General features: G+C 44.2%; 3 protein-coding genes and 2 non-coding genes across 19 annotated transcripts in view; all 5 read left to right on the forward strand.

The window, feature by feature from the left end:
* Positions 1-3,362: 3,362 nt before the first annotated feature.
* grk4 (G protein-coupled receptor kinase 4) lies at positions 3,363-54,111 on the forward strand. 2 transcript variants are annotated; one of them, XM_085760641.1, is made up of 16 exons: positions 3,363-3,785; positions 19,724-19,819; positions 27,494-27,606; positions 28,715-28,792; positions 30,197-30,297; positions 36,346-36,438; positions 36,988-37,051; positions 37,935-38,075; positions 41,979-42,169; positions 43,913-43,950; positions 44,695-44,784; positions 45,013-45,221; positions 47,557-47,694; positions 48,473-48,610; positions 48,865-49,042; positions 50,502-54,111. In XM_085760641.1, exons 1-15 carry the CDS (start codon positions 3,734-3,736, stop codon positions 49,039-49,041), a joined length of 1,719 nt encoding a protein of 572 aa, XP_085616767.1. In that variant the 5' UTR covers positions 3,363-3,733; the 3' UTR covers position 49,042; positions 50,502-54,111. The 2 variants fall into 2 exon arrangements, with proteins under 2 accessions (XP_085616767.1, XP_085616691.1); XM_085760565.1 differs by having other exon boundaries at positions 48,865-48,996.
* Positions 54,112-55,132: 1,021 nt separating this feature from the next.
* htt (huntingtin) lies at positions 55,133-101,809 on the forward strand. 6 transcript variants are annotated; one of them, XM_085759024.1, is made up of 67 exons: positions 55,138-55,509; positions 57,975-58,058; positions 58,470-58,590; positions 58,782-58,841; positions 58,981-59,060; positions 59,230-59,368; positions 60,112-60,253; positions 60,390-60,568; positions 60,664-60,868; positions 61,197-61,244; positions 62,358-62,435; positions 62,556-62,959; positions 65,936-66,062; positions 66,149-66,264; positions 66,954-67,065; positions 67,601-67,738; positions 70,586-70,744; positions 70,842-70,939; positions 71,024-71,163; positions 71,384-71,447; positions 71,577-71,677; positions 72,962-73,108; positions 73,512-73,632; positions 73,732-73,877; positions 74,032-74,216; positions 74,536-74,759; positions 74,906-75,032; positions 75,255-75,379; positions 75,479-75,589; positions 75,776-75,853; positions 77,069-77,292; positions 77,529-77,607; positions 77,762-77,923; positions 78,009-78,064; positions 79,492-79,640; positions 79,771-79,907; positions 79,997-80,113; positions 81,064-81,186; positions 81,313-81,572; positions 81,678-81,820; positions 82,294-82,522; positions 82,716-82,857; positions 82,997-83,176; positions 83,330-83,506; positions 83,678-83,754; positions 83,995-84,130; positions 85,060-85,182; positions 85,263-85,470; positions 86,387-86,532; positions 86,722-86,899; positions 86,996-87,094; positions 87,211-87,395; positions 87,493-87,619; positions 87,736-87,839; positions 89,327-89,481; positions 89,569-89,708; positions 89,821-89,906; positions 90,594-90,724; positions 90,834-90,966; positions 91,999-92,154; positions 93,265-93,455; positions 94,398-94,512; positions 94,610-94,823; positions 97,641-97,860; positions 98,081-98,243; positions 98,819-98,979; positions 99,475-101,809. In XM_085759024.1, exons 1-67 carry the CDS (start codon positions 55,412-55,414, stop codon positions 99,686-99,688), a joined length of 9,597 nt encoding a protein of 3,198 aa, XP_085615150.1. In that variant the 5' UTR covers positions 55,138-55,411; the 3' UTR covers positions 99,689-101,809. The 6 variants fall into 6 exon arrangements, with proteins under 6 accessions (XP_085615303.1, XP_085615502.1, XP_085615150.1 ...); XM_085759248.1 differs by having other exon boundaries at positions 97,752-97,860; XM_085759312.1 differs by having other exon boundaries at positions 89,824-89,906; positions 97,752-97,860.
* On the forward strand, positions 71,763-71,892 carry LOC146991331 (small Cajal body-specific RNA 14). Its single transcript, XR_015037256.1, has one exon.
* LOC146991332 (small Cajal body-specific RNA 14) lies at positions 75,897-76,026 on the forward strand. Its single transcript, XR_015037255.1, has one exon.
* Positions 101,810-104,017: 2,208 nt separating the features above from the next.
* rgs12b (regulator of G protein signaling 12b) overlaps positions 104,018-133,362 on the forward strand; it is a 53,922-nt gene continuing 24,577 nt past the window's right edge. For 3 of the 9 annotated variants that reach the window (XM_085759477.1, XM_085759633.1, XM_085759885.1), the window contains exons 1-5: positions 104,018-104,151; positions 105,346-106,672; positions 107,062-107,301; positions 107,962-109,014; positions 113,754-113,873. In XM_085759477.1, the coding sequence (XP_085615603.1) occupies positions 105,575-106,672; positions 107,062-107,301; positions 107,962-109,014; positions 113,754-113,873 (2,511 nt within the window). In that variant the 5' untranslated portion in view covers positions 104,018-104,151; positions 105,346-105,574. Of the gene's footprint in view, positions 104,152-104,583; positions 105,088-105,345; positions 106,673-107,061; positions 107,302-107,961; positions 109,015-113,753; positions 113,874-120,607; positions 120,647-133,362 lie in introns of those variants that run through there. The other 6 variants (XM_085760144.1, XM_085759810.1, XM_085759716.1 and 3 more) reach the window with 5 other exon arrangements.

Consider the following 133,362-nt stretch of genomic DNA (forward strand, 5'->3'; position numbering starts at 1 on the left):
AAACAAGTAAAGTCAGAATAATGCCAAGTTGCAGTGGTATAATACTGGTATAATTACTAGATTTACTGTAGAATATTGGGTAATTATAAAGCAGAATGAAGAGAGTGGTCAGTGACAATTGTCACAGTAAACAGTAGGATAAAACTACTCTCTGTAGGCTACCATGAATATCAACAGCATCAATGGCTCTTATTGAACTGTAAAGACAGGCTAATAGTCTGTGTGTCAATGTTGATGTTGTCAAAAAATAAATGCAGGAGTCAGTTTCCTCCCCTTAGTGAAGTACTTTCAGTGTAACCATCAATAACACAAAAGTCTTGGAAATGAAAGAAAATGAAATCTCGAGTGTTAACTGGCTCCAGTTTCCAAGATGCAGTACAGCTTCAGGTTGAAACTAATTTGATATGCGATTATGCTCTTTACTTTTCTGCAAATTATGATATAGCAATTAGAATGGTGCCACACCAACCATTATAAATGTATCTTTTTATTGAAACCAATAATATAACTTTCCATTCATTGATTGATTTTTCTAAAAGAGTTGTAAACTGGAGCCCAGTAGCTCAACCTTACTCTCTTCCAAATCCCTGACCAGGTCATAGTTCACTGTGAAATAAGATGTGGTTCAGGACGAGCATACAGTGACTGTTCCTTGGAAATGTGAGGCAATGACACTTTCATAAGCCACCAGATGTATCTGTATGATGTGTAGAGCTGGCCAAGACAAATTTACTTTGCAATAAAACAACAATAAATTACAGATAGCTAATAATCTTAGATACATTTATAAACCTCCATGTGGTACATTTTTATTATTCCACCGTACTTTGTCAAGAAGTTATGAGACATCATGATCATCAGACACCCGACTCGCTTGTAGGCAAATACACTTGCCTGTGTATAAATCTTTATCGTGAAATATCTTGAAAACTTTAGCCAACCAGCATCTTTATCACCTGTTTTCTAATTCATTATCAAAAAAAAAGATCTAAATATGTAAGAATTAGCACATTTTATCTCTGCTTACCAAAAGTGAGCAGTAGATATGGTGAATGCTGGATCATAGTTAACCCATATTCACAATCACCTTATCCACCTGTAAAGTGTGCGTTCAAAAACTGACTTGTGTGAGGTTCTGGCTTAGACACTTAAATGAAAGCAGCACCACCTTGTGTCTTTAGTGAAACATGCATTATAACAGGGGGGTCCTCACCTGCTGAAAACAACCATGTTAAAAACCACCAACATCAGTTGATTTTACTTAATGATTTTATGGTTGTTTCTCACTCACTTTATATGATTTTCGCTAATGCTATCACACACCTAGTAATTGTTTAGGAACATCTTGACTAGGTGTTTCTTACATGTCAAGGGGACAAATCTGAACACCCCCCCCCCTTCCCACACCAGAAGTGGCCATACAGTATTAGGAAACAGAGCTTTGTTATTTGGATATTTCTACCTCTATCTGAGGACAGTCGGCAGATGGGGATGACATGGAGCAACAGCTGCAATGAACAAATACTATATATATATTTTTGGCTTTATTATAGCACATAGTGAGATAGACAGGAAAGGGGGAGGCAGAGAGAGGGGGAATGACATGCAGGAAAGGTCTGCCAGACGCGGGATTCGAACCGGGGACACCTGCGTTGAGGACTGTAGCCTCTACATGGGGCGGCCGCTTTAACCACTGCACCACGCACCGCCCCGAATACTATAAATATTAATATCAAAAGTTCTCACTGCACTAAATTACCCACAGCAATTCTAATCCTTGATGTCTAGTGATTCACAATACATTGTTTACTCCATTAATCAGCTGATTGATTGGTTAAAAAAAAATATAGAAACATTTCTGTGATTTCCATTATTATCCAGTAGAAAAACAATTACAAGATAGAGCGACAAATACTAAAATTTGAGAAACTGAAACAATTATATTTGGGGCATTTTGCATAAAAATATAACTTTCAATTCTTGTGGCCTGTGTCTGCTGTATAACTGCTTATGTGTGTGTGCGTCATCACCACTAGGTGGCAGCATTGAATGTAAATGTGATGGACGATGATTGTGACTTGTTTCAGACATGCAAACCCTGCATTGAGAACTGAACATACTAGGCTACTGTACATACTTGGGGACACAGACAATGGTGTGTGATTTACAGGTCTTCTCTTTCTCTGGGAATCTGCACAGACTTGATCCTGACTGAGAAGCTACTACACTGTGAGTGTATGTTACAATATGAAGTAAGAACCTTAGTAACACATGATTCTTCCTCAGAGACAAGCCGCAGATATTGTTCTATGGCTCTCACTTGTATGGCTGTCCCCAGATCAGGTCTCTTGGCCATTTTTATATAATAATCACTAATTGTCATTGTGGACATCTTGGTTGTGTCTCCTCTGAAACCAGTATCCTGTTTGTCTAAGAGACATTAATGGTGTAAACAATGGTGTGAAGACAAAAACACCCACTAGCTATTGTTTTCACATCTGTACACACACACGCATGTTAATAAAAACAGTGTGAAAAAGTTGTGTTTCCTCCTCCTGCTTTAAGCTCATGTCCAATGGTGCAGCAACATAACCTGACGTTGATTGATCCAGCAACTTCACCATGTGAGGATGAAATCTAGTTTCACAGTGGCCTCTTTTTAACATTTTTATCATCATGGCAGCGGAACGCAAAGTGAAAATATTTAATATTTGTCAGCCTTATTCATCACATTGAAATGTTAGGCTAAAACTTTTGTGCCAGCTCTCCTTCTGAAGACACCCAACCCCACTGGAAGCCTTCTGGTGTCATTACTGTAGAACGAAGACCCGGTGTAGAAATGCTGGGTCACACTGTGGCCCTTCTGAGGAGAAAACCAGTGTGTTATCTCTTTTCTCCAGGCTGCACCACCCGGCATTATGCAGCAACTTAAAAACCCTCACACCATTGTTCACACAATAAGAGGTCTGTATCAGGCCTCTGAGGCCAGTGGCATTCATGTTTCCTGGCAATACAGCACACGGAACAGCTGTGGCAGAAAACCATTTAGGGGAAATGTCTCCTTATTAGTGTGTTCATTCACATTTGAATAAAAAGCATTTTGCAGTGGATTAAATGGAAATATCTCTATTATGTATTTCTGGGTGTTTCTCACTCTAACATGTATGCTTGAAGACAATATTGTGGAAAACCTGTATTTAAAAAAAAAAAAAAATCCAACCCATAATCACGTTTTTGTCGAACAACAAATGGCATAACCATGGAAATAGCCAGGAAATGTGATGTATGTGGAAATACACTTGTGTGAATGTGTGTGCGGTTGCACTGGTTGTAAATTGATCCCTCCTACTCTCGCTGGTTTCGTTGTGCAGAGGAGGGGCGAGGAGGAGAAGGAGGAGGAGGAGGAGGAGGAGGAGGAAGAGGAGGCGGAGGAGGGAGCTGAAGCAGGAAGGAAGGCAGGCAGAGAGGGAAGGGAGGCAGGCTGTGAATGCTAACGAGCCCCGTCGTAATCACACAGCTCCGTAGGTATAGGCTTTGATAAAGGAAGAAAAAACACATCTTGCAATGGACAGGAACGACGACCACTATTAAAGACCTACTATGCGCCAGTGCCGCGTTCGCCCCGTGCGCGTGCAGCAGCCTCACCGTCGTCGGCACGTTTGATCAGAAAAAAAAACCGTCTTTTTCCGCTGAGTGAAATGTATCGCGACTGCTCGGGATTCACATTCTGACAATGGAGATTGAAAATATCGTGGCCAACACGGTTCTCCTGAAGGCGAGAGAAGGTAAGCTAAGAAAAAAAAAAAAAAGAAATGTTATTTTTCCTCACCCACCTCAACGACACGGTCATGGACGAGAGCTGTGTCTGTCGGCGGTGCTCCCGGGCTGTCTGTCGGCGGTGCTCCCGGGCTGTCTGTCGGCGGTGCTCCCGGGCTGTCTGTCGGCGGTGCTCCCGGGCTGTCTGTCGGCGGTGCTCCTTGGGATTTCTGCCTCTCTGGTCTCCCACAGCACCGCAGCGCTTTGTCTCCGGTTCTGGCTCTAGCGCCGTATCCTTATTCCATAGGAACGAGCTGCTTGTACACTCAACAACAACAACACAACACCACCACCACCACCACCACACATATTCACCGGGGCAGGTTACCAGAAGGCCCGGGGAGGCTGCTGGAGATGAGCAGCGCAGGCAGGGAGTGTTTGCAGCATCGCGCTTAGACGGCAGCGTTGCATAGAGGTGGTCGAGCAAAAAAAAAAAAGAAAAGAAAATGAAATGAAAAAAAAGAAAAAATCTCACAAGCACCAGTGGTATTGTGCATATTTACAATTTTACGATGGGATAACGTGTCTTTAACGGTATTGCTACGACATGGTGTGGAGTGTACAGCGAAATCTAGCTGCGCAGTGTGGCTCAGAGTACAGCCTCTTCTTACCTGTCACTGTAGGTTTGTGTGTGTTTAAAGCCTAATTAGGGAGCTGGAGTGGACGTGTGGTGTAATCTGACGCAGGAATAAGCCACTGCATCGCGTTGTGGATGCTGACTGGGGAGCTGCATGGATGGAGGGGGTGGGTGGTGGTGGTGGTGGTGGTGGTAATGTTTTAGTTATTGGCGTTAAGATTCAGAGGGATTGTGGAGGGAGGGAAGGAGGGACCCCGGCGGCCCAGCTCCGGGTGTGCAACACTGTCTGCTCAGTGGGAAAGAGGCCCAATATCCATCTGGTTTCCAGGAGATGGCAGAGCAGAGAGAGGCGATACTTTAGTGAGTGGGCGCAAGGTGGGTGTGCAACACTGTATCAGCAGCCAGGAGAGGGGAAAGGTGTCAGTATAGCTCAACGATTTCCACTCCTGTGTGTGTGTTTTTTTTCCTCCTCTGGCTGGACTGGTCACCAAGCAGCAGGATCTGTGGTCCCAGAGGAGGATTGTACTGTATTATTCGACAGCAAAGTCTGGGGGTGGTGGTGGTGGTGTGGGGGTCTCGGTTCAGTGTGCGTGTGCAGAGGCCTTCCCTTGCTCATGGTTTTTGCCTTATATCCAGTCTGCGTTTCGGTTCAAGACTAAACGCCAACACTGCTGTGAAAATGGATTATTCACAGCAGCAGTGAATCCATTTCAAAGCAGCAGCTGCTCCTTATACGAGGCATCATCATTAAATGGTGCTGGGCATTGTCAAGAGTGTTACCCCCGTGAGGTTATTGTACACTGATCGGATCCGCAGGCTCAATACCTGTCAGTGCCCATTGTCTGTTTCTGTATCACCGGGAGCACCGGAGGGCCTTCACCAGTGATAAATCTAACCGGATGAACCGCCCAGAAAGTGGGAAGGAGCCTGGTATCTCCTTTTTAATATGTGGCTCCGAACGGCAACGATAGACTTTGGCTTCCAGGATGAGATTTGTGCAGAGACTCGGTTGATAAATCAGGTTCCCTTTCACAAGATGTGTTGCAATCATTTGATTCATTTTCAGCATATGCACAGTGAGAGACAGGCCGGCCATGGCTGACCATCTCCATCATACATGTCTACTGTACACAGCCAGTGTTGCTGTTTTTCTCTCCCCGCTACATCATTTACTATCTTAATTATCATACACATTAAAACAGGCAATGGCTCCCAGATTTTTTGGGATTTTAATTCAACTCTCGGTGTATGTCAATGTCGGTGCAAGTATGTGTTGGTGACTGTGAGTGCTGGTGGTGTGTCACCAGCTGTGGAACGGACCCCACTTTTAATTCCACAAAACCATGGAGAAGGCGGCTCCTGTGCATTTTTACAGAGTTTCTCTCTACACGGCATCAAACCTTATGCCCGCCGCAGAAGGTTGAACGGTGCTGGGTCCAACTCGCTGAGTCAGCAAGAGTTTGCCCCCGCCGATGTGTCCTTGAGCAAGACATAAAATCGGTCGTTCTGTAACTCTCTGACCTCGCTGCAAACAGGGGAAGTGATGGACAGTTTCCCGGCTTAGCGCTTAGGAAGAAGGCTTTGTGCACCAAGGACTGTGTGTTTTAATGTTAGACGTGCAGCTTTCTGCATCTCCGGATTAACATTGGACCGTTGATGTAACCTCACACACCCTTTAGTGACTAGAAAACAGTTGAGTCTGCTTACAAGATGCTCAAAAACTTGACTCGTGAGTCAGTTATACGTACCTGTTGATGTGAAACTGGGTGGCCGGAGTGAGAAGTGTTATGACAGGGTGTGCCCGGTCTGCCACAGTTGAAATGACACGTCAAGGGAAGTGGTTAGAGATGACACTATACTCCCAAACACTCCCCACCCATGCCTACTGTAAATTTCATGCATACATATGGTACACAACGTAGAAGAGGAAAACCACCACATTTACACTGCAAAAACACAAGTCTTTCCAAGAATATTTGTCTTATTTTTTTGTCAAAATGTCTCATTTTTAGTCAAAACTATTCTCTTTCCACTTAAAATAAGATTCATCACCTAAAGATTAACTTGTTTTTAGATCATTTTCACTTGTTTCAAACTAATTTTCACTTGAAATACATAGAAAAATCTGCCAGTTTTTTGTGCTTGTAATATGGAAGAAAAACTTGCTCCACTATCAGATTTTTCTACTTATTTCAAATGAAAATCTGCTTGAAAGAAGTAAAAAGTGTCTAAAAACAAGCTACTTTTTAATGTGATGAGTCCTGTTTTAAGCATAATAAGATTTGTTTGACTAGAAATGACATTTTGACTTGAGTTTTTGCAGTGTATGCTCTTTTAGATGTTTCCTCCTGCTTTTTCGTGCTCAAGGAGATGGTCGCATGAGGTGCAATTGTGACGTCGAAGGAAGTTATTGCTGCTCCCCTTGGGAACATATTAGAAAAATGTTGAAATGGTGAGTGTGAGAATAGCGAGAGGATATCTCTTGGCAGACATGCAGCCCACAGTTTATGCGCATATAAAAGCTCAGGCAAGAGTTATTTTCAACATAGCAGTTTGCTTCCTCACGTCTCATTCAGTATAACATCGGGAGTATCTCATCAGTAATTGCATTGTGAGTCTAAACCCCCTTTTCATGCTGTTAAGTGCCCATGTTCAATATTTACCCACAAATGATATATATGGCGTATACTGGCTGATATTCACAGAAAAGTCGCAGTGCTGAATGCAGTTAAAAGCACTTGAGATCATTTAGAAACAGTGTTATCATAGTTTGTCCTGCAGACTTCACTGTTTACAGTACTGTGCAGCACCTGAGTTGGCAGAGCACCCTATCACAGCGGAGCAGATGGTGGTGTGAAGTCTGTGAGGAAGAATTATGTTCACTCCTCAGCTCTGAAATATCCTGCCTCTATTACATTTATCTGTCAGAGCTCTTTAATAACCAACATGTGTGTGTGTGTGTGTGTGTACGTGGATACATATATGATCTCACTTCCATATGAAAATATGGTTTATATAAAAAAAAGGGGAAACAACTGTTGATACAAACAATGTGTTTCTTGTAGCTCAACATCCAATTGTACTGTAGTGAGAAGCACACTGTGCCGAGTGGCCGCTGGAATTTTTTTTTACGAGACATATTTTTCCCCTTGCAGACCTCGAAAAGTTAACGGATGCTAATCCCAATCCCCCCGCTGATGCTGTAAACAAATAAAAAAACATGGTGAAAATCTAAAATTCTTAAATGAAGTCAAAGTCAAGGCCCCTGTCATTCGTGGATATTGGAGGTCTGTTTATAAGTTACTTTATCTTTCTAGTAAGGCCTGACACTTGATGGCCCTCATTAATTGATATGCTACATTTGGAATACAAAGTTAAAAGCTGGTATTTTTCAATGGGACAGTGGAGCGTCTGTGAGGGGGGATCGTTTAAACTACTGAGGCATCGGCACACAGGTTTGTTTTGGGTGATGTGCTGCACCATTAAGGCAGGAGAGGAAGATGTGGGTGTAGGGGATTTCATTAAACAGAACACATCCACGCTGTCGGATCAGTTGGTATCAGTATATTTGCAGTTGTTTCAGTGAGTTAGACGTTGACTACAGTACATTTACCTTGTTTAGTTGTTGCATTAGGCTGAGTCATTGATATAGCAGGTGTTGAGATGATTACAATTTTGCAATAAAAATGATAATTTTGATCAACAGGTTTTTCTTTGCTGATGTGATGTGCAGGCTGTCGGTGAGTTTGGTCTCTAGCGCCGTAGTACGATCTGAGTTGTGAAGGAGTGAATGCCTTCACCGAAAAAGCAGCGAAATTGTCCGAATGGGCCGAGAGACACAGGATCAAACGGTGCAGCTGTGTTATTGTTCAACACAAACACCAGGGAAATGAACATATGTAGGCCAGATATTGCAATGCCACACATACTTTATTTTCAGGTCCAACTGTTAAGAGGAGGACGGACGCGAAGGGGGTTTCACTACTTTTCTTGTCTCTTCCCTGGAGTCTGATTTCACCAGATCTTTTTTCTGCTGTGTTTCTGTCATCATTCCTACTGCCTTCATAAAATAAGAAGGAATGTGGACAGTCCGGTGCTCAGATTCCTCTGACAAACACAAGAACTTTAATCCTCCTTATCCCTGACTCATATCAGCCTCACAAGTTGGAAGCTTTGATTCTTCTCTTGCAGAATAACATTACAGATTTAAGTGGATGTGTCTCTCTAACGTTGCTGTCACTAATCTCTCTGTGCTGTCAGCCCCCCCCCCCCCTTCTCTCTAGTAGGCTTCAAATTGTAGGCCAGCAGGTCCTCTCAGACCACTTGTGAGGCTTTTCCTGTGACGTTAGCCAGCGTAGCTTTATTAGTTTTGTGGCCGTAGCTGGGCTAACACTTGTTGTCATCACTCTGGGGTGTTTCCTCCAGCTGAGCCTCATAAAACACGTTGCTTTGTGACTGTCTCTTGATGTGGGACTCGTTTTACAGTTATGACACCCACAAATGGGCTGTGCGGAGTATGAGACTCAGAGTGTTGCGTATTATGCCGCGCGCGCCTCCGCTGCACAGGCACTAGCGCCGACCGACGCTTAGCCCGGGTGGCTACTGGGATGTTCATTAGCGCAATTTCTTGGCAAGCCGACCGACCATAAAGAGGCACTTTTTGAGGCACTTTGTGAACATCATAGGGACGTTGTTCCAGCTGCCTTATTAAATGTTAAATGGGCGTTCTTCCTATGAGAAGCCAGCTGTCAGCCTGATTTTAACAGCGCGTACGATTGTGTGTACTTATGGTTCAAATAAAGATTTAGTTTCTTCTCCACTTTTTAGAGGCCGCGCGGAGTCGTGGTCGAGCAGCAAGTGCAGCGGAGGTCAAGGGTCGCTCAAGTTTCATCAGTTCACCTCTGGAAAACGTTGTCTTCTTGGCGTCTGGCCTTGTCGGTCCTACCTTCAAATATGGCTGGAAGGTGTCTTATCAAAGATAATCTTCAAGGCGTATTATGTGCGATGTGTTCCACACTCAAGGGCTGCGGGTTTTTTGTGTGTGTGTGTGTAGTGTTCCTGTTCTTTCAGTGCGGCCGTGAAATTGACCAGTGGGCCCTTCATCTGAGAGAGAGACGGCCCTTGATAACATATAGATGATTACCCTTTCAGCTTGTGCTGGTGCAGGCCTCAACTCTCGTGCACCCTGCTCAAGTTTAGTCTCACCATGTTCCCTGCTGCCCCCCCCCCCCTCACCCCTCCTGTAAGACGCTGTGAAAACAAGGGTCAGTTTTCAAGCACGTCTCGGCGAGATTTAATGGAATATCTCGAACGCACGGAGCCGGCGGGGGGGGGGGGGGACAGAGGAAGGAAAGGTCTTGCAAAACACGACGGCGTGCAGCTGGAGTGAGCAGCATGCTGTGTGCATGTCCCCGCCGCTCATGTGAAACGCCCCCCCCAACCCCACTTCTCCCTTCACCGTTTCTCATTTGTTGTTGTCGTGTCCAGGAATTTACTCTGATGTTGTAATGTTGTTTCGCATTTTTCACACGTGATTCGGGGCCTTTTCTCTCAGGGCTGTACGAAAGAGAGAGAGAGAGAGAGAGAAAAGGGGGGGGGGAGTCACAGCCATAAAAAATTAACGAAGGCATAACAAGAGGAGAAAACTGTTTATATGGGGGAGGGGAGCAAGGAGCTGAAGTCGGGAGAGGATGGAAAAAAAAGGGAAGGGGGGAGCATGTGAGAGAGGTGAGGATTAGAGGAGAGCGGCGCTGCCTGATATTCACATGTTTCTCTTCTTCCCCTCTCTCTCAGCTGATGTGTGTCTTTCAGTGCGAGTATACAGACGGATTACCTTAGGCAAACACTGGGCCTTTGCTTTGAATAGGCAACACAGATACTCGCAGCTAATGTTTTCCTTATCAGGGGCTACTCCAGCCAATCACACACTGTATGGGTGGGGGGAGTGGGGGGGGGGCTGGGAAAGCAACCGGCCATTCATTTATCATGGCCGGGCTCCATTGTGCTCCATGTGCGTGTGCATGCTTGTATTACAATGGACCTAAACTATGCGTGACCCTCTCTCATTTCCTACCATTTAAGTGATGTTTTTGGGAGAGTACCGCAAAGCCGACCAGTCCGATCCTCCACCTATATCGCCACGGCATGGGGTGGGGGTGGGGGGTCAAATCAGGCGAGGCATGGGCTGGTACCAAATATTCAGGGTACGATTACCCCGGCCAAAAATATCTTGGTAAACAGAGTTATCAGTGTTTTGAATGTCGGAAAAACTACTGCCAGTGCCAAAATGTAGTTACTGAGATGAACATGCGGCTTTTTACCGTTTTCTCCCCTTTTCACGGCCAGGGGAAGAAGCGTGGACCTGACCCTGACCTTTGACCTCTGCTTTCAGCCCTCTAGGAATCAAACCGTCCGCTCGCTCTGTCTAAGTGTGTAGCTGAACATCCCCAGGCATAATTGTGCAATGATGTACAGTAAATCCTGACTGCCTGCCTGCCACGGTAGGCCTGTCGTCGTCTTCGTCGTCACACGCGCGCGCTGTATTTTTTTCGTGTGTCAGCGTGTGACATGTGTTCAGCAGCTTCTCCCATATGGCGATGCAAAATAAAGACAGGGTTGTGAAGACAGCAGCGCTGCACTGCTCCGTGTTCTCGCATCACATCTGAACTGAAGAAGCTGGGAATCACAGTAAAAAAGAAGTTGCCAGTGATGCTATTTCTCTTTCCAAGTGTTTTTTTTTATTATTATTATTATTAATTCACCATAGCTATTTTTGTAGTTTTCTCAGATGGCATATTTGTAAGGGATAATGCCCGACGAGGTGTCCATTATCAGAAATTAATGGACGACGCGGAGGCGTGAACCGTCTGACGCGAAGCGGAGGACGGTTGCTTCCGCGAAGTCCATTAATCTCTGATAATCGGACACCTCGAAGGGCATTATCCCGCTTATACCATGGTCACTTACGAGATAAATACATATTAAATCAATTACTTGTAATTGAATGTTGTTTTTACCGTTAAAATGTTGTTTTTACCGTTAAAATGTTGTTTTTACCGTTAAAATCATACGTCTTTAAGCGGCTGAGCCGAGCGGACTATTTAATAAGCTCGTCGGCGATAAAAGAGAAAAAAAGAGGGACCCGCTGTGACCGCAGCATAACGTTACAGCCAGTGACTCTGTCACAGCCTGGTAGTTGATCAGTGAAGGGAGGTGAGGTGACGGCTTAAATGTTACGTGACACAAAGTTTTTCAGAGGGCCAGTGCACTTCTTACCGCTGGTGTGTTTACAGACTCCAGCGTCGTGATGCGCTGAAAAAAAGTTGTTTTGGTCCGAGTGTCCGTTGCCGTGGTTACCAACAAGCGTTTGAGCCAGCGCAGTAATATTTAGAACGTAATCAGGCAATTTGACCGGAACATCTTTATAGGTGTCCATTATCACTTTTTAATGGACACCCAGCAGCCAATCAGAATCGAGGATTCACCCAGACCATGGTATAATGTCTAATAATCACTTCATGTATTCATATATTAGTTTTCACTTAAACAGTATCGAAGTAGGACCTTATATTGGCACTGGCACAGTGGCACTAAGATGTGAAAGCAGTCCATCACATTCTTATTGGAGCCACTGAGGTTAAAGAGGCTGAAACAATGATTTTAATTCTATTTTCTGTGGAACGACTAATTGCTTGTCCAAATATCAGTTCTACAGGAATTTAAAGACAACTTACTGAAACAATCTTGTTGATTTATTTTGGTAATTACCCCAATACATAGTTTCCTGTAACATACCCATGACCAAACTTAGTTTTCTTTTATAAATAACTGGAAGACGGAATGTTTCATGTTTCATTTGGTATAAAATATGTAAACAATAGAAACTGCACTAAAAATAGTCTAATGTGACCCAATTTACTTGTTGCAGTCAAAAATACTAATGTACTTATGCCAGTGCTCTCTGATGGACAAGTTTTTGTAATAATAACATGTAGCCTAAGATATATCTGTATTACCACTCCTATTTCTTGTGACTTATCAGCTGTGATATGATATAGCAACCTGAATCTAGCTAATATATAAAGACAGTATATTTATTTTACCTTCTGAATGGAGAAAAGAGCCGTGAACTCTGTTTGAACTGACATTAAAAATGTATTACTATGAAGTGACTTGGTGGAAGCTGCATGAACTCTGATATATTGAGACGTGTGTGTGTGTGTGTGTGTGTGTTGGGGGGGGGGGTTGAGATGATACCTCCACTGTCTACTGTATGTGACCTCCAGTCTGACTCCCTTCTTCCACTTGAGATGAAAGAGGGAGGGAAGGCAGAGCAGCATATTTTAGGATGGCGTCAGACTGTGTTTGTCCTGCAGGAGCATTAAGAGCATGTGAAAAGTGCAGCCAATCAAAGGGGAGGGGTGGGGGGGTAGAGGAGCCTCATGAATGTACATCCATTAATGCGGTTGTAGCTCAACCCAGACGGATATATAGAAACAAAGGCTGTGTAAAAATACTCTCTGTCTCTCTGTGCTGCTCTTGTTTCTTACACATGGGGAATGGAGAAAAATGGAGAAAACTGTATATAAAACAAGAAAATGCAACTGGCACACACAGTAAATATGCTGTTGGTTGTGCACAGAACAAAAAGTGGACTTTTACCTGCAAATTTGCAGAAATTATATGTATCGGTTTCACAGGATGACAAGCACCAAAATGCAAAGACTAAGTTAAAACAAATGTGTATTTCTGTGGCGGGTGTCAAAACATGGAATTCCTCAACAGTTGGAAGAAAAATGTACAAATATTTTCCATTTGAAGAGGATGTATTTGCAAAAAAATAGGGAAATTGTTTAAAAACATGTAACAAAAAGGAATAGTTATTGATTTTTGATTTGTATATTTGTATATTGTTGGCTTGGCTCTGAACCAGTTCATTACAGAGGCTTTTCATGTTTTTTTGTTTTAAGAAAGGAGCAGGTGTTATAAGTTCTCTTCATCCTGCTCCTTTCCAATCCCAGGATTGGAATGAACAAATGAAATAAAATGAAAATATCACGGTAGCCCTACTTTAAAATAGTGCAGGAATCAGATTAAAGAGAAGTGAAGCTCCGACACCAATCCTCCATCAGGTTGTCACTGATGCTTCTTGGCATCGTGTGTCGCCTTTTATAAAATGAAGGCTTGATTGATGGACAACGGGGGAAGATTTTGCTTCCATGAAGCTGTTTAAAAGGAGCTGAGAGCAACGTAGGGGTCGTCCGTCTGTGGACGAAGCTGTCCGTCTTTCTTTATGGTCTTTTTTTTGTGTGTGGTGTTTGCCTTTTGTCAGATAGTTGACAGTAGCAAGTGACAGGAAGAGTAGGGAAATGGAGAAGGGGATGATGTGAGGCAACAGATGCCGTGAGTCATGATGTTGGTAACATGTTTCACATCTGACTGAGCTGCGTGACCAGGATGACCCGCTGTCCATAAATCTTTTAAGGAAAGGAATGTGCATCCTCGTAGTCCGGACGGCACTTCTGCATGTTTTTGACATCCAGTCTGTCTTCAACATGTTCCAACTTGTTGAATCTCCTCCTCGTCGTCGTCGTCGTGGCCACCGCTCATGCGCAGACCCCCCGTCCACTCCAGAGATCCCGCACGATGATCTCAGCGTTGGCTGCGGCCGGGCCATGAATGAGCCAAGCTGCTCTGAAGTCGGTGTTTATGGAGGGCCCCGTCCGCTCGGAGGGGAGAACCAAAGTAAAATAAATACTCGCTCCATCCTGTCTGCATTAAGGGCCGGCACACATGGCTTTGACGTCAGAGTGACATTAAACAGGGTGGGGTGGCCCAGCCGGCACTGACAGGCGTATGCACGCGCGCACACACATTATACACACACACAGAGAGACGAGCTCTTCCACAGCTTGCTATTAAAATCTTCTTTTTTTGTCAGTATCTTCCTCCTCTTTTTCTTTCCTCCTCTCGTTTTTTCTCTTCATCTAACCCCAGGTTTAGGTAACATTTCCTCATATCTTTTCAACACACAAGCTTTCCCTTTGCTGGTGCTTATACTTAAATTTCCTTTTCATAATATCAGGTCCCGACCAGGAAGAGGTTTATCTCTGACGGTTTGTTCCTCTCTGTTGAGCTGGTTTGACTGTGTTCATCAGTCATTCTCTGTTTTTGGCTCAACTGTGTGAGAAGAGTTCCACTGCAAAAATGACCAGCCAGGTGCAACTGGCTCTCATCACATGGTGTGTGTGTGTGATTCAACATTTAAATCCAACGTTTATCTTTGCTCCTCTTTCCTTTCCTTTTCTGAAGAGGGAACATTTTTTTGTGTTTGTGTGTGTGTGTATACATGTACATGCCCTGCAGCCCAACAACAGGTTTGTCAACATGCCTGTCAACGTTGATGGCGTTCGACCAGTGGGATCGTATGAGCAGTGTCAACACGGCATCAACATGTAGCTGCTCATGTTGCTCCTGTGAGGTGTGACACAGTTGAAATGAGCCTCCTTTTTTTCACGTGTGTGTGTGTGTGTGTCCTCCTGTTCACATTCTGGTGGGTTTTGTTCACCTGCACAACGCACGAGGGCCAAGTATTTATAGGAAAAAAAAAAACATGACATGTTCCAGTAGGAAAGGGATGAGGATGTTCCAGCGTGCGCACTGTACGTACAGTGTGCGGGGTCTTGTTTTGCAGGTGGTTGACCTACAGTGTGTGTTTGCGTTGAAGCTGTCGCATGTCACTGCCGGGCCAGCTGGTGTCTTGTGAACGCGCAGGGGAGGGGGCAGAGGATTTCCCCCCCTTGCCTTCTCAAACTGCCACAGTCTATATGGTTGACTGAAGCTCAGGCAGGTCTGTTTACTCTGTCTTTGAAAACACACAATTCATGGGAAGAGCGGCGATGTGTGTAAATCAGCTGACTCTGAAACCACATGTGTGTGTGTGTGTGTGTGTGTGCGTGCCTCTCTCACTTGAATCATACCATTTAAAAGTCTCGGCATCGAAAGCCTGCTTAGAGTTGGTACTTTTCTTTCACTATTCAAGTTTGAAGCTTTATTAGCAGTAGGCTATATTGACTATCTTTAAAACATAATGCTGCTGATTGAGGGAGTTAGTGAACTCATCTTCATGACGCGTCCGCGCAAATCCATAACGAAGTCCATGTTCAGTTTAAGAGTGTTTAAAATCAAAAAGACCAACAGGCAGCTATTGCAAAAAAGGGATCTCAAAACAATAAGTGGTGTGATTCAATAAAGATAGAAAAAAACAATGATGACAACGACAGTCAACAAAAAATACAGCGCTCTAAACTTGTCCACACTCCACCAAGAACAGGTAAAAGAAAAGAGGAAAAACAGCCCTCTATCTATTAACACAATAACCAAATAGGTGGAGCCAATACAATACAACAAAAGCAAAAACATATTTTGGCTCCTACAAGCATTAATATGGCTGATGGCGTTATGACAAAAGTTAGGCACAGCGCATTGGCATGGCATGGCCGTGACACTCACACATTTGATTGGCTTCACACTGAAATGCACATCAAGGGCCTTTTTTTAGGCTTAGAGGTTGAGTCTGGGGGTTTTTCTGCTAAAAAATGAATGCTATAGGCCTACAATACAAATAAAATCCATCTTAATCGTCACCTTTGGGCTTCTAGTCCTGTGTGGTGGTGACTGTGTCTGCAGAGCCCCCTCCCCCTGCCTGTGTTTTGGTCTTTTGTTTTGTTTTGCATGGGCGTCTGGGTGGAGAGTCTGTGTTTTCTCAGGTGATGCTTTGTGCAGCCGAGTAGGAGATGCTAGCTAGCGTCGGATGCTATCCACCACCGCCAACACCCGCTATCTTAACGCTAACTTCCTAGCAGTGGCGGCTAGCATCCGCCGCTAGCACTCGCCTCTCAGCTCACAACAACGGCCCTCCCACTCGTTGCAGCATAACACTCGAGGCTCCAGTTGTCGGTGACGGACGAATATTGACCACCGCTTCAGCGCTTCACTCGGACTGTATTTCCTTTTCTTTGCAGCCCTGACAACTGCTGCTGCTGTCTGGGGCAGGAGGCTGCACAGTTGAGCCTGAGAGGAGGGGCCCAGTCTGAATGTTTTGTTTACACACTGCAACAAACAAACCTCCAGACTCTACCTTTAAGGTTGAAAACAGTTATGAATAAACCTGACAGCTGAGTTTATCTGTGATCGACTTGTTGAGCCTGAAAGAGTTTAGTTACACTTGCAGATCTTGTTGAGCTCGCGCAAAGATGCTGGCTATAGCACTCACAGGCTTGGGCCCGAAGCACAAGACCGGAAGCCTGTGAGTTCTAGCCAATCAGAGATGAATAATTATAGGTTATTCATAATAAAGCCAATCTGTGAAAATTCACCTTGGTCTCTTAAATCATGGCAGTTATGTAGAAAACATGTTTATATTTTCCACTTGGTTTTTGTTTCAGTTTTTAGGGCAGACACAGAGTGTCAGAATGACCTCGTCTAGTGAACTATCTGTCAGTGACATAGACAGTTTTTCAGGTGGTTGTAAAAGACGAATCCTCCGTCCGTCAGATGTTTTGCGTCGACGGCGCCGATCAGCACTCTGTGTCTCCTTTGAGAAATAACAGCAGTGGGTTTCGTCAGCAGTGAAGGAGAGGACTTGGGTTACGTAAAACAGCTTTAACGGGCTGACGGTGATGCTGGGTCATCTGGGGCCAAAGCTGTAGTGGTGCTTTTTTTGTGTGTGTGTGCATTTTGTTCTGTCTGTGATTTTCAAACATTCAAGCAATACACAGCCTCAGATTATGTGTTTTCACACTGTTCTTCAATGTGAACTCATCTGTGGTGGATTTATGCGTTTCTGTGAGAGTTTTTTTTTTGTACACAAATAAAGAGTTTAGTAATAATAATGCAATTCACCTTTAATTTATGATTGAACTCATGAAAATTGAAAAAAATAAAATACCAAATACATTCTAAGAAAGTGTACAGATTGGTGATTTTTTTAGAGTGTGGACACTGAGGGCAGACAAGGGATTTAACATGGAACGAACAGCCACTACTACTATTGAACTCAGGATAGAGGCATATTGGGATGCTCCACACCAGATTATTTTTGGCTGGATGGGATGAGCAGGACCGGCCCTATGACAGGGAATGTTACTGACTGACTAAATGACCACTTTTTCCTGAGCCGTTCTGTTTTCCCGGCTGGGTCAGAACTGCAGGGAAACACTTTCATTTCATTCACCTTTTTGTTTCTGATCTTATTTCTGTGTACACTGAGCCTCGGCTCCATTACTGCTGATTAAAGGGATGGTTCAAAATGTTTGGCAAATTGGCACATTGCCATAATTCCTATACTTAGGAGTAGGTTCGTTACCTTTAATTGTCGGTGCAAACTATTTTTAGAACGGCGGGGCAGAGCTGCGATCTGCTCAGAGCTACGCTGCAGAGGCTAATGGGATTTCTTGGTTTCCTTCATCAAACCCATACACAATCCAACAACTCCAAAACGCTCTGGTGGACAAGTTGTGACCTGCAGAGATAACTAGAAAATTTCCTCTGTGAAATGATGAGAGGGCCACGGCTTCGCCCCGGTCACTGGTCCCTGCAGCTATTTCATAGCGGGCCAGTGCCCGGTGGGCTTGCCCCGTGGCCCTAATAACAGAACGTTACAAGACAGAGTTGTTTTCGAGGTAAATTCATGCAAATCGCTAATGTGCGTTCTCGTCGGGAGCAGTTTTTCGGCCAGCAGTCTCTGCATTTGCGTCTCTGTCCCATATTATCTCATAGTGTGGTGAATGTGCAGGTCACAACTTATCCATGGAGTTTGATGAGGTAAACCAAGAAATCCCATTACTCTCCCTAGCGTAGCTCTGAGCAGCTCATGGCTCTGCTCTGCTGTTCTTAAAATAGCTTGCACCGACAATTAAAGGTACGAACCAACTCCTAAAACTATTGGGATTATGACAATGGGCCAATTTGCCAAAGTGTTGAACTATGCCTTTATCCCATATCGGTTGGCATGTTCTCCCTCTCCCCCGTGTCCAGTATTCCCATCACCATGACTGAAATGAAGACAGAGGCCTGTCTTAGCCTGTCTCTCTCTGTGATAGTGTAGAAGTAAACACAGCTCCCTCTGTGTCCTTCATGTATGTGGTGCGTTTGTCAGACGACGCTGTGACTCGGCCACATACGAGGTCGTCTTGACCTAGTCTTTTATTGAATAAATAATAAATCTTTCTGGTTAATCATTTAGTAAACAATGTCAAATTCCTGTCCTTTTTATAGCTTTTTAAAGCTGAAGTGACAGTTGTGTTTGTCTGAACTTATTGGGCCAAAGGATTATTGGGTCCCCTATTTACAAGCACTTTTTTGTTACATTTCATGTACATCTGTTGCAACTGTTCATGTGTAACATATTTTTCTTTCTTAAGTACATGAATAAAATATCTGAATCTGAATCTGAAATACAGTCCTGTTTTATCAGTACAACTAAAACCACAAAAATCTTTCATTTGCAATCACCGATGGTCATTGTGTTGGTTCCTTATTGCTTTCACACACACACACACACACACACATGACCCCAGATAGTACATCAGTTCTTCTTTTCTGTGTCTACTGTGTGTCTACTGTGTGTGTGTGTGTGTGTGTGTGTGTGTGTGTGTGTGTAAAAGTGCTAGTTAGCAAATCAAAGGCGCTGCTCATCAGAGAACTGATTCCTTCAGCTTCAGTACTCCGTCTGCCTCAGGGATTAAATACCTCACTTCACCCCTGATGAGACCACGTCTCCAAACTCACTCACTCACACTCGCTGCTGTTGGAATGTGCACTTAAGTAAAATACAGAGTGCCCCCCCCCCTCGGTCCTCTGAAGAGCCCGGTTGTGCCTAGAGGTCGTTCACCCCCATCACATCAGGGTCATCTGATCTGCCCTCGCATCAGTGTGTGTGTGTGTGTATGTTTGTGAGTGTGTAGGAGATAACCCATAAAGTTATGTTTGGCTAATGTTTGACTGAGCTTCGGGGAAAAGAGCCCACTCTGTGTGTGTGTGTGTGTGTGTGTCCAATGATCTTTGAGGCTGTCAACATTCTTCACCACATGCTCTGTCATGATGCATAGAGGCGACTGGCGGGATGAACCAGCTGTCCCCTGCCTGTGGTTACTGCAAGGTCAACATGCTTATGCTCACGCTCACACACACACACACACACTTGGCTGGGGGTCTTCTTGTTCTGGTGTTGGAAATGCCATGGAGATGGATGTGGTTTTAGGAGCCCAAGTGCAGTTCTGAACTAAATGAGTGGCTTCATGTTCTGATGTACATCTCTGTGTCTCTCAGGTGGAGGAGGGAAGAGGAACGGTCGCAGCAAGAAATGGAAGGAGATGCTGAAACTCCCGCACATCAGCCAGTGTGAGGAGCTCCGTCGCACCATCGGTAAGGAGCCGGTGGGGGGGAAGTGGGGGAGGCGGCGGCGGCGTGCATGTCGGGGCGTGAGGCAGAAAGATAACATGCCATGCTGTGTCGTTGGGGTGTGTCTGACTGCAGGAGGAAGTTCAGATTGGACTTCCTTCCTGTTTCTACCCGTCCCCACCCGCAGTTACAGGCAGGGGACAGGAAAGACTGTGTGTATATATGTATGTGTGTGTGTGTGTGTGTGTGTATCTGACTCAGGGAATCCGTTTGAAAGCCGTTTCTTAATCTTAGTCTCTTTTAACCTAGTGTGTGTGTGTGTGTGTGTGTCTGTCTTACTGTCTGCTCACATACCAAATCACAACGTCTTGAGTCTGGCTTCCTTCCTGTTCCCCGTCCACATCCAGGTTTGACTTGAAGGTAGAGGGGGCGGGACCAGACAAGCTGCTCTGTTATCTCCTCATCTCCTCCACACACTCCGCTTCTCTGAATGCCACGGCACCCTGTGTGTGTGTGTGTGTGTGTGTGTGTGTGTGTGTGCGTGTGTGTAATAGTGCGTCACAGCCATCTCTGCCAGAGATTGCAGCGCTACCCTCCCCCACATACTCCCCCTCCCTCTCGTTTTCTATCTTCATGCCCCCCCCCCCCCCCCACTATCTGTATCTCTCTCTCTCTCCCTCTTTCCACCACTTCAGAGCAACATAAGAGTGGCAGTACAGGAGAGGTATAGAGAGAGTGAGTGAGAAACAGAAACAAAGACAGAGGCGAGGAGAGGGGTAGAGAAATGGCAGGAGTAGGAAGAGTGGTGTGTGTGTGAGAGTCTGAGGTGAAGGGATATAGATGCACATACTACTAATGGTGATATCGCTTACGCAGCATCAGTTTTGATCCGTGTATGTGTGTCTTCTTTTTTTTTATTTTAAAGCAGAAGTAAGTGATATATTTGTGTTAATATAAGTCTTAAATAGTTATATCTTCCGACAACAATCACTTCTATAGAGTGTTTGGTCTGAAACACGGGTCTGTCAGTCACTCTGCTCTGCTCTGAGCCGAAGAGAAAACATTTATCGTATCCTACAGTTTTTATCCAATGAGGAGAGAGAACGGCATGCAGGGCTGTGTGTGCAGCCAAGGAACGCCGTGAATGTGGCGACGTAGGGACGAGGACTGTTATGGTGCGTTCAAGGAAACTCGTATTTTTCCGACCGTGAAGTGGTACCAGTTCGATCTGGTACGAGTTCACGGGTCGGAAGTTACGAGTGGCCGTTATAGTGACTTTCACCGGTAAAACAGGTCGGAAAAACACGAGTGGGTTGCCTGAAACGCTACAAAGTCGTAAGTTGTGACTTGAAGCTGTAATTTACGATTTCAAAAGCCTGCCTGGAACGCAGCATTAGCGAAAACGACCGGACCACTTACTTCTGCTTTAATTTAATTTTGTTTTATTTTTTTTTACATTTTTTAAAGGTACATTGTGTAAGAATTTCTCCCATCCAGCGTTGCAGTTGTAGATCGCAAGCAACTCAATCGTATTTTTCATGCTGCATTCAGGTGAAATTGGGCAGACGGCAGACGGACGACAGCTGTTGCACGTAACGGCGTAAACAAGCCTCTATGTAAACAAGTGGTCCGTCAGCACGAGGCAAAACAATACACGTGACAATATGTTGTCATGGCGATGTGGTATTGTTGATCTGACCCACGTTTTACCGGCTTTCTCTGGACTTCTGTGACTAAAATGACATCTGGTTTGTTAGCGACGGCCGTCTGCCCGACTGCAGGTAAATGCAGCATCAGTGTAACGCTCCATTCCTCCTCACTACGTTACCGCGGTGACTGAGCCGACAGCTCCGGTGTCTCCGCTGAGTTTCCGTGGTTACCTACCTGCCACTGAAGGTAAAAACATGGCGACACCACATGGCAGCAGCACCGAGCTTACCCGCTCCATGGAGATATGAATGATATGAACGGCTCATTCAGAGCTGAAAGGAACACTTCACTTTGTTGATGGGGGGATTACTGGTTAATGAAAAACAGACTTTTGAACCAAATAATCGATTTTCATGAATAGATAACAGAAGTTACACAATGTCCCTTTTAAGATTTTATATCATAAAATAAACAACTACCAAACAAAATAGGGAACAAAAACAAAAAAACAAAGCAAAACATAGTGTATTATGTTACATTTTCTGATTATTTTGTTGTATTTTGTTGTTTGTTTGCATGTATATGTGTCTTCATATAATATATCATCACCTATGGATATAATTATCATAAACCTGAATGTACCTCTATCACCTGCTCCAAACAATGTAAAACGTCAGCTAAGTGTGAGGAAGCGTCATACTTGTCAGATACTGTATGTTACATATTAATTGCAGGTTGGATTATAACTTTTGCAGAGGATTTAAAAAAAAAAAGCTATATGTGCCTCCCCGTGTGTGTGTGTGTGTGTGTGTGTGTGTGTGTGTGTGCATGCAGCAGCTGTTGAGGGTTACATACGTCACTATTACATAGACACCATTGCGTAATTTCCCTATCACACCGAGCGCGGGATCAAAATAATCCCCTTCGAGTACTTAAACACACGGACGTGCGGGCATGTGCATGCACGTACACACACACGCCCAGGAGACGCGCATGCACGCCCGCGGTGCAGGCACAGCTGATAGAACCTTACAGTATAGCAACTGATAGCTGTGTCTTTGTTGTGTCTTGATAATGTCAGGCATTTGACCTTAGCCTTGACAAGTGTGCAGTACTTCTAGGAAGCCCAGATTACATTATGTGGGCTGCAGCCACTTAGTCTGCCAGCACAAGACCACTCTCCATCTCCTCTTCCTCTCCTTCTGTCTCCCCCTCCACTCTTTATCCTGGTATCCATCCCATAGTTACAGCTCACATGTGCACCTACAGTATACTGTCGCCGAAGTTAGCTCGTTCCACACGCTTCTGAAACCAGAGGTGGTTTTGGATGGAGGCTTAATGATGCTTTGTTGCGTAGCAGCAGCAGCAGCAGCAGCAGCGGTGGTGGTGGTGTGTGTTGGCCAATGCTCAGGTCTCTCTGCCCCCGAAAGTGTGCACACACGCACGCACACACACACACATGCAGCCATCGCACACGCTCACATTTGTGCAAATTCAGCCGGTCATTCCCTGTTGTCACTAACTCACCTAAATTAGGCTTTTAATGAAATTGTAATTTCAGCTGACTTCACCGGCGCGGACAGGTGCTAGTCTAGTCAGTCCTCTCATTTCCAGTCCCATCTTTCTTTGTATACCCCCCCCTCCCCCCTCTTTTTTTCACAGTTGTTTTTCCTTTGGCCTGGGGTGAGAGGGTTCTCTCAGAAACGTTCTCACCTGAAAAACAACATAAAAAAGAGCATTTGGAAAACCTTGTTCACGGGCAAGAGATGCATATAGTCTTATACAGATGACGTGTGAATTCTCATCTGATACCATTTTTCTTCTCCTTCCTGATACCTGAACTTGTGTATCGGCTAACAGCAGATACCTGCAGTGTAAGTTCTGTAGTCCAGTCAGTCTAAAGACATGCACACTGGGTGAACTGGTGACTCCAACCTGCCCACAGGTGTGAGTGTGAGGGAGAGAGTGGTTGTTTATCTCTTTACATCACAATGTGATGCTGTAAGGATACCTGGTGTAGCAGATGGATGCTAATTGGTGTTTGTCACATCAACAGTGACCAGTTTCACTGTCACACAGCAGAGGGCGGGGCCTAACAGCTGCTGGAGTGACAGGGGACTCTATAGTACTGGATGGAAACCACCAAACCTGTTTGTGGGGAAGAAGCTGAAACCAAGAGGCTTCATGTAAATTAGAGCGTTGACAGTCTTTATGTAATCACATACAATGAGAGTTAAAGGATAATTACCTTTTTTTTTACAATCTGGACCTCATTTCTAGCATAAAATATGATAATTTACTCACCCAGATAACTTTGGTGTCATTACAAGTAGTTCCGACGAAATTAGCTCCAGCCGAGAACCGCATATCCATATACGAGTACACGGGGCAGCAGACTGCAGCCTCTAAATAACACATTATCTGCCGCGAAACTCCTTCATTTCACCAATATTTTGTTCTGTTGTTGTAGTCGGGGGTTAACTGTTATCAACATCCGGGGTCTGTAGGTTGACCTACTGACCTCTGACCTGGATGATGTTTAGTTTAGTTTTATTATGGATCCCCATTAGTCCTCACCTTGGTAAGGACTATTCTTCCTGGGGTCCAGACACTCATATGTGACAATCAAAACATAATACAATAACTTACAGAATTAGATAAATGACAAACAAGAAAATAAAACAAAATAATAAGAATAAAAAATATTTTACAAATACAAACCAACTTTGACTTTTCAAAACCTTAAATAAAATGTAAGTTCTTTACTAATAATGGCCTCTTTTATTTTCTTTTTGAATCTCCATTTATTTTCAATGTTGGTCATATATGGTGGGAGCCTATTCCAATATGTCACTGCTCTGTACATTACAGAGCTCCAGCTGCTCATTTTGTTCTGACAAGTCGGAAACACGCAGAAACAAACCATAGTATTAGCGGTAGCAACAAGCCGCACCACGCTGCTGCATATAGAGATGACATCATCCAGGTCAGAGGTCAGTAGGTCAACCTACAGACCCCGGATGTTGATAACAGCTAACCCCGGACTCAGAGGGGAATAGCACCAGCGTATCATAACAAAATATTGGTGAAATGAAGGAGTTTCGTGGCAGATAATGTGTTATTTAGAGGCTGCATTGTGCTGCCCCGTGTACTCGCATTATACAGATATATGCGGCTCTCGGCTGGATCTAATTTCGTCGGAACGACTTGTAATGACACCAAAGTTATCTGGGTGAGTAAATGATCGTATTTTATGCTAGAAATAAGGTCCAGATTGTAAAAAACGGTAATTATCCTTTAAGTAAAATTGGGGTAAAAAAGAAAAAAGCTCACACACATCCAAAGTGCAGTAGGTGCTGGGTCCAAGAAAGTTAAACAAAAAAAGAGAACTCGCAACACCGTCTTCTCCTAAAATACAAAATATATTTATTCAAGGGCTACATATTAAAAGAGACAACGTTTCGAACGATGAGTATAAATGAGTAACACGTAAGATGATCATGAAAACAAGAAAAAATTAGTTAATAGACATTCAATACAATAGCATCATAAGTATCAGAATAGTCACAAATCAACATATTTAATAAATTATGTAAAATTCCCATGCAAAAATTCTAACTAAAAAAAAAAGATGTCTGTGTATGATTAAAATAAAAAAGCAGAGCAGAGAGCGCTTTCTAAGTTAATTTCCTTTCAAACCAGAGTGGAAAAGTTGACTTTGCTGAATTTGCTTTGTTTAGGTTCACACTGCCCAGTTTCAAACAAACCAGCTCATAAACACCAGTCACGTGGATTAACATGCAGCTCCTTTTATTGGGCGAGGCGTCGATAACCTCTCCTGTGATTGTCGGGACATGTGACTTTGAGGGAAGTCGACACGTTTGTTGATGCGGACGTTTAGAGAAATCCACTCTCTGGGGCCATTGTTGAGCTGATAATGAATCATACACACCTCAAACAGCATTGTCCTCACCTGGCTACACCAATCAAACAGTCCAACAGTCTAAACATCTTTTTTTTTGCTGCTTCTCTCCAAATTACCTAAAATTGCATTGCATTTGTGCGTGTGTAGTGGTGGAGGGGAGGGGGAGGGGGGCTTTCCCAGCTCCAGTTTGCAGCTGAACACAGCCGATAGGGAAACTACCAAAGCAGGACTCCAATAAGTTGGTGATCAAAAGACGCTGCAGTCGGAGCGAGGCAGCCACACCGCGGAGAGGGAGGCTGTAAAAATCTCATCTACCTACGCTCTCATGTTTGCCAACAAACTGATAACTTAGGTTTTGCCGTCGTATATGTGTGAATGAGGAGAGCAGAGGGGAATGCTGGGTAATAAACAGTGCAGCTGGGAGATCTGATTTACTGTTGGAGGTTGTCCTGTAGCTGTCACCACTCGGACGTTTTCACCCCCCCCCTCCCTTCTTCTATTCACAAGTACGCAGTTGTACTGTGTGAATGTGTGTGGCCTATTTTTGTTTGTATGTTTATCTTGTGTGTTCGTGAGTACCGTGTTGTGTGTGTGTGTGTGTGTGTGTGTGTTCTTACTGTCAGCCGGTGATGGAAAATGTCCTTGGTCTTCTTCCTCATTTGGTACCAGAGGAAATGTGACTCAAATGGACACCATTAGTCCTAATAAGCTGGGGCCAGCTGCACAGACACACACGCAGAAAACATGCAAACACACATACAGAAAACATGGACATACAATGTTGTGTTTTGCTTACAGTGTAAGAACGAATCCTTTAAAAACAATGTATAGCTTGGATTTTGAGGTTTCTATAGATGGAGAGGTTATAATAACAAACTTCTCCACTGTCCCTCCTAACATTTGTTTTGTTTCTCTCTCCCAGGAGCTTTCACTGGGTGCAAAGGCTAATACATGTCACATATTGTTGTTATATACTAACTAGGAAAGTACATTTTCCATTCCTTGTTTAACAGCCTTTGTTTGTATAACATCAAGTTATGTAAACAGTGTCTTTCTTCATGTGTAGAATATTGTAGCGTAAGCATGAAACAGCTTTCCACGGAGGTGTGGAAAAAAGATGCATAGTTTCTCTACTCTATGTTATAGCATGTTTCAAATTTTTATGTGATGGGCTGATTGATAAGGATATGAGATTTAAAGTTGTATGTCCTGTTTTGTCGAGCCGCTGTTTCACTTCTGTTTGGTTTGTTGGACAATGGTTTGGTGTCTGGGAGCTTTGTCATCCCTGACCTTTTTTTGCACAGATGAAACATTTATTTTATTAACGCTCAACTTCATTTCCCATTGAAAACTAACTTTGTCTTGCTAAATGCTGAAGAAAAGTCTTGTGTTTCTTCTGTTCAATGACTAGTCAAACAAGTTTACTATCCACTTCAGTAATAAGCATCGGTTTAGCTTGGATGGAGACCTATAGGTTCATGTTTCAGCTTTCAAACAAACAAAACAGTTGCTTTTAAAACAACACAATTGCCGTAATAATTGTGATGGGAATTTCTTTTGTGCCTCTCTGACTCTCTGAAGCTTCCTTTTACAAATACAGATAATTTAAATTACACATGACTGCAAACATGAAACAGGACATGAGACTGAGAAGAGGTGTCCATGGGTTTGTTGATAAAATAACAGTATAATAGTACAATTTCCCAAGAACCAAACCAAGATCCTCTATCACTCCACTGCAAAGCAGTAGCTCCCAGTTTTACCAACATGAAGCAAAATCTACTTGAGATGATCCTCTGGTTGCATATCAGTGAGTTATGAGTAATTGCAGTCATGTCAGATTCATTTCGCCTTCTGAATTTGTTTCACTGGAATATTTTTTGGAGGCCTTTAGTGATGAGAGCTGTGCAGAGATTCCTGAAAGAGTCAGAAAAATAAAGATAGATTTATGCAGTGAAATTTGTTTGATCGTTATTTTCCACCATAAATTTTAAGACTAATTCTTAACTTGTGGGCCTCAGATCCTGAGTCAGCTCTTGTTATGGTGCATTTTTCTGGTATAATAATGTTTCTCTATCTATCTGTCTGCCCCCCCTCCCCCTCCTCTTTTTTTTGCTTTTTAGAGAGGGACTACACCAGCTTGTGTGAGAAGCAGCCCATTGGTCGGCTGTTATTCCGTCAGTACTGTGACACCAGGCCAGAGCTGAAGCGCTGCATTGAGTTTATGGATGCTGTGGTAAGACTATTAGCAACTGCTCGGCTTATTCTGTGATTTCCTATAACATTCATTCTTTCAGACATCCTTTTTTCTTACTCGTCTGTCCCCGTTTTTCTCCCCCGGGACTGACCTGATTCAGCCCCTGCAGCGCGGCGAGGAATAGCAGAGGAACAGTCAGGGCTTGGTCCTCTGCCTGCTCTTGGCGGTAGCACAAAGTGACGGGTGGGTGGGGTTGGTGTGGGGGTGAGGGGGGGTGATTAGCAACCTAGACAGGCTGTCAGAGAGCAGACCCCTCCCCTTCCTCCATGCACTCCTCCATGAGGTCAAGCCCACGTCAGAGGCAGGTCTCCTGGGTGAGCAGGCAAACACAGGCCCGAGCTTGTGTCTAGGCCCCTGGAGGTATGCGAGAAAGGAAAACAGGGGGGGAATCATGCTTATTTAATAAGAACCTACATTAGTCTTTTTCAAGGTAGGCAGACAGGAGTGTATGTACGTGCAACGGGGAGTCGCACGTACCGACACAAGGTGACAAAACTGCGAGGAACGAACGTTTCCAGCGCCCAGCTAACCCGCCGTTTAAGTCCCACTGAGAACTTGATGCCTTTGGCTGTGATGTGCAGCAGCAGCCACAGCTCGGTCCCCATTCCTCTCCGCCGAGCATGTTTTCAAACAAAACATACGACTGGAAACAGTCAAAGTCCAGACCATCTCTCTGCCTACAGCCATATTTGACCAAAAACACAATCTGTGATGGTGCGATCGGGTGAAATCCGAGGCGTCATCCTGGTAGGGCGACAGATGTAACGAGCAAAGCGCGAAGGCAAACACGGTTGCCAGTTTGCTGCTTTAACTAAGACGAGATGATTTTGTCATCTCGAGGATCTCCATTCGTCTGAGGTCCCACTCTCCCACTCCACTGTTTCCAATTTTTTCCCCCTCTTGTCTCTTAGTAACCAACCCCCATCCTTCCCTCCAGCTCTTCCTCCCTTGTCTCACCCTTCCTCTCTCCTCTTGCCTTCTGCTGCCTGTCTCTCTGACCTTATTTGGAAAGATATTAAAGATGGCTGAATGAGCATGGCTTCCTCTACTGGTGTGGCCGCTCACACTTTTTGTTCTCCTCTGACAGGCCATGTACCAGCTAGCCCCTGACGAGAAGAGGAGGGACTGTGGACTGAATGTTTTAGACACATACTTTAATAATGGGGTAAGATGCACTCACACTCGAGTCACTGCAAAACTGGCTGTTCTGGAGAAACTACTACTATTTTAGTAGTAGTTTAAGAAAACGTTGGCTCAAATCCTAGCATCCTGTATGAATTCAAAGGTCTACGATTGCACCCTTAGCATCTGCAGCTTGTGTTTTACTGGCGTTTAACTGGACCTTTCTGTAACAGTATCTAGCTGGTTTTACACCTCTGTCCTGGTTTTCTGTGTTGGTTAATGTCCAAGCTCATCTGGATTACATTTTTTCATAAAAATGATAATGCATGGCTAGAATACAGGAAATATCACAAAAACAGGAAATGGGTTATTAAAATTGTGTGGTTTGACTTTTAAAGCGATAGTTCAATATTTTGGCAAATTAGCCCATTGCCATAATCCCTATAGTTTTAGCAGTACTGTAGGTGCATTACCTTCAATTGTCGGTGCGAGCTGTTTTTCGATCGGTGGGGCAGAGCAGCAAGCTGCTCAGCTAACACAATGGAGGCGCACGGTACTTTCACCTGTCCCTCATCAAACTCATCAAATACACAATCCAACAACTACGCAAAACACTCTCGTGGACAAGTTTTGACCTGCACATTGACAAGCTGGAACTACATTGCAAACACGGCTGCTGGGCGACTTCAAAAACGCAAGTAGTTCAGAGTATTTGCTTCATATATGTTATTATTTCATAGCGTGGCGAATGTGCAGGTCACAACTTGTCCACAAGAGTGTTTTGCGGAGTTGTTGGACTGTGTATTTGATGAGTTTTGAGGGAAATGCGAAAGTACTGTTTCATGAGCAGCTTATGTTTCTGCCCTGCCGATCTCAAAACAGCTTGCACCGATATAAACTATTAATTATTGACAATAGGGATTATGGCAATGGGCGAATTTGCCAAAATGTTTAACTATCCCTTTAAATGTATAATCTTCTCCCATACATTTCTGTTTCAACCTAACCACATATAGAGTTATATATATTTTTTTGTACCACTTCTCACTAAACTAAATTAGTGGTTGTCATGGTGAAGACAGGGGACCCCAAAGGCGTCATTCATATCCCCTAGATAGGTAACCCACTGAAGGGATAAATGACTATTTTAGTCATCAGTTACAAACATTTTCAGTTATTAAATACAATCTAGAAGTAAAAACATTGTCCGATTGTGTTCCTGGGACAAAACATTGCACTGCACTGAATCAGAGCAAATAAACCAGGTTAGTTAAAGGCAGACCAGAAGACGTCAGCTGGGACCAGTGTTGATGTCATGAGACTGACGTTACACCAACATCTCACTTTGTTTCTGTTCCTCTCTGTCTGTCTGTCTGTCTGTCTGTCTGTCTGTCTGTCTGTCTGTCTGTCTGTCTGTCTGTCTGTCTGTCTGTCTGTGTCTCTGAAGTCGGCAGCCCATCTGCCGGACATACCCCAGGATGTAGTGGCTGGGTGCCGGGAGAGGCTGGAGCAGAGTCCGTGTAAGGAGCTCTTCAATGACTGCACCAAGTAAGCCTCCTCCTCCCCCCACACAGCCTCCTCTCCTCCACACCGCCGCCGCCGACTCACCTGCGTCAACTGTCCGACGCTGGCGCGGTTAACGAGGGTCTTGTCGGGTTTTTAGTGTTTTTGTTTTCCTCTCTGATGGAGTCTGCCCGTCAAAGTGCAGCAACCAACAGAATCCTGTTCCTTCAGGAGCCAGGACTGTGTTTGTGGACTCTGTGGACGAGAGCACCCTGTCACTGGTGATGATGAGGCAGCTGGCACCTGGAGTGCAATAACACACACACACACACACACACACACACACATAGACTTGCAAAAACACACGCACAGTGAAGGCGAATGAAAAAGAGCAGTGGGCAGAGAGAGCATCCGGATGGCTGGCATGAAAACAACAGTCACCTCAGTGTTCCCCGTATACAAACACACACACAAACACACAGATTCTTACACACACACACACACACACACAGACCTGCAGGTGTTTCTGCTTCCTGCTCTGAGAGCCAGGAGAAGCAAACAGACTGGGGATTATTACCCCCAAATGTACTTCTCGTTGCACAGATACACACACACTCACACACTCACACAACTCAATGTAATTTTTTATTAACCAAATAATTTAACTCTGTCACTCTGAGTGCTCTGCTGTTGTCCATGACTTCATCTGTATGCATTTGGGTTTTACAGACAGTGTCATGTTGTCTGTTTCCTGTGTTGCTCACCTCTGATGCGCTGTTGTAGGCTGATTCCATTAAGAGCGGTTAATGACTGAACGGCACTGCGCGATGAATGATGATTGGTCGGTCCCCGAAAACGATGGCCGGACGTCATCGGCTGTTTTGCTTATTTGCAGATTATTAAAGGGAGTTTAGGTCCGTGGGTGGAGAACTGTGATGCGAGCAAAAGCCATGTTTGTTTCTGTCAAACAGCACCTGTAGAACCTGGGGCAGAAGTCATAATGATGTGTAAGAACAAGGAACATTTTGTGCTTATTTTCTAAACAGATTTTTGTTAATTTGTGGCTGGATGGATGTGTGAGAAGAGGTGAAGTCACACCGAAACTAAAAATATGTGTGTCATTCAGATTTAACTGAAAATCATCATTGAGGCAAACTGTGCCTCACACCTCTGGTACACACACCGCAAACGGCCATGCCTCACATTTTATTTTATGATGTTGAATTGTCAGGGGACACATTACTATGAAACAGAGAAGAAAATCTGCATGACATGGATATATTGCATCAGTTCATAGGATGTACAGTCCAGTACGATCCACCCGTCGTCAAGTCAACTGGCCCAGCTTTCCTTAGTCCTGGCAGGAGCTGCAGATCTGCAAAGTGTCAGCTTTTAGCCACACAGGCGGATGGACTTGGATTGGAAACGCTGCAACCAGCCCCTGATTCACTCGCGCTTCCCTCTGGGGAATCCCGGAATCTGCCAGAAGGAGCTCAGGAGAAGTAGGAATTGTGGATGGGAAAACATTCAGTTATGTTCTCAGCCCGCACTCATGTTTTGGTAAAACACACGCAGAGAGCTGCTCCAGAGCTGGATTTATTAAATCAATAACCCATATGCTTCAGGAGACTTGCTTAAGCTGTGACGATGTGCTGCTGTGGCCAAAAACCTTTTTGAAACCATGATGATGTTCCTTTCCAGTGTGATATTCTCACAAAGATTTACAGACCAGGTGGATCGTCGTGGCTGTGGTGTTTTGTTCGGGTTATCTGTGGTTTGTTAACACATCCTGATTTTCCTGTTTGTTGAGACGATTTGCTCCAGGCGCAGCGGTGCAGAAACACGCCACTACCACCACCACCGCATTCAAACCTGTTGTTGACCGGACGAACAAAAACAAAAGAGCAGCAGCAGCGGAGCGATATGACAGGAGAGGGCTGACTTGGGGAAAACCCACGGAGAAGCGATCAAAGGAGGGCGAAAAAAAAGGAGAAATTTGGAAAAGTGAGGAGAAGTGGAAAGAGCGTGTTAAGGAGAGTTGGGGGTGGGGGGGCAGCAGAGTGTACAAACACAGAACAACACAGACACGTGTTTGTTGAACGCCTCGCAGCAACAGCAACAGCAACAGCAACAGCTCCCATGTTTTTTTTTTTGAATGGGATTCCTGTTCAAGTTCTGTCATCACTCCTTCCACTATCATTATTATTTATATTCCGTGGTGGAATTCAGATTTTCTTCGATTTCTTTATTCCGATATGTCAGGGCTTAGTCACTTGTTTTTTTTCCCAGGGAGAAAGCCTGTAGGAAAGCGTGGTGCTACACGTGGAAACGTGACTTTTGGCAGAGCCACGCACCCACTAGCAGAGACGTATTAGCTCACTCATGGGTTTTCTTCTGCTGCAGTGGAACATAGGGTTATGTCATCCCTAGAGTAGAGTGTGGCCGGCCGCAGAGAGTGCATGTGTGCATCTTAACAGAGCTATCTCTGCTGATCCTCCTCCCACCTTTCTTGTCCTCTCCCACTCCCTTTTGTGTAATAAAAGCCATATTGTGGCTTTGTTCCAGGGGTGCTTTCAGACAGACATAGTTCTGGTTCTGGTTCTAGTCTCAGAACCTCGGTGCTTTCTGGTGAACCAGCAGCGTTTACACCAGTTTAAGTGGAACCAAAGTTGGCATATTGTACTCTGTGTAAACACAACAGTGGGTATATTTTTGTGTTGTTGTCGTCTCTGTAATCCTTCTTCAGTTTAGTAATTATGTGGTCTGGTGTTGGAGTGAACCCAGCCTTGGCCATCTTTTTAACAAGTTCAAAGATAAGAATGACTTTACTTTATTGAGCCCTGAAGGGAAATTCATACAACTTGTTCTTTCTTGTTCTGCTTTCTAGCTTTTCTTGAAATTCTGTCAATGCCCAAATCACCACCAAACATTTTACAAATATTTTTTCAGTCAGTCGCTGCCTTCTCCTGCTCCTTCCTGCTCATCTTCACAGCCTAGAATAAGACACGCCCACTTTTCAGGTTCTGAACCTGTTATTTTTTCAGTCTGAATGCACCGGCCGGTTCAGAATTGGGTTCGGGAACTGGAACCGGCACGGAGCCGGTGTAAAAACCCCTCTTTAAGTGGCCGGGCTCAGTTTTGTCTTGTAAGACTGGTCAGCGTTCACTGACCTGATAAGCCAACATGGATAAGAGAGTGATCTGACACATATCAAGAAAAAATCTGAGTACAGAGAGTGAGGGAAACGGTTGTCTGTATTTTAAACTATTTAAATTGAATGTTTTTTTAAACTGATTGCTTTGAGTGAGATGATTTTAGTATAAACTTGTCAGAACACGGTTCTGCCTCTGTGAAGAACCCTGGTCTTGTCAGCAGCAGAGACGGTGGTGGATGCTCGGCTCATGTGCCGAGGCAACCGAGTCCCATGATGACATAATTCAGTTTTCTTTTACACAGCAGAGGGTGCTCCCCTGGTGGAAACTCTCTACTCTCGGGCCTTTTTGCCAAGAACAGCCACCCCAGTGCTGTTGGTAACCACAGGCAGCTTTCCTCATCCTCCTTAGTGATGAAGTAATATGGTCAAGGAAAATCTCCTGGCCAAATATGAGCATCTCTTTCAGCGTTGGGGTATTAGAGGAGGGAGCTTTTGGTTTTCTAGTCATGTGCTGCAGGCCGAAGGCAGAAGAGACTGTGATCACACTGCTCGGTCGGTGGTGGAGTAAAAACTGCACCGGTGCAGTTTTCTCTGTTTTGCTCTGTTCTGTTTTGTAACCACATTGTTTGGGATCATAATATGGCACGTTGCCTCTTCAGATGCCTCTGTTAGATTTGTGATCTATGTGGCTGAATCATTGGCTTCTATTGTTAAAGTACTATTTTATATTAATTACTGAACTAACTGCATCGAAGGCTTTTTTTTCTTCTTGTTGTCATTTGTATTTGTCAGAGAACATGCAATAAACTTGACATTTTGTCCCTCAAATGTGAATATTGACTAACATGTAGATCCACTGAACTGTACACTTTACTTTCCAACTCTAAGAAGAGTGACTTGATGAGAGTCCTGAGGAGTTTTGTTGCAGACAAACAAAAGTTCTGTTTACATTCAGATCACGCTGCTGTATGTGTCCTGGGGCTCTAACAAACATCCTGAATTGGTTTCCTTATGCAACATTTGAAAAATATGTAAATCCTGCATTGTTTACAGCCATGTTTTCCTGGCAACAGGCTTCTTCCTCTTTGGTCTTTGTTTGCGTGCCACCACACCAACTGCCAATCAACAGAGTGGTATGAAACCGATGGCAAATCACCCTGGCACAGAACAAACAAAACCAGGGGGCCCGGTTGTAAAACACTACTAAGTGGTCAGAAGCTCCAACTTTGATTTAATAGATGAAATGAAATGTAGAAATTGTCGACTTCGTCTGATCTGTTCTGGCTTCTCTCCCTTTGCAGCTTGAATATTTTCATCTGTAGACAGTAGATATTTAAGGCACCACAGAAACAATAATAATGATGATAATAATAATTTACACAGGCAAAAGTTTGGGCACCCTTGGTCAAAATTTCTGTTCATGTGACTAGTTTTTTTTTTCTTTTCATCTTTTACATTTTCTAAATGACAGAAAAGGAAAAAGCAAGGCAAGGCATCTTTATTTATATAGCACATTTCATACCAAGGCAACTCAGTGTGCTTTACATAAAGACAAAACATTAAAAAAGAAGCATAAAACAGAATAAAAACAAACAAAACACTAAAAACAGAGTTAAAAGCAAGAGCAAATAATTTTCTATTTTATTTTATTTTACAAAAGAAAATAGAGCTCAGCTATAAGCACGTGACAAGAGAAATGTTTTTAACCTGGTTCCTCAGCAAAGTTTTGGCCACCCTGCATAGTTAGTACCTAGTAGCCCCCCCTTTGGAAACTATCACAGTGTGTAAATAGTAAATATCTTGGTCAAAGTTAAGCTCAACTCTCCTGGGTTTCCCATTCTTTTGTAGGCTGCTGTTTTGTTTCCCTTTTTCACTCTAAAATTATAGAAAACAAAAATAATACACTGCTTAAAATATTGCAAAAGAGTGTTTCATGTTTAACTTTATGTCTTTTGAAGATCATTTCATCTTCCACTTGCTTAACTGTTCCCATTAACAGACATTTTGACCAGGGGTGCCCAAACTCTTCCATGCCACTGTAAATAACCAACCCTACAGTGTAGCTGTTGTAGGTGTGTCTCATTACAGTTTAGCTTGTGTGTGTGTCTGGTTCAACAGTGTTTAAAGGGACACGGTGTCCGAGTCAAACAACATCTGCGGTCAAGAAGTAGTAGTTAGAAAGGAGCCTGAGATGAGAGGCCGACGGGGTCGTGTCAGAGAGTCATGTTTTAACAACACTCAGTGGAGTGATGGTTGACACATGTGACCTTCCATGACCCCTGCTCTCCTCAAAGAGCTCTGCTCCGGCGTTGTCTCGGCTCCCGGAGCAGGAATGCTACAAGATGAAGGCTTTTTCTTTTGTTTTTCTTTGATTGCTATTGTCTGTGTGTGTAACAGAAGTCAGATAGATTCAGACAGACTCACACCCACATTCACTTAACAAGTATGGTAAGATTAGATGTTCTACTCAACCTAAAAGCCCCCCCCCCTCCTCCCGCTCCTCTGTCTCTCCAAATCCCGTTTCCTGGTTGGATTGAGTGGAATGTCTCTGTTCAAAGGCATTTTTTCATTTTTCACAGTGGCGTATCGACACCAACTTTTTGTTTTCCCTCTTTCCACTGAGAGCGGCTTTGAACCGTAACACAACCAGCGACGCCTGAAAATACACACACAGACACACAGTATGTATACAAATATGCACGCGCACACGTGATTAAGGGAGTAGTCTGATAAAGAGGATGTGTTTTTGAAGTGGTTGCGAGGGTTAGAAGGTGTTCTCTGGAGAACGCAGGCCAGCTGTCTGTCTGTCTGTCTGTCTGGAAGATATCTCACACAAATTTTTTTTTTTCCCCCAGTATGTTTCTCAGGTTGCAACATCCCTATTAGCTTGTTCTTAAAATGTTCAATGCTCTCCTCTCTCTCCCCCTCCCTTCCTGCAGAATAGTTCGTGATTATCTGAGTGGAGCTCCATTTTCCTTCTACCAGGAGTCCATGTACTTCTCTCGCTTCCTGCAGTGGAAATGGTTGGAGAGGTGGGTCGTCGGTGCAGATTACACCCTTGTTAAAGCCAACATGCGAGCAATTCCTCTTTCTTACATAACACCTGTGATCTTATACACATTGAATGTTCACTGCAAAAAATGTATCCCCTATTGCTCTTCTTGCACTCTGTCTCATTTAAACTTCCAACACGTGTCCAAACATCAATTAGTATTTATTATATTCCAACAGTAATTGTATATTGACAAAGTGATAGTAGAAGTACTTCAAAATATAAACATACCAGTATAAACTGTATTGGACCATAGAGCAGGAGCAGTGTTTGCACCAAAACACAAAGGTGGCGCCTCCAATCAGTGTTTCTGTGTGACTGGTAAATAATTGATGATGCTTTGCATAATGGCTGGGTGGAAACAGCAGCCATCAGGGTGGATTAATAATATATTAGAGCATTAGTCTGTCTGCAGCGTCATGTGGTCTGTGAGAATGACATAACCAATCAGTTATTTTACGTCTCCTTATTTTTGTCTCCCTCTTTATCTCTCTCCCTCTCTCTCTCATTCCTCTATCCTTCGCTGCAGGCAACCAGTAACCAAAAATACCTTCAGACATTATAGAGTACTAGGAAAAGGTGGATTTGGCGAGGTGAGTGTTGTTGCAGTCAAGACATAAAGTTGGAATAATAGTGAGGATTTACCCAGGTTGTTTTAGTTTATGAACCAACATGAGGTTCTTTAGCACAAATCAAATGTTGATATTGAATATCTATGTTGCCACAACTCGTATTAAATGCAGGGTTAAAGGGATAGTTCAACATTTTTGCCATAATCCCTATATTTTTAGGAGTAGGTTCGTTACCTTAATTGTTGGTGCAAGCTATTTTTAGATCGGCGGAGCAGAGGAGTGAGCAGCTCAGAGCTACGCTGCGGAGGCTAATGGAATTTCTTGGTTTCCCTCATCAAACTCATCAAATACACAATCCAACAAAGTTACAAGACGAAGTTGTTTTAGAAGCAAATCCAGAGCCGGTGCCGAAAAGAGACTGCTTGCCGTAAAACTGCCTCCGACGGGAATGTGCATCAACAGTTTTGCATGAATTTACCTCGAACACAACTCTGTCTCGTAACGTTCCGTTATTAACTCATAGCGTGGTGAATGTGCAGGTCACAACTTGTTCACCAGAGCGTTTTGGAGTTGTTGGATTGTGTATTTGATGAGTTTGATAAGGGAAACCAAGAAATCCCATGAGCCTCTGTAGTGTAGCTCTGAGCAGCTCACGGCTCTGCTCCGCTGTTCTAAAAACAGCTTGCACCGACAAATAAAGGTAATGAAACTACTGCTATGACTATGGGGATTATGACAAAAATGCTGAACTATCCCTTTAATATAGCCATGTTCATGTCTCTGCTCCGCTGATGCTGGGTGGAGTGATCCGCTGTGTGACATATTAACTTCCATTAGTTAGACTTTTAAAGGGTGCTTTCGTGTGTAAGTGTGTGATAATGTTTCCCCATTGCTTGTTTTCCAGGTTTGTGCCTGCCAAGTACGTGCCACCGGTAAGATGTACGCCTGTAAAAAGCTGGAAAAGAAACGAGTGAAGAAAAGAAAAGGTGAAGCAATGGCACTAAACGAAAAACGCATTTTAGAAAAAGTTAACAGTAGTTTTGTAGTAAGTACTACTTTTTTCTTATTCAACTTTTCATCAGAATTGTACTTGTTTTCTGTGTCTATGTTTGTGTGTGTGACTGTGAGTGTGTTGTTTGTTAACGCTCCAGGATCCTGCAAGTGAAATTGAAAACGGTGTGTTTGCAAAAGCTGCTGATTTGCTCTTAAAGACAATTGCTTTGACAGATGTCGTGTTGGTTTAATGACGTCCACACCAGGTGCAGAAGCCTGTTAGTCTCAGGAGGAAAGAGGCACAATGGGATAAAAGGGTGGAGGTCACATTCTTGTAATTACTGCAACAAGCCAAAGCTTATCTTGTATTTTCTCCAAAAAAAGTGCTTCTTTGCAAACATGCCAAATTGAATTTTATTTGGAGCATACTGTCAGCTGTGAATCATCTGTGAATGCAGTGTTGAATCTGGTTGAAATGTGTTTTGCTACCCTGCCATTACTGATACTGAGGTGTCTGAAACTCACATATACAGACTGACAGTCTCTATGTTTGTGTCCGTTTTAAAGGTGCCATATATAAAATTACATATCGAGATTTGAATCAGTTTCATATATTGACATGTATTTATGTAGACATGCTTATTTTTTAGACCTATGTTACATACATGTATATCCAACCTTGTCAGTATATGTTGATATTCTAGAAACAGCTTTCACAGAATGGGAGGACTGGCCAGTTTAAATGATTTAGAAATTAGATAAGACAAAACATCTACACATACTGTGTAGACCTGCTTGTGTAGGGCTGACTATATATTACCTGTTTGTGTGTGTGTTTGGGGGTGGGTGGGTTCTCTCTGGCTACTCCCAGCCCCTTCTACAGTCTATTTACTGTACATATGCAGTAAAACTAATCAGTGGATGTTGTTGTAATGAACTTGCAATGTTTGATAACATCAACAGTCAATTGCCTTTAATGGATAGGATAGTGGAGAGATACAGGAAAGTGTGTGTGTGTGTGTGTGTGTGTGTGTGTGTGGGGGGGGTCATATATAGTATAACATTTCTCATAATAGAGTCACACACAACCACATCTGTCAAATCTTCACGTCACAGTTGAGCAATTTGAGGAACTGTTCCATTCGAAAGACAATTCTCAGAAACGCCAATAGCACTGCAAACTACATAACTGGAAGAAAAGTCATTAGCATTGATGATTGATGATTTTTTTTTTTTTGGAAAGCACAAATTGCAGGTAGAGGTCTGGGAGCACGGCTGTGTGTCTGGTTTCCTCCATGTTAATGCTCCTTTTAAAAAAAATCTTAAAGTTTCAGGCTGATAATATTTCTTCCTAGAGCAGGTCAATGCAGAAGAAGGTAGTACAGTGTCCTGCTCTGAGCATGTGTGCCAGCCAAAAAAAAAAAAGATTGCCCTGCCACTGTACCGCCAGTGCCTCAGGCTCTTAATGGTGGCATTGCTCTTGGCTGATTTTCCTATGGGGAATTTCTATAAATTGAGCCATAGTAGTGAGTAAGCGCTGGGTTTTGGCCGGTGCTGTAACGACGAGCTCGAACACTTTTTTTTTTAGGGAGTCACCTAGCTTTTCATTTCTTCCATGCTGCACCAAAAACACTGAAGGGCTGGAATTCACAGCTGACAGCCCATTAACATGTAAGATGATACAGTACAGGAACAGTTCATGACCTCAGAGGGAGATATCAGTGATGATCATCAGTCATCTATTAAATACACGGCCTTGTTGACAAAAATATAGCAGGAGCTGCCATTTCTGTCACATTTTACAGTCTGAACCACCTTCACCTCTTTGACCCTTCACCGAAGAGTCTTTGTGATGTATCTCTTTTTCCCCCCTCTCTTCTCTTCTCATCACTTCTTCTCTGTTAAAATGGAAATGTTTGGATTTTCATCCCCCTTAACTAACGCGTGCGAACCTCAGGACTCGAGGGCAGTTGGAAAACTAGTGATGTGAGCTTCTCTTTCCATTTCGTCCAACTTGTATGCATAAAAACATCTCAGGTGCTCGGGCAGGAAAAGAAAACTTTGTGTTGGCTCGCTGTCGCCGCTCTCTTAAAAAATGATTGTTCCAGAGACAAGAAAATTACAGCACGTCTTGGTATTAACATTCTTGGAACATGCTGGCTGGAGGGACGCTTTCTGATGTGTGGGTCTGTGTGCGGCGTGTACTCTGAGTATTTGTACACACTGTAGCCTAGCGCACGGTGTGGGTGTGACTATTAAAACTGGACAGAACAGTGATATTGATCTGCAGTACAGTAACCTGGACTGTAGCAGAGCCCCCGAGCCTCTGCATGCTCTCCATTTGAAGCTAATGTGTGCTGTGTTTGTCTTGCACTGTATGTCGGATTACTCAGTTTCTGATGCAGAGTGAGCTACGCTGTGAGTCCTTGTTATGAGTGAGTAATGGAAGAAACATGTGTATGGGCATGTACACACACACGCACGCACACACGCACGCACACACGCACGCACAGAGGCTGTAGTGGGCTTGTTGCAGAACCTCAGACTTGCAGCTCATGTCACCTGGGATTGGCCCGTGTGTGTGTGTGTGTGTGTGTGTTCGTTCTCTATGCTGCAGGCAGAACTGATGACTCTTCATGTGCCTCTCTACCTACGAGAGCAGCTCTGTTGCTTAGCAACACTGACCAAACAGCAGTAGCAAGGAGAAGAGTCAAGTGCTCTCTCAAACCCCTCATTTCTCTCTCTTTCTCTCTCTTTCTATTCTTCTACCTTTTTTGATCGGTGCATACCATTAGTCAAGATATACTGTTAGCCTCCTGTTTGGTTTTAACCAATAAGCTGTCTTTATATTCAGTGTGTGGGTGTGTATATGTGTGTGTGTGCGTGTGTGTGTGTGTGACACTAGGCAGGGGCATCCTGCTCTACCAGCTCCAGCAGACAGGTAGAGCAGCCTCTGATGCAGAAATGGCTTAAAAAAACAAACTGGTGACATTATGACGACACTGTTAAAAAATGGAAACACTACTATATATTACAAAGTGCTGTTATCATTCAAACACTCGGCTAAAAATAAGCAATTGTCTGATTATATAATAACACAGACTGTTTTAAAATCTGATATCTGATTAATCATGTGAACAGGACCGGGGTTCATAACTGTCTGCTCCATTATCGAGAAGATTGAACTGTGGTCGGGGCATCGCAGATGTTATGATGTCATGATGTCCTGATTCACCTCCTTTGAGAGTCGAAGCATTTTCCAGTTTACTCGTACTCATGTTTTGTACATTTTCTAAAGAAAAGACTCATTCAATCTTCAGAGGGCTGTGGGATGTGATTAGACTTGGTTTAGGGTTCAGGTTCAACTCAGGATAGGGCCGGGGTTCGGTATGTGTCTGTGATGGTTAGAGTCAGAGCTGTAAATGAGCACAGACGCACACACACATGCCTCTGTGTTACTCACTTGGTCCAAAAGAACTTTTCCCATCTCCTCCTGTGGTCCGTCTCTGTCTGCATACTCTCTAACAGATGGGATTCCTCCTGATGGCGGCAACATCCTGCTTGTACACAGCAACACATGTACACACACTGTATACCCTGCATGTCACTGACCCATGGGTGGAGGGGGGGGGCTGGGAATGAAGGGAGAAAAGAAAGATGGATGGTGGGATTAGCAGGGACGGACATGAGGCACCAGAGTGAGGAGTAAATAGGAAGTTTCTGTATCTGTGATGTTTTGTCTTGTTACTTTTTGTTTGTGCTCTTGAAATGAAATGAAACAATCGTCCTCGTAGCCACCCCGTCTCTTACCACCATTCTTCCCTCTTCCTCCTCCTCCTCCTCCTCCTCCTCCTCCTCCTCCCCTGCTTCCTCTCTTCACTCCCTCCTCTACAACAACTTCTTTCTTCTCCACTGCTTCCCGGCACTCCCTTGTTACCGCTTCCTCCCTCTCCAGGTTAGTCTAGCATATGCCTATGAGACCAAGGATGCGCTGTGCCTGGTGTTGACCATAATGAATGGCGGTGACTTAAAGTTTCATATCTACAACATGGGCAACTCGGGCTTCGATGAGCAAAGGGCCATCTTCTACGCTGCTGAGATCTGCTGTGGCCTTGAGGACCTGCACCGTGAGAGGATAGTCTACAGGTTAGACCACATGGGCGTCTGATACAATTTATTTTTTCCACTATGGTCTTTCTGTTAAGAAGATTAGAAAATGTTGTTGGTGGGCTTTGTTTACTGTCTAAAAACAGCTCTGAGCACGGGGGCTTTAGGAAAGTTTCCAAGGGTATTTTGAGAATCTTTGTCTCTGAGGACTACTGTTGTGAGATTTAAGGTCCCAGACCCTCATTATGTGGGCTAGTTTTTGTACAGGAGAATCCAAATATCTGCTATTTAAAGGGGAACTCCACCAGTTTCACACACTTCCGAGCAGTGACGGCTGGGGCGCTAGGGTGCCTCCCCACCACTAACCCAGTACCTTCAATATGACTTTAAAAAATAAAATAACAATACTTTTAAAAGTGAATGTTTTTGGATGAGCGAAATAGAATAGAATAGAATAGAATAGAATAGAAATGTAGATTAAACATGTTCAACGTTGTCGAAAGTTACTGATTGGTCACATGTTTCCGCCTTGGCGTGCAGAAATCTTTGCCTATAGCCTCTTGTTATATTTTGTACACGCACAGAAGCTTCTCTTCAATACAACAGATAGGAGCTCCTCTGGGCACAGCTCTTCCTGAACAAAGCGAACAGATGGTGCGTTCCAGGTCTACTCTGGGGTTGGAATCTCTAACATCGTTTCATTTTATTAACCGTCCATTTTTCCAACTTCCGTGTTGGTTTTTCAACTGGAAAGCGCTCAGTGCCCCTAGTTCCGACTTCCAATGTAAATGAAACGCACATACCACGATATATCGGTATTATACTCTGGTATCGATTGAGAGACCTGGGCAGTGGAGGTCACATTAAAAGATGGTATCCAGAGCAGGGTGTAAGGAAGTGTAGGATGTGAGGTTTTACCTGCCCCGTAATAAGGACTAAAAGTCAGGATATCTCCATTGGAAGTATAGTAGTGAATGCATGGAATAACCCTTTAAACCACACAAAGCCCACCAATGCCAAACAAACCCTAAACTTACTGTATGACCAGATCTCTCGGAGAGTGTTTGCAGTCGTCCTGGATGATGAAGTGTCAGTGGATTAATGGGACCGATTCTACTGAGGTGTAATGCACCTGTCAGGTTCAGTGGAGCCTCAAAGTAATGCTAACATAAACACTGATGTTCTCAGAAGACACCTGCCCCCATATACACATGGCCCACGAGGTCATATAAACACTGTGTTCCTTGATCTCTGCACGTGTTGCAGGAAACCTCACAGTCTTAGTTAGGAGCCTCAGCTATTGTAATGCAGTCACCAACATCTGTTCATCCTGCACTTTTCAAAAAGGTAGATAAAGCTATTATAAGAATATGGCTCGTTTGAAAAAAGGCTGTGATGAATGACGACAACACGGACCAACAATCCTCAGTGTGAAAGTTCTGCTGCAACACAAGTGGGAAAAAAAGAGAAAGAAATATAGCCTGTTACCTTAGTACAATACAACACATTATAATAAATACAACAAATGCGTGCAGATAAGCCCTCTATTAATCCCCACAGAAGACTGCAGAAGCTCAAGAGCAGAGAGCACACGGGCAATAAAAGACAATGAAATGTCAACAACATGACAAGTTAATAAAGAATACAAATATTTATTCAGTATTTTTATTGTTGTATGCTTCTTCTCAAATAGAAGTTCTATTTTTAACCGAGCGCAGGATCAGAGGTATGGCTCCCTAATGTCTTCTGTTTTTTTTGTGTGTGTGTGTTTTTTTTTGGCAGGGATTTGAAACCTGAAAACATCCTCCTGGACGACCGTGGTACGTCCCGATTCATATCTGTTATTGTTCAGCACCAGAGTCGGCCAGGTTGTGGGCACCCCTCTTGGCTGGAGAATATTATGTGTTTCGCACTGTTCATTTGTTGTAACTCGTAGCTCACAATGTCCAAAACAAAAGGAACAGTTTCCTCCCTCCTCTGAATCATACAGCTGTGTCATCTATTCTCTTTAACATGAACTTATCTGGAAACAGAGGAATTTCCCCACTATATCTCCTACACCTCTTCCTCTCTTTATTAATAACCTCTATCATTGGCAAATCATTTTAGTGTGACATTGACTTTTGTTTCGTAATTTTGAATGTCAAGAAAATTAAAGGGATGGTTCAACATTTTGACAAAATCGCCTATTGCCATGATCCCTATAGTCATAGGGGTAGGTGGTGAATGTGCAGGTCACAACTTGTCAACGTGAGCGTTTTGGAGTTGTTGGATTGTGTATTTGATGGGTTTTATGAGGGACAGGGGACCTGTACCATTCACCTCCATTGTGTTTGCTGAGCAGCTCACATCTCTGCCCCGCGGATCTCAAGACAACATGCACCGGTAATTAAAGGAAAGAACCACCTACTATGACTATAGGGATTATGGCAATGGGTGAATTTGCCAAAATGTTGAACTATCCCTTTAAATGTCCTCCTCTGTACAGTAGATGAAGTGTACATTATTTTTAAAATATGATTCATTACCACCTCAGCTGGATAATTATCGTGGTTCTTGTTTAGGACACATCCGAATTTCAGACCTGGGTCTTGCTGTTCAAATCCCTGAAGGAGAGACGATACGAGGGAGAGTGGGAACTGTTGGATACATGGGTAAGAAAATAAAACCCTGCTAAAATGAGATCAAACAAGCTCCATCTCTTAATTACAAGCACAGTTTTCACTCAACACTCCTCCTTAACACTCCACTGATACTGCCTTTGTCAGTCAGAAATGTCGTCATTCCCCTCAGTCCACCTCCACCATTCCTCTGCTTATCTCGCTTTCTCTTAGTCTTAAAGTTGCTATTGACGCTCTTTATTTTCTTCACCGTTACCTCAGCACCGGAGGTGATACAGAACGAGAGCTACACCTTCAGTCCGGACTGGTGGGGGCTGGGCTGCCTGATCTTCGAGATGATCCAGGGCCAGTCGCCCTTCCGCAAGCGCAAGGAGCGCGTCAAGCGGGAGGAGGTGGACAGACGAGTGCGCGAGGACCAGGAGGAGTACTCCGATAAGTTCTCCGAGGAGGCAAAGGACATCTGCAGACAGGTCAGAGCAAAAAGATGGAGGCCAGGGATGATGGTGGGATTAAGATATGGATGTGGGAAGAAAAAGGACAAAGGGAGGAGAGCATGTTCAAACGTTCTGTGGGACGAGTTTCAAATGAGGGCACGGAGATTGTAGGAATTGGGGAGAAAAAAAAAGATCCAGCTGTGAATGTGTGAATGTCCATGTCTCCAGGCACAGGGACATCAGAAACAGACCTTCAACACAAACATCTTTACAGTGTTTTGAAACAGGCTCTCAAATCTGTGATTTCTTGGAATTAGTAACGTTATTCTGTACGAGAGCTGTTTTCAAGTCTGTGGTTGTTATCGGGTCATTAAAGACCTCATGATAACTTCAGGACTCATTCGTCCGTTTTTTTTTCTACACCCACTTAATCCTGGTCAGGGTTGTGAGTAGTGCGTGGACAGGGTGGGGCAGTCCAAAACAATCATTCTATACATTTTTCTCTATCATCACAATGCCAAGTTTTGTCTTTGGCTCTGCAGTGTTCCAGGAAAAACTAGGGAATCTATCTACCAGGGAAGCTGTTTTTATTTTTAAGTAGGCTACTAATTTGTATGAAGGGTTTTTTGGCCTGAGGGCAGTGGGACAAGATATTTTGCCTACTCAGCTGACACACAATAGTGTCCACCATGTGTAGTTCCGCCATGGTCACTGGCTAGTTGCTAATTTTGCTGTTTGGTCCCGAGTAGTTGATGTTAATACCGCAAACAAAGTTTTGGTGAACCTGTGTTTGCTGTAAAACCAAAATAATGTCCCAAAAAGAGGCTAAAATTCTCTGATGGGACCTATTTCAATTGGTATGTTTATTAGAGCTCAGCCCCTCTGCTCTCCACAGTGTCACCGCTCTGTGCTCCAAGAGGGAGCCACTGAGCTGCTCAGCCTCTGAGCCGGGAGGGGATGGGACGTTTATATGTGTGACGTGGTGGAACATTCTGACCCAAGGTTCAGCAGATTCAAAGGCTCCCCATGGGGACGAGGAGTGGAAGAAGAGAGAGGGGTGGGGTGGGGGGGGTGTTGCAAGGAGAAGAAACAGGGTTTTTGCAAGAAATGAGAGAAAGATAATACAGGAGAAGAGAGAATGTTAAAGGGGGGGGGGGTCTGTCATGCTACAGGGATGGCTATAACCACAGCCCAAAATAGACAAGTTATCCAAGTTGTTGAGCAGAAAGCGAGAGTGAGAGTCTGCTTTGACTGTGGTGTATGGAGTAGGACGAGAGCTGTGCTGGGACAAGAGAAGCAGAGGTCTGCGAGGTGTCTGCTGGGCTGCAGGTGGTGTCGTGGTAACGCTCTCCTAGAGACGCTCTAATTCCACCCATGATGGTGTTGCATTACCTCTGAGTCTGGATGTGAATTAGATTACAAGGGGTCAGATACATAAAGCAAAGAGGATTAAATACAGACTCTGGATGTGTTATGTATACACTGACCTGGAGAGATTAGAACTGTCAGGATTTATCCAACATCACCACAACATCCCATTCTGTGTGTGTGTGATTTATTGATGGAGAAATGGGCTTAAAGGGATAGTTTAACATTTTGGCAAATTGGCCCATTGCCATAATCCCTATAGTTTAAGGAGTATAGGTTCGTTACCTTCAATTGTCGGTGCAAGCTATTTTTAGAACAGCGGAGCAGAGCCGTGAGCTGCTCACAGCTACGCTACGGAGGCTAATGGGATTTCTTGGTTTCCCTCATCAAATACACAATCCAACAACTCCAAAACGCTCTGGTGGACAAGTTGTGACCTGCACATTCACCACACTATGAGATAATAATGGAACGTTACGAGAGTTGTTTGAGATAAATTCATGCAGAACCGCTGATGCGCGTTCCCGTCAGGGGCAGTTTTTCAGCAAGCAGTCTCTGCATTTACCTTGGAAACAACTCCATCTCGTAACGTTCCGTTACTATCTCATAGCGTGGTGAATGTGCAGGTCACAACTTGTCCACCAGAGCGTTGTGGAGTTGTTGGATTGTGTATTTGATGAGTTTGATGAGGGAAACCAAGAAATCCCATAATGAGCCTCCGTAGTGTAGCTCTGAGCAGCTCACGGCTCTGCTCCGCTGTTGTAAAAACAGCTTGCACCGACAATTGAAGGTAACAAACCTACTCCTAAAAATATAGGGATTATGGCAATGGGCCAATTTGCCAAAATGTTGAACTATCCCTTTAAATGAAGGTGTGTCTTATGTTCTTCATTGTAAGAAATGGAATGGATCTGCTAGATCCCTTTGGGCCGACACACACATCTTCACTGTGTTTAACTCTCCTCTTCCTCCTCTTCCTCCTCTTCCTCCTGCTGCCCATCAGCTCCTGGCCAAGGACCCCAAGGAGCGCCTCGGTTGTCAGGGACGCGGGGCCATAGAGGTCAAGCAGCACCCCATCTTCAGAAGCATCAACTTCAAACGGCTGGAGGCCAACATGCTGGACCCTCCGTTCAGCCCCGATGTAAGAACATCACGCTGCACACACGTAAAAAAACCCCAAAAAACTCACAACGCACACACACATCTCGCAGCCTGGGACCTCGGCACGCTGCAAATCAGCATACAGGAAATACCATTGTCACAAGTAAACAAACACTTCCAGTATGAGCCTTGGTTATCATGGAAGCCAAAGGCGGGGGTCAGGGCAGTGAGAAGCAGGCGTGTGATTTCTGTTTTGTCTTGGGAAACCCTGATAAAACAGACCAGTTGCTCTTAAAGGAATTCAAGCCTCCAGTGGAGCTTTTTAACGGCGAGCAGTATGTCGCCGGCCGTACGAGGGAACTCGCATGTGTATGTGTGAGACCATGGAGCGTCGTACATGTGCACTCATTTACCTGAATCACTGTGAGCTTTTACATTGTTCCGCAACTAGCGGCCCTTTGCTATGAACGGCCGAGGCGTTCATAGAGAGAATCATTTTCAGTGTCATAAATAGACCGACTGGTGGAGTGTGACTGTGTGACTGACCCACCGGGTTAAATCAATACTTGAAAGTAGATAGTGTTATCTGTGTTTCTATTCTGGGTTATTGAGGTCAGTAGTGCCCCGCTGAGCTCAACACAGCAACAACTCTGGCATGTAGAGATTTCCATGTTAGTCAAACATCATGATTTTAGATTCATATTTATCATTCAAGTAGTCCAGGTCCAGTGTTTCTCCTTCTCATCAGTAGAACAGAAACATCTCACAGCCGTTCTGACTCTGGTTGTCTCTTCTGTCCCTCCGTCTGGTCCCCTCAGCCGCGGGCCGTGTACTGTAAAGACGTCCTGGACATCGAGCAGTTCTCCACCGTCAAAGGCGTGAACCTTGACCCCACGGATGACGACTTCTACCACAAGTTTGTCACAGGCAGTGTCTCCATCCCGTGGCAGAACGAGGTACTGCGCTCTGAGCCCCGCTGAGATGATGTCATTGTTCAGTCCCACAGCAGACAGGAACACCTGCATCATAAGAGCAATGTGGAAGGATGAATTGATGCTAATGGTTATTTATGAGAATATGCAGTTAGCCTATGAATGTGTCAAGCTTTTTAAATATAAATTCCACAGGGTTTATATTATATATTTGTGAATGACTGGGTTGAAAAGAGAAACTAATGAGGTTTAATAACTTCTCCTGCTGTCCTTTGCAGATGATAGAGATGGAGTGCTTTAAAGAAATCAATGTCTACGAGACAGACGGGACGCTGTGCTCTGACCTGGACGTGAACCGGCCTAACCCTCCACCAAAGAGAGGCTTCTTCTACCGCCTGTTCAGAAGAGAGGCAAGTGCTAGTGCTCCAGCCACTGTTCGAGGGGGTGGGGGCTAAGGTACTTCCTGTCTTCTTTCTTTCCTCCCTTTTTTCTTCCAGGCCTTGTCCAAACTCAACATATGAAAAGGTTACTACTGAACTCCTATCAAAGTTAAATGGTTTACAGTGCCTTACAAAAGTATTCATACCTCTTCAATTCTCCACATTTGGTCACATTACAACCACAAACTTAATGCATTTTATTGGGATTTTATGTGACAGACCAACACAAAGTAGCGCATGATTGTGAAGTGGAAGGAATATGATACATGGTGTCAAGATTTTTTACAAATCAGAGACCAAAATTGAACTTTTTGGCCTCCATGCAAAACGCTATGTGTGGCAGAAACTTAACATTGCACATGAACCTGATCCTCAACCATCCTCAACTCGAAACATGGTGGTGGCAGCATCATGCTGTGGGGATGTTTTTCTTCAGGGTTGATGGGAAGATGGATGGGACTAAATACAGGACAATCCTGGAGGAAAAGCTGTTAGAGGCAGAAAAAGACTTGAGACTGGGACGGAGGTTCACCTTCCAGCAGGACAGCTACCCTAAACACACAGCCACAGCTACAATGGACTGGTTTACACCAAAGCATATCCATGTGTTACAACAGCCCAGTCAAAGTCCAGACCTAAAGCCTATTGAGAATCTGTGGCAGGACTTGAAAACTGCTGTTCACAGACGCTCTCCATCCAGTCTTCTGCAAAGAAGAATGAGCAAAAATTGCAAAGTTGGTAGAGACAAACCCCAAAAGACTTGCAGCTGTAATTGCAGTGAAAGGCGCATGGTTCAACAAAGTGTTGACTCAGGGGGCTGAATACATATGCATTACACACTTTTCAGAATTTAATTTGTAAAAAATCTTAAAGACCATGTATCATTTTCCTTCAACTTCAAAATTATGCACTATTTTGTGTTGGTTTATCACATAGAACCCCAATAAAATACATTAAATTTATGGTTGTAACGTGAGAAAATGTTGAAAAGTTCAAGAGGTATGGATAATTTTGCAAGGCGCTGTATGTTGGTTAGAATAAGGCCTCCCTCGTTTCATTCTCTCTTCTGAAATTTTGTTGTTTAATCCCTTTGCATACTCGGCACAAAATGTTGCTGCCAAAATCCAGAGGAGCTGTGAGGCTTCAAGCATCAGTGAGTGCTTTACAGATGTGCTTTGCCTCTCAGGTGGTAACGGTACATGCACCCTGAGAGGTAAACCACAGTATCATCAGGTCTCTCACAAATAAACTACACATAACTTCCAGTATGGCCACTTGTTTCACCTCACCGTTGCTCTTGTTTGGGAGGTGCAGCCGCCAGTTTAACTTTGTGTTGGGTACTGAACCGACATCCTTGCTTCCGCTGCTGCTGCTGCCCGGCTTCGTGTCTGTGTGCGGGACAAAGGGGTGAGACGTTAGAGTGGTGGAAGTCTCTTATCTCATTGATTTTTATCCTCACTTTTGGTTCCTCCCAGGTCTGTTTTAAGAGCGGTTACAGTGACGACGAGACCGAAGAGCCCTCGCGACTTTAAACCACTCCCTCCACCCCACAGCCCCCGCCACCCTCCCCTTCGCCGCTGAACTTCACCACAAACTCCAACCGAGCGCAAATCTTAGGAACTCAGTGAATGTTGACCTGTATTTATGAGCTGTATTAAAAGTGTATTATAATTAAAGAAAAAAGTATGAGTTTAAAGATTTTGTACATTTGTACTTGAATTTATGTCTAGATGTATATTTTCACTAAAGGTTGTATTGTACAATAAGCCATAAAAGTACCACTTGAATGCATACATTACATTTTTATTTCCTTTATACCTTTTGGAATGAGTATGGATAATGTGTATTGGGGGAGTTCTTTTTTTTTTTTTTTTTTTAAGAAGCACAGTACCAGTAGTCTTTTTATTTTTCTCAATGTAGCATAAGGCATTTTTGTTTTTATATGTGCTGTATGTTTGTCATTGATTTGGCCAATGTGACGTGTTGTTAGCGCATCAGATCCACCCAGTTCTGAACTAACCTGTCCCCATGGAGGCTCAGGTAGATCTGAATGACAGCCGTAGATCCTGATGAATCCAGTCTGACATTGCTGTGTTGATGCCATGCTGCTTAAACCTTCCAATGTTTCCTAGCTCTCCACCTGCCTCTTTTTATTTTAAGTCGGGGAAAGTCAGAGTTGTTGATAATCCATGTCCCTCCCTCGGTCCACGTCCAGGCAGGTAGCAGTGGAGTAGATGGCGTGTGTAGTAAACTTGTCTTGTAGGTGCCTGTGTCTGTTCGATTCTAGCAGAGATGGCATGGATTTATCTCTGAGGACCATTGTAGTCGGTGTGTGCACCATTATGTATCCTTAAAAATACAAAGGAAATATTATGTAGGCCGTTTTTAGGGACGCAAATCTTGATAAATATCATTCCTGGACCTCTGGAAATATCTTTCAAGAGCTTCAAAAGCCTCAGAACATTACTTTCAGATGCCAGATCTGTGTTCCCTTTGGGAGCACAGCTGTTCAATAAATGTCTGTTACATTATTCACTCAGGCAGAAGACTTTTTTTGTGATTTATCTTTCCTCATTCACGTTTTCTGCTTTTATTGTTCTACCTTGCTTTGCCCTATAATGAACCTGTTTGATGTGCAGAGCAGAATTCCTCCATGTTGAAATTTCTTAGTAATTTGCAACCCCCTTTTTTATTTTTTTTATTTTTATTTTTTTAGTACAGCAGAAAGCCCACAACTGGTTGACTGGAGAGTGACTTGGAACATAGAGACTGATTGTTGTTGTTGATGTTGATGATGAGCATGAGGATGACGATGACACAGTATCACAGATCTGACCTGCCGCTCACAATGGCTTCATCTAGATAACAAATTGCTGTTGCATCAAACTAACTTGTATTGATTCGGCTGTCAGCAGCTATTAGCCTCTGCACTGAGTCAAGACACAGCCTGCTTCGGCCTCTGTGCCTGTTGATCATAGATAGCACGATGCCTGTCGGCCACTTACCCTGCTAGTAGACCACCGGTTAGATCAGGCTTCAGCTGTGCTTGTGATGAAGATAAAAAAAAATGTGTTAGTGTAATAGCATCCACCTTTTTAACTATTCCATTGAAATCCTGTATGTTGTTGTTCTCTCACAGATATGATGTGTGTGTGTGTGTGTGTGTGTGTAGACTGGGAGGAACAATGTTTCAGCTCGGCCTGAAGAGGCGCCATTGTCTGTGTACAGGAACACTTGACCACTCGCAGAACCACAGATGCATCAATGTTTTATCATAGAACGTGTTTCCTTTTCCAGTTAACCAACCGTGAACAAATACATTTAATGTATATTTCCCCAAACATGTTGTAAACAGGATTCATTGTGTTCACTATCTGTTTGTTCTCATCGGCATTTCAGAGGCGTTTGAAGCCATGTTGCTTTTGAATTTTGCTTTTGAGGCAGTTGCTGTTTACTCCCCACCACCACCTGTTTTAATGCTGTGAATATCCAATCTGGACGTGTTGGCTTTGTGCGTGTATATTACACTGTATGCTAAAGCAGCTTTTGTTCAGTCTAATGCATTGAAGTAAATTAGCTATGCCCTAGTGCAGTAAGAATTGACTTTGCTTCAAGGATTTTTTCCCTCAAAAAAAAGAAAGAAAAAAAAAAGCGATGTCTGTATTTTATCAATACAATAGTTCCAAATTGTGTAGGGGCTTGATTGTCACTTTATTGTATTGTAATATACAAGACCGGATACAGTTAAAATGGTACGCATGTAGTTCCCCATCAGATTTTTCTAAAGTTTTATCCCCTGTTGCACACTCCATCATCAGAATCAGGAATTGAGCGTGTGCATCTAGCAGTCGCTGGCTTATGTTTTTTCCGAGTGTCTTTGTTCTTGTTTTTTTTTGTTTTGTTTTGTTTGTTTTTGTTGCTCTCAGGCACATTTTGAAGCTGATTTCTCTTGCCAATGTAGATTTTAGCCTTTTAGCTCTTTAGCCTCAAAAACCTTGTAAATTATGTATTTCTAACATGTAACTAAGCTCGAACCACACATTCATTCACTCACACAGGGAGACGAAACCGTTTGCTACCCATGCCTCTGTCATTGTTCGGAGTAACTTTACTCTCGTACCATCCATATAGCAGTGAAGATGTTTTATTCAGTTCCATTGCACTATGGTGTGATTTGACAATGATTATATAGGAAGTGTCTTTAACTTTTTTGCCAATGATACCAAAAGCAACATTTAAGTGAATCAAATTTGTTTTGTTAGACGAAGAATTTACTGAAGAAAGACTGACGGCCTTTTATTATGTGTGCCAATTTACCATGTTAATTTCTGACATCCCATCTTTTTTCAACATATATTTCCTTCCATCCGTCCTGAGACAAATTCCTTCACATAAAGGAAATTTAAACAGCTCAACAGTTTTGAATGTCCGCACTAAGTGCATTTTAATGCCTGTTTAAAAAATACATATGTTTTATTACTCAAGCATGTATTGGTTTGTAATACTTCAGGTTCCTTATATATGTAAATGATGACCTTCTAGTGCCAACATATCTCACTGGTATCTGAGGACAACTTTATAAATGGCTATAGGTGACCAGCTGAGTTGGCCCGGTTTGAATACATAACAAGCATTCCTTCTCTTCTGCCTTCCTCCAAGGCGATGATGGTGAGTCAGCTACCTACCCCACCAGACCCCCAGAAAAAAAAAAAAAAAAAATTTGGATGAGGCTCACCAGCAACGTTTAAAAGTGATGTCACTTAAGTCTAGTTTGGGGATTACCGTGACACAAGTCTGGAGGGGCCTCCAGTGTTTCACACTCTTCTGTCCAGATATGGCAGTTAAGTGATATTCACGAGGAAGGAGGAATGGCAAATGCATTATTGGTATTCAATATGGGCCTGGGACTTATTGATTTTTCTTTCTTTCTTTTTTTTTCCCTTTTTCTTTCTTTTTTTGTATCTGTACAGTCATGTCGCTCAACCACTGCAGTCATTGTCAATTCTTGTACAAGTTGTATCACTGGTTGTTGTACCATATCTGACATTTGTAATTATGAAATAATACACTGCCATTTGTATAAAACTTGTGTCTGTTTATTTGTGTCTGATTTCATTTCTTGTAGCCTAAATGGAGGTCTAAAAATGACCTAGGCCTATGTTGTGTCTGAGCCACAATAAGTAACAGAACTGGTGGCATCAGAGGGTATTTGCTGCAGTTGGGGCTTCATTAAAGCTCCCACTACTGCATCAGTCACACATTAGACTGGGAATAATTGAATTCAACCCCATTTCTTCGATTGGACTATCATCTTTTTTCCATTCATTCACTGCCACTCCCACTGAGTCAAGTGGGGGTTATGATGAGCTATACCATTTATAAATGTGAGAGACAAATAACTAATCCAATATACTTTTGTTTCTCTTTAGTCGCCTCCCTTCACACTTTCCACCGTTATAACAACCACTGCACCAGTGATGATGGGAATAACGGCGTTAACGTCGTTACTTTTTTCAGCAACGAATAATCAAAAAAGGTTAGGCTAACGTTACTGTTTCTCCCGTTATAACACCGTCACTGCAATAAAATGCGCCGTTACTCGCCGTATGACTCAAGAAGTAGGCCTATTCTTGTATTCTTTTTATTCTTGAGTGCGTTGGTTAGTTACAGATAAAGGGGAGGTTAGGGTTATGGTTAAGGGGGCGAGTCCAAGACATTAGACATATTTGAGCATTTTATATATAAAAAAAGAAAAAGTAACGCGATAGTTCCTTTTCCTGTTAATTAGTTCCTTTTATAATGTAATAATTCAGTTACTAACTCAGTTAATTCTGGGGAAAAGTAACTAGTAGGCTAACTATATCTAATTCCTTTTTTTTTTAAGGCAACGGGACTGATTATTAGTGATGCACCAATCTGTTTTTCCTATGTTATTATTATTTTTTTCACAAGAGGATTTCAGCGGTCCCGTGATGGCAACAATAACAACAAAGGGGGAAAAAGTCACAGTCAGTCATTGGTCCTCTCCCACGCCACTCAACGCAAACGCGCGGTCTGATTGGCTGTCGGGGCTGCGCCCTCTCTCCTCTCTGTCAAGCTGTCACCTACTCCACTTCCCGGTGTGATTTGTCGGGGGAACGCAACGCTGCGACAAAGATGGCTTGTAATCAACCAATGTTTTGTTCATTCGGGAGTAACACCGAGGAAGAATAAGAGGCTCCCTGCGCGACGAGTCAACGGAGAGCCGGTGGTAGTTGTCGCGAGCAGTGTTAGCACTCTCGTCGCTCTACGCACCCACTTTATGTTGTCCCCACTGTGCTAGCTGGTTAGCTGACATAGTAAATATTAGCCAGCCAGGCTAGCTTGCTTACTGTTGATTGCTAAAATGGCCACCATGGAGAAACTGATGAAGGCCTTCGAGTCTCTGAAGTCATTCCAGCAGCAACAGGGACCACCGACCGCCGAGGAGCTGGTCCAGAGGCAGTAAGTGTATTTTAGTCTGGTTGCATAGCGGACCGTAGCGCTGGGCTGGTCAGGTAGCTTAGCTCGCTGGCTAACGGTAGCGCCTCTCCGGTAAGCACGGTTTATAATAGTTAGCTTGTGGCTAGCTCAGGCTAACATACGAGCTGCCAGAGTTTAAGCTGTTATTTAATCTTCTCTGCTATTTAGACCCGTTTCTTGCCAGACGTTGCAGTTATGCTTGGTGAGACCCCCCCCCCCCCCCCACCCTGGTATTCAGGGTGACTGAGTGTTAGCTGGGCAGGTTTGTAGAGTCAGGCTGAACGATAGCCGACACAGAGGACGTCCGTCAATTGATGCCCACACACCTGCAACAAGGGGTCAGGACCAAACACTTCAGTGTCTGCTTGATTAGTCGATCTCAGCTCACGCATTCCCTTTGACCAGCCACGTTAACGCTGTGTAGTCGATCACACGGAAGGTCAGATATGGTAACACTGTTTTTGACGAGGTACATTAATTGCCATATTGTGGTCATAATGATCAAACAACGACTGACGTCATTTTCCCCATCCTGATCCGTGCAACAAGAGTGCTGTACACGTTGTTTTGGTTAAGCCCTTGCTCAACACAGCCTTTCCATCAAGGAGGACACCCTAAGAAATGACTGTAACACGCTGACACGAATGTCCAGATCTGCTCAGTCTTGTTCAAAGGATTTGATCTTATAGGTAAAACTAGAAAATGGTCATAATGGTCCATAGCACTGAAGTGCTTTTGGTTTGGTGCACCCATAGGGCCATCTGTTATCTACCAGCACAGAGCCCAGTCATACAGAATGGGCAAAGTAGTTAAAGAAAGCTGGCTCTGTGATTGGAGATACTGGGGGCTGGACACACTGGGGAAGGTGGTGGAGAGACGCACACTGAAGATGGTGGAGGGGAGGCCATTCTGAACAACTCAGATTATCCACTTCATAACCGCTTAATGGATAATAATAATGAAAAAAACAGCAGTAGTGGACGGCTCCTCTCTCTTCGATGCAGGGCACAGATATAGAAGATCCTTCATACCCCCAGTCCTCAGGCTTTTTAAATCTTCTGCAGATGGTAGATGAGGTGACCGACAAATGAATTTCCCTTAGGGGATTAATAAAGTTATTCTTATTCTTATTTTTTATTCTCACACTGTCTGATGTTGCTTTTTGATTATTATAACAGATATATTGAGGTAATGGACAGTAGATAGACATTCATCATTGTTGTAGGACCAAGCTATAATATGAATAACTTTTATTTGTATAACGCTTATACCTGGCCATGTAACTCAAAGTGCTTTACATTTAGAGACAATAAAAAAAGAAAGATAAATAAATAAATTAGAATAAACAATACAAGTCAATTATTATAAATCGAGAAGGCTGTGGTATCAACCTATTTTCTGCGTAACAGTCCACAGTATTTTCCAGAATCATGTTACATCTTTAAAACTCTGTGTTTAAATTTGGCGAGCCAGTAAGGAGGTAGCTTAGGGGGAAGCCAGGTCTATCCCATCACGCATTGAGCTTCTGCTGTCAGTGGAAAGCAGCTGTGGTGCCAAAGCTGCAGCAGCCCGGCTCTCAGAAGATTATCATTCCTTTGTCAGTGTGACAGTGCAGCAGGTCCTGATCAAGTCAAACACAATTTTTATTTGGCGAGCAGCGAGTTATCATCACATGTGATCGGCACAGTGAGCAGCATGCCTGGCTCATGTCTAACAGGTCATGTCAACAGCTTTTATTGTTGTATACAGTATGTATGATGGCTGTAGGTTTTTGGGGGTTGCACAAAGAGGTCACTATTCTTGATCAATAATGTGACTTCTGATAACATCACAACTTGTATGAACTCAGTATGAGAAGGGAGCAGCTTCGGACTTACAGTACATCCAGCATCAACTCTGTCACTGCAGTCATTTTCAGTTTTATGTAGCTGTGCCATAACCATGAGTTCTGATGCTTTGTGTCTTTCAGTGTGTACTTCTTCATGACCAAAAAACCGTTTTATTTAACTGTAGTGAATGGCTTTATGCTGCTGCTGTCATTTCACTGTAATATAGGCTTTATGGCTGGAAGTAGTGTTTTATAAATGTCCACTTTAAAGTGTTGTGAAACGGTAAAGCATGTGAGATGGACGGTTCTCATTCTGAACACTGAAGCATTTAGCTCGGTTTTGAATGAATGCTGTAGTGCCCTCATGCATCTCTTTAGTGTAAGTAACATAGAGAAGTGAGCAGCAGCACTCGGTTCATCGTGTTGTTTGGCTATTAGCTAGATATTCAATATAGATAGATAGAGGGATTTCCACCACTAGACTTCCACAAAGGCACTGACTCAGACTCTGAATTGTTCTCTCCGTTCTGTCTTCTTCTGTCGCTGCATCTGTCTCTTCTTTAATACCTCTTGCTTCCTGTCCCTTCTCCTCACCTCTCCCTCATTTCTTCTTTCACAGGAAAAAGGAGCAGGCTACCACAAAGAAGGACAGAGTGACCCACTGCCTGACGATATGTGAAAACATTGTGGCTCAGTCTCTGAGGTAGGCCTTGCTAATCAAACTGAAATATCATTAATTACATATGGAGGTGCGCTTAGATTTTTTTTTTCTGAGGTAGAAGATGCTGTCAGAGATATCTTGTCTCTGTGTTCTTTCCAGAGTGCATGTTCTGATAATTGGTTGCTTCACTTTGTTATTTGTTGTTTGGTATTATTAGCAAGAATAAAGTTGATATCATTAATATCTGTTTTAGGTACTGTAACTACATCACTCACAGCAGGGATGCTCATCTCCAGTTCAGAACTAGTCATGACCAAAATCATCATATGATTCTCCATTATAACATCCCATCATATTAAGTCTGGTTAACTGAATGTTTGGTCCATGAACATTTGAGAACAGTGTTAGTGGAAAGTGCAGTCTGACTCTTGTTCTCTTTGCTCTTGTGAACAGAACGTCTCCAGAGTTTCAGAAACTGCTGGGCATCGCCATGGAGATGTTCCTACTCTGCAGTGATGACAGCGAATCAGACGTCCGCATGGTAGCCGATGAGTGCCTGAACAAAATCATCAAAGTAAGCAGCGACGAATAAACTTTGAGTCAGGCTCCCGACACGACAGTCTGATCTGTTTTGCATAAATTGATGTGATCAATTTAAAAGTGATAATATATTTATCAAAATTTACATCCGCTGATATTTCTGTTTTTTTTATTGTTGAATCATCCATGTTATGCAGAATGCTAATTTTTGAAATTCATCTTCAGGCGCTGATGGACTCGAACCTGCCTCGACTGCAGCTGGAGCTTTACAAAGAAATTAAAAAGGTGATTATATGTGTCTGTGTAATGAGCTATTTTACATGTAGTAGCATTATTCTCACTGACTCACCACCCTGGTTTGGTTCATGTGAGGTGTTACATGTGTCATTCCTCTAAGACGTGATGTGTTGGTGTGCCTCTGTAGAACGGTGCCTCTCGGAGTCTGAGGGCAGCTTTGTGGAGATTTGCCGAGCTTGCTCACCTCATCCGACCGCAGAAATGCAGGTACTAACACAAATACACAGGAAATGGCTTTTAAACTGTCAGTCAGTGACAACCAAGGCTTACAAGGGGATCCCTCCGTGGTGGAACACTACTCTTTAACCCAGCTGTAAATGCCTTTTACACATCCTTGTTTGTTTACCCCTGTTTCCATCTCCATCTTGTTTTGCAGACCATACCTGGTCAACCTGTTGCCATGCCTCACCAGGATCACCAAACGGCAGGAGGAGTCGGTGCAAGAGACTCTTGCCGCAGCAATGCCCAAAATGATGGCGGCTTTGGGACATTTTGCCAATGATGGCGAGATCAAGGTATCCACATAGAGGAGAAACGGTGTGGTGTGGAAATATGAAACAGGGCGCAGACAACAGTTGTTTTGTTGTTGTTTTTTTTAAAGTATATTTTTGGGCTTTTTTGCCTTTTCTTTTAATTGATAGTATAGTCGAGAGAGAGACAGGAAATGTGAGGCAGAGAGAGGGGGAATTACATGCACCAAAGGACCACCTGAGTTGGGATTCGATACAGTACCAGCTGCAGCGAGGACTGTAGCCTCTGCATATGGGGCGCCTGCTCTACCAACTGAGCTAAATGACACCCCACAACAGTTGTTTTTAAATAAATGTATTTCACCTCAGATTTTATCTGCAGGAAGCTGATGTTTCCGGTCCCTCAGATGGGTTTTTTATGTGTCAGTTAAAACAAGGCAGAAACTGCTGTGGAGATTTTTCTCTCTACTAAAACCTTTTTACACCAAAATGTTTTATTTTGATCATTTTTTTATTGAAGAAATTACACCTAAAGTCTAAAAAGGTGATTTTTAGACTGTCAGATAAGTTTCTCTTTCTGTTTGGAGTGATGTCACATTACATTTTATATAGGATATCAGGATGTTGAAACACACATTAAACAAAAGCAATAAAATATCTGTCAAAAGACAAAATACAGGCTACAACACACCACCCTGTTAAAGTGGACAGCATCTACAGGAGAGTATAGAGATATCTGTTCATCCTCAACCAGTCTTTTAATGCTGCTCTACCCACCCGTGTCCCAGGTACTGCTGAAGTCATTGGTGGCCAACTTGAAGTCCAGCTCCCCGACCATCAGACGGACAGCAGCGAGTTCGGCCGTCAGTGTGTGCCAACACTCGAGACGCACCAGCTACTTCTACACCTGGCTCCTTAACGTGCTCCTGGGTAGGACGCTCTCACACACACTCCGGACACACACCCCTTCTTGCTTCCCAGCCTTTCCCTTCAGCCAGCTGCGTTCAGTGACAGATACTCAGACTGGACAAAAACAGATGCACCCTGACCTGCTGTTGTTTTCCAGGACTGTTGGTTCCAGTGGACGAGGAGCACCCCAGCCACCTGATCCTAGGGGTGCTGTTAACCCTTCGCTACCTGATGCCTCTCTTGCAGCAGCACGTCAACACCACCAGCCTCAAGGGAAGCTTTGGAGTCATGAGGAAGGAGGCTGACGTACAGCCAACGCCTGAGCAGCTGCTGCAGGTGAGGAGAAAGAAGGTCATATCGTGTTTTTTTTTACTATTTTTATCATTTTGGTTTTTTTGCTCACTTTTCCGTGTGTGTGTGTGTGTTTGAAGGTGTACGAGCTCACGCTACACTACACACAGCACTGGGATCACAACGTGGTCACAGCTGCTCTGGAGCTGCTGCAGCAGGTGTTCAGGACTCCGCCTCCAGAGCTGCTGCACATGCTCATCACCGCCGGCAGCATTCAACACGCCACCGTGTTTCGCCAGGACGCCGAGAGCCGTGCACGCTCCGGAAGCATCCTCGAGCTCATCGGTAAATTCAGGACCATGTACTTTTTTTTTTTTTTTCCCTCTGTGGGTCATTCAGTAACATACATGCTCTAGATACCAGGCAGTTGGGATGTGGATGTATTTGCTTCAGGAAAGGATTAATTCATTAACCCATACTGACTTCAGTCGACTGAACTGTGCTGGTGCTCTCCTCTAGTCTTCTTCCGTGGCCTTTTTTCTTTGCTCGCTAACTGGTTCCCTGTCGCCTGTAACCATTTTTCTCTGTCTCCTATGAGCCTCCTTCTGAGCTTTTGCTGCTTCTCTCTTCCTCAACCTCCTGTTTCTGCTTCCTGTTTTCCTGCCATTTGCAGCGGGGGGAGGGTCTTCCTGCAGTCCACTCCTCCTCAGGAAACAGAGAGGTGACTAGTCTACTTATCTCCACTGCTCTCCTCCACCCTCGTTCTGAGGTTGAAGAACATTACCTCAGACTGTGTCACTGAAGACTGCTGATCTGTCCCTTGATTTTCAATAGATAATATATTCAATTAAGATAAATTCAACTTTATTTATAAAGCGCATTTCATGCACAAGGCAGACTCAATGTGCTTCACAACAAGTATGCATAGTTAGAGTAAAAACAGTCATAGAAAATCAATTAGAAATCAATTAGTACAAGTAAACAATCATATGTATGCCATCTCCACCACATGTACACTTAAAGGGATAGTAGCATTTTTTTTAAAGTGGGGTTGTATGATCTACAAATAGCCCCTAAGTACTTTAATTGCAGTAGAAGACTCTCTGCACTCCTCCCATTAGCAACGCCAGCCCATAGCCCTGCCCAGAGATTTACAACATACAGTGTTGTGAACAGACCCAAAGAAACGGCCTATTTTCACGGCCTAAAAGAGGTTTTACCTGAAAATAAATACACAGTTCCATTGTTCGCTATAATATAATTTTTTCCAGTCCTTCAAAGTGCAGGAAAAACGCAGTTTTTATTTGGACCTAACCAACTCACGTATCCCTCCGCCAAGGGTTAGCGCCCGCCGATCAGCAGTTGGTTAGGTCCAAATAAAAACTGCGTTTTTCCTGCACTTTGAGGGAATGGAAAAAATTATATTATAGCGAACAATGGAACTGTGTATTGTTTTTTCACGTAAAACCTCTTTTAGGCCGCGAAAATAGGCCGTTTCTTTGGGTCTGTTCACAACAATGTATGTTGTAAATCTCTGGGCAGGGCTATGGGCTGGCGTTGCTAACGGGAGGAGTGTAGAGAGTCTGCTACTGCAATTAATGTACTTAGGGGCTATTTGTAGATCATACAACCCCACTTTAAAAAAATGCTACTATCCCTTTAAAGTCACTTATATATATATAGTTTTAATGTACATTTTCAATAGAAATAAATTAAGCAGTAGCTGGTCATTATTTTTAATCCATTTAGTTCAAAGTAAATTACCCATACCCAGCTTTTTTTCCCTTCTATGTTGTTGTTCATACTGGTTAATCTTTTTTTTCTGTCTTTTTAGGTAAAATTCTGTCTGGAGAGGAGGATGCGTTGGAGGACGACCCTGAGAGGACAGAGGTGACCGCTGGTGCCTTCGCAGGTGAGATGTCAAGTTTATCAAAGCTGGCAGTCTGACAGTAATCCACAGTGAGACCAGCGGGCAGCGCTGTAACCTCAAGAGGAAGGAAAACGGGGTCATTGTGTGTGTTTTCGCCTTCAGCGTCAGTTGTGGCAGACGGCTCCTCCACAGCCCAGGTCGACATCATCACCGAGCAGCCGCGCTCCTCCCAGCACACCCTGCAGCCCGGCGACTCGGTGGACCTCAGCGCCTCCTCGGAGCAGGGCGGCGGCGGAGGCGGGACCTCTGCGTCGGACACCCCGGAGTCGCCCAACGACAACGAGGAGGAAATGCTGAGTCGGAGCTCCAGCGGCGGGGCCAACATCACCCCGGAGACGGCCGACTACACCACGCCAGAAAATGCCACGCCAGAGGGAGGGCCCTTAGGAGAGGCCGGCGGCGCCCTGCTAGGCACCAACGACCGCTCCCTCCCACCAAGCGACTCCTCCCAGACGACCACAGAGGGGCCGGACTCGGCTGTCACTCCCTCAGACGTAGCCGAACTGGTCAGTGAGACTGTATGTATGCAAGTGATGAGATGTCATTACTTTCAGTGACACAGCTTTTTGTTTCTGTGTATGAATGTGTGGGACAGAGTCCACCACTCCTCCCTAGATACCAAAGACTTAAATACATGTAATGCTATAAATCACCTTTGGGCCTGGAGTACGTCATGACTCAGCACCAAGTTTATGAACAATGCTGCAATACAGTACACTTCATAGAATTAGGATTTGTAGAATGGACAAAAAAGTAAAGATTTTCTGTTCGCCACAACAACAGTTCTATGTAAACACCTGCAGCAAACACTCACTAAATTTCATACATTAAGGACAAAATAACAGTAATTGTAGCAAAAACAAATACTTGGATAAGTTTGAGTTGATCCATGGAAAATGCCCTTTGGCAGATATTTGTAGCAGCTAAGAGTCTTTCTGTTATTTTAAGGCTTTCATCCACACACAGCATGTTAAAGATCCACAGACGGATTTTAACTGGTGTTCAGATCAGGGGATTAGGGGACGGCTGGCCCAGAAGGTTCAGCTTTTCATAAGTTCATGGTAGAAAACAATAACCACGCATTAATGTCTCATTTGTAATGTCTCATGTAAGTTTGCTGCAGTAGTTGTTATTTCATTAAAAAAATTCATAAAGATTAGGGCTGTAGCCGATATCCGAGTATTCGAGTACTCGCTCGGCTTGGGCGGCATCCGAGTACCATTTCACCTACTCGGATACACCCGCCCCCCCTACTCGTTGCTGCCCTAATAAAGATATATAAAATAAAATAGAATAGAGAGAGAGAGAGCTCAGTTTTTCCCCATGTACAACACCTGAATGACTGACTGAGCTCAAGCAAGTCTCTGAACCAAATCTTTGATCTGTGATTTAGCATCACTGCTTGTTTCCCTCAGAAGTCTGATATTAGATTATGTTAGAAATGCCCTCAGTTCTGCTGATGCAGACATGTTCTTAATTTCCAGAAAGCCAAAGCACTGCTACTATTAGAGGTTGTTGGATATTGTGAACAAGCTAATGTGTTTGCAGTTGGCCAATAGGTCTAACGTGGAAATGCGAAAACGTATATTCGGCCTTTAAAGGGATAGTTCAACATTTCGGCAAATTGTCCCATTGCCATAATCCCTATAGTTTAGGAGTAGGTTCATTACCTTTAATTGTCGGTGCAAGCTATTTTTAAATCGGTGGAGCAGAGCCACAAGCTGCTCAGAGCTACGCTACGGAGGCTAATGGAATGTGCAGGTCACAACTTGTCCACGAGAGCGTTTTGGAGTTGTTGAATTGTCTATTTAATGAGTTTGATGAGGGAAACCAAGAAATCCCATTAGCCGCCGTAGCGTAGCTCTGAGCAGCTCGCGGCTCTGCTCCACCGATTTAAAAATAGCTTGCACCGACAATTAAAGGTAATGAACCTACACCTAAAACTATAGGGATTATGGCAATGGGCACATTTGCCAAAATGTTGAACTATCCCTTTAAACATAGACAACCCCCTGTTCTGGAGATTTCAGATTTCAGATTTATTTATTTTTTTAAAAATGGGAACAGTATATATTGATGGACATTGACAAGTAAATATGTGGGATTATAGCCAAATGGCTAATTTCCATCCCCAGTCCCATTGGCAGGTTGATGTTAGACATAAAAAACAATGACGATAAAAAGTACAAGATTATTTATAAGATTATTTTACAAAATTGTCACATGTGCTGAACACACCCTATATTGAACCAGCTGAGTTTCTGGGGGACAGGTCATGTTAACTTGTGACTGGAGACATTTTGTTGTGTCCATTCTAACAGTTCTACCTCTATGATCCCCCCCCCCACCTCTATCCTCTCCTCACTCCGCCGCAGTCGCGCACTCCATTGCCGCGGGTGATTGAGCCTTCCCCACCCTCGCCAACTTCCACCGAGGGTCCCGACGCCACAGACAGTGACTCTTCTGTCTACACTGCCTCCACTTCGTCGTCTTCTTCCTCTTTCTCCTCCTCTTCCTCCTTCTATGCCACCTCCTCCTCTAGTTCTAGCGACAAGGTCAGCCGATTGGACGCTGTGAAAACCAAGTGGGAGGGGCTTGCTTGTCTGGAAACTTGTGGCTTCTTCGTTCTCTCTCTCTCTCTCCTCTCGCTCGCTTGTTGGTCTCAACCCCATGCACCAGAATCCTCTCCTGCTCATGGCTACCCCCCACTCTGTACTGTCACTGACAATACATTGAGCCCCTTGTTTTCCTCGTTTCCAGTTTCCAAAAATGAGATGCCTTTGAACGACCTTTGTAAAAAAAACAAGCAACCCCGATAACCCATGTTTACCGGCTTGCCATGAAGTTCAAAACTACAAGCATGAAGTGCCGTCCGTTCCTTAATTGTTTTCCTAATTCCTTTTTGAGAGGCTATGACGGGCTTTTGTTCCAGTGGAAGCCAAACCTGGACAGAGAAACGATAACATTTCAAGTAGCTGATGGAATCCTCCTCCTCAGAGGAAGCCTCATTGCCTGACTAGTTCCCTGCAAATGTGAACTTCAAGTGGTGTATCTGAAAATAAAAAGTAAAAACGATAGGTGCCTATCATGGGGAAATTAATTTCAAAAAGTCTGATAATGTTAAATGGTTTGGATCAAAAGCTTGCTCTTCCTCTGGTGGATTGTGGCGACAGCAATGAAGAGTTCTCGAGCCTTTGCTTTTTTCCCCTGTATGCAGTTGATTTGCTGTAAACCGTGTCAGACCCAAGCATGATCCAGAAGAGTTTTAATAGAAGGACTGTTGTTTAACTTCCAGTTTGAGCTTTTTTGTCGTGTGTGTCTTTGTCTTCAACCCAGCAAATCTAACTCGGTCACTCGAAACTCTTTAGGTCTCCTATGCATGCGGTTGCATTTTAAACAGATCATTACGTTTGGTGTATTTGCAAAGCTGAGTTTAGTTCCCCTCTGGAGATATGTAATTTGTGTGTGTCTATGTGCATAAGGTGCTGGATGGCAGCGAGAGCCAATACTCTGGGATGCAGATCGGAACACTACAGGATGAAGAAGATGAAGGAGCAGCACCGCCCTCCCAGGAAGAACCACCAGAACCATTCCTGCAGTCGGCGCTGGGTATGTTTGTGTGCATTAGTACTCAAGTGCGGGCTCTGCTCACTGATGCCTCCGTCATGCTTAATGTGTGTGTGTTTTGTACGCAGCTCTGAGCAAGCCTCATCTGTTCGAGGGCCGAGGTCACAACCGGCAGGGTTCAGACAGCAGCGTGGATCGCTTCATACCAAAGGACGAACCTGCAGAACCCGAACCTGACAACAAGGTGATGACACCTAAACTAAATCTGTGCCTGTGTTTCACAGCAGAAGTTAAAGGGATAGTTCAACATTTTGGCAAATTGGCCCATTGCCATAATCCCTATAGTTTTAGGAGTAGGTTTGTTACCTTTAATTGTTGGTGCAAGCTGTTTTTAGAACGGCGGAGCAGAGCGGCGAGCTGCTCAGAGCTACGCTACGGAGGCTGATTTTCCCTCATCAAACTCATCAAATACACAATCCAACAACTCCAAAACGCTCTGGTGGACAAGTTGTCTCATAACGTTCCATTATTATCTCATAGCGTGGTGAATGTGCAGGTCACAGAGTTGTTTTAGAGGTAAATTCATGCAAAACCGCTGATGCGCGTTCCCGTCAGGGGCAGTTTTTTTGGCAAGCAGTCTGCATTTGCCTCGGAAACAACTCCGTTTTGGAGTTGTTGGATTGTGTATTTGATGAGTTTGATGAGGGAAACCAAGAAATCCCATTAGCCTCCGTAGCGTAGCTCTGAGCAGCTTGCGGCTCTGCTCCGTTCTAAAAATAGCTTGCACCGACAATTAAAGGTAACGAACCTACTGCTATGACTATAGGGATTATGGCAACGGGCCAGTTTGCCAAAATGATGAACTATCCCTTTAAGGTAACAAAAGCCAAAATGTTCCCACATTTGTTCACGTTCCTCCTGCTTGTTTTTTAGCCGTCACGGATAAAAGGTCCCATTGGACATTATACGGACCAGGGGAAGGAGCCACTGGTCCACTGTGTACGGCTCCTCGCTGCTTCCTTCCTGCTGACAGGACAGAAGAATGGTGAGTCATCACAAACACTACATAAAATATGTCCAAACAGATTTTGAAAGATGAGGATAATGAAATCAGTTTTGTTTGAGTTTGTTGAGTGTTTTTGTTCAAAAATGTACACTTATAGAATTATAATTGCAAAGTCATTTGTATTGTAAGTATTAAGAAAACTCAAAATTTGAATATGTAGGAACAAGGGACAGCTTCTTTGGTGCACCGGTCTCTCTCCTCATGTTGAGTTATATGATGTGATGTTACCTCTGGTTGCTGAAATTAGGAGGGTTTGCATTTCACCTTTTGGTTTGGCTTCATCTTCAGTGAAGCCAGAACGTTCTCACATGAGCTGCTCAGGTTTAGAGAGAATGGACAGAATAAAATCATAATAATAAAAGTATATTCATCCCTGAAGGGAAATTCAGTAAGAGTCAGTATTGCCATCTTTACTCCTAATGTTTGTTTTGGTGCTTGTTCAGTTTCCTGCCCAGCTCTGACCTGAGTTGAGCTCTGAAGGACAACCACTGATTTCTTGTCTCTGTTCCTGAAGGTCTGATCCCTGACAAGGAGGTGCGAGTCAGCGTGAAGGCCCTGGCGGTCAGCTGCGTTGGGGCGGCAGCAGCACTACACCCCGATGCTTTCTTCAATTCCCTCTACCTGGAGCCGCTGGACGGCATCCCAGCAGACGGTAGGGGCCACAAAAGATAGAACAGTCGTATGTAGATGATGCATGGGCAGCCTAAGTGTGCCTAAAGATGGGGCTTGATTCTACCCGCGATTCACAGTCGGGTCTAGTCTGCACCAGACGGCACTAGTTGGGTACAGCCGGCCTGGCGAGTTGGCCCAGAAATCTGTTGGTGTGTGACGGAGTACAGACTCAAATCGACAAGTGTGTGAGACGAACAGGCGCCGCCAGACTTTAACCGCAGCAATTCAAACATGCTTGAATTGTGTTAACCTACTCTGGACGCAGTTGGGTAGTGTGTACTGGTTACACACCCAACTGCATCGCCCACAGCCAATGAAAAAGGAGGTGGGACAAATGAAACGGCGTCTGGACTCAACGTCGACTCCTCCACACCTTGATCCATACCCGTTTCTTTCTTCTTCTTTTTTTTTTTAAGTATATTTTTTGGCTTTTCATGCCTTTATTCGATAGGACAGTTGAGAGTGTGACAGGAAATGGGAGGCAGAGATGGGGGGAATGACATGCAGGACAGGGACGTCCGACGCGGGATTCGAACCGGGGCCGCCTGCAGTGAGGACTATAACCTCAACACATGGGGAGGGTGCTCTACCAACTGAGCTAAACACTGCCCCCTGTTTCTTTCTTCTTAATGGATTTCTCACACCAGCAGCGAAACCGTATTATATATATATGTATGTATATATATATGTCATCCATGTTTGTTTTCACTTTGTAGAAGGTGTTGACATGGTTGCCTAGCAACAGCATTCATGGGTGGAATCAATTCCGCTAACATGCAGTTAGCAGGTTGTCAGCCGCTGTATGTTGTTGTTGTTAACTCAACTAAGTGCATCTGTGGAAATCACTACACATCTACACTCCTCAGACTGTCACTCCTGCCAAAGTCTGATGCGTTCAGTTGGCTTCAGTTGGTTTGACAAATCGTTTAGTCTGTGATCTCATCTGGCCCTGTCGGTAAATATGTGATCCCCACTCCCCAGTCGACATAAAAATCTGCTAAAGCCAGTTGGTTAGTGTGTACTCCAAGTCTTTTCTAGTCGGTAACATTTTAAAACATGTAAAGCACTTGGTGCTACGTTTTTAATGTATGAAGAGTGCTTTATAAATAAAGTTTGATTTGACTGTGAAAACCGTGTAGTGTGTCCCCAGCTATAGGGACAGAGTTAATGTAGCAAATAGCAATATTCATCAGTATTGAGCCTCCGAATTTTGTTGAAGCTCACTGAGTCTGCCCTGATTTTGTTTTGTTAAAAACTAATGAGAAAAACAAACAAACAAAAAAACACCAAACAGCTTCAGTGTTGAGAAACTCTGCAGACCCACAAAGGTGTTGTCACTCATTAGCAGACCTTTGCTCAGGGTAAAAATGGGCGGAGCCAAATAGGGAACAGGTGGTGCCTTTGGACGAGCAGCAGGTGATGTTGATGAAGTGTTTGCACCCAGTCCTAAACGCTAATCAGGCAACAAGTGAAAACACCTGTGTAGTTGGACTCTAAGCTGACTCACTGTGACATGAGGCTCATTCGCCTCTGGTTTGTTGTGGTGTATACAAAGTGTAAGAGCTTTTTTTTTTTTTTTTTTAAGTATATTTTTTGGCGTTTTTGCCTTTATTCGGTAGTACACAGTGAGATAGACAGGAAAGGGGGAGGCAGAGAGGGGGAACGACTTGCAGGAAATGTCTGCCCGACGCGGGATTCAAACCGGGGACGCCTGCGTTGAGGACTGTAGCCTCTACATGGGGCGGCCGCCTTAACCACTGCGCCACGCACGGCCCCATGTAAGAGCATTCCTGCATATTTAGTGTTTTATTTGGGTGAGCTTCCTGAGGGAGTGAGGTCATACACAATCGGTGGCGGTGCAAGGTGTAATACAGCTTGACCGTTCTGTGCTGTGCTGAAGTGTATGTATTGGTTTATATTGGATATGGATATTTTTGTTTGCGGAAGATTGGGGTTTTGTTTAGTTCAACGACATAGAGAGAAAGAAAGAAATCTTGGTTACCATGGGAAACTTCGTTTGGACACTCACTTATTTAATTTGTGCCGCCGTCATCAAACCACCAGTGATCAGCTGCCATGATTCCTTTTTTTTTTGTTTTGGTAAGGGAATGGGTCATTACACTAGGCTTTAAACAACACATGCTAGAAATAGTTTGCCTGTTGTTGGCGCTGCAGAATGTCTCCGTGTCACCACATTCAAACTCTTTGGAGCGAGGCAGGACAGTTGGTCTCCTCCAGCTGCACTGACTGGGAACCATCTCTGTCACTGGTGAAGTTCCCTTTGACCATCAAGTCAGCAGCTTTATTACAGGCTGACAACTGTGCACCATGAGAGGACAAAATAAGAACTTTCCAGGATGCCATTACATGGAGACTAAACTTTGAGCCGTCGGTGCTAAAGATTTGGAGACCGTCTGCATGAGCTAAATACTGCATTCAGTTTACACTGAAGAGCATTTTCAATGCGCCAGTGAATTAAGGCCTGGACTACACGAATACGATATATTCCAACGCACATTTTTCTGTCCAATTGGGCCTCTCAACCACACAGACACGGCGATTTCACCCTCATAAACGGAGATATTTTTAAACGGATAAAAAAGTGGAAATAGCTTGCACCGACGATTAAAGGAAACAAACCCACTGCTATGACTATAGGGATTATGGCAATGCGCCAATTTGCCAAATTGTTGAACTATTTTTGACAGCTGCTGCAGTTTTTATTGTAATAATTATTGGGCTGATGATGTATAACTGACAACTGTATTTAGTTCTGTCTTTTCCCCCCTCCCTCACACACTCCTTTCCTCCCTCTGTGCCCTTGCAGAGCAGCAGTATATCAGTGATGTTCTGGGCCTCATTGAGCATGGGGACCCTCAGATCCGGGGGGCCACAGCCATCCTCTGTGGAGCCATCTTGCAGGCTGCACTCACCAAAACACGTTTCAACATACACACCTGGCTGGCCGGTGTGCAGAGTGCAACAGGTTTGTATGGGGGGAGTGTGTGTGTGTGTTACTTGCACAGCTGTAGTTGTCAGGTTTGTATTTGACGGTGTTCCTCTCCCTCGTCTGTCCTGCCCAGGTAACCCTCTGTCCCTGGTGGACTTGGTACCTTTTCTCCAGAGAACTCTGAAAGACGAATCCTCTGTCACCTGCAAGATGGCTTGTTCTGCAGTGAGGGTAAGGGGGAGTAGCGTCAGTTTATCACTAGTGCTGTGTGTGTTGGTTTGAGTCTAACCGTTCTGTTGCCTGGCTGTGTTGCAGCACTGCATCATGACGCTGTGCAGCAGCACCCTGAGTGAGCTGGGCTTGCAGTTGGTGATAGACCTGCTGGCTCTGAAGGACTTGTCCTATTGGCTGGTTCGCACCGAGCTCTTGGAGACGCTGGCTGAGATGGACTTTCGGTAGGAGACATTGCTACCTTTTTTTCTTTTTTCCTCTTCCACAGTCACTCACTGAATCATCTTGCTGTTGTAAATGGACTGAGCATGTTCACCATCCTTTTATCTGTGTACACCTTAAGTTTTAGAAGAATAAAGCATGACTAAACGTTGTCAGAAACTCACCATTGTAACGTATAACCTGTGACAGCCTTTTTAATAATTCACTCATCCTCTGTTTTAGATTACTTCATTTCCTGGAAAGGAAAACGGAGAGTTTGCACAAAGGAGCTCATCACTTTACTGGGGTAAACTCTACAGTCCAACTTCTTTGTATTCTCAGCAAAATGCAAATGTCACTGTTTAAGGACACACATGCAGGATGTATCTTTTGCTGCTTCACTTGCCTGCGTTTGTCCATATTTGTCTTTGTATAGCGACTGCGGCTGCAGGACAGGATCCTGAACGATGTGGTCATCCAGCTGTTGGGAGACGATGATCCAAGAGTGCGGCACGTGGCTGCCTCTGCAGTCAGCAGGTACACCACTTTTCTATCTTATCGCATAACGTACGTCAGTGAATAATTTTCTCTAAATGTGTATTTTTGTGTGTCAGATTTGTGTGTGGCAGTCTTTATAGTTCCAGCACTGAGCAGTGTGCTGCCACTGGTGTGACTCCACACAGAGTGAGGCTGGTATCTACCGACAGGGCCTGTAAAAGCGTTGGTTTCCCTGTGCGATGGTGCCATACATTCATTTTTGTAGGGACACACACACAAAATGCGTAACACACTAGCTGGATGGCATCCTTTGGCATCCACTTTTAGTCATGACAAATAAATTGGTGAGGAAGATTAACAGACATCTAGTAGGAATGCATATGATTAACCGTTTAACTGATAACAAAAACTTTGATTTAATACTGGTATTGGTTAAAGCTACAGTTGGTAAGTTGACGAAAGTGAAAGTGTAGTCCGCGACTTGGTCGGAAATTTCGAGACAATACACCGTCAGTTCCCTTTTATGACCCTCTGCCTTCGGTTGCGGTGGATTTCAGCAAATACGATTACACTTTGTCCTAAATTACCCATTTAATGTCTGACTATCAGAATATAGTGACACTTACAGCAAATATGACTGAGTAATTGTTACCAAATGAAGCTTTAATTTTTCTTCATTGGCTTATGTCGTCAACTCATTGGGGCGTGTCGACACGTGCAGACTTCCACTTGGCTTCAGTCATGTTTTGCAGCAAAAAGTTACACAGGAGGACTTGCAGTATGTTCCAGTTATGCAGCGCAGTCCCCATGAGGGATGGTCAGACAATAAATATAGCTTACAGGGACATAGATGTGCATCACCTATAACAACGGTGCTGCTAAAAAAAAAAAAAAAAAGACGTTGCTGCAGTCTCCAGCTGGTTCAGCTTTGCTGTTCCTCTCTCTTGGTGTTTGGCTGCACTTTGTATCAAAACAGTTCAACATTGGACGATTTAACCTCCATCTGAGACGGAGCTCAGTGGATCTGACACTGATCAGCTGTTGTGTGTGTATATTATAACGGCAAAAAAAAAAGAAAACCATCAGCGATCACCCCCACAAGCATTTCAATCTTATCGGTTAATGGTTAATAATCGGTCAACGAGCATCGGTTATCGGTCATAAAACATTCAAAATGTTCATCCCCAACGAATACTTGACTGCAGACAAGCCCCTCTTTGATTTCAGTTTAGTTTGCTGTGATAGTAGAGATTGAGAAGGAGCATGTAAGAAAACAAGAGCAATCCTAATCCTTTCCTCCCGTCTCCTCTGTCCCTTCACCAGACTCGTTCCCAGGTTGTTCTACGACTGTGATCAGGGTCAGGTGGACCCGGTAGTGGCCATCGCCCGGGACCAGAGTTCAGTCTACCTGCAGCTGCTTATGCACGAGGCTCAGCCACCCTCCCAGTTCACCGTTACCACAATCACAAGGTTTACACATATATAAAATGATTTATTTGGTGTTGCATCCCATAGGCTTTTAGTTGCCTCTTGAGAAATCGTCTTGTCTTGTTTCATGGTGTCTACAGTGTGTAGTTGTAGGGATGAGTATTGTTGAGATTAAACGATGCCAATTCTTTTACCGATGCTGCTCATCCATCTGGGACTTAATCTCTACTCAGCAGGTTTTGATAGAGCATTCATTAATTAATTGGAAATGTATTGATTTTTCTGAGAGCAGAATCAATCCTCTGGTCTTTAAAACTGTATCCCTATTTTAATAAAAGGTTTGGTATCATCCCTGTTGTAACTATCTGTTGTCAGTCTTCGTCTTATTTTCCAACTTTGGTTCTAAAAAAAAACTGATCTCTGTTCCCCATCTGTTCCCCACCAGGACATACAGAGGGTACAACATGTCCAACACCGTGTGTGACGTCACAATGGAGAACAATTTGTCCAGAGTTGTCACCGCCGTCTCCCACGCCTTCACCTCCTCTACCTCCAAAGCTCTAACCGTAAGCTTCCTTTTTTTGTTTTTGCCTGCTGTATAAAAAGTATTTTTGTTTTTGTATTTTCATAATGTTTAAATACCATTCTTGTATTTCTCTCTGTAGTTTGGCTGCTGTGAGGCCCTTTGCCTCCTGGCTGCAAACTTTCCAGTTTGCACCTGGAGCACAGGTTGGCACTGCGGCTACGTCAGCTCCAGCAGCAGCTTCTCTTCCCGCTCAAGTCTGAACCGCAGCAGGTGCAGGACCCTCAGGTTGGTGTCCCCTCTCTCTGCCTCCTCATCAGTTCATTCTTGTTGCTGCTGTTCTTCTCGCGTGACGTGCCACACAACACATACTTTCTCCACATTTCACTTCTGCTACTGTATGCATATCTGACTGTCGCCTCACTGTCCTCTCTTCGGCCAGCCTGTCCCAGCCCAGTAGCGCTTCAGGATCCACAGCCGCCTCCTCTTCTGCACCAGACACAGAGCGGAGAACTCTGACTGTGGGAATGGCCAACATGGTCCTCTCCCTCCTCTCCTCCGCTTGGTTTCCACTGGATCTTTCTGCACATCAGGATGCACTTTTGCTTTCTGGCAATCTGCTTGCTGGTGGGTAAAAAAATGCATTGAAATTGAAAGCCATTTAAAAATGCATTGAAATTGAAAGCCGTTTGAAAATGCAGAGAAATATCCCCATGGTGTTGAAACAGTCTGTTTGGAGAATATAGAGAAGGCAAGATTTAATATTTTTATTGCCAATTCCACCACATGTACCAGACATACAGATGAATCGAAAAAGCTGTTCCTCACTGTCCCACGGTGACAGAATAAAATACAATTCACAAGACAGGACAGGACATTACCTAACGCTAAAGTAAAAATGCAAAGTGCACAACAGTCACTTGTCAACTGTCATTCATATTTGCAGCCGTGGCACCAAAATGCATGCGCAACCCATGGGCTGGAGAGGAGGAGGGCAGCAGCGGGAGCACCAGCACCAGCAGCGGCCCAAACAAGATGGAGGAACCCTGGGCGGCGCTGTCGGAGCGCTCCCTGGTGGCCATGCTGGAGCAGCTCTTCTCCCACCTGCTCAAGGTCCTCAACATCTGTGCCCACGTACTGGACGACACACCCCCAGGACCAGCAGTTAAGGTAAGTCTCATGAAGTGATTGATTTTGTTTGATTGGCCCATAGTCAAACCAAGTATTTCCAAGCCACATTTAGTGGTATTTATACGATACATCTGCACGCAGGCAGTTTTTATAATTTGTTTTCTCTACTGTTCTTCACTTTTTAGGCCACCCTCCCCTCCCTGAGCAACACCCCGTCCCTCAGTCCCATCCGCAGGAAAGGCAAGGAGAAGGAGGCTGCAGAGCCCAGTGCTGCCCCTATGAGCCCAAAGAAAAGCAATGAGGTCAACACAGGTACGCAACGCTGTCAGTAAATGTTTAATGAGGCAACTCTTGTCTTAATTAAATAGGTCTGTTATGTCACTTATAAGTGGGGTTGTAACAATTGGGGTTGTAACAATCCAACAATTTCTGACAACTTCTCCCTCAGAAACAGTTGCACAGAGAGATGATGTTAAACAGTTTCAGTAAAAAGGTTTGTTTTGATTGGTCGTTATGGATTTTTCCACCATGCAGGCAGGCCAGCAGACGGCACAGGGTCGACGGCTTTAAACAAATCCACAACCCTGGGCAGCTTCTACCACCTGCCACCCTACCTCAAGCTCTACGATGTCCTCAAAGCCACGCATGCCAACTACAAGGTTAGAAAGTTTTGTCTGTTTTTAAGCCACAAACCTCAACATTCCTGGGCTTTTTCTGTGACCTGATCATCGCTGTTGGTGGTTGTTGTTGATTCCCAGGTGACACTGGACCTCCACAGTACCCAGGAGAAGTTTGGAAGTTTCCTACGTGCCACTTTGGATGTTCTGTCTCAGCTGCTGGAGCTGGCCACACTGCATGACATCAGCAAGGTAAAGATGTTGTAATCAGTGTTTTCCAAAATCACAATGTTTAATAGTAAAAGCAATGGGTGTTTGTTTGTTTTTTGGTTATTGAACCCATTGATGAATTGCAAGCAAACAATCACTCTGCAACAATCACTCTACACTACTGCTAAGTGGAATCAGTAGACAATAACCGGTTTTATTTTCTGACAGTGTGTGGAGGAAATTTTGGGCTACCTCAAGTCCTGCTTCTCCCGAGAACCGACCATGGCTACAGTATGTGTTCAACAGGTCAGTGAATAATAGTTTTGTCTCTAAATGTGTATTTTTGTGTGTGGCAGTCTTTATGGTTCCAGCACTGAGCAGTGTGCTGCAACTGGTGTGACTCCACACAGAGTGAGGCTGGTTCCTGCCGACAGGGCCTGTAAAGGCGTTGGTTTCCCTGTGCGATGGTGCCATACATTCATTTATGTAGAGTAGGGCTGGGCGATATAGGGAATAATATCAATATCGAAAATAAGCGTATAGATCATCAATCATATTGATTGATATCGATAATTATTGATAATTATCAAACAGTAAATAAAATTGTGCGGCCCAGCCGTTTTATGCTATTGCTTAATGACCTACTTTTAATAAGAACACACAAACATTCAACCACCTTTTTTCTTTTTTACAACTTTCAGTAAAAAGAAGTCAACTGAATAGACTTAAGTGACCTGACACCAGAAAATCTGATAAATAAATATTTAAATCTTTTGATGAAAATAAATAAATACTGTATTTCCTCAAATAATAATAAAAAAAACCCCCAAAACTCTGCTGTCTGGAACAAACTGACAAGGATATGATGAAAGACTCTGGCTCATTGTGTGGACTGTCTTTGAAGACTGAGGGGAGTGAAGCTGCTCCAGAGAGGGACAGCCTTGCACTGTCGGACAGCAGGTCTCTGCCACGTGTCCAGAGCCCGGTCGTGACCGGAGACGAACTGCAGTGCACACTGTGAAAATGCTCTGACTTGAATGGGAGTGAAGCGCTACGGCGCAACAGAGGTAGAGACCCAGGTCCAACAGCGCAGGGAAGAGAACAGCAGCTGAGGAAGATGATGAGCTACTGAACGATGAGCTTGGTGCTGTGTAAAAATAAATGGAGGGATTTAGAAATAAAGAGAAAAACATCACTCCTGCCCCTCTCTCTATCAAATTTTTTATCAACCTCTTTTTTTTCATCAATATATATATTGTTATCGAATTATCACCCAGGCACACAATGCGTAACACACTAGCTGGACGGCATCCTGCCTGCACTATTAGACACAACAAATAAATTGATGAGAAAGTTTGGCTCAGCATTGAAGACAATTATGTAATCTCTGTATTCTTATAATTATTATTATATACTGTGCCTGAAACAGAAGTAGAAGGGATTTCTTTGACTGTGTAAAATCCCAGGACAGTTGTGTTAGATGTGGAGTTTCTCCCTGACGTAAGACTTGACCTCCTTCAGCTGTTGAAGACCTTGTTTGGCACCAACCTGGCCTCCCAGTATGAAGGCATCCTGAGCGGACCCAGCCGTTCCCAGGGCAAGGCTCTGCGTCTGGGCTCGTCCAGCCTGCGGCCGGGCCTCTACCACTACTGCTTCATGGCGCCGTACACACACTTCACCCAGGCTCTTGCTGACGCTAGTCTCCGCAACATGGTGCAGGCCGAACAGGAGCAGGACACCTCCGGGTGAGTTGCTGCAATATTTCATCAAGACACAAGAACAGACTATGTCGACTGTTTGTATGTTTAGTCCATGTGTTGTAACGTATTTGTCGATTTGTCCCTTATGTCACCTTGTCTATCACTTAACTTCACCAATTTAAAAGACACAAGAACAGAGCATGACACTTGACACTTTATTTTGCATCGAGTATGTACAGTGTTGCTGAACTTTCTTCTCCACTTTTTTTTATTTTTATTAGGTGGTTTGATGTTATGCAAAAAGCGTCCAATCAGCTGAGGTCCAACATTGCAAATGCAACACGTCACAGAGGAGACAAGGTAAACTTAGATGGTCCTGCATATTTACCAATCTGATGTTTTTGCCTCCTAGCAGCTGTACAAGTGTCGTAGATCTGGAGGCTGACTGTTTCCTGAGTGAGGCGCTGCTGCTCTGAAAGACAATTCACAACCTTTTTGTCCTCTTTAATCCCAGAATGCAATTCACAACCACATTCGACTGTTTGAACCACTGGTGATCAAAGCATTGAAGCAGTACACGACCAGCACCTCTGTGGCCCTGCAGAGACAAGTCCTGGACCTGCTGGCCCAGCTGGTGCAGCTCAGAGTCAACTACTGCCTGCTGGACTCAGACCAGGTTTGACACACTTGTAATGGTTTTGCATGGATTAATTGTTGACTTGTTGAGTTTGGCTCATTCAGGGAAAAACCTTGTGTTTCAGGTGTTCATAGGCTTCGTCCTGAAGCAGTTTGAGTACATTGAAGTGGGACAGTTCAGGTGAGTCTGCACCACCAAATCCTGTAAAACATCAGTGTGGTCTCATAGCAGTCTCGCATCTCTTTGCTGGTTACATCAGTGGTTATACAGTAGCAGCGTTTTTCAACCTTGGGTTTGGGACCCCATGTGGGGTCGCCTGGAATTCAAATGTGCTTGCTTGAAATGTCTAGTAATTGATGATGCAGGGATGCAAACAGCGCGCCGAAAAGCGAAACTCGCTTTTTTCATGACCAATTAGGTGACTTGTGTGAATCGTTCAGATCCGAAGAGTTTTTGTTTTGGGGGGGGGGGGGTCTCAGCGTCTCAGCTCAGGTCAGTAAAATGTTTTTCTAACAGGCTGACAGTGACAATCACGTGAAACTGAGGCGAACTCATTCATGGTCTCTGATTATACTGATAACAGCCGACCTCCAATGTAGACGCGCGACATACGTAGCCGCGTGCAGTCGGTGCGACGGCGACGCCGTTTTTCCCCCCGTGCATGTCCGTGGAGCTGTGGCCGCGGACATGCACGGTTCCCTACGTTGCTGTGTCAGGCAGATGTCTCCCACGGAGCTCTGCCCCGTTTCAGAGGTGAAGGAAGCCCTAAGTGGACACACGTCGCCTCCGCGATGTAGAATGTGTTCAATTCAAGAAGTGAAACTAACACATTATATATGTCCATTACACAGAATGAAACATCCCATGTCTTTATTTATTCAGTTTATTTTAATAGTAATAATTATGACTAACATTCAGTGAAGACCTAAAAATCAGTATCTCCAAAATTGAAATATTGCAAAGGAATTTTTTTTTTAAAGCATTTTTGATATAGAAATGTTGGCCTTCTGAAAACTATGTCCATCTATATGCACTCAATACTTGGTTGGGGTTGAACTGCTGGAAATTGACTTTTCCGTGATATTCTAATGTACTTATTTGTTAATGGTGAGCACCCGCCCCCCCCGGAAATTCCTCTCTTTTTTGGTCCTGACCCGTTTGCATCCCTGGATGATGATGATGATGATGATGATGATGATGATGATGATGATGGGGGAAAAAAAAATATATATATATATTAATTATAATTACTGATAAAAATATTTGTTTAAATAACTATTCTTTTCAAAAAATTATGATTTAAAAACACCACACAATCTTAAACAAGTGTATTCTATACTTTCACTTTCTTGAATATAAAGTGTTCAAATAAAATGAAGCATATAAAAATATCTGAGCTGGCGCATCTTGATTGACGGACAGATCATGTGACTGGACATGATCGCGGAGTCGCCAGAAATTTGTGAAAATGTCTAAAATGGGGTCACGAGCCAAAGAAGGTTGGGAACCACTGGGTTATAGATTGCCTCTGCTTTACTGTATGTTGGCTCTAAACTACAAATCCCTCCTGCAAACTGAAATAATACTTGATTTCACGTTTTTGACAGGGACTCGGAAGCCATCATTCCAAACATCTTCTTCTTCCTGGTCCTGCTGTCTTATGAGCGCTACCACTCGAAGCAGATAATCAGCATTCCCAAGATCATCCAGCTGTGTGACGGCATCATGGCCAGTGGCAGGAAAGCTGTCACACATGGTGAGAGGAACGCATGCAACATGAGCCACAGAGAATGATCTTTCTTGTACTAAGCATGTTTTATTGAGCTCCTTAATGTTTTGTTCAACTCTTTTAATCTCTGATATGAATACATGTTTTTTCTCAACAGCCATCCCAGCCTTGCAGCCGATAGTCCACGACCTGTTTGTCTTGAGGGGTTCAAACAAAGCAGACGCAGGCAAAGAGCTGGATACGCAGAAAGAAGTGGTGGTCTCCATGTTGCTCAGACTGGTGCAGTACCATCAGGTATGCAGACACAGGAGGACGTTGCAGACTAGCGTTTGCATACTTCTCCAGCCATGCATCTCACATGTGCCCTTGACGTGTGTCTGTAGGTGTTGGAGATGTTCATCCTCGTACTGCAGCAGTGTCACAAAGAGAACGAGGACAAGTGGAAGAGACTGTCGAGACAAATCGCTGACGTCATACTTCCCATGATTGGCAAGCAGCAGGTAGGAGCAGTGATTCAGTTTAATAAAGATGTTGGAACTTATTGATCACAGCCATGTATACATGAAGCCCCTTTTCAACTGTTCCACTGTCAAATAACCTAATGTCAGTCTTTGTCCGCATTGGAAAAGGGTAGAATCCGTGTTCACTCACAGATCAGATGACTCTGTAGTAGATATAGATATTTATCAACTCTGGCTCTGAAAATAAACAGATCACTCGCACAGTCACTAGCTGTGTTTACATGGGTGCAAAAATCCTGTTTATAATCAGATTAATAGGTCAATCAGCTTCAAAATGTCTCATGTAAACACCTTGGCTAAATTAACTAAATTTCCAATCGGATTAATAGAGGTAGTCTACGCTGATTGATAATCAGCTTGATGCCGCATAGAAACGGTTGAATAGAGTGGATTCTTCATTCTGCGCATACAGGCCCTAGTACGTAGGAGTCACGTATTGACGTTTACGGGAAACAGGAAATAAAAATGAATAAAAAAATAAAATAAAAATAAAATTTTGTTGTCCAAAGTGACTAGCGTCAAATCTGACGACTTTTCCCGGTTTTGTTAAAGACGTTTCTGGTTTGGAGACTCGGACGTGAAAGCACGTATCGCATGAAAGCACTTATCAGCGGCTGCTGCCGTAAGCCCCGCCCCCGTCCCAAAGCACTCACCGGCTGTCAGTCTCAGTAGTATATGATCGGCTTCAGCTAGGGCCATGTATACACGGTTTGAATGTGGATCGCTTTATTTAGCCTTCATGTATACAGATCGAATAAGATTCATTCAATCCGAATAAAATAAGATTAATTTAATCAGATTGAGAACACTGCATGAAAACACAGCTGTTGTCCCACAGGAGGTTGGCATTAAAAAAAACTGCTAGTTTTGGTGTAAAAATGCTTAATGAATTAAATGGTTTTGCAACCTAAACGTTTGTGTCCTCACAGATGCATCTGGACTCTCCAGAGGCGTTGGGAGTGTTGAACACTCTCTTTGAGACTGTAGCACCTTCTTCTCTTCGGCCTGTAGACATGCTGCTCAAGAGTATGTTCACCATCCCAGCCACCATGGTGAGACTGGACACACACAAAGACACACCTGAGCTCATTTTCTCCTCCTCTGTCCAACCTCAACACCTTGTTTTTGTAAAGTGATTGTGATGTATCTCGGTGGAAATGAACCCTGTGCTCCTCCAGGCATCGGTCGCCACCGTCCAGCTGTGGGTGTCGGGTATCCTCGCCGTTCTCAGGGTGCTCGTCTCCCAGTCGACCGAGGACATTGTCCTGTCCCGAGTCCACGAGCTGTCGCTCTCCCCACACCTCCTCTCCTGCCACACAATCCGCCGCCTCCATCAGCAGAGTCCCTCCCCAAATGACCCGTCTGCTGCTGACGCACTCAGTAACCAGGAAACTAATGGTGAGGCACAAAAAGCCCTACCTGAGGAAACGTTTGCCAGGTTGGTGTGTTGTGTTTGGTTTTTTCTTCTTCTTTAAATAAGCTTGTAGGAGTAAAACATTCTCAATTCATTTCTCACTTGATGTCTCATCCCACCTCCCTCCAGGTTCCTCCTCCAGCTGGTAGGAGTGCTGCTGGATGACATTTCCTCCAGAGAAGTCAAAGTGGACATTACTGAGCAACAACACACCTTCTATTGCCAGCAGCTGGGTACACTGCTCATGTGTCTTATACACGTCTTCAAAAGTGGTAAGCGCCCGTATTTCTTTTTTTTTTTAACAATTTATTTAACATTTTTCATATACAGTTCACAGCATCAATAACAGCAATAGAACTTCAAAACCAAACCCACCCCTCTCCCAGACCAAACCCCATAGGCCAACTCTTGACTTCATCCTAATAATAATAATAATAATAATAGATTAAAATCATGAAAAGAGAAAGAAAATACACAGCACAGCAAAATATATGCAGAAAAGGTAATGACATTGGCAGTGGAGAAGCACAGCTACTCCTACAGGTGTGCTACAACCAACAACCACCGCCACACCATTGACGGTACTCAACTAGTTAACTGTGAGAAGAAGGAAGAAGCGCCCGCAATTCTATGTGTGATTGCAATATTGCAGAAAATGCAGCATACACTCAGCTTTACAAATAAATGCAAGGTGTCGTTCGGACAACAACATGGAAATGCTTTCCCTTTTTACTTCGTCTTTCAGGGATGTTTCGCAGGATCACAGGAGCAGCCAGCCGCCTCTTGAAAGGTGAGGGCGGCACTGGGCAGACCGGTGCCGAGGCCAGCCTCTTCTACCCACTGGAAGGCCTGAACAGCATGGTGCAGAGCCTCATCACCACCCACCCCTCCCTGGTGCTGCTCTGGTGCCAGGTCCTCCTCATCATCAACTACACCAACTACTCCTGGTGGGCCGAGGTTCACCAGACGCCCAGGTGAGGCCGCGGTGGGCCAGGGAGATTAATTTAATTACAACTAAGGGGACACATGAGAATACGCTTAAATGAAGAGAGGTTATAGGTCCCAGGTGCCTTCTGGGATATTCTGTGAATATGACACACACTGTGACACACTGTATCTTCTGTCTATCAATCCTGCCTCTGTTCTTGTCTCTTTATCCTCTGTTAGGGGACACAGCCTCTCATCCACAAAGCTGCTGAGCCCTCACTCCTCAGGGGAAGGTGAAGAGGACAAGCCCGAGTCCCAGTTAGCCATGGTCAACAGAGAGATTGTACGCAGAGGAGCCCTGATCCTCTTCTGTGACTATGTGGTGAGACTCTGAACAATGTGAATACTTCAAGATGTCAGAGTGTGAAGTCAGCCCTGACATGCAGGACAACAAGCATCCTCCCTACAGCACTGAAACACTGTTTAACACCAATTTTGTAAATGTGTTATTCATCTTATAGTGTCAGAACCTCCACGACTCTGAGCATCTGACCTGGCTGATCGTCAACCATGTGCGTGATCTCATCAGCCTTTCCCATGAGCCTCCAGTGCAGGACTTCATCAGCGCCGTGCACCGCAACTCAGCTGCCAGTGGCCTCTTCATCCAGGCCATCCAGTCCCGCTGTGACAACCTCGCTTCTGTGAGATGACACCTTATTTATCTGTTAATTACCCCAGTAGTCTTTTTTTTTTTTTTTTTCAAATAGTTTAAATACTTTTTTTCTTCCTGTCCTACTTCCTGCCCTTGTTTCTGCATGCTCGTCCTCATTTTGTCTCCCTCCTCCCCCATGCAGCCGACCATGTTGAAGAAGATTCTGCAGTGTTTGGAGGGCATCCATCTGAGTCAGTCTGGATCCCTGCTGATGCTGTATGTGGACAAGCTGCTCAATACACCTTTCAGGGTTCTGGCTCGCATGGTGGACACACTAGCGTGTCGCAGGGTGGAAATGCTGCTGGCTGAGACACTACAGGTACAACAATACTCTCATGAGTACAAGCTGTGGGCAAACATCCCTTTTTTTCCTCTGTAGCTTTTGGAGAAACGTGTTATTTCTCACTTGGGAACAGCTTTGTATTAAAATGTTTTTTGTTGTTTTTGTTTTTTACTCATTACTCATTAAAGTTATCTTTACACCTTCCAGAACAGTATAGCTCAGCTGCCTGTGGAGGAGCTGGACAGGATCCAGGAGTACCTCCAGACCAGTGGGCTGGCTCAGAGGTAATACTCTATGTCATAGGGACATTTTAAGGGTTAAACTGTTGCTTGTAGTTTCAACCATGAATAGACCCAATTGAACTGCTTTGATGAGGAGGGAGGTATGCTCTTGGATGTATCTTTTGGTTTTCTTTTCTCAGTTATCCAGAGAATTCATTCATTACCTGCTTGTATTCCAAAATCTCTCCACCGTTTCATCTTTGTCCAACTGGAGAGAAACCAAAAAGCTGTTCTCTTCCACAGGCATCAGAGGTTCTACTCCCTGCTGGACAGGTTCAGAGCCACTGTCGCCGACACCAGCAGCCCCACCCCTCCTGTGACGTCACACCCGTTGGATGGGGACCCGGCCCCTGCTCCTGAATTGGTCATTGCAGATAAGGTGAGGGAGGCTGGTGTGTTTATTGTGCTTGTGTGTTGTCCCCCCCCCTGCACCGTAACAATCTGGTCGTTTTAAATGTGGTAATTGTATGTCAGTATAGTCTCTGTGCTGTCCTCTGTCCATTTGCATCATTTCATGCCTCAGGTTTCTCCATTGTATTTTAAAGCAGAAGTAAGTGATATATTTGTGTTCATATAAGTCTTAAATAGTTCTATCTTCCGACAGCAATCACTTACATAGAGTGTTTGGTCTGAAACACGGGTCTGTCAGTCCCTCTGCTCTGCTCTGAGCCCAGGAGAAAACATTTCTCGTATCCTACAGTTTTTATCCAATGAGGAGAGAGAACAGCATGCAGGGCTGTGTGTGCAGCCAAGGGACGCCGTGAATGTGGTGACGTAGGGACAAGGACTGTTATGGTGCGTTCAAGGCAGCCCGTAACTCATGTTTTTCCGACCTGTGAAGTCGTACCAGTTCAATCTGGTACGAGTTCACGGGTCGGAAGTTACGAGTGGCCGTTATAGTGACTTTCACCGGTAAAACAGGTCGGAAAAACACGAGTGGGTTGCCTGGAACGCTACAAAGTCGTAAGTTGTGACTTGAAGCTGTAATTTACGGTTTCAAAAGCCTGCCTGCAACGCAGCATTAGCCAAAACGACCGGATCGCTTACTTCTGCTTTAAATTGTGGGTCATGTGTGTTTTATATGTCAGGACTATGGATGGAAATTAGCATATAGCTAAATCTGGTGCAACCATCTTTTCATTTGTTGTGGATGATTATTTTATTTATCAGGGGACAATGTGCAATAACATTAAACTAAACTTAAAAAAACAAACTAAAACATAGAAAAATCTCTGTCTCAAACCTTTTTCAGGAATTTTTTTGCTCAATTCAAACGACAAAATGTTAACGTGTTCATTTGGATTCTAGGAGTGGTATGTGGCTCTGGTGAAGTCTCAGTGTTGTCTTCGTGGAGACGTTTCCCTGTTGGAGACGACAGAACTGCTTACCAAACTACCTCCTGCTGATCTCTTCAGTATCATGAGCTGCAAGGTGATGACAGTTCTTCATTATACAGCAGCAATACATGTAATGATGTCTATGGATTCTAATATTCCATTGTCTTTTCCTAGGATTTCAACCTGAGTCTCCTGTGTCCGTGTCTGAGTATGGGCTTGCAGCGGTTAGCACGGGGTCAGGGGTCGCTCTTGTTGGAGACGGCCTTGCAGGTGACCCTAGAGCAACTATCGGGGGTCACGGGGTCACTTCCTGCCCCGCACCAGTCCTTCCTGCCTCCCTCTCAGCCTCAGCCCTACTGGGACCAACTGGCTGACGTGTATGGTGAGAGAGGGAGGGGCAGCATTATTCAAACAGATTGGTGGATGGAGCGTTTTGTAGTTTTTCTTTCTGTTTATGATGTTTTTTTGTTTGATTTGATTTTGATTTGATTTAGTACATAGTCAATTACAATATCCATAAAATCCATAAAATAAAGTAAAACAAAGTAGAAAAAACAACAACAAAAAGACATTATACACAGCGGACATGCTAGGAGGTCTGAAAAAACCCTTGTGGGGCTTGTCAAGAGAACCTCCTGAAACAATTACAAAGCATGGATAAGAATGCAAGCTACTGTACTATACAAGGCACACACATCGAATACACACCCTCAGGAATAAAACACAGCTGAACACACAGATCAGGCACATACACACATCAAGGTGTTAATGAAAGTTAAAACAAAACATTCAGTTCTTGATTACACAACACGTTTCACAGACTTTAAAAAAAAAAGCTGATTTAGAGAGTTTAATAAAGTGAAGAGGATGTGAATGCCATATCTTGGAACCTCTGTAGGAAATCTTAAATTGGGACGAAACAGTTCTTGACCGAAGCTGATATGCTTTACGGGTTGAAAAATTATCAAATAGTTTGTTTGCAGAAAATAAAGTGTTTTGTTTAAAGAACCATATACAAACTGAGCAATCTGGAGGTAATTATGGTAATCTGATAAATATCAAGGATACCAAATTTATGAAACAAAGGTAAAGTATGGGTTCTTGGCAGAGAAAGAGCAATGACTCTCACTGCTCGTTTTTGCAACCTAAGAAATGGTTGCAGTTTAGTTCGGTGAGTACTGGCCCGTAACTTATAAAGGGGTAAATCATGGAGTGATATAGGTTCAGGGAGACTTTTGTGTTCAGGAGATGCCGGATGTTGTTTGGCCTCTTATGAGACTTTCCACTCTGTGTTTCAGATGAGCCAAGTTTCTACCCCAGGGTTCTGTCTCTGTGCAGAGCTCTGTCCCAGTACCTGCTGAGTGTGAGCCAGCTGCCCTCGTCACTACACATTCCCTCTGACAAGGAACACCTCATCACCACCTTCACCTGCACTGCCGCTGAGGTGAAGCACCACATAATAAACCGTGGTTGACCACCCTGCAGAGTGCTCTGACCGAGAGATCTAGTTCTTCTGTGGTTTAGAATAGAAATAGTACCAAACTAGTTATACCACTGTGTATGAGTTCTTTGCACCAGCTGTCTTCACCTCCCTCACCATGGTCTCCTTCTAACTATGTGCGTCCTCCCCCAGGTGGTGGTGTGGCGTTTGCTCCAGAATCGTTTGCCCCTCAGCGTGGACCTGCAGTGGGCTCTATCCTGCCTGTGTCTGGCCCTGCAGCAGCCATGTGTGTGGAACAAGCTCTCCACCGCCGAGTACTCCACACACACCTGCTCCCTCATCTACTGCCTGCACCTCATCATCGTCGCAGGTAACAGAGGCGGCAGAGAATGTTTTGAGTTTCACTAAATCAGAGGGAATGTGCACACACGGTGGTGATTAAACCTTCTGCATCGGCTTTCCCCAGTGGCTGTGAGTCCTGGAGACCGGCTGCTGCATCCTGAGAAAAGAAAGACAAAGGCAGAAAGAGATGCTGAAGGGGACGAAGTGGACGCACATGCCAACCGTGAGCATTCACTTAGAAAGAATAAATAAATAAACTACTGGCTTGTTTCATGCTGTTTTTTTCTTAACCTGTGTTGTGAGCAGCTTACATACAATGTCATGTTTCTTGTGTTGCAGACATGTGTGAGTGGAAAGCATGTGAGATCATGGCAGAGCTGGTGGAAGGCCTGCAGAGCATCCTTGCCCTGGGTCACCATAGAAACGCTGTATTCCCGGCTTTTCTCACACCAACGTTGCGCAACATTGTCATCAGCCTGTCCCGACTGCCTCTGGTCAACAGCTACACCCGCGTGCCTCCACTGGTCAGTGTGTGATAGAAATAGTCTCTGCACTTCTGATACGAGAGTGCATTATGTTTAACTGCTGCGTGCGTGTGTGTGTGTGTGTGTGTGTGTGTAGGTCTGGAAACTGGGCTGGTCCCCTCAGCCAGGAGGAGAGTTTGGTACAACACTACCTGAGATCCCCGTGGACTTCCTGCAGGAAAAGGATGTCTTCAGAGAGTTTCTCTACCGCATCAACACACTGGGTACAGGAACACCGTTTTCTTAGTGTACATGTACAGGGTTGCATCTCATCTTTACTGTATGAATCGTGACATTTTGAAATGTTTAAATCTTCATGTGCTGTGGTCACCTTGTTTAGGCTGGAGTAGCAGGACACAGTTTGAGGAGACCTGGGCCACTCTGCTGGGGGTGCTGGTCACCCAACCCATCACAATGGACCAGGAGGAGGAGACGCAGCAGGAGGTACACACACACACACACACACACACACACACACACACACACACACAAACACACACAGAACAGAGGAAAAGGAGTTCCACCGCACACAATGTGGTCATTTACACTGATTTATTGTTAAAGTAAAGCAACGCGTTTCACCCTGTTGGCTTCATCAGGCTTGTAGCTTTGACCCATCGGCTGGTTTTTATAGGCCGCTGCTGTGATCAGTGGGAAGGGCAGCAGCTGGCCATGGGCTGGCAAAGCCAATGAGCCAACACATAACAACTGGAGAGAGATCATAGCAAATCAAGAGATCTCACAAATACATATCAAGGGCTCAATAATTACAAATATAAATATCATCACAAATCTAACTTAACACCATAAATATGCAGAATTCATGAAGGAGCAAACGTGTCACAAAAGGCAAATATAAGGGCCTGTACATGTCAATAAGCAACTACAAGCATATGCTCAAATAGTCCATACAATTAGTGTTGAGGTATTGATTACTAAGATATTCAACTATGCCCAGTGAAGAAGAAAAGGGCAGAACAGACTCGTACTGGAACCCATCTCTCCTACCTTTGCACTCTTGTAATTGGTCACTTAGAAAACAGGTGCGAAAATGCATCAGCTTCACTCACATGCTCCATCACAACACTGGAGAGAAGCTGCAACAAGCTGTGGGAAATGATTCTACAATCATGTTTCCTGCATAGGGATGAATATTGATGACTGGATGAGAATTGCTGAGGTACCAGTGGCATTATTGACTGTCCTGATCAAATTTGTGTTGGGTTGAAAACATAGTGCTACACAGGTTTTTGCACATAGTTTGCTGTATTCTTAGTAGATGTATACAAAGCAGAATAAGGTATGAATGAAAACAATATTTATTTTCCACAGAATCTTAGACTGTTAATAAGAGACTTGAATGTAGGAAATGAAAATTCAGAATTTGAGGCTGTCTGGTAATCTAGACTTTGTGATATTATGCAGTTAGACTTGGCTATACAAAGTAAACATAGGCTGTGGCTGCAGCTATATTTTATTACCTGCACCTGGCCCATTGAAACTGATACTCTTTTTTTTTTTACTATGGCTGGGCTGGCTCGGTTCTCATTATCTAATGAGATATGCATCCTTATTGATCTGTATGCCAAGATGATCAACATTTTAAATTAAATTTTTAATCAATAGTCAGTGTAAAATACAGCTACACGGGCTGTAGCTGTATTTCACTGCTACTTTTAGCAGGCAGAGTCACAGAACACAGTCCTACTGTAAAAGTAAGCAAAGCTGTCGGGCCAGGAGTTGCTCCTCCCGGATAGGTCAGTGAGAAACGGAAAACATTTTGGTATCGATTAAAGAAACTGATCTCAAAGGGTTAAAATGATCCAAACAGCAGGTTCTTTGCAGGAACCAGTTCTTGATCTCTGTCCCTACTCTTACATGTCTTTACATGTCTTTCCTAGCAATCTAAATGATTCCCTTTTTATGTCCAGGAGGATTTGGAGCGTACCCAGTTGAATGTGTTGGCAGTTCAGGCCATCACCAGCCTGGTGCTGAGTGCCATGACCCTGCCCGCTGCAGGAAACCCTGCAGTCAGCTGTCTGGAACAGCAGCCCCGCAACAAGAGCCTCAAAGCCTTGGAAACACGGTAGCTATGCAACCATTGTCTGTTGTGTGCAGCAGAATATGAGCATATGGCAGTGTTTAGATTTTCTTTGTGTGTGTGTGTGGCCAGGTTTGGTAGGAAACTTGCAGTGATCAGGGGTGAGGTGGAGAGAGAGATTCAGGCGCTTGTATCGAAGAGGGACAACGTCCACACACACCACCCATACCATGCCTGGGACCCTGTGCCCTCACTATCAGCAGCCTCTGCAGGTAACAGCCGGCACACAGTCACACACTCCTTGACCCCAGCTCCTGCTGTCACACCAGCTACAGAACAGAGTTTGTTAAAACTGAATAAATATCTTGTTCAACATTGTTTCAGCAGGTACGCTGATCAGTCATGAGAAGCTGCTGCTTCAGATCAACACAGAGAGGGAGATCGGTAACATGGATTACAAACTGGGACAGGTAAGAAGCACAAGGTGCAATATGTTGGATTTAGTAGTTAAAGGAATAGTTCAGCAAATTGGCCCATTGCCATAATCCCTATAGTTTTAGGAGTAGGATCGCCACCTTTTAATTGTCGGTGCAAGCTGATTTTAGAACGGCGGAGCAGATCCGCGAGCTGCTCAGAGCTTCGCTACAGAGTCTAATGGGATTTCTTTCTTTTCCCTCATGAAACTCATCAAATGCAAAATCCAACAACTCCAAAACTCTCTCATAGACAAGTTGTGACCTGCACATTCACCACACTATGAGATAACGGAACGTTACGAGACAGAGTTGTTTTCGCAGTGCAAAACCGCTGATGCGCGTTCCTGTCAGGGACAGTTTTTCAGCAAGCAGTCTCTGCATTTGCCTCGAAAACAACTCCATCTCATAATATTCCGTTATTATCTCATAGCGTGGTGAATGTGCAGGTCACAACTTGTCCACCAGAGCGTTTTTCCATCAGCCTCCGTAGCGTAGCTCTGAGCAGCTCACGGCTCTGCTCCACTGTTCTAAAAATAGCTTGCACCAACACTGAAAGGTAACGAACCTACTCCTAAAACTATAGGGATTATGGCAATGGGCCAATTTGCCAAAATGTTGAACTATCCCTTAAAATACACATTTAATGTTGGCCACTGAATTTTACTCTGCATCTCTCTTCAGGTCTCCATCCACTCGGTGTGGTTGGGTAATAACATAACTCCCCTGAGGGAGGAAGAATGGGGTGAGGATGAGGATGATGAGACAGACACTCCAGCACCCACCTCCCCACCAACATCTCCTATAAACTCCAGGTCAGATAAATAACAGACTTCTTTGTGTATATATATTTCTGTCTCCAATGCAAGTGCACTGGAAAAACAAGTGTGCACGCAGCGACCCTCGTTTGTCCTCTGCTTTCAGGAAGCACCGTGCAGGTGTGGACATTCATTCATGCTCTCAGTTCCTCCTGGAGCTCTACAGCCAGTGGCTCATCCCCGGCTCCCCGAGCAACAGGAGGACTCCAACCATCCTCATAAGTGAAGTTGTGCGGTCGGTGAGTTATCACACAGTCATTATCTTTTGTTCATCCAAAGATCTTTTTGTTCACAACAGTAAACACTGCTTTCACTGAATCATTTTGAGGCTCTAAAGATTTCACACCTAGAGACCCAGTGTCACAGGCGTGTGTATGAAATAATTCATCAAAAAATTGGTTTGAATCTTGTGTGAATTCTGTGAAAACACCAAAACCCTAATGGGAAGCTACTTGGCTAATGGGTTTGCTATGTGACATGACGGCCTGTACAGCCTGAATCCCTATATAGGATCACTAGATCTTATTAGATGTATGTACAGTATATATGGGTTTACAATCATGTTCAATAGATGGGATTCAATAGATTATTTTTTCTACTACTGATTGCATAAATGCACAACTATTGTGTGAGATCACATGATCATGTCATCGGACATTCATTCTCTTATCTAACATCTGAGGAAGAGCTGGTGGTGCTCGAGATGTCATGTAGCTTTGATAATTTATTGCCTTGGAGCTCCTTTGGTGTTGCAGACTTTTCTTTACCTTTATGTCACGTTTTTTTGGTCCAGCATCCACCCAACATTGGGCAACTAGGATGTGCGTGCTGTTTTTTACTACACATATTTTGAGGCACCCAGAATATTTCATGTGAACCCAGTAGAGGTCACTTCTCTTAACATCTCCACCTTCTACCCAACACGTCAAACACAAGGCCCTTGATGCGAATGATGTGGCCTGTGAGAAAAATTCAATTTTCTATTATTAATGGCCAGCCGCTATAGCGCTCGCACTACAAATCCCATAATACACTGCAACAGCTACTGTACGGTCATGACCAAGCAATAGATCCACAAGGGCCAAACCCGATCTGCTGCTCTTTCCATTCAATATTCTTTAATTTCATTTTTATTGGTAACATTAACAGTATGCTAGCCATTAATATTCACATATATGATTAAAACGTGTCAAAAAAAAACGTCAGTACTGTTTGGAGTGCAACATACTTAGTATTTTGAATTTTGGCCTCTTTTTTTCCTTCCTCTGTAGCTGCTGGCGGTGTCAGACCTGTTCACTGAGAGGAACCAGTTTGACATGATGTTCTCCACCCTGATGGAGCTGCAGAAGCTTCATCCACCGGAGGACGAGATCCTCAATCAGTACCTGGTGCCTGCCATCTGCAAGGCTGCTGCTGTGCTGGGCATGGTGAGCAGGGCTGCGTGTGCGTCGTAGACATGACGTGGCAGAGGGACGTGTGCTTGTGACTTGCAAGTAGGGATGGGTACCGAAATTCGGTACTTTTTTGGTACTGACCGAATTCTCACCAAAGTACCGAGTATCGATTCACATAAAGTCAATCGGTACCACATTTTGGTACCTGAACGCACCTTCGTTGTAGAGAGTGCAGTCTGCATGAGCCCTGCACACTCACGCCCCCCTTCTCTCTCTCTCTCTCTCTCTCTCTCTCTCTCTCTCTCTCTCTCTCTCTCTCTCTCTCTCTCTCTCTCTCTCTCTCTCTCTCTCTCTCTCTCTCTCTCTCTCTCTCTCTCTCTCTCTCTCTCTCTCTCTCTCTCTCTCTCACTCACTCACTCACTCACTCACTCACTCACTCACTCACTCACTCACTCACTCACTCACTCACTCACTCACTCACTCACTCACTCACTCACTCACTGTCATTTAACACACACACACACGGACTGTTGTGACACGTGACGAAGCGGTAGCGCCGAGTCCCGTCGTTTTAAATCACAGCGGCGCCATTTCAAGTCCTCGTCACGTAATCAGAGCAGATCTAAACGAGGATGAAGTCTCCCCCTCTCCTCGTCAAAACGTGAAGTCCACATGTTGCAGAGTTTGCTCTGCAGTTTCAGTTGTTCTTTTATTTGACAAAGTTTCACACAGAGCTTTCTGATGGCTGTAGGAGTCTCTCCATGTTTCTCCTTTTCCCACAGTAAAAACGGACATTTTTTCAGACAAGACGACAGTCTCAAACTTTTTTTTTTTTTTTCATTGAATGACTATTCCATTATATGAAAATCATTGCCCATCCCTAAAACATAAAATACTCTTAAAGGCTGAGGAGTTGTGATGTTAAGAGGTAAATATTAAAATTTTAGGCATTTTGATTTTGATTTTTTTAAAATTACCACACACACAAAAAGTACCGAAAACAGGTACCGATTGGTACCGATATCGGTTCCCAGGTGCCGAGTATCGATACCGCATCGATTCAAATGTGAAAGGTACCCATCCCTACTTGCAAGTCTGATCTTCTACATGTGAAGTGTAATGTGCCTCCATGTATATTTCCAGGACAAAGCGATAGCCGAGCCTGTGTGTCGCCTGCTGGAGACGACCCTGCGGAGCACCCACCTGCCAAGCCGCATGGGGGCGCTCCACGGAGTTCTGTATGTGTTGGAATGTGACCTGCTGGACGACACGGCCAAACAGCTCATCCCCACCGTCTGCGAGTACCTCCTGTCAAACCTCAGGGCCATCGCTCAGTGAGTGGCTCTCTCATTAGCTCTCATCTCAAACACACGCGCTGACCTCATTTCATCATCTAATGGGCTCTGTGGATGGTGAAGCCAATATGTTTAATGTCAGTGTGTGACCCCTCCCTGCCCTGTAAGTGGATCTTTGACTTAATTAGTTTTATCCAGCTTAATGAGATTAAGGACACAAGACTGCAGTGTGACTCTTAGCCACTAGGTGCTGCCCTTCACATTTTTAAATACCCACTGCCCTTTTTTAAAAAAAATGTTTTTGATTCCTGTTAAATCTTAACTCTAAGACAATAGGTAGGCTGCTCGCTCAAAGTCTCTGATGATGCTCAGGTCGACTACAACAACACGTAGGATTGTGTTGTTTTTATTCTCTAGTTGGATTGAGATTGGAGGCTTCTGGTCTTGATGTGAAGGGATTTCTAATATATTTTGACCCAGAGCTTGTTCTAATTAAGATATTTGGACATTATGTCCATGTTTTTTCAGTTCCATTTGGACCTTTTGATGTATTTTGGCCTTCTGACAATTGATGTGATGCTATAATTGTCTTTTCTATTTATTATATTCAAGCTTAGAGTCTATTGTCTTGTTACTGTGCGTAAGAGCTTCTATTATATCGGATCTTTTTTCTGCTATGGTTGGGATTCATGATGGTTCACCTTTTTCCTAGTTATGTCAACTATTATGATGCATTATTGAATATATCACTTTTTGAATAATTTATATGAAATCGTAATGACTGAACCTGGACCAGCTGGTTCTGTTTAAAAGGGAGACACACCCACATATCAGTGCTGAGGACGGCTGTTAGCTGAAATGAATCTGCTTATCTGTACTGATGTGTGCGATGTGTGCTTTATATTAAAAGAAAGTGCAATCACTAAGAGTGCTGTCAAATCTTAACTCTAACCCACTGACTCTTTCCTGTCTGTTCTACAGCTGTGTGAACCTGCATAACCAGCAGCACGTGTTGGTGATGTGTGCAGTGGCCTTCTACATGATGGAGAACTACCCTCTGGATGTAGGAGCTGAGTTTATGGCTGGTGTTATACAGGTAAGATTAAAAATGCACTGTTTCACATCTTACCATGTAGAATGAAATGGATGTGATTAAAACCAACTGTCTGCCCTCCTCTGTCCCTGTCTTCCAGTTGTGCGGTGTGATGGTGTCTGCCAGCGAGGACTCCACCCCCTCGGTCATCTACCACTGCGTGCTGCGCGGTTTGGAGCGACTCCTGCTGTCGGAGCAGCTGTCGCGTGTGGACGGAGAGGCGCTGGTCAAACTCAGCGTGGACCGGGTCAACATGCCGTCGCCGCACCGAGCCATGGCTGCGCTGGGCCTCATGCTCACCTGCATGTACACCGGTAAGCACGGCGCTAACATGACTCACCCTACATTGCTGGCTAAACCACTAGAAGGTACAGTACTGTAGTAGGACTGGTGCTTTTCATTACTGCTGGTGTGACTTTTCTCAGTCTGCTGCACACTCTCACCTGGCATCGAGCTAGCTGGCTAACTCACCTGCACGGGCTCTTGTAGACAACTTCAGCATGTGTTCTCCTTCTCCTCTGCAAGTTTAACTGTCCCACTTAGGTTGTGCATTATATCTTCCCTGTGCTTTCATCCCAGACCCCTTCCTTCCTACTGGCATGTAAAACGCTGTAGACCCCTAAAGATTTTTGTTTGTATGCACAAGCTTCGTAGTAATGTGGCTTGATATGACTGTTGTGATAGTTCAACATTTTGGCAAATTTGCCCATTGCCATAATCCCTATAGTCATAGAGGTAGGTTAATTTTCCTTTAATTGTCAGTGCAAGCTATTTTTAGATGGAGACGCAAGCTGCTCAGCTAACGCAACAAAGGCGCACGGTACTTTCGCCTGTCCCTCATCAAATACACAATCCAACAACTCCAAAACGCTCCCGTGGACAATTTGTGACCTGCACATTCACTATGCTATGAGATAATCGTGTAATTATGTAACATTACGACACATGACGCAAATACTAGTGTTCGTCTCGTAATGTTACGTTATCTCATAGCGTGGTGAATGTGCAGGTCACAACTTGTCCACCAGAGAGTGTTTTGGAGTTGTTGGATTATGTACTTGATGAGTTTGATGAGGGAAAGGCGATTACCATGAGCCTCCATTGCATTGTTTTACATCTGAAAGTACATACAAGAGCCCAAACCAAACCTTTTTTGACAGTCGGTTTAGTAAATTTAGTTCTTTCACTTGAAATGTGAAAAGTTTCAGTTATTTATATTTTCTATGAATAAGTGAGACCAATGATACGTCTGTTAATTGAAGGAATAATTAATCTTTCCACCCCTTGGGCTCACCACATAGACATCGTCTCCTCTTTCTCCCCGTGCCTTTCCTGTCTGTTTCCAAGGCTGTCTTTACACTGCATGGTTCAAGTGGCCCAATTCCGATTTTTTCCTCTCAAGTGGCTCAGATCGTAACATGAATGTGTAAACGGGACAAATGCGCATTGAATCGGATATTGTCAGATCAGATTCAGGCCCCCGTTATATGTGGAAATAAATCAGATGCAAATCGGATCTCTGCCAATGCGTCTGCAGTCTAAACAGACAGATTGGATCTTCCCTGGCAATGCGTGTCATACGTCATCAATGATATTAATTCACGTGCTCACGCGTCTCGCTGAACCTCTGTAGCCCGTGATTGACACGTGGGGCTGACCTGGACTACCGTGGCCAGCTGTGGCCAGCTGTAGTCACTGTCACAGGAGTTTCAGTGTTTCATTTATTGTGGTGTCCGCACGTCTGTCCCCCCCCCCCCTCACTAGTTCTTGTTTCATATAGGCCTACAGTAACATTCGATACAAGGGCAAGCGAGGGAGTGTGAAAGAGAGCGTGCGAGATAAACACCAGATTTCACGTTTTCCTACCGGCAAAAACTGAACCGAGCCGATAAGACATCAAGAGAGGAAAAACAATGTACACAAATGTGTCCAAGAGGCTGTCCGAGGATCGAACGGTGGCACAACTGTCACCGTCACTGTCAGCTGCTCATCTCACAGCAGCTCCGCTCCACGCAGCCACTTCAATAACTTTATTTTGTAAGGACAGACGTTCACTTAGCAAGTGACGTGTTGGATATAAACTCTGAGCACCAGACTAATCTTCGTTTAAAAATATTATGGAATCATAACGTGACAATCTCCTGTATTAAAAAAAAAATCACTAGTTTATTTCCAGCGGGTTGTTTCATGCAAGCAAGCACAGCAGGTGTAAATGCAGATTATCAGATATGGGTTCTGATAGAACATGAAAATAGACAGTCAAAAAAAATCAGATAGAGGCAACAAATCGGAATTGGGCATCAAGGCCTGCAGTGTAAAGACAGCCCAAATGTCCTGTTACAGTAAAGACAAAAATGCATCCCTCACAAATGAATCAGATGAAACAATATAACAGGTGCACGGCTGGTAGAAATGAAAACATATGCTGACATTTGTTCTCATTGTACCTGCAGCATTTTTGTCATGTTTACGTATCTGCTCTCTTTCCGCCATCTGCCAATGATCCTGATAACACATATACTGATAGTAGTGTTTAACATCATTATCTCTTTGTAGCATATTGGACCTCCAACTGTCTTATTGCGTCTATGATGGCATTCAAAAAAAAAAAAAAACCTGCTTGCTTCCTGCACGTATTATACATATACCTCTGATCTACCCGACCTCTAACCCCTACGTCGGCCCCTACTAACTCTTGGCATGTCGTTCTCCTTATGTGACAGGCTAAATAACACCGTTGTTGTTGCAGAGAGCTAGCCAGCAAATTCTTTGAGTAAACCCAGGGCCCTGGCTAATGCAGATCGACTTGTAACTTTCTGCATACCGCCTCTGTTTATGTGCTGTACAGCAGTACATTCCGGTCACAGGAGTGGTTAATCTAGTATATACAGTAATGTACCCAGGAAACGTGGCATTGGAAATCACTCTAATGCTTTAAGCACCAGTTCATTAATAGAAAACCAATGAGAATAAGAATGTGACTGAACGTAGTTTCCCTGAAAAATCACCTCTCTTCACTTTGAGGTCAACTAAATTCTGATCTGAATTCTGTGATATCAGTATCCCTACTTCACCTCTAACCTCTCCCCCACTGGTTCAACTGGTTCCAACCCCCCCTCTCGTCCTCTCAGCGGTGCTTGCGTCGGGTTCAGACGCGACAGGGGTTAGAGGTCAGGTTGACTCTGGCTGTGGCGTAGCGGAGGCGGCGGGCGTCACGGCGGGTCATGTTGGTTTCTCCTCAGGCAAGGAGAAAGCCAGCCCCGCCAGCCGCCCCGCCCATTCTGACCCACAGGCCCCGGACAGCGAGTCCATCATTGTTGCCATGGAGAGGGTCTCTGTGCTCTTTGACAGGTACTGTACACACCCGCTTGAACATCAATTACACATATTTGTAACCGACAGATGCCAAACCACACATGTGATACTCCTATTTCACAGCCGTCTTCTTTCACCTGTAATTATTCGACCTGTTGGTTTGTAAAGTATGTACAGTATGTAGCTAAATCTTTAAAAGCCTATTGAACGTTCTGTTTCCCGTCATCAAATGTCCTCTGGGGTTTCCTGTGGGCAGGATCAGGAAGGGTTTACCCAGCGAGGCCCGGGTGGTGTCCAGGATCCTGCCCCAGTTTCTGGACGACTTCTTCCCACCACAGGACGTCATGAACAAGGTCATCGGAGAGTTCCTGTCGAACCAACAGCCCTACCCACAATTCATGGCAACCGTTGTCTATAAGGTCAGCAACAAAATGATCCAATGATAACAGACATGTAGGGATTAGTTTGCACGTCAGGGCCACAAGTCCAGATTGGATCTGGTTGTTCTTGATTTATTTGTAATTTTCTTTGACCACAGAAACGCTGCCTTGTGGTTGTGTTAGTCTCACTGGTGGTCTGGTTCTTGCAAAGAGCATCAGAGAATTTCAATGAAGTTCAGTGTCAGTAAAGTTAGTTTTGTTTTGACTACACAAGCCTCCTCTCTTATTGTCCAGGCAGACAAAGGGTTGTCAAGACAACATAAAGCTGGGGCAAAGACTTGTGGTTCTATTTGCTGCCCAGGCATGTGACACGACGGCTATCTTCAGTTGTACTAATGTTTGTAACTGTAGAGTTCTGGACAGGAAATCTGTCTCTGCATGGCAACTTAGCAGAAATCGGACAAGTTCCACAACATCAATTTGAAAATGAAAAAGAAAGACCACAGGCAGCCAGTGACTGTATCAGGGAAGGAGTGCACTGCAGTGTCTTATTGCCAGACCAATAAAAACACATCGATTGTTAACTTCCCCCCTCCTCCCCTGCTTCTCCCCAGGTTTTCCAGACACTCCACGCCACAGGTCAGTCGTCTATGGTGCGAGACTGGGTGCTTCTGTCCCTGTCCAACTTCACCCAGCGGACACCAGTGGCCATGGCCATGTGGAGCCTCTCCTGCTTCTTTGTCTCTGCTTCCACCTCCCAGTGGATCTCAGCCTTGTATCCTTACATCACATAACGATGGCTCATGAGCGGGACAGTGACTGTAGGGGTGGCATGACTTCAGACTATTCTACTGTCTACTCTAATGTCATGAAAGTCTAGTTGACGTTGACTAGTCGCTGATGACGTCATTCATATTCTAAAATCACAGGAGGGAAATGCTTTGCAACAATCTGTATGTCTAAACAACAAGCTGTAAATCAGTTTTTTATTTTTATTTTTTTGGTAACGTATACACGTGCAACAGAAAATACTGTAGCCTACTGTCCGTTAAACAATTAGGGAAGAAAATGTGATCAGCGACTAGTGGATGTCATGCTGAAAATGCTGAAAACATCATTGTGGAGCAGTAAAGTCGACAGTCTATGCACCTATCCCTATCCATCCCCTGAGTGACTGTTGTATTTAGTAGCATAGAGATTTGAATGCATGACAAAATTAGTTTCACCAAAAGCTGTGGCCTGTCGTCCTTAACCCCCCCGTCTCGACCAGACTGCCACACGTGATCAGCCGGATGGGCTCCAGTGAAGTGGTGGACGTCAACCTGTTCTGCCTGGTGGCCATGGACTTCTACCGACACCAGATTGACGAGGAGCTGGACCGCAGGGCTTTCCAGTCTGTCTTTGAGACCGTGGCCTCCCCAGGCAGCCCGTATTACCAGCTGCTGGGCTGTTTGCAGTCAATCCACCAGGATACGTCTCTCTGAAGGCAGCAGACTGAGATGGACATGGAGGCACAGAGAGAGGGGCCCGGGGGGAGTGAGGCATGGGGAGGAAAGTGGATTAGGGCAAGAAATGTGGTAGGGCGTGAAATTAGGACTCCGTGTATACCTCTCCTCTGAGCTGAGGTGGTTTGGGGTAAAACTTCCCCCACCTTTTTGCCTCCTTCTCACTGATCTGACATAAGAACTACTGAAGTCACTAAGATTTCAATGGAAGGAGGGTAAAAAGCAAACGGAGGGAGAACTGAATCCATGTCAGTTTTGGGGTGTACATCATGTGACCCACACATTAGTCTCTGAACGGGACGCTGGTAGACCCACCGCTCCTCCCACAGATTGTTCCTCCAGACAAGTGGCAGCACCTTGAACACCTCCTCCTACCCAGCACCTTGATTTCACAACAAAAAATATATTAAGATAAGATTAATCAAACACAAAATTGAATTTGTTAATTTTCCTGTGAGGACTTGCTTGAGTATTGTGATGTCAGTAAAGTAATAGATAAAAAAAAATAGAAAATATTTACTATATTTAAAATTGCATCTATTTTTCAGTGCGTTTTGTTAGTGTTTGAGGTCTGGTTAGGACACTGACATACAGAGGGGTCAGACATGCCTGCATTATGTTGTCAAGACCTTTTCTATTCTGTTACTGGTGGTCATTCTGACACGGTAGTTAAATGCTGTGTGAGGATGATCACTGAGAGCATAGTAAAGTCTTTGATGGTGACAAGCAGCAGGTGGGTGTTGCACAACAGAAAGGGCAACTTGTCTTCACCCATTTTAACAAGTTGTTTGAATTCCTGCATCTGCAGTGAGAGCACACAGAAGCAGACGGGTACACACAGAGCAGTCCATCGAAAACTAATCTCATTTTCTGCTGCGTTTCCGTTTGATACATAGTTTTAACAGTGTACGGGCCCATAAATCCACCCCTGAAAGACAAAAATACCAAAATTGTAGTGATGTCATCTATTTTTTTAACCAGTAGCAGGGGGGGAGATCCATTTCCCCTTATGATTTTATGATATTGCTTATCTGTCTAGTCCATTTCCTGTTTTGAATACAGTCAAATCCTGTTTTCTCCCCAGTGCACCTGAATGATTCCACCTATTGATTTCATGTAAAAAGAAAAAAGAAAAAAAAAAGTTTTCCAATTCTCAGGATGTAAGATGTGACTATTGTTGTAATAGACTGGAAGTAATTTACAGTCCTGTTTAAATGGAGTTACCTTTGTATCTTGTACAAAAAAAAAACAAATTGTAAAGTAATATGGAAGCCATGGTGCATGACAAAATAAGAGCTGTGTAAAGATGAGAGATCTTAAATAGACAAATAATGTGATGCCATTTTCTTTTCTGTCTGTCTTAACACGCACATGTACATGATCAGAAAATGGAAAAAAAAAATCTGTGAATGAGCAGAACGCTACGAGAGCTGAAGACCTGACCTTGAGTTGCCTGGGAGTGTGCCGGCCGTTGTGACTCTGTACATACACTTGCCTTAGAAAGACTGACTATATGTATGTCCTGTACACTGAAAGCTTGAAAGCATGCTTAGCATTTTCTTGCATAATCCTTAATACTGTATCTCCATGGGTTACGGTTGCCATGACTGTTGTGTGGAAGAGATGCAACAGAATCCAAAGGGAGCCGTGTAAACCTTAGCGACCAACAGCAGCTTTGACAAATCAACAGACGAAGGAAGTGTAGCGAAGTGACGGTGGGAGGTTGTTGTGTTTTTTTTCTGTTTTTGTTGAGCTTTAAATATTGTTTTGTCTCAGTTAAAGACTGGTAAATATTTCATCATTCATTGTCTTTGTGCAGAATATTAAATACACCTAGCACTTAAAAAACTTGAAGTCTCATGTTGATGTTAGATGCTTTCTTGATATGCAAATCCTCCAGTACATAAAGGTAAAAACATCACAGCGATTTGTATGCTAAATTGTGACCACTTTCCAACCCTTAAAGGCAACGTGACTGGTTTCCTTTGATCATGTTCAAATGTATTCACACAATAAATGACTTGTCCTTTGCAGCTGTTATTGAAATTCCAATGTGAGGCCTCTCTGAAGCAGATTAAAGAGTCGTGTTTTTCTCAGAAGATCAACAGCCTCTAAAGTAATTTTAGATTTGTACTGTGAGGATGATGGAGGAGAACCTTTGTCTGCCCTACACCACTTATGTGTAAGGAAATTATTTAATGGGATAAACAACATTCTCTTCTGCTTGTCTTTTAGTATTTCCCCCTGGCATAAGAAGGGCAAATGACTGAGTGATGATCCCTGCGGGGGGTAATGCGATTACCCAGAAATCTTTTGTGGTTTTGGGAGATGGGCGTGGAGATCCTGGACAAAGGTCATGTTTGACTGATTTAACATGCTTCCCTTTAAGACTTTATTTTTCTTCCACTTGAAGAATGCAAGGACTCACAGGACAGTGTGGTCGCCGTTTCTGGTCGAATGAAAAAGCTGAGAATGGCCATATTCAAATCTTCTCTGTGTCCCGTTATCTCCACTGCCCTGTGAATTAGAAATGCCTTTAAAAGAATACCTCTTCCCCTTTCTATGAAATATAGTTTGGTGACGCCTGAAGTCCAATAATTCTCCGGAGATGATAATGGAAGAAGCACAGACTGAGGATTCACGTTGCTGTTTCAGTCTGGATCCTCCACATCCTTTGTTTTTGTTTTTTCAACGATTGCCTGTATAAAGAGAGTGTGTATTTCAGTCAATTTTAATATTTTAAGGAGATTAATCACTGCATATGGTCTGTTGTCAAAATGAATAAATTATTTAAAGATGTTAAACTTATGGTGTGCTTTGTGATTTAATTGTATGATTTCCTTCCTTCCTTGGCAGCTGTGATGACAAACCAGCGGAGGACGCTTCATGCGTTTGCAGATAATGATATTACAAACACGACTGCCTGGCACACTGAGGATTCACTGTGTCTCTAACACAATCAACCGGTGAGGCCACGACCATTAAAATGTTCTGCCACGCTCGGCTTTGTCTTCCTGTCTGCCAGAAAGAACAAGCTGTGGCCAGCCAGCTCAAATTAAGCAGACAGGCAGCAAATGGTCAAGCTGAGCTGCATGGGAGAAACCACAGAGCGTTTAAAGGTCTGTTGTCATGTATTATAGTTGAATCCAGGTATGAGACCATTAACTGTAACGCTAACTGATGTTTTACATGTCCAAATTATCACATTGAGTACAATTTCCTTCTCAGCTTGTCTGCAATTTTCTTTTATGGACCACACACCATGAAAACATACATAGCTCCTTGTTTTACAGCTCCCATTAAGATGGGTAGTTCATGATTAAAAGGTATTAACAGGATTACTAAGCAGCTGCCATATGGTTCATGAGGTACAGAGGTAAAATCAGGATGGCACAGGTATTAACTGTACACAGAAACCACTTCTTATGCTTAATAACTTATCAGGCTTAATCACCCCATCTGTGACTTACTCAACAGCATTTTCTCATTTACAAAACAAAGTAATATGAGAAAAAAAGAAGAAAAAGGATCTTTCCATAGCCACCACCTGAAACTGAAGATCACAAAAAATAAATCAACAGGTGCAATGTGTTTGACAGAAGAAAATTCAGCATAGCCTAACCTCAACCATGCATATACAGTGGCATGCAAAAGTTTGGACACCCCTGGATAACATTTCTGTTCGTGTGAACAGTTAATCAAGTGGAAGATGAAATGATCTCCAAAAGAAATAAAGTGAAACACTCTTTTGCAATATTTTAAGCGATATCAGTGTATTATTTTTGTTTAAGTAGTTTTAGAGTGAAAAGGGAAAAGCAGCAGCCTGCAAAAGAATGGGAAACCCAGGAGACTTGAGCTCTCAGATAACTTTGTCCAAGGTATCAGACAAGAGATTTACTATATAGTTTAAAATGTCACCTGTAACTTTATACCTTTTGGAAATAATTTCATCCACTTGCTGAACTGTTCGAATTAACAGAAATTTTGACCAGGGGTGCCCAAACTTTTGCATGACACTGTACGTATTAAAGATGAGCTTCTTTCTTGTTTTACTGCTGCAGGTCTGTTGACTTTACTTGGCTGTGGAGCAACAGTTGTCTGTGGCTCTGCTCCCCGCTGCTGCCTCGTGTCAGGGACAGGTCTGTGCTGTAGCTGTGGTGTAGTTCAGGGACCCCTCTACCACTGGGAAAATCGATATTTGGACCCTAATTGGAGACTATACAACTTATCTGTCATCTGTTTGAGGTCTCCCTCTTTGTACACCCCCTCCACTGTTCCCTCCCCCCTCGCCCCCTCCTCCTCCTCCTCCTCCTCTTATGGCTACTTCGCCAGATGGTGCAGCCTTTCCTTTTGTTTACCCATCGTCCCTGAGTTTACCTAGCTGACCCTAGCTACAGAACTATGGAAACTACCCCAGCAGCATCACCGTCGGACACCGATACGTAAGTCATTTTAAATAATCTGCTAAATGAATCCGCCGGACCGAACATCTTCCTGGCACATAAAAAAAAACCTGCATCCACCTTTTTTACTTTGCTGTCCCTGCTTTACAACTGTTTTAGCCAGATGTTGTCGTTTTGTGTCGTTTCCCGCTGCACGCTGCTATCAGACGCTTCTCTAGCTACATGTTCTCTTCTGACGATAAAAGTAGTTTTTACTAGATAAGCGGGCTCAGGCGGCCGGGCCTTCACAGTTCCGTTAACTTTTGACACCTGTGGAATCGGCAACTGTTGCTACTTTTATTTGTGATTTCTCAATCTAACTTTTGTCAATTTGTCTGCACAACTGTTGCCGCCGCTGAGTGACAGCTCCGTAAACCAATGACGGGTTATGAAAGTCTGTGTACACCGCCGTTGTCATAGTTACAGACCGACATTCCAAAGATGTGGAAAACGTGGGGCGGGGCTATTGTTTCAGCAAGGGTGGATGAGCTTTTGAACGGCAAGTCACGGCAAGGAAAAAAAAGTTTCCCTAACTCTCGGGAATTGACAGTAGAAAGCATGCATGAGTCCACGGAGGGTGACAGAAACACGGCCGCTTATTTCCTCCACCGGCGAACTTAACCCAACTAGCGCTAACTTTGCTAGCATGCAGAGCTAACTAAGCTAACGGTAACGCGTCAGCTAACCTCAGCTAACGGTGAAGTTCTCCTCAGCTTCTCTCAGCGGCTCTGTTAGAACAAAGACTGGTTCAGCACAGACAGAAAACACAAGAGATATGCATAATGCATGTTTACAAGTCAGAAGCTGAACTCACCTGTGTCACGGTGCTAAGTAGGCTGGGTCCGTCTCATTTTACCTGCCCCTCAGGTATGAAAACGCCTGTACATAGAAAGCATATCTCATTGGACAGAGCTGCACTAACTCCTCCCTGCTCAGGTGTGGCTCTGTCTGTGTGGAGAGTCCCTTGATTAGCAATACACACAATAGTACAGTAACTGCTTGAACACTGTGGGTGGTTTTATAAACAGGAGGGCTTGTTTTATGTCACCACTCAGGTGTGATCTATATATGGAATAGAAATATGATAGAATAGTTAACCCCAACCCTGACCCTATAACACTCTGGTAGAGACAACAAGAGCATGTTAAGGAGCGGTAGCCCCTCATGTTTGACTTGTGTTGTGTTTTACTGCAGGTAACTTGCCTGTGAACTGGAAGGAGTGACACCAGGATGGGAGGGCTAGCGAGACCGTGCCAGAACTGAGGACAAACTCTCACTCCCCTGCTGCATTTAGTACTGCTACTCATTTTTTCATAGCAGCCTGACAGCAGAGCTGTTTGACAAGAAGACGGACACTGGATGTACCCTACGTTCCTGCTCCAGCAGAGCCTAGGGACGTAGAATGACTAACTGAAACTAATCAATGGACAAAAGAAAGTTCCCTGGCACAATGTTCAGGCAAGCAGATACATCATCTAAGAGACGTCCGTGCGGTGGAAGTGGACTGAACTTGCTTCAGCCTCCCCCGGCCTCCTCCTCCATGCAGCAGGGCCGTATCCGAGCTGTGGAGGTGGCGAGGGGGAGGACGGGGTATGGCTTCACGCTGTCAGGACAAAGCCCGTGCGTCCTCAGCTGCATCCTGAAGGGGAGCCCTGCCGACTACGTGGGCTTACGTTCAGGAGACTACATCCTCTCTGTCAATGACATCAACGTGTCCAAGGCGTCACACGAGGACGTGGTCAAGCTGATTGGCCGCTGCTCTGGCGTTCTGAAACTAGTTATCGCCGAGGCAGAACGTCACAGGAGACACCACCACCACCAACGCACCGCCGCGGGCCGCCATCACAGCAGCAACGCCATGGCGCCGTCTTACTTGGACTCGTGCTCTAGCGATGATGAGTTGGACGGTTTCTACGACAACGGGGTTAACAACAACAACAACAGCAGGTCGGGCTGTGGGGCCCGTGGGGGGTGGTACAAACCCAAACTGGATCCTAAGCAGCAGGGCATCAACAGGGCAGAGAAGGTGGTGGCAGAGCTGCAGTCTGGGGGGATATTCAACATGATCTTTGAGAACTCCAGCCACTCCTCCAGCAGCTCGGACAAGGAGAGGCCGGTGGTCAGCTCCTCATCCAAGCCCCGCCCGCTGTCTGATCCCCAGTTCCCTCCGTATGGGAACCCCTCCCGTTCCCAGAGCAATCCCAACCTGCTCTCCGAGGAAGAGATGGTCCAAGTTCTGAACGACGACTCGGTCTTCCTGGACTCAGACTTCCGTCACCTCCACCTTCACCCCCACGAGGAGCAGGACGTGGACGTGGACGTGGACGTGGGCGATGGAGGCGACCTGGGCCTGGAGCCCGGTGAAGGCATCCTCAACGTGGGGATGATTGTTGGCTATCTGGGCTCCATCGAGCTGGCCTCCACTGGGACCAGTCTGGAGACCGACAGTCTGCAGGCCATCAGAGGCAGCATGAGACGCCTCAGGGCCGAGCAAAAGATCCACTCACTGGTCCTTATGAAGGTGGAGCCAAATGTTTTATTACCCATCAGATCTATGTTTTTTAATCCACTAATACAACGATACTAAACTATAATATGAGATTATTTTATAATAAGTACACACTATTAAGCATTAGTTAAGCATTAAATACTGAATTCATCATGTATAACACATGAATACTCATTAGTATGCAATTTATAAACACAGTTAAAAATGTTTTACTCATCATTTATAAGCACTAACTGTATTTATAAACTACATACTAATGAGTATTCATGTGTTGTAATGAAGAATTCAGTGTTCTTCATTACACCTGTCAGTATGTTATTGTTAATACATCAGGTAAATGTGATTGCCTTATTATTGTCTCTGGTATTGTGTAGTAACATGCGTTAATCATATCTCACCAGGTTATGCATGACAGTGTGCGTCTGTGCAGCGACAGAGGTCAGGTCCTGGCCACCTACCCTGCAGAGAAACTAGCCTTCAGTGCCTGTTGTCCTGACGACCGGAGATTCTTTGGTCTGGTAACGATGCAGGCCACAGACGACCATGACGACCGCCACTTCAACTACGGGCGAGATGACGAGGGCGGTTTAAGGACTTCCTGTCACGTGTTCATTGTGGACCCAGACCTCTGTCACCACCAGGTGTGGAGAGACACAGGGATATAATCATTATTATTATTATTATTATTATTATTATTATTATTATTATTATATAGGTGGTTGATTTCCCACTGTTTGTTAATATTGACCCGGGATTTTACACTTAAAATAAATGCAATGGGTGCAGGGAACATTAAACTGCTCTTAAAGATGAAAAAACTAATCGTGGACAAAAAGATGGTCCATGGGTATTCTTGTACATTGATTGGAGTGTTGGATTGTGTATTTGATGAGTTTGATGAGGGAAACCAAGAAATCCCATGAGCCTCTGTCGCGTAGCTCTGAGCAGCTCGCGACTCTGCTCCGCCGCTCTAAAAACAGCTTGCACCGACAATTAAAGGTAACAAACCTACTCCTAAAACTATAGGGATTATGGCAATGGGCCGATTTGCCAAAATGTTGAACTATCCCTTTAACCAAGAATAATCCCATTGAGATTCAGAATCTCTTTTGCAAGGGGATCCTGGCCAAGAGAGCAGCAGTAGGTCCACATAAAGTACACAATTGAAAAACAACAACAAAACAAACATAAAAACAGTTTGGTAAATCACATCATCAGATATGTTTCCATGGAGCGTAAAGAAGAAGTAGTGACACATCAGCAGATCTCAGCCCCCTGACTCCTGGCTGCTGTTTCCACAGGTTCATCTCGGTGTGGCCCGGAGGTTCGGCTTTGAGTGCACACCTGACCCAGACACAGGAGGCTGCCTGGAGTTCCCCCCCAGCTCGCAGCCTCTCCTCCAGTTTGTTTCCGTCCTCTACCGGGACATGGGGGACAACATCGAGGGGGTTCGGGCCCGGGCCTTCCACGATCCGGACAACGACGCCCAACAGAACCACAGCACCAGCAGCAACAGCGACAGCGGGATCGGCAACTTCTTACCAGAGGAGAAGAGCAACAGAGTGCTGCTGGTGGACCTGGGGGGTCCGCCCAATCACAACCACATCTCGGGGCCGCGCCACTGGGACAGCCCGCCCTCGTCCCAGCAGGCCTGGAGCCCCACCCTCGGAGCCGCCGCCGCCGCCGCCGCCGCCGCCTCTCTCCCGCCCCCTCCCCCTCCTCCGCCGGCTCTGAGAAACGGCCACTACCGCCACGACCCGCACCTGGCCGACCTGCCTCACCCTCCCCCCCTGGCTCACCCCGACGGCCCCGGCAGGCACTCGCGAGGAGTCCACCCTCACCACTACTCGCCGGGGAAGCGGGGAGGAGCCGTGGGGGGAGGAGGAGGAGAGAAGAGGGGGGCCGGAGGAGGAGCAGCAGCAGCAGCAGCAGGGGCGGAGCCTCAGCGGTGGCTCCCAGTCCATGTGCTGAGGGACTGGCGGCAGCAGCACCACCACAGCCACCTCCAGGGCCTGAGCAGCGACCAGGAGTCCTACGCCGAGTCCACCGACGGCTGGTCGTCAGCCAACTGCAGCACCCTGCCCCCACCCATGAATAAGATCCCGGCCGACCGCTACCGGGCCCCGCTGGCCCCCGGAGACCACCTGCCGCCACCTGGAGGGAGCCAGCCTCCCCCTCCTCCTCCTCCTCCTCCTCCTCCTCAGTCACATCCCAGCACCCACACCCACCGGCTGGCCGCTCACAAAGACGAGTGGGCCAAGAAGCTGTTCGGTGCAGGAGACAGGGAGCGAAGTGGAGCGGAGAGGGGGGAAAGAGAGAAGAAACGAGGGAATGCAAAGGAGGGAGAGAAAAAGGTAAAGACCAAGCTATGGAAGTATTTTAATTAGTGCTAGCCTTGATTTGATGATCAGCTTCACTTTATTTTTAGGATTCTGTACCCGCTCTGTCCTCAGACTTTCCATAATGGAGCATTCACTGATGTGTTACACTGTGTCTGTGGGTTGTGTGGGGCTTTTGGAAGAGTTGTGTCAAAACTGACCGTGAGATGAGAAGGCCGGGCAGCAGGTAGATTCTCTCATCACACACCCCTGCTGTGGAAATTTCCCCTGGCTAGAGTGTGTCCAAGAACCACAGTTTATTGAGGCTATAAATCCGTCAGTGCTCATCCCACTTCTCTCCTTCACGTTTCCACCCTCTCTTTCCCAAGGCCTTGAAATTCAGTGCTCGAATTAGGTTTCCCTCTCAAACTTTCAGTGGTTTCATAAAAATGTATAATGAACAACATTCACCTCTGCCAACTTCCCCGTGCTGTGTTGAATAATGCGAACACCCAGTTGGCTCCCGCTCCAGACTTAACACAAGTGGATTGATAAGTTATTTATCCCCACTGCTCCAGTATCAGATCATGTATTATGCATTAGCTCGACATCTGCCTTCACCTGAAAACCACCTGTTTCTTAGCATTATGAGTCTGAGGTAACAGTAATGGTATCATGGTATTGTTAATGTGCCTTAATATGTGTTTTTTGTTGAATTAATTAAGTCTGTTTTGCAATCACATATGAATGTTGTGGAGATTAACATGGTTACATTAGTAATGTATGACATTAAATGACATTAAGATGAACAGATCAATTGGCTGCATTATTTTGTGAGGACATACTTCCTGTAACAGTGATCCTTTGGCCGTTCTGGCTGTAATTGTTTACAGACAAAAGAAAGGGACAGGTAGACAGAGATACATCCAGCCCGACTGGATTCCATCTGCACTCACTGATCTAGAACCAGCCTGGTCAGAAGCTCATACAGAATCCGCTGCGTCCGTCTGCTTACATTACTGCCTACATTTGCATATTACAAAGGTGCTGGTGGATGGACTCTTGTTTTCTTTGACACTGAAGGAGGGCTAGGTGCTTCCCCCAGGAAAACTCCCAGTGGACAGGGTCCCAGGGACCCCCAAGGGACAATCAGAGGAAGTGTGTGCGAGGCCAGGGGCAGGATAGAGAGTGACAGTGGCAGGAAGGTGGATGTTAACCTCTCTGAACAATGTCCTCAGACTGGAGACGCAGGGCTTTGGAGAATGTCATGGTAAGACATGATTACTGGGAGTCAAGATAAAATGCTGATTCTGCTGTGACAAATGTAGCTGTAGCTTTGCTTTGTTAGTTTTTCTCACTGTAGCATTGCATAGACACTATTTCCATGCAGTGTCTTGAAGAGTTATCCCTAATTTCCTGTTAGTGCCACATGGTGGCACTGTTTCATCATTTAAACCTCTTTAACCCTTCGCTTTACATCCGTTTTAGAAATCATTTGGTCCCTTACATTCATCTGGGAACATGATATGACCATGGTTTATTCATGGGGCAGAAATGATCAGGAAACTTCATATTAGAGCAAACCTCAGAAACAGGCTGATGAAGAAGCAGGCAGCTGAATGGTGATGGATGTGACAGGTTTATCATCACGATTCTTCATGTTATACCAAAAAGATAATATGTTCTATCAGATGTTTTGACTCTGACTCTGTTTGAAGCATCTGTTCAGTCCTTGTTAGAGCAGCTACTGTTTATAAGAAACAAGTGTTTTTTGTATATGTGTGTCCTTGGTTTTATGTTGACAGCTGTGTTGATATAAACAGGAAGGATTCCTTTTTTTCTGAGACTTTGATTGTGTGTGTGTGTGTGTGTGTGTGTGTGTGTGTGTGTGTGTGTGTGTGTGTGTGTGTGTGTGTGTGTGTGTGTGTGTGTGTGTGTGTGTGTGTGTGTGTGTGTGTGTGTGAGAAGGAGAAAGCGACAGGATCAACAGCACAGATAAGAGCTGTGAGTTTCCCTCTAAAATGTGACGTTCCTCTGAAAACGCTCCGATGCAGCCACACCCAAAACAAACCCAGCTCCACTGAGTCACATCCACATCTGATCATTTCTTTTTTTTGAATCCAGATCTCATCCCGTCGTAAAAACCTCTTTGTTTACCTCAAGTGTCAATGACATCATCAATGAGACTTGTTTTGAACTGATAGGCAGTCGATTACATGCATGAATGTTTTTATTCATGTGTGTAGTAATGGTTCAACAATGTTTTCAAGCTGTCGGTTTTAAATACCATAACTTTGAGTAGACTTCAGCTTTTCAGTTTCTTCATACTAATCTTCAACAATTCAAGTAATTTCCAACCATTTCATACAGCCTCTTCAGCAGTTTCTTAACTTCATTCAGCATTGTTTCAACAATTCATTCAGCTTCCAGCTTTCAGCTTTCAGCATTCACCCGTATTTCCTTCAGTAAATGCATTCTCTGGTTCCTTTTGAATCCAGATCTCATCCTGTTGTAAAAACCTCTTTGTTTACCTCAAGTGTCAATAACATCATCAATGAGACTTGTTTTGAACTGACCAGGTCAAACAGAGGCAGTCGATTACATGCATGAATGTTTCTATCCATGTATGTAGTGGACTGTTGAAATCTGTGTTCTCTCTCTCTCTCACACACACACACACACACACTCACAGATGTAGAGTTGACTTAGTATCCAGGCAACACCACCGGTCATCTCCTGATGAAACGTGAACAAGACCTGCTCTTAATCAGCCAGTTAGATTCAATGTGCACCACGACTTGGCCTCTGGGACCTGTCAGCATTGATTAATTACTCATTAATCAAGCGGGGTCCATATATGCTCGCTGCTACAGTGGAAGGAGATTTAGCCAAATGGCATTAGTTAGAGGAAAGATGGGAGAACAACAGTTGCTTCGAGGCTAACTGTAGATTTATGAGGGAAAACGCACAACTATCCTCTTTGGTTTACTGCTCTACTTAGTGTGGTTACATCACTGTTTGATGGACAATAAATCCTGATGACCCAGTGTCTAATTTGCTCCTGCCCATTTTGGTCAACAGTTTATGGCATCACAGAGCAGCTGGCCCGCTTTAATTTCATTCCAGTTACTTGGTTTCCACTGCAGTAGTCTTGAAAACATATGTACAGTCCATTCAGAAAGTTTTCAGACCCCTTCAGTTTTTCCATAATCCATATTGTGTTATGTTGCGGTCACATGCCAAAAAACTTAGACGGGAGCCTAAAATAGAGAGATGGCCCTTCAGTACAGGTGGGCTCAAGTCTTGATGTAAAACATCCCAAAGATTATCAAGAAAAGTGTTAAAGCAAAGTGTCTGGATGCTCATGTCAGTTTGTCATTTTTAATAAATTTGCTGAAATTTGTAAAATTGTCTTTTCACTTCATCATTATGGAGCATTGAGGCCTTGATAAATACTATATATATTTTTTTATTATTTTAGCAAAAAAAAAGAAAAAGATTATAATATGAAAAATGAAGAAGCCTGAATACTTTCTGAATGGACTGTGTGTGTTTTTGTTTCTCCAAGTGTCAAATAGAAGTTGACACAATAAAATCAGAACCTGAACCATGATGCAGTCAACATGCTGCTTTTACATGTAGTAGTGTTGTTATGATGTCCGTCCCCTCACTGTGTGTCAGTGTGTGTCTGTGCTATCATGGCTTCGGGGCGAGCTAAAGTAGCACCTGGCACCGCAGGCAGAATCACAGGACTGTACATGCCTGTGTCTGACATGAGGAATTTAACATTTGCGTGGAAAAAAGGAGCCGTTGGTAAACACACACGCATGTGGAGCAGGGAAGCTGAAGGAGCTGAACGTCTCTCTGGATGGAGGCTTGTTGTTGTGTCTGACTGACATATACACTCATATCTTTCTACAGGAACAGGGCCTGTCACACACAAACACACACAGATACACACATGCAAGAACTGGTCGTGTGGGTGTAAGAAATGGTGGAATGCTGTTTGTGAACAGGCTGTTTGATCGACACCTGTTTGATTGTGGTTAAAACCTGTCCAGATCCCCATGAATCCCCTACAGTGGTATTACCAGGAGAAGACTCAAGACTCGCTGGTTGCCATGGTTGTTATTTAACACAGTCCACAGTCCAGCAGCAGTGTAAACAACACTGTAAACATGCCTTGTACTTATAACAAAAAAATGACACTGAATACTAGTATGTTAGATAACGTAGGTGGTCTTTGATTACATCTTAGCTGTGCATGTTTTTTTATGTCCAGTGTTGACATTTTCGCAACAATATGTTTGTTTTTGCATAAACACATAAAGAGACGAGTATATTTAAAAGTATATTTAATAATAAAAAAAAAGGGACTTGATTGTTTTAGGAACTGTTATCTGGATGTCTACAGGAGGGGACATTTGACAGTTAAAATATAATAAACCCACCAGGGTGACTCAAGAGCAGAGCAGTCGCTACTCTCTATCCCCATGTCTCCTGTCTGTCTTTGCTGTCTTATCCATCTTGTTTCAGTGGACAGAATATGTAACAAAGACACCGTCTGACCTGAGGATGACTGCCAGGAGCTAATATTGACTCATGTAAAATGCTGTAGGACTGATGGAAGTGACTTTGTTGAACCTGGACTGGACCTGCGACCTCACTGCCAGCTTGCTTCTCTGATTTGACACCACTGTGACCTGTGGCTGTATACTGCTACTCTGCACTGTGCTTCATTATAGTGGACTGAACCGATGTGTGTCTGCTCTCAGGGCGGTCGCTTCCGTGGTCTGACCATGGGCTTCCCACCTCTGCAACAGCGTTCCTCAGCCAGACGCTCCTTTGGACGCTCCAAACGGCTCAGCCTGGCACGCTCCCTGGACGACTTGGAGGTAGGACTGTATGCACACACACACACACACACACACACACACACACACAGTTTATACTGTAAATATTCTAGGGTCCTTGAGAGGGTTGAAGGGGGTCCCCAAACTTTTTACCCAATTCTTTTTCTAGAATTTTTAAACTTTTTCCTTTTTTTTGGATAAATTATTATTTCTTAATTTTTTTTTGTTTGTTTGTTTAGATTTTTTTTTTTTTTTTAGATCTTTTTTTAAAATAAATTTTTACCACTTTTTGTAGAATTTGGTCTTTTACTTTTTTTTTCTTTTTTCTTTTTTTAATTTTACCACTTTTTTTCTAGAAATGTTTTAACATTTTTGGAGAAATTGCACCCCTTTTTCCAGAAATGTCTCTATAATATTTCCAAAAATTCATGCCATTGGCGGTACTGTAAGTTGAATGGACATTGACTAAAAAAGCAATGTTATTCAATCTCAGAACAAATATTTGTGTATTTCTGGTGTTTGCTTCAAAATTTTGTCCAGTGGGGTCCGTGGTCTAATTTGTGTCAGTTTAGCGGTCCTTGATGTAAAAAAGTTTGAGAACCACTGCTCTAACAAATGTTGTTTGTCATTGCAGTGCTCAGGCTCTGTCTGACCGTTGTGTTTTTATCACATTTGAGCCACACGTGCACCATCCATCTCTAATAATAGCAGCTCATGAGCATCATACATCCTCACATGACATGTCAAGCCCTCCTCTCTCATCACCGTGGCAACATACACACAGCCGTGGACACAGAGTTCTTATAGAAAGAGCCATAAGACATTTTCAGAGCTGCAGCAGCGTGGCTTCACTTTTGCAGAAATGATGCTTTCTCTCCTCATTTAGCTGCGAGAAATGAGTGTTATCCAGTCAGTTGAGAGCCATGGGATTTCCCTAACAATATGCCTATTTAGTGCTGCTTTACAACATTTTAAAATAAGAAAGTCTCCAGCAGCTGCTCTAGTACTCTAGACGAGAAAGATACAAGGGGCTGCTGTCATGTTTGCTGATTTAAATGCCCCAGAGCCCCCAGGTTTGCACAAGGTTATATTAATCTTGATTAATTATTAATCACTTGACATTCCAAGTCCAGGGCCTATTTTTGCCAGCTGCTCTTTTTACCTTGAAGTCAGTGATAAAACTGCTACCTAACAACAAAAACATTTCTGTGTGAGTGTTATTCTCATCAAGTGTGTGTGTTTGAATTATATATAGAACCTCACAGTGTGAGGATGGTGAGGATATCTGATGGTTAAGACTCAGTTTTAGGTCTAGGGTTGAGCAAGTGTGTAAAGGGCAAGGGGGAAGCATTATGTCGATGACCAGCTGTGAATATAGTAATACTAGGAAGTGTGTGTTTGTGTAAAGGTTGGCGAGACAAAAACAGAGTCCTGCTGTCTGTGAGCACGATTCATAACATTAGTTTTGGTCTAAAGATAGAGATCACACGAAAGCTAAATGTTTCCGCCGTTTAGTGGCGACTGGGGGGGGGGCAGATAAGCTGATCCCGCACTGTCGCTTCTGAAGTGAGGTTCCTCTAATATACATTTTTGGCATTTTTCCTTTATTGGGCAGCACAGCAGACAGCAACAGGAAGAATGAGGAGAGAGAGGGAGGGAGGGAGGGAGGGAGGGAGGGAGGGAGGGAGTTACTAAAAAGTGGATCTGAGATGTCTGGACGCTGGGCCGAGCTGTCTGTGTATCTGGATCACAACACATCCTATCTGCAGTTGCATTTCTGCGGGCATTTCAATTTCACAAATACCATCCCCGGGGGTAGATGTCCTCTTTGTCCCGCTGCCGGACCGACACTATCCCATGGTCCCTCTCCTCTTTCCTCCTCGTCAGCCCTCCGCCTCCCTCCCCCTCTATTCTACCTTTTTCTTCCGCTCGTTAGACCTTTTTCTCTTGCTGATGCGGTAATGTGGACAAACAGAGAGGGCTTTGTGTTGTGAGGGGGGAGGGAGGGGGGAGAACAGAGACATTGGTGTGTGTGTATGTGTGTGTGTGTGTGTGAGATGGTGGTTGGAAGTGTTAACTTGCACTTCTAATGAGGTCTGATGAGCAATAAGCTGACATTCCCCTCGTTAGTGAGGCTCCGACACAAAAGCACATACAGTATAGGCGCACACATGACACACACACACACACACACATGAAGAGCCAAGGATGCACATACACAAACACATTGCAGCTCCAAGTCAGTGCGCGCAACCCTGATTGCACTATAATTACACACACACACACACACACACACACACACACACACACACACACACACCCCTCAGCCATCTTGTTGGCTGTGCTGTTTATGTCTGTATGTATGTGAGAATGTGTCTGCCAGGACTTGCTGCTTATCTTGTGATGGGTCTGATTGTAGCACTTAACCATTACACAATACACACTCTCTCTCTCTCACACACACACACATACACACTCACTTGCATAGCTACACAAACAAACAAACAAAAAAAACAGAAAATGTCTTATGACAGCAGTAAAGGGAAGGAAGTCAGGCTATACACATTTGCAGCTCCAGCTGTGTGTCTGTCTGTGTGTGTGTGTGTGTGTGTGTGTGTGTGTGTGTGTGTGTGTGTGTGTGTGTGTGTGTGTGTGTGTGTGTGTGTGTGTGTGTGTGTGTGATGAACTGTCTGTCTGCCGTGTCACTTCCCAGTGATGTATGAACCTGCAGTCTGAGGGAGACTGTTCAAAAAATACATGTGCTAATGTCTAAAACCACAGGAAGCTATTTTAGAGACCACCGTCAACAAGATAAAAAAAAGAAAGAAAAGAAACAGACTCACATGATGCTAACTGAATGAACCATTTCAAAGGATGCTAACACGTACACACACACACACACCATTCACAAGTGGTCCTTGAAGGTTGAGATCAGGACAGCGAGGTGATTGTGTGTGTGTGTGTGTGTGTGTGTGTGTGTGTGTGTGTGTGTGTGTGTGTGTCCCACCTGTGTGACCAACAAGACCGACAAATGAAAACAGGCACAAACAGTCAGTGAGAGGTTGAACGCACAAATATAAGAACAAATAAGGCAGGAAACAGGCTGACGGCTTCTGTGATATCATTTCTGTCCAGTTGAGCTCAAATGTTGGTGGGACAAACACTTTCAAAAAGATGTGTGTGTGATCTGACTGTCAATCAGCTGCTTGATGATCAGGAAACAGTGGATCCTGGTTGTGGCCCAGTTCTAGCCTTTTGTGGAGGGAGGGGGGGAGACCATATGAGCTATTCTAGGAATCATGACTATAATTCATCTATTCAATTTTTGGGGGGGAGGGGGTAGATTTAGTCCACAAACAACTTAATATGAGCTTCCTCTGTCCCAGCTACCCTTTTCTAATTTTCCAACCAAACAGAAATGGTTATGGGCTGATTACATTATGGAGGAGTTAGTGGAGTGGAGTGGAGTGGAGTGGAGTGCACTTATTTGCACTTATTTGTCAGTTACAGTTCAGACAACAGACAACTGCTGCGTGGGGGGGGATGTTGAACTATCCCTTTAATGCTAATGCAAAGGGGAGACAGGCATAAATAAAGATAAAAATAAAGATTAGTCAACACTGAAGCAGCAGCAGAGATAGTCTGGTTGAAATTGCCTACTTTTTCACGTGGACATGGGTCACAGGGAGCCCATAATAAGAGTATGATCAGGTTGTCCAGAAATGTTTCCTCTGACTCTTCACATTTACTGAATAGAGAATATCAACTTTAGCCCTATAACAGGTGCTAACATAGTTCCTTCTTTCAAACAAAATAAATTCAAACATTTTTTTGTATATCAGTCCGTCTTACTGCTGAACCAACTAAGTTAAATTAAGCGCAGTATGAATCCAGGGTCATGAATCTGCAAAACTTGTATGAGGTTGTATGAAAGAGAAGTAGGAGGTGGTGTATGTTAGTTAGCCATGTTGTATTTGTCCTTGTGAATGGTTGTTGTTTTTAATTATCTGTCCTACACGTTATGTTCATTATTTTGTTGTTAAATGAACAACCGGATGCAAAAAGAATTTCAGTCCAACTAGTCCAACTGCCAGTAAAGGAAAATGATCTATCTATTTCTTACCTCCAAGGACTTCTCCTCCATTCCCGTGTTGTGATGCTGCTTCTCTGTCCTGCTCACACCATCGGGCTCCTCCAGAGCCACGAGACAAGCCACTGAGTTTAACTGGCTGGAACCATGAAACTGATCCTCACATGGAGGAACACTGAAATATATTCTCTCCTCCGGTATATCCCTGTCAGACGTGCTTTTCACACCAGTGTTGGAAACAAGTGGAAATAAACTGGTGGCTTTGGGTCCACGCCATGGTAACCCTGGACTGGAGTAAGTCATGAATGACCTTTGTCCACAGCGGCTCAGTTCTCCCGGCTAAAACACATGGCAAGGACCTGAAAGTGCTGTGTTGTGAAAGTCTTTGTGTTCTTGTAGCTCAACTGTGAATGCAGTTGTTTCCGGTCTGGAATATGTTCTGTGTTAAAGGACAATTCCGGGCAAATTTAACCTGGGGCTTTAGTTTCCTAATATTTTAGGTCTAAAAGAAGAATCTGAAGATTTTCTCTTTAATTGCTCCTCTTTTGCAGTAGTTCTGTCTGTCCACGCATCACCACGATAGCTATAAATGGGAGCAGATCGATCTTAGGCTCTTTAGGCTGTTCACTTCCCACAAAACCACTTTTTTTTCCGCACAGACAACGTCAGATGGCTTCAAACATACACCAGGGGTTTGTTTACTTCAAGCAAGCGGACATGTTCGTAAACAGAGCTGTAATACAAAGTCTCGTGAAGTCTTGCACAAGAGTCAAGTTGACGCTCTGTATGTTTACAGGCAGAATAAACATTATCAGTCCGGTAAACGGCAGACGGCCATGCCGTCCCCACTTCAAATATTTGAACTTTTGCTGTCTGCCGCGACGGTAAACTCAACCGAACGTGACGTATGAGTACGAGTCTGTTGACGTTGCCGTAGCAACATGGTGACGCGTCTTGCTGTTGTGCCGTGCCGTCCGACAGTTAGTTTGTTTTTACCGTTCCGTCCAGCGGCAGCGTTACTCTGCTACCAACACGAGCTTCAGACGAGCTGTAAACATAGTTAGCTGCCAACTTGACTCTCACGCGAGACTTCGTAAGTTCCCGCGAGACTTTGTATTACAGCTCCATTTACAAACATGTCTGCTTGCTTGAAGTAAACAAACAAACCCCTAGGTGTACAGTGTTTCCCCTGCTTTTTTGTCTTGGGGGGGGGGGGGGGAGTGGCATTAGCATCATATAGACCTATAAGGGGGGAAAAGCGACTCAGCTTCGATTTTATTCTGAAAGACATGCGCATGTGCGATTCCGTGCCCCCGAAGCCTGCACTGCATTGATGTGATGGGTTTTTGAGGGAGAACAGCGGCGTTCGGTGGCCTCGTCTCCAGCTTCTTACTGGGCGCTTCGGGTGGAGGGCTCCAACTGTTTATGACTAGTCAGACCAACAGGTCCACTCGGACCGCGATAGGCTGATTGATTTCCCATTTTTCAAGCGGGCGGGGGCTCACGCTGGCTGTAAACATACTGAGCGCGTCAACTTGACTCTTATGCGAGATTTCATGAGACTTTGTGTATTACAGCTCCATTTACAAACATGTCCGCTTTCGTGAAGTAAACAAACCCCTGGTGTATGTTTGAGTAGCCATCTGACGTTGTCTGTGGAAAAGAAATGTTGTTTTGTGGGATGTAAACAGCCTAAACAGCCTAAGATCTGTCCGCTCCCATTCATCGCTTCCTGCCGATGCGAGGACAGACAGAACTACTGCAAAACAGGAGCAATTAAAGAGAAAATCTTCAAATTCATTATTTTGGACCTAAAATATTCGGTGTCAGGGTGAGCACCTCCACTGTGTGTCAAGGCATGTCGAGGAATGCAGCTGCTTCTCAGCTCTGCTCTGATCATCTGTCCTGCTGTCAGCTGAAGCTTCTCTCACTCGTCCACTCAGATCCACTTTGTGTCTTCTCTCCATCTGCCACAACAGATAATTGCTTTACACTCGTGGCATCGATTTCTCCCTGTTTTTGCCCCGACCCCGCGACTCCCCGCTCCCTGCTCGTCATGAATGTCAGTTTACTCCCTTTGCCCCCCCCCCGGACATGTGTGGGGCATACTAAGCAGATGACAGAGGAGTTGCTCGGGGTGAACACATTCAACCGCACCAATGTTGTATGTGTGTGTGTGGGTGGGGGGGTGTGTGTTCCTTAATGGCAGAGGGGTCTCCCTCTGCAGCCGTGCCTCCGCATTCATCCTGAGTGCGTCTGTGCGCGCGTCTCTCAGCCCACAGCAGTGTGGGTGGAATAGAAATGATTCGAGGGTGGGTGGAAAAGCAGAGAGAGAGAGAGAGAGAGAGAGAGAGGAGGACGGGGGAGCAGAGAGGCTGGGCGAGGGAGATGATAGAGAGGGAGGAGGAGGAGGAGGAGGGGGATGAGAGAGAGAGAGAGAGAGGGAAGGGGAATCTAGCGACAGCGACATTCTGTAGTGGTTTGGACATTTGAAAGCCATCAAGCTTTGCTGCTTGGTCTCTCTTGCGCGTGCACATACACGTACACACACACACACACACACATACATACACTTACACACGCACGTACACACACTCACACATTCAACAGCTGGTGACAATGTGGACTGAGGGGAGCTCTCACATGCAGTGCTGAGGATTTTCTTGTCTCTTTCTTCATGGAGCAGCAAAGTTTGAGTGTGGATTCTGAAACAACCGCTGATCCAGTGAGTAAAGCAGCCGTGTGTGTGTGTGCACATGTATGTGTGTGGGAACCGGTGTGTGTTTTTGCTCTCCCTGTATTTGATGGAGACTGTATTTGATCCTACAGATGAGTCCCTTTGCTTCTGTCATACACCAGCGTGCCGGGCTGCGTTACATAATGAGGAACGGTTTTGACCTGTGTTGCCAGAGCAGATATGATCATTTGTCTTTGCCAGCTTGAATTTTTAAACCTTTATCAAACTCTTATTGCAGACGGAGGCGTTTTACAACCTGATCAAAGCTTCTATAGCTTCTCCTGCTCTCGTCTTTTGTTGCTCCTCTCAACCTGGCAATTCATAATAATCATCCACGGTGTATTGATTTTGGTTTAGAAGAATTGAATGCAGTGAAAGTTCAGCAGTGAGGCCGATCTGTGGAATGACAGATCATGTGACCCGTGCGAGCCAATCATCAGGCTGTTTCTTTTTTGGTTCCGTCGACTTCGACAGAAACCTGTTGATTCTTTGCTTCAGTCGACTGCATCAGCTCAGCTGTGTGAAACTGTCTTTTTATTTTTATTTTGTCGTTTCTGAGGGAAATGTCTGTACATAGTGTCAGTAATTCATGAGCGGTCAGTCTGTTGTGTTTACAGTGTTGTATTCATGTAACTTAACAAGTCAGTAGTTGTGTTAGAGTGAGGTGAATGAGTGAGGGGGGGGGGGCAGGAGCAGCACAGAACATTATTTCACTAAACATAGCAGTGAGAAAAGGCTTGTGAGCCCTCTGACCTAGCACACACACACACACAGACACACACACACACACACACACACACACACACACACACACACTCAAACAGAGAGGCATAAAAAAACTCATTCATATTAGGGGGAAAAAAAGTGAATAAGCACACAATCAGACTCCAGAGATAAGAACCTGCACACACATTTCTTCCTGTGTGTGTGTTTGTGTGTCTGTGTCTGTGTCTGTGTGTGTGTGTGTGTGTGTGTGTGTGTGTGTGTGTGTGTGTGTGTTCCTCGTGATATCCCCTGGGAGCAGAATGTGTTGGGAAGGAAAATCAGATGATGAGACAGGATCAACGCGGCTCCTGTACATGAAACACCTCAGGAGGCCCAGGAGTCACAGCAGACGTGGCTTCGCTTTCAAATAAACAACAAGCGCTTCTTTTTTTTTATCAGCATCCAGCAGCAGATGGCTGCAGCTCACCACATCAGCTCAGTCCCCCACGCTTTCATGTGATTGGCCGGTCGCGGAGTACCGGCGCACTGAACGAACTCGAACACAATCGGAGAACGACACTTACCGCTTTGAGGCCGGACTTGGTAGTATAGCTGTTAAAGGGATAGTAGCATTTTTTAAAAGTGGGGTTGTATGATCTACAAATAGCCCCTAAGTACTTTAATTGCAGTAGCAGACTCTCTGCACTCCTCCCGTTAGCAACGCCAGCCCATAATAGCCCTGCCCAGAGATTTACAACATACATTGTTGTGAACAGACCCAAAGAAGCGGCCTATTTTCGTGGCCTAAAAGAGGTTTTACCTGAAATAAAATACACAGTTCCATTGTTGGCTATAATATAATTTTTTCCAGCCCTTCAAAGTGCAGGAAAAACACAGTTTTTATTTGGACCTAACCAACTCACGTATCCCTCCGCCCAGGGTTAGCGCCCGCCGATCAGCAGTTGGTTAGCTCCAAATAAAAACTGCGTTTTTCCTGCACTTTGAAGGGCTGGAAAAAATTATATTATAGCCAACAATGGAACTGTGTATTTTTTTTCAGGTAAAACCTCTTTTAGGCCACGAAAATAGGCCGTTTCTTTGGGTCTGTTCACAACACTGTATGTTGTAAATCTCTGGGCAGGGCTATGGGCTGGCGTTGCTAACGGGAGGAGTGCAGAGAGTCTTCTTCTGCAATTAAAGTACTTAGGGGCTATTTGTAGATCATACAACCCCACTTTAAAAAAAATGCTACTATCCCTTTAAGCAAATATCCTGCCGAGTGTTGTGTGTGTGTGTGTGTGTGTGTGTGTGTGTGTGTGTGTGTGTGTGTGTGTGTGTGTGTGTGTGTGTGTGTGGAGGTCCGTCTGTGATCACTGTTCCTCTTTACTAGTGCAGCTTTCCTGTGATTGTCATGAGTCATCATTATTTTTCAACATCTCCTTTCTACTTATTTTTCTAGTGTTAGTGAGTGAGACGCTGAGCGTTCAGCCAGAAGTGACTCTTTCTCACATTGTAGAGAGGCAGCAGTACACCAGGGTCACATGAAGGTGAATAACAAGTAGCAGCTTTTAGTACACACACACACAAACACACAAACACACACTGCTTTCATAAGAGAGTTTTCAAGGAAACATGAGAGCTTACAGAGAGCAGATAGACACTGCCCATCCCAAAAAAAGTCACCACTTGGATTTCACTAAGCTAATAGGTAAGAGCCTCCCATTGGATAATTACTGTATGTTTCAGCTATGTTTCAATTTATCTAATCCTAACTGATGCAGTCTCATTTCTTAAACAACCATGTCAGGAGACACATTCTGTGGTCGGGGAGAAGATGTTCATCTGTTTCAGAAGGGTCAAATTTTTGGCATCAAGCAAATAAAACATCTAAGGAGATTACTGAGACTAAAACTGGGTTAAGAACTGTCCAACGCATTATTAAAAACTGGAAGGAAAGTGGGGAACCATCATCTTCTAGAAAGAAATGTGACCACAGAGTCCAGACCTTAAAGGTCCAGTGTGTAATATTTGTTAAGGTTTACTGGCAAAATCTGAATATACTACCAATGAATATATCTGTATAGGTGTATAATCGCTATAAATCCGTTTGGTTTTCGTAGCCTTATAATTCTTATTTCACATATAGCAAGGGTCTTGCTTAGAGAGTGTCGCCATCTTGCCCCTCCATGTTTGTACGGAATGGAAAATCCAGCCAACCAGAGAGCACGTTCGAAGAGTGTCATGTTCATTTGGTAGATTACACTAGATTCCCCTCATTTTACACACTGGACCTTTAACCCCATTGAGAATCTTTGAAAAATTAATGCAACACTGGACGGAAATAAATGTTGTGACATTGCAGAAGCTTATTGAAACGATGCCACAGCGAATACATGCCGTAATCAAAGCTAAAGGCGGTCCAATGAAATATTAGAGTGTGACTTTTTTTGGGGAGTGCAGTGTATATGCATGAGTTGTATTATATACTGTCTCTGTTATTTTGCCATTGACTTCCCATGTGTAGGTGTTGCTGGTGACGGTCTGTGGTTTCCTTCGGCCCTGAGGTGAAGGCGCTCACTCACAACAAAGGCAGACAACAACAGCAGAGGGCAGTGTTGAGTTTAGTTTGACTCCTGTGCATGGCAGAGAAAAAGAGAAACAGGAGGTGTCAAAACAAATCCTTTTGACCCTGGAAGTGAGCTGATGAAAACTAAAAACTATGGAGATCCACCTGTTGAATACTCCTGTACACCCCACTCCTCCCCTCCTCCCCCTCCTCCCATACATGCTCACTGAAGTTAATTTATTACTTCAGTTACTGGTTATTTCAAAACTGCCACGCCTTGACTTGTCCATAATAATCACAGAGCAGGATTGTCTCTTTGCAACACTGGATTTACAGGGAAGTTTGCGTTAATGGAGCGAAGCCCCTGCGTTTCCCAGGTATTGAACCAACTGAATTAGCTGAAAGCAGACCCGCCCCTGATTGGTTATTTTATGTACAGATAATTCAATTACTAGAAAATGTATCATATCCAGAAATAGTGTTGTATTGTTTGTGAGTGCATGTTTTAGGATGTCAACGTCTACGTACATAGACAAACTTCAGAAATAAGCCAGCGGTGATACACAATGCTGATGAACTATATTGTACCTGTTGTTACAGGCAACCGTGACAAATGTGTAAGAAGTAACAGTGTGGTTCACTTTCAACGCTGCTACAACTCTGCTAATTTATTGCAGAGGCATGAAAAACAGTCGGTGCTGCGCGGCTTTTTAACATGTGCTCTGCATGTGTGTGTGGAATCGGATCTGCATGTGTAGCCCTGTTGTCTCGCTGTCATCTGATATCCGCAGAAGAGAATGTTTCCCTCTTATGTTGAACTGCCCCAGAAAAGACCATGATCCAACACACACACACAAAGGAAACAGAGCTGCTTGGCTAGACTACAGGAATTAAGCTAAATAGAGCAGTGCAACATGAGAAACCTTCTTCTCCTCTCTTTTAGTTCTCTTCTCTTTCTGTCTCTCCCTCTCCCTCTCCTCGTCAGGATGTGGATTTAGCCAAACTTAAACTTTGTCATATCCCTCTTATCCCTGCCGCCTCTCTCTTCTTCCTCTGCTCTGACAGAGATGTTTTTCAGCCTGAGCTTCAGCGCAGGTTACTCACACACCGAACCAAACTGTGACAGTGTGACACTCACATATTTACTGTACATGTTTCCCTTTGAGTTTTCTAACCTCATCACAAGCCAAAGACAGTGGCATGTTAAAAATAAAGACACTGTGGAGGTATGAGGGAAGGTGTAACAGAAACTCTTTACTTTTATTTTCCAAAACAGGAAATTAGGGGGAGCTAGGTGTAGGCTCAAGGCCATATGCACAAATTCAATTGCAGCCTTTGTTTGTGTGTGTGTGTGAGAGAGAAAGAAAGAGTGTGTGTGAGCTGAGGCAGGCTGCTCTGTCCTGTAAAGTGCCTTTCTTTGCTCCTGTTGACCGTTTAAACAAACCTGTGGAGTTTTCAGGAGAATATTTCCGTCTTCCTCTCTCGTCTCCTCCTCCTCCTCATAATAATAATAATAATAATAATGAATTTTATTTGTAATGCACTTTATATTGAGCAAACAATCTCAAAGTGCTACATTTATAAAAACAAGAATTGGAGAGAGAATGTCTCCAAGAAAAAAAAAACTAGACTAATACTAATACTCCTCCTCTCTCTAATTACAGCAGATGAAGCAATGAAAACAATTCACTTCTTTTAATCCTCAGAAAACATCTGACAGCAGATGAATCTGATCTAGAACCTGCCCGACCGTGATTTGGAAGGGGGAGGGGCCGCAGCGGGGGCGGAGAGGTGAGGGGCCGTCGCTGCAGCGTGATTGGCAGGCTGACCTTTGTCCCCTCCCTGTCTCTGTAACTGCTCCCCGATGGGGGCGTGTCTCTATGGAAACGGAATGAGTGTGAGTGTGTGTGTGTTGGTGTGTGTGCGTCCGCAAGAGAATGGAACTTCCTAGTCAGTTCTGTCAGCTCAGTGTGTGTGGAGGAGTGTGTGTGTGTGTGTGTGTGTGTGTGTGTGTGTGTGTGAGGGGGGAGTCAGATTTTACTTCTCGCTACTTTAGCAGAGACTTGAAGCTTATTCTAAGTTGTGTGTTTTTCTGTGTGTGACACGGGCGTGCTGAGGCATGGCTCCATCCGAGTCAGCTGTCTGGATGAATTTCCTTCCCTAGATTCCCTTTGAAGAAGCTTTGTCAGCGCGCAAGTGTGTGTGTGTGTGTTTGTATGTGTTTGTGTGGTCCACATATGTAGATTAAGCAGTCAGTGGGTTTCCTCCTCTGTGAGAGGGGAGCAGGATGAGCCTGAGGAAGAGGCTCTCCTTCAAGCGGGTCTGGAACTTCAATACAGTGAGTAGTACACACACTCACACTCTCAGACACACACACACACACACATGCACTTGTAATGCTCTAGAAGGGGTGTTGATGGAGAAAGTGCACAACTTAAGAGTCCAACTCGCCCCCTTTGAGGGACTTGGTCATTGCCACGCATCTTTTATGCTGAACATACAAACACCAAACTTCATCCCTTTACTGCCGGTAGCTGTCTCCAGTGCCGGGAAGCAACAGGTATTTATTCTTTAGCATGCTAACCAGCTCATCTTTGTCACTTTTAGATAGCAACGCTCTGTAGCCTCCAAACTGCCCTGCAAGACATTGTGTTGCACTATATTGTAACATTTTGTCTTCTTAACAGGGAGTTGACAAAAAAACAACATGTTTGGTGGCAGAGATTCTTTTTTTTTTTTTTTTTTTACAAATAGGCCCTTTAAAGCTCAAAAACATCCATGTTGTCCTTTTTGATTTTAGTATGCAGTATTTTAGTGTTAGTGTTAAGAGTCTAACTCGCCCCCTTTGAGGGACTTGCTCATTTACATCTGGATTCAAAACATTCACACACTGACTGATTTATAGACCCAAGTAGTTCTTTAATAACAAACCAAAGTCTGGCTGTAATCCTGCCAAAGTCTCACTATAGCGGAAAAACTTAGCAGTTGCAACAGAAATTCAGCAGCACTTCTCCTGTTAGGCAGGACTTAATGTTGAAAACCTGACCTTATACCGTTTGAGAGCGGTGGAACAGGAAAGAAAGAGGGGGGGAGAGCACAGCTGTCAGTCAGTGAAAACCACAGTTTCTACCATTGTTTGTTCTGATCGCTGCAAATGAGAAAGACGGGAAGGGACGGATGGAGGGAAGAGAGGACTGTTACCTACAGCGAAGCAGGCAGGGAGAATAAGGGGAATCCATCACCCTCAGACTGTACTGAGAGGGGAAACAAGGGGATGGGGGGGTGTGAGGAGACGGACAAATGGGAATAAATGAATGAGGGTGAAATAGGAGAGGTAGCGAATGGAGATCTGGGAGCAAACGGGACAGAATTTGAGATGGTGATGTCTCCCCTGTCTGGTTCCTTTTAAGAAAGAAGGGATGTGGTGGTGGCTGCCGGCTGTGGAAGTGTGTATAAAGGTATGGTCAGAGAGAAAGAGAGAAATACTAACATGAGTGTGGGACGGCTGCGGGCTGTTTCTCTTCCTCTCAAAGCCAGATGTGTTTGGGGCCGGAGCAGGAGAATAAAGAGAGAAAGAGAGACAGGGTCAGAGATTGAGACAAATGGAGGCAAAGACAAATAGTTTTTTTTTATTTCCTTTTCACTGCGAGTCATGGGGCCTGTTACATCTCATCCTGAAGCCTTGTCCTGTATGTGTCATGAAGAGAAGTGAGATGAACACACATGTGAAATACAGTGGAAAGATGAACTAAGTGAGCTCTCATTGCCTTAATTTGGCGTGACAAGTGGCAGCTGTGAGAGTGTGTGTGGGTGCGTGGGTGTGCAGATAGGGGCATTTGATCAGATTGTATGGTGTTTACACCTTGTTCCCTCCTCTGTCTGTGTGTGTGTGTGTGTGTGTGTGTGTGTGTGTGTGTGTGTGTGTGTGTGTGTGTGGTGGTGCATTTAAGGCCGCGAGCCAAGTAAAAGAGACATTTATCAGCCGCTCAGCCTCTGAGTCACATCTCCTGTGTGGCTTTATTGTGAGGGAAGCAAACATTATCTGCATTCCTTCCTTTCATAGACAGTGGATATTGATTCCCTGAGTTCATCACAGGGATTCAGGGCTTTTTTTTTTTTCTCCCAGAATTCCAGAGACGGTCACAGAGGATTGCACTTTTTGGAATAAAAGGTGTTTTGAAATGTTTGGTGGGGATGCTGAGATGGTGCACACATAGGGTCTATTGACTCTGAGTTAGCTTATTGCTGCATGTTTATTTATTCATTGATTTAGTTGGTCATGTCTTTAAAAATGTTTCTCTTAAAGAGATAGTTCAACATTTTGGCAAATTGGCCCATTGCCATAATCGCTATAGTCATGGCAGTAGGTTTGCTACCTTTAACTGTCGGTGCAAGCTGTTTTTAGAACCGCAGAGCAGAGCAGTAGGCTGCTCAGAGCTACGCTACGGAGGCTGATGGGATTTCTTGGTTTCCCTCATGAAACTCATCAAATACACAATCCAACAACCCCAAAACGCTCTGGTGGACAAGTTGTGACCTGCACGTTCACCACGCTATGAGATAATAACACAATGTTACCAGACAGAGTTGTTTTAGAGGTAAATGCAGAGACTGCTTGCTGAAAAACTGTCCCTGACGGGAACGCGCGTCAGCGGTTTCACACGAATTTACCTCGAAAACAACTCTGTCTCGTAACGTTGTGTTATTATCTCATAGCATGGTGAATGTGCAGGTCACAACTTGTCCACCAGAGAGTTTTGGAGTTGTTGGATTGTGTATTTGATGAGTTTGGTGAGGGAAACCAAGAAATCCCATTAGCCTCCGTAGCGTAGCTCTGAGCAGCTCTGCGGTTCTAAAAATAGCTTGCACCGACAAATAAAGGTAACAAACCTACTGCTATGACTATAGCGATTATGGCAATGGGCCAATTTGCCAAAATGTTGAACTATCCCTTTAAAAAAAATCTTCTATAAAGTATGTTTTCATGAAGAAATCAAATTTATGGTCTGTGCGACCTCATCTCAGGTGTTGAAATGAAAAGCATACTCACACCTGCACAGCCTCATTTGACTGGTGGATGATTAGAACCTAATCAGCTTGTTCGCCTCATCCTCTCCCCCTCAGAGTTAAGCCGGGGTAAAGCCCAGCGGTTACATGGTCAGTCCACCCTGCCAGTCCTGGCAGGGTGACTGGTCCTCTCAATGGCAGCCACTATTCACCTCATATTCAAAAGTAAACACACAGGCACGCACACACTGAAACAGCTTCCTTCTTAGTTTTGGAAGTGCATGCGTGTGTGTATGTGTGTTTGAATGTGTGCAGTTGGGAAATCTGTGTTGTGAATTCTTAGTCACCTTTTAAGGACAGCATGTGTGTGTCATTTGTTCAGTTACAGGCGTGGTCTCCTGCAGTCATGCCAGTGTTTAACAGGCGTTTGGGATGTGTTGGGTCGTCTCCCGTGCTGCAGCCTCTTCAGTCATCTCTCTCACACACACACACACACACACACAGACACACACACACACACACACACACACAGACACACACACAAGAGTGGATCCTTATTCCTTACCAAAGGTGGCAGTTAGAGCTTCGGCGATGCAGCCAGGAATAGGTTCCTGTGGTACAAACAGTGTTGTCTTTGTGTGCGAGTGCATATGTTATCCTGGACAGTCTCTCCCACAGGTAGACACTTTTATTCGCCGTGTTAAGTGCGACTAGCTGCTCTGTGTCTCATCCCATAAAACAGAGTGTCATTTTCCAGGAATCACCGTCCATCTATTGGCACACACACATACACCTCCACACACAGGGGACATTTCACAAAAATCTGAGATTGCTCAAGAAGACTTTTATTGCTTAAAGTATTAACATTATGATAACAATGGAAATGAAGGGCTGTAAATTGTGGTCTGTGTTTAGCCACAGTGTGAACCTGACGTTTAGGCTTCATAACATATGATGTAAACCACCCCTCGCCCAGTGGTCACAGCTAATAAAGCACTCGGGCCTGTACACACAGTGACCAAACATTCCCTCACACAAACACAAACCCAGGATAAACAGGCCAAGTATGCGGCTACAAGATGGCAATTTATGTTCAGAGCTGAGAGGAGGAGGACGGACATGAATGTACAAGTTGTGACCTGCACACAAAAAAAATCAGGTTTTTTAATCACACACACACAATCCCACTGTTGATCAACAAAGTCACAACAGCCTCTCCTCTCTGAAACTATCAATTACATCTTGAGGGTGTGTGGACCCTGACACGCCACACATACCTACCTCGATAGACTGGAAATGATGTTTGATTCAGACCCCTGTCTGTTGCCGGTGAATGTCGTGCAGACATGTGATTCAGCAGCCTTATCTTTTGTTAAAGTGGGTGTCGGAGTGATGTGCGCTCATCGTATAAATATCCACAACACTTCCACTGTTCCCCTGTTCTGACCACAGCACTTCTCAGAACACTGAATAATCTTATGACGTCGTACACAGACTTTCATTCATGTTTGTGAATTGTGAAGATTTAATTTAAGATATGGCAGCATTTTCACACTGACTTAGGTTTAAAATTAGGTTATTGGCCCTGTTATGAAAAGGATTGTCACTTTATATATTAGCTGCTCAGTCGTCAACAAGTGAGTTATATAAAAAGCCACCCTCAGTATAGTTGTAATGAAGGAGGAAATTAACTGTAAACATGTTTATTTCTGCTGTAAATTTGGACTTTTTCACATGGGAGTCTATGGGGATTGGTTCGCTTTTGGAGTTAGACTCCATGTGGCCATTTGAGGAACTGCAGGTGTGTCACTCAGGTTTCATTTTTCAACCTTGCCACTTGGTCTGCTGACGTAAAACTAACACCACCACTCGATAAACAATTGTTATTGCTATTAGGGATGTCACGATTATAGATTTTCTTGGTACGATTATTGTCAGAGAAATAATCACGGTATTACGATTATCACGATTATTATGCATTAATTAATTTCACAACACTGTTAAAGTGTAAAATCAAATATAGTTCAAATATACATTACTTATTATTTACACAAAATATTTTAAGTATCTATTAAAATATGACAGATTTGAACCCGATCTCCCAGGGGAAGTATCTGTGCATTTACCTTTACTTTGGCGCACATCTGCCTATACGGTTCAGACATAATCTTTTTTTGGAAAGTGACAGTATTTAGGAATCTTTACAATCAAGTAATTGTGGCGTTTAATACTGCAATTAATTGCGAAAACAAGTAATTGTGACATCCCTAATTGCTATATATCTTTTATGCTGAAACACCAAACTTCATCCCTTTACTGCCGCTAGCTGTCTCCAGTGCCGGGAAGCAACAGGTATTTTTCTTTAGCATGCTAACCAGCTAGCCAATGGCACATCTTTGGATCGCAATGCTCTGTAGCCTCCAAACTGCCCTGCAAGACATTGTGCTGCACTATATTGTAACATTTTGTCTTCTAAACAGGGAGGCCTGTTTAGAAGACAAATAGGCTTTTAAAGCAGAAATAAGCGATCCGGTGGTTTTGGCTAACTTCCTGTCAGCGGATGGAGTTAGCAGTCCCCGCCCTCGTCCCTACGTCACCACATTCACGCGCATCCCTTGGCTGCACACACAGAGAGGACTGCCCCTTTATGCCGTTCTCTCTCCTCATTGGATAAAGGTTGTAGGATACAAGGAACGTTTTCTCCTGGGCTCAGAGCAGAGCAGAGTGACTGACAGACCCGTGTTTCTGACCAAACACTCTATAGAAGTGATTGCTGTCGGAAGATACAACTATTTAAGACTTATATTAACACAAACATTCACCTTACTTCTGATTCAAAGCTCAAAAACATCCATGTTGTCCTTTTTGATTTTAGTACAGTATTTTAGTGTTAGTGTGATAGAAAGTCAGATGTCTGACTCAGCTTAACTTGCTTGTGAGATCATCATCATCATCATCATTCAGTAGTTACAAACAATTGAACTAAACTGCTATTCCAACATGATCATTTTTTGAGGGTGCTGATTCTTAGGTGGTTGTGTAGTGTTTTGTTTCTCCCCTCATCATCCTTTAGAAACCCAGCAGACCTATGGACTGAATTGTAATAGAACATTTCTCCTGGCAACGGTGGCGACACAGCATCACAACTGGTTGTCTGTCTGGGGGCGTCAGACGATAAAATGAAGGTGTTAAAATGTTAACTGAGAAGAAGAAACCATCACCAGCAGTGTGACACAACATCCGTAACAACACACACATTCTGAGGTCTTGCTAAGAATTTTCTCTCTCTCTCTTTGAGAAAAAACAAGTCCTCCTCAGATGTGGAAACCATAATCATTACCATCAGTCATGTGCTGCTATGTCACTTTTTTTCTGCTGATCTCTATCTCTGCATTTACTGTATAATGGGAGCATAAAAGCTCTGTGACCAATCAGCATCAGAGGACTAACCGCAGACAATATTGAGGTCATGACACAGTGGTACATCTCTGCAGCCAATAATACTGAGAGTAGTGGGCTTAGGAAGTTTGAAAGCGGTGGAGGCTAAAAGTAGCACACAGGGCCTATGAATCAGGACTCCTTTGTGACACACTGAGGGAGATACAGAGTTGGTATTATGATTCTATATCATCCAGCCTGTAAGATTTTCCAGCTGCATGTTTCTCTCTGTGGATACACGATTGGAGAGAGGGATGAAGGGAAAGTCTGGAAAACCCCAATCATCCCCTGTGGGCTGTCAGGAATGACCAGGATCTGCCAGGAGAGGAGAGGAGAGGAGAGGAGGGGGGGATCACTTCTGGAATGACTGAAGGAGGGAGGGGAGAAGAGAATGAGGGAAGGCTGGAATGGGAGAGAGGAGGAAAAGAACAAACAAAAGTGGGGGATTTTGAAAATAGGTTAGAGGGAAGTTAAAGGAGGAAAAGAGAGGAGAGGGGACTTGGGGCCTCAACCAGGGGCCAAGCCACTCCACCACCGAGTATGCCTGGAAGTGATCACATTTTAGTTGAATGGAGATGGGGGATGAAAACACACACACACACACACACACACACACACACACACACACACACACACACACACACACACACACACACACACACACACACGTATGCAAAAGAATGCACATTCAAAAGACACATCTCAAACAGATGTCGGCCATATGCATCAGCTTACACCCAAACAGAATACACAGCACATTGTTACACACAGACATGCATCAGAGACAGAATACACGCTGCTGAGACTGTGAGATGAGAAATGAGTGGGATTTGAAGCGGCCTAAGGATCGGGTAACCAGTTTCCACTGGTGAGGTTTTCTTGCCTCATGTCCTCTGTGGTGGTTCGACCACAATCAACTGCTGTAAAGTCACATCAGATTTCTGTTCACACGTCGGTGCCAGCCTCCTCTCTCCTCAGGACGGTCTGA

The sequence above is a fragment of the Trachurus japonicus genome, chromosome 1 (genome assembly GCF_045865225.1).
Source record: "Trachurus japonicus isolate A0001 chromosome 1, Traja_1.0".
Taxonomy (NCBI): Eukaryota; Metazoa; Chordata; class Actinopteri; order Carangiformes; family Carangidae; genus Trachurus; species Trachurus japonicus.

Bases quoted from the DNA above. Each gene is read 5' to 3' on its own strand.
- htt (XM_085759024.1), top strand. From the start codon at position 55,412: ATGGCCACCATGGAGAAACTGATGAAGGCCTTCGAGTCTCTGAAGTCA. The intron at 83,177-83,329 runs GTGAGATGACAC...TCCCCCATGCAG, and splicing joins GCTGTGACAACCTCGCTTCT to CCGACCATGTTGAAGAAGAT. The intron at 98,244-98,818 runs GTCAGCAACAAA...GCTTCTCCCCAG, and splicing joins TGGCAACCGTTGTCTATAAG to GTTTTCCAGACACTCCACGC.
- grk4 (XM_085760565.1), top strand. From the start codon at position 3,734: ATGGAGATTGAAAATATCGTGGCCAACACGGTTCTCCTGAAGGCGAGA. The intron at 43,951-44,694 runs GTACGTCCCGAT...GTTCTTGTTTAG, and splicing joins CATCCTCCTGGACGACCGTG to GACACATCCGAATTTCAGAC. The intron at 45,222-47,556 runs GTCAGAGCAAAA...GCTGCCCATCAG, and splicing joins CAAAGGACATCTGCAGACAG to CTCCTGGCCAAGGACCCCAA.